The following is a 114,467-nucleotide window of genomic DNA, read 5'->3' on the forward strand; positions in this document are numbered from 1 at the left end:
CAAGGTCTTTTCCTCCTTTAGCGAACTGTGACAGTTTTGTTTTACTTCTAATAGCATCTTGATGTCATTTCCATTCTGAATTTAGTATTCCGCTGAGAGTAAATTGTGTTTATCAACAAAAACAACTATGCATTTTTAGTGGCTGAATTTTGCTTTATAAACAATAAACTTTGTCGCAATCAAATTGCCTGTTGTTTGTCTGATAAAGGTAAAATTAGTGACTAAAACGAATTTGATAGGTAGAAAGTGTAACAATAAACTCCATTGGTCAATGACGTGGATTGAGACATATTTCCCGCCTGCAGTACGATGGGTCGACATGATGAGGTGTAAAAAATCTTATCACTTATTTCATTTCAGGGGAAACGTTAAATGACATAATATGACGACGATTATATATCAATATACATATCAGAAACCAATACAAAAGTGGCAAAAACTGATGGATATTTTATTAATAACAATCATAAAGAATGTTCAATTACAGTTGTTATAATACAGATGAAGGAAAAATAATTATATAACAAATATAAAGTTTTGAAACATGGTATATATTAGTTAAGAATAGAAAAATATAATAATTAGGAAATAAGATTTACAGAGACCAGCCCTGTATAATGTTAAAATATGATTCTAGAGATAAACATTATATAGGTACAAATTCAATACAAAATATACCCTTGCCAGCAAAGGGTAGGGACATGATCTACATGTCATTTATTCTTCACACTATTTTGTAAATATCTTGTAAAAATATATTACATGTATATTGAACATCGAAGTGCTTTAATACAAAAAATAACTGCCTCTATGTCACAACAGTTAAACACAAGTCATGACGACAAATAAATAGTTTAGATAAAAGTCTTTTGTAATTGCATGCTAACAGAATATGTATACCGATTTTATAGTTTTTAAGTGTAAATTTTTACACGTATGCTAACTAGAAAATCGTTAGATGGCTTACAAAATTTTACACGTATGCTAACCAGAAAATCTATAGATGGCTTACTAATTTTTACACGCATGCAAACCAGTAAATCTCTAGATGGCTAACTAATTTTTACACGTATGCAAACCAGTAAATCTCTAGATGGCTAACTAATTTTTACACGCTTGCAAACCAGTAAATCTCTAGATGGCTTACTAATTTTTACACGTATGCTAGTATGCTAACCAGAAAATCGTTAGATGGCTTACTAATTTTTACACGTATGCTAACCAGAAAATCGTTAGATGGCTTACTAATTTTTACACGTATGCTAACCAGAAAATCGTTAGATGGTTTACCAATTTTTACACGTATGCTTACCAGAAAATCGTTAGATGGCTTAACAATTTTTTCACGTATGGCTACCAGTAAATCTCTAGATGGCTAACTAATTTTTACACGTATGCTAACCAGAAAATCCATAGATGGCTTACTAATTTTTACACGTATGCAAACCAGTAAATCTCTAGATGGCTTACTAATTTGTACACGTATGCTAACCAGAAAATCTCTAGATGGCTTACTAATTTTTACACGTATGCTAACCAGAAAATCTATAGATTGCTTACTAATTTTTACACGTATGCTAACCAGAAAATCAATAGATGGCTTACTAATTTTTACACGTATGGTTACCAGAAAATCTATAGATTGCTTACTAATTTTTACACATATGCTAACCAGAAAATCTATAAATTGCTAACCATGTAACCATATAGTCTTTATAATTTAGTAAATATGCCAACCTTACAGCCAATGATATACTTATTTTGTTTATATATACCATCTATTTCCATTTGTTTTTATGTGGAGAAATGCCAGAGAATCAAGAGAAACCAACACATTAAAACCATTTCCTGATTACTATCCAATATAAGCCTTGAGCTTACATTGCATCTACAGGCTTATGATATCATGTCTGACCCCTTGACCACCTAAGGACCCCCCTGTATGTTAACCAGATTATAGGATGTCTGACCCCTTGACCACCTAAGGACCTCCTGTATGTTAACCAGATTATAGGATGTCTGACCCCTTGACCACCTAAGGACCCCCTGTATGTTAACCAGATGATAGGATGTCTGACCCCTTGACTACCTAAGGACACACGTTATGTTAACCAGACTGACCTCTTGACCATCTAAGAGTTCCCTATATGTTACCCAGACTATAGGATGTCTGACCCCTTGACCACCTAAGGGACCCCTGTATGTCAACCAGACTGACCTCTTGACCACGTAAGGGCTTTGGTATGTTAACCAGACTGACCCCTTGACCACCTAAGAACCCCTATATGTTAATCAGACTGTGTATGAAACTAGCTAACCTGGAAGCATGGTGCAATTTGCTGAGCATAGGAAATCAGATTAAGCGTCATCATGGTAGTATTTGTATGTCCATGAACTCCATGGTTTTTTGTTGCTTTGACGGCTAATAATAGATCAACATTGAAGTGCACCAAGCATGTGTTAACCATTATAGCTATAAACACAGTGTCTGTCATCATCAGATCTCAGGCTTATGTACATGTTATCACACTGTGTAACTGTAGTAACCTTGTTTACAGAAATCCAGGGCATTAAAGTCATGTTGTCAGCACTTTGTTAACAAATATCTAATACTGGGCACATCTGAGTCCAATTAAAAACAGGCTCTAGATTATATTTTTCAGATACAAAGCTTCACAATATTTTGATGTTAGCTGTCAAATCTGTGAAGCAAGGATTAGCCTCATTTTTGTGTAGTTGTTTACAGAGTAATTATACATAATATCTGATTTTGGCCTTCCCCTTTCAACTCGGTCTTTTCTTGCTTAATACTATTTTTGGTTTTCTAACTTTAGCCTTACATCTAAAAAGTATTTAGGTGTCAGACTTCAATCCATAACTGTGTGATTATGTAAAATAATTTCTTTCTTATCTTCTTGTGTCAGTCTGTCAGAAGAAAACAAACTTGTGTTTATTGCACAAGTGCCTGGATTAAAAGGCCTTTTTTTGAAGTTACAAGAGTTATATGACCTCTCCTGAATTATGACGTCAGTAAAACATTGTACTCAAATGAAACATTTCTTTACCTTATTTAGTAGCACATTATACATACTCTCATATGAAAAAGTCTTAAATACAATACAAATATTTAAGAAAGATTGAATCACAGACTTGAGCCAAAAGTTTTTAGACTAGAAATGTATCTTATATCTCCATAATATCATAAAATGCAGCCAAGATTGGACGGATATGAATAAAGTCTACAATTTATAATATATGTTCCCTATTTCATTGCTCAGGTAAAAATATGACAAGGACCTGATCTGATAGGACTGTGGTAATATCCTTAGCCAAGATTACTAATAAGCATACTGACTATTTGTAAAGTTTGAATGGTTACTCCAAACCCTTGAAGGTTAAATTATCAGAGTAATACATAAACACATGATTTTAATTCTTCCCAGAGTTAATATTGATATGATGTAAAACAAAATGTAGCGATTCTTTTGTTTTCAGTGGTAATACATTTTTAGCCATCTTTATGAATGGGAAATCTTATCTGTGATTCATTCAAATTTGTTTGTTGGAAAAAACTCGTCTCTGACTACCCATCAACTTTCCCCAAATTTGCTTCAGCACTACACCTAAATCCTCCCAGACAAACAGATACCACCCCACTAAGATTAGTAACCTTTCTCTACATAGACACCCTACATGGCTCCACTTCTATGATCCAGTAGACACTATGGTATTGCCCTGATGAGGAGTTCTATGTAGAACCCTCAGCAGCAGCAGCAGCCTTCTGCTCCGCCAGATCCAAGGCTTCCTCTATCATTGTTGTAGACTGTAACAGAATAAAAAACAGTAAGGTGTGAAGGTCACTATTCCGTATTGAACATTACAGAGTTATCTGCCCTTGATAATAGGTATGGAGAATGATAGGTCAAAAGTGTGTGTGTGAAAAAGACTGTCAAGTTATTAATTTAAGCTACCCTAGGCCTATCCCAGTATTCACTATCAGTGTGGTATGAATGAGACCAAGAACAAAATAAGAAAGATAAGATAAGATGATTTACTCAACAAAAATATATAGATAATCTTATTATCTCAAACCAGAAATTTCTGTAAGATACCAATAGCCCCATGAAATATTATGGATTTCATGGGGAGGACATGCATGTATCCATTCCAGTTTCATCATGAGGACATAAGATATGCAGTTAATTTAGATTAGCTCTAATCCTCTCTATATACACATGTATATAGGGTCCAACACCATCCCAAAGCAGTCATATTATGATTAATTATATTATTAGTCAAGAAATTACTTCTGAAAGTGAATGCTTTTGTGTGTAGCACTGCTATCAGTACATAATTCTACCAGTGCCCTAAGGTCATTTTGTCACAACAAATTTAGTCATACAGAGGTTTCAATTATCTTAAAGACAATAAGGGATGTGAATCATGTAAACATAACAAGCTTACAATAAGTGTAGCAAGCAGCACATGTCCCCTGCCGTCATATAAATTTTCTAATCTAAGGCAGATTATTATTATTATTGCTATCATTGTATGAAGTTTGAACAAATTCTGTTGAAGTGTCGCCAATAAATAAACTATTTTTTGTAACAGTGAAGTTTGATCAAATCCATTAATTCGTTCTGAAGTTATCATCTAGAAACCAAATCCGCACAGACAGACTGACGGACAGATAGACAGACGGACTGATGGACAGATAGACAGACAGATAGACACACAGGTACAAACACTATAGTCCACTCTGGATTCATCAGCAGAGGACTAATTATAATACATTTTATGCAGAATGGTATAACTCAATTATTGATATGACAGACAACTTACAAAGACATAAAAGGTGGCTGCTCCGGCCGACACGTCACGGACTTCGTCCAGTTCAAACTTGTTGAGAAGTGTTTTCGCTCGCTTGGCTGCAGCTAAAGGAATGGCCTCTGGTTTACATTCAAGACAGCGACGCTTCAAGCTCTCCTTACCAGTTTTACCAACCATCGCCTGCACTGCCTTCCAGTCCTATAAACAGACAGACAATACACATGCAGCCAAAGCCTGTATTTTCATTTTTCAAAGTATTTATGATAAAGAGACATTTGTTTTCTTATTGGCCTATTTTCCAATCTTCTTGTGATAAGATAGTACTATAAAAAGGGCCCACCATTGCAAGAGGACACAACACAATCATACTGCAACCTCCTAAAACATACAGACATTCACAAACACAACACATACAGAGTAGGCTGTCCTTAAATGACCCAACCAACCAACCCATTAAAAAAATAAAATTTCTCATTCTTATTTTTTATTTCTGGTCTTACCTTTGTCTCTTTCTCCTTGAGGCCCAGTATGAGGAAGGTAGCAGTCATGATCTCTTACCTTGGTCTCTTTCTCCTTGTGGCCCAGTATGAGGAAGGTAGCAGTCATGATCTCTTACCTTGGTCTCTTTCTCCTTGTGGCCCAGTATGAGGAAGGTAGCAGTCATGATCACTTACCTTGGTCTCTTTCTCCTTGTGGCCCAGTATGAGGAAGGTAGCAGTCATGATCTCTTACCTTGGTCTCTTTCTCCTTGTGGCCCAGTATGAGGAAGGTAGCAGTCATGATCTCTTACCTTGGTCTCTTTCTCTTTGTGGTCAATTATGAGGAAGGTAGCAGTCATGATCACTTACCTTGGTCTCTTTCTCCTTGTGGCCCAGTATGAGGAAGGTAGCAGTCATGATCACTTACCTTGGTCTCTTTCTCCTTGTGGCCCAGTATGAGGAAGGTAGCAGTCATGATCACTTACCTTGGTCTCTTTCTCCTTGTGGTCCAGTATGAGGAAGGTAGCAGTCATGAGCTCTTACCTTGGTCTCTTTCTCCTTGTGGCCCAGTATGAGGAAGGTAGCAGTCATGAGCTCTTACCTTGGTCTCTTTCTCCTTGTGGTCCAGTATGAGGAAGGTAGCAGTCATGAGCTCTTACCTTGGTCTCTTTCTCCTTGCAGTCATGAGCTCTTACCTTGGTCTCTTTCTCCTTGTGGTCAATTATGAGGAAGGTAGCAGTCATGATCTCTTACCTTGGTCTCTTTCTCCTTGTGGTCAATTATGAGGAAGGTAGCAGTCATGATTTCTTACCTTGGTCTCTTTCTCCTTATGGCCCAGAATGAGGAAGGTGGCAGTCATGATGGTATGAACCAGCAATGGTGGTGTCTGATAACTGCGAATCTCTGCCACAGTTGACTGCTTCAGCTCCAGAATCTCGTGGCGGATACGCTCCAGGCGCCGCAGGCGTACCAACAGTTGATTGGCCTCTGCCAGCTCTTTAGCAAGTTGTACCTCAAATCCATGTTTCTTGACGGTTTGAATGGCTTTCTCTAGCTCCTCAATCTCACGCTTAGTCATGGCTCTCTTCAGTCCTGAAACACAACCATCAATATTAGGTGTGCTTGCAATTTGTTATTGTGGCAAGAAATTCACAGTCCAGAACCATCTACCAATGAGCATTGCTCAAAATGTCTCACTAATAAAGTCAGGTATTTATCAATATAAGGCAATAAAGGTTGGAATGTACATTAACCTCAACAGCTTAATGATAAAAGGTCAGTTTGTCCACTGTTCCTTAAAAACAATGAAAGCTTTCATTTGATATAGTGACTACATGTAAGGCTGTATCCTCTCCTCATTTGAAGTTATATCTAACATCATAAAATCTGAGTCTATACAGGGTACGCTGTCACTTACCATCTCGAGAAGTAATCTCCTTGAGGAGTTTTTCTGCCTTGATGAGGTCCATGTCAACATCCTCGACTTTTTCTTTTTTGAACTCGCTGATGTTGTACTCCAGCTGGTACTTGTCTCGAGATTTGATGGCCACCTTCAAGTTGTATCTGAGTTTCTTATCCCTTAAGTCTGTGGGAAATAGACATTATAAAGACTTTAAATGTTAAAATATTGACATCACAGAGAAATAAACTTTGATTATATTTTAAAGATAAACTTTAAACTTTATTCCCTTAATACCATCATTATTATAATGGTCTTTATCTAGATTTGTTGGTAACTGATATATTTCCCCTATTTCCGTTGGCTATTTTGAATATTTCAAGTAAAGACCAGATATTTTTGATTTACAAACAATATTGTTATTGTGACAATGAATCCATAGTGCGCAATGAACAATCAATGAAAGAAGAGTTCCTCATGTCCATTCTGTTTGTATAATAATTATGCAGTACATTTGTATTTCAAGCAATTACATACAACCAGCCTTTTTTAAAATAAATACTATATCTGCAATTATTATATGACAATTTAGGGCCTTTGATTCAGTTAATATTCAAGGTTGGTATAACACAATATTGACCTAATCGAAGGTCCATTATGACATCCACAATGTTTTCTCTAACCTTTGTGTTGTCGTTTCAGCCTCTCTTTCTCTTCGTCATCCTTTTTGTGTTTCCTGAGCTCCTCCGCAGCTCGCTTCTCCTCTTCCTCTGCACGCTGTAATGAGAAAACACCAATACTGTGAGAGCATTGAAAATATGACAAGTCACAATTGATTTTAAAACTACATATTTATTACATACATTTATTAAGTACATAATTATACTTTGAACAGCATTTTTTTTTATAATGAAAACTGCGGCCTCCAAAATAGTCTGGCCACATGACCTTGAACTTTGGCAAAATAGAGTTTTTTTTGTGTGTTTTTTTTTAAAGGATTTACACTAAAAAGGATAAAAAAGGATAAATCACACAGACAAGATAGAAGAGACCAATTATAAAGCTTAATTAATTGATAATTTAAATATTATAGAGAATGGTTATCAATTATTTTTACAGCCAATTGCTTATTCATTAAAATAATAAGGTACAAGTACAGTACTATACAATATACAACAACACCTAGAAATTTCAAACTGAATCATTTTGAAATATGTACCATTGTCAGTTGTACATTAATTGTGTATATGTGTATTACTTTTCATTTCAAGAAAAAAATCAGATTTTCGAATTTTGCATTTTTAATCATATCTTAAAGATGTGCTGATATCATATAGTTCATATTGAATTTTACTCATTTATACCTATTGTGAATAATTTGTGCAGCTTTATAATAAGTTCAAATATAAATATGATAAATCAAAGGAAACATATCAAAAAGAGAAGAAAATCAGATTAAAGTTAGAGTATATTAAATCACCAACAGACCTTGGCCAAGTTTTCAACATCTTTGTAGAGTTCTTCCTCTTCTCTCTTCCTTCTCTCCTCCTCCTCTCTCTGTTTTTCTTCTAATTCTTTCAATCTTCGTTGTTCCTAAAGAAAATACGACAAAAACGTTACCTGCTAGATATTCACTTTTTTAAAATCACTAAAAACATCACACTAAGGAACTATTTATTAAATAAATACCGAGAAATAATCAATTGATAATGCTTCATATATATTTGTAAAGGGAAACTAACTAGAGCTCATATATATGCTTTCCTTTTTTTCTCCAGTAAAACAAAGGTATTACATTAAACTGATCATTAGAACAATCAACCACGACATCCTCTGAGCTACAAGTTTTGATCTATATGACAGCTAAGTAGATATTTTTTCTGGTGATATTCTTAATTCTTCTGTACCAACATAAAAACAATGATCATATACCTAAAGACCAAGTATGACTGCTTGAAAACGGAACACAGAAATAAAAGAAAATAGAAGCTAGACCTAGAACAAGACCTACCTCTTCTTCCTCCAATCTTCGTTTTTCCTCTTCTTGTCTCTTTCTAAGCTCTGTACCAAATATATCAAGTCACATGCTTTAAAAGTGTACAAATAGACACATAATCAGATAAAAGGATAATTGATAAAAACTATCTACTGGAGTATGTTTTATCTATCTACAGGAGAAAGATATTCATTGTAACTATGAAAGAATAAATTAATATAAATATATAATGTATGTAAATCTTTATGATAATTGTAAATAATTCATATTTAAAAATATGATATAGCAAATTTCTAACTATGAAAGAATTAATGAATACAAATATGTAAATCTTTATGATAATTGTAAATAATTCATATTTTAAAATACAGTATGATATACTGTACTCTATGTGCATTTCTATCAATCTAATTAAATTTTGTGTTCCTCATCTACTCAGAAAGACATTCATACAGAAATTATGGAAAACCCTTCAAAAAATCCCTCTTGATAACAGTGATTGGATTTAACTACCCAGATCAGTGAAAACGTCCTTCGATTAACATTTCATCTAAAATAAACTGTATCTGATCAAGTTATTCATCATTTAAATAAAATGGCTCTTTATGAAGCTGTCAAAAGCTTCTACTGTACATATGAAATTTTAGCTCAGCATAAAGTTGCAACAAAACTAATTTTTAAAGAAATATCAGTCCATACATTTATGTGAATTTAGTAAAACAACATACCTTAACAAGATAAGCTTAACAAATTTGCTACAATGTTATTTTCCTTTATTTCCTGAATAATGATGAGTTATCAAAAAATAATCTGTTCACTAATCATGGATAGATTCTTATTTCTGTAGAAAAATACAAATGTATTTTACAATACATTTATACATAAAACTCTCTGAATCAAAAGAGTATAATAGATTTGGCATATTTCAAAACGAAAAGATAAAGAATTCAAACGCAAAAACACGTCTATTGAAGGAAAATAATTAATTTTAAAGTTCAATCACAGACAAAAACTTCACAAATCTGTAGAAAATACAGCAATACATAACTTAGTCTCCAGGAGAAAATATTCAACAAATGGCCGACAAAAACAACAAAGAACAAGGAAAATAAAGGACTGGCAACTCTGGACAAAGCTAGTGGGAACCTTTATCAGTTACTTACAATTGTGAGCAGACTTAAGGCTATAATACTACAAACATTTTTTTTTAATTTTAGAATTCCAATAGGTAAATCAACATTTCTGATTTTGGCCAATGAATGTCTAGGAACTGAATTTAAATTAATCTTTGTTTCAAAACATATACTTAACTGCTAAAAATAATAGATATTGTACATGTACATCTGATATGTAAAACAGTTACATACTGTTATGAATCGTCCATGGACCATTAAATAAGCTCAATATAAGGATATGTATACAAGTAATAAGCGAATCAAAATCATATTTTTAAGGAAAGCATACTGATAATTTTAAAAACTAAAATATTTTACTGTATGTGTAAAAAACTTTGAAATCACTTATTATTTTCCCCCTTTTTTTCTAAGGATAAAGTTCCTTGAGACAAGAGAGATATTTGACCAGAAGATAAACATCCTATTTTGGTCCATCACTTTGTGAACATAGGTACGTCCCCTTTTTCACGCAGCATGTACATAAACAGAAGGGGAATGAGGATCGTAATAACCTGTTTATGTTTATTTTTTGCCAGTTTTGTAACACAAAAAGTTTGTTTATACCCAACAGATACATTTTCCACTGTTACAATGCCAATCTGTTGTTTACATATTTTGTTCAGCACATGCACACATGTAGATAAGCACGTACATCCCCACTCACACACTCGTACATTATAATTTTTCCATTCATGCTGGTTATATTTGGTGACTTTTATTCCGAACAGCAGTGTTGTGTATTTAGTTTCATAGCAATATCTTGATATTTATGATTAAGCTATCTATCTAGCATGCAAATTGTGTTTATATAAACAGCCACATAACATTTTAATGGAATTGAATTTCTCACAGACATATATTATTTCATTCCATTTTCATGTAATATTATTTCTTTATATCGGTAACTACTACCCAACAAAGATAACAGGAGGATGTTAGAGAATAAAAATTTATTTTTAAACCTGACTACCTTATAGCAATTCATGATCATTGCACATTGATCAGCTAAGGTATTTGATGATCACATGCAGAGGCATCCAGATTTATACTTGAAATAATTACTTTTACAGATAGTTGGACCAGTTGTTCTGCATAAACAAAAATGCCTAGAGTGTACAAGCCTAGAGTGTACAGTAAATTGTATCCAAGGGGAGATAATTCACCACAATATCATATACAGTGTAGTAAGCATACCAGTATTCTATATTCAATCTACATTTTATATGTTTGCTCTCAATCAAAGTAAGAAATTAAAATGAAACAAAAAGGAATTTAATTCATCAAAAACACAAAAACATCATAAACAGAATATCTTTATTCACAGATAGAAATAAACAAAATTAAATATAAAGTGACTTTTCAGAATTTAATGTTGGTATGTTGATTGGTCAGTGATGCTATTTGAGCATGTTTTTAACCCTTTCTCCAAATATATATTTTTGTTGTTATTATTACAGCAGAATTTTTAGTGTTCCAATTCTAAAGGTGTTCTTATATGTTTTCCCAATGTGAAAATGTTAATGTGAAATTTCCTTTCAAATAAGTTTAATTAATAGCTACCCAATCTGTTTGAAAAAAGAAAATTCCTGGCAGCCAAATATAACATACATGTAGCTATATTTTTTTATTGAAAAATAACAGGCCTTAAAAAATTGGGAATATCATAATATATATTGACTGAAATGAAAGATTTTTGAGAGCTGAAATAGTGAAATCACATTAACTCAATTTAATATTAACTCAATGATTCTGTACAAATGCAGATATTTTGTCAATCCTAGCTAAAATTTTCACTAATTGCTTTGATATGTATTTTAATTAACTCTAATAACTCTAAGTACATTGTATCACCATAGTCCAGTCAACTTTGAGCTTGACTGTTTATAATTCCAGTCGCATATCATCAAATAAGAAACAAAGACAAAAATAATATGCAGACATAATATATAAATTTAAATTGTCTGGTGAAGTTTATTTTATTTCTTTTACAACTTTTGCTGTCCCCTGTAAACACTAAACGAGTGAAGAAGGCCATGCCTTGTTATGTGATAGCATCAAACTAGACAAATGTGTCACTGTACAAAAGACCATACAATGTAGTGCCTATAATATCACCGCTCCGGGTCACTGTTTATCACTCGGGTTAGCTAGCCTGGTGGGAAAACAGGTAGAGATATCAAACATATCCTGAAACAAAGTGTTAGTCATCCAGACTGGGAAAATTGTATTCCCACATAGAAATACCAAACTGAATATCGGATAGAAGAATAAACATGGCACAAACACATTCTGAATGCTTTCCTAGATATCCTGGCAGGCAAAAACAAATTTAAACAGTTTTATGGCATTTTCAAACATTAATACTATAGAGTTAGTTAGGTGTTTTCTGAGTAAGATTTAGTTTGATAGACTTAAAACAGGAACAATAAGATGTTCTGAAAAAAACCCCAACTTATAGCTGTTAATGAATTAGAAATAAGGTCAAAGGTTAAATAAATAAGATAACTGAAAGGGGATTTCTGTTATACATCATTATTTAGGAAGGTGTATCTGATCAACATAATGTATCTGACTTTTATCTTCTTTTAAAGGTCAGTTTCATTTCCCTTCAAATCAAGAAATTCAGTGTTCTCTCAAATCATTTTCAATAATTAACATAGAAGAAAGGAAAATTCTTCATTCGGCACTAACAGTTGATTCTTTGATTTGTTAACAGGTTATATTAAGTCATGGAGCGATACTTGGTAGATTTTTAAGGGGAGACAATCCATTTAACACTTAGTACATCTGTGTATGTAAACTAGCACACAAAGTCTGGCCTTTATAACTAATGTGGCCCATGTGATATACCTCTCTGATCCAATGATTGTTCTGTGTGTGGTTTCAGGGGTTGTCTTAGATAATCAATCCTTTCTGATAATTAGTATATCATAACTCAGTCGCAGAATCATATCATTAATTGATAAACAAATACAAAATGTCAATTATTTCCGATACAATGTAATAACCAGGTTTTATAAACTAGCAGTTCGTAATTTTTAAGTGAAGATTTGTCTAATCATTCTTTCTATATTGGTAGCTCAATTATTAATCTTATATACATTAATCTTCAAAGTCATTCCTATTCCTATTTTTTGTTATCATCAGTACATATATAGCAAATTAAAGGTGTAAAATTTCATGTGAAAATATAATATTTTTTTTTTTGGTGATATTGAAAAGATATAACAATATCAAAGAACTATGTTGTCAATCTTCTTTCTTGTTCATCCATTTTGATAGAAGTTACTTATTTTATTTGTATTGTCACAAAAAACATCCCTGCCTCCACCATCATATATTTCTATTCTACTATGAATTGTATGAGAAATATGTTACTAAAAAAATGGTAAGAAATATTGAATATGAAACTATAAAAAGACTTATGTAGAATATAAATAAAAACTGCTATATCATCTGCTTTCTACAGATATATAAATTACACATAATTACATTTAATTTGGTTATTGTTAAGACATCAAAAAATACATCTGTATAATATGTAAAACTGATTTTTATTAAATCTTACCTTCATCTTCTAACAGATTTTTCCTTTTTTCTTGTTCCCTCCTTCGTCTTTCCTGCACATAAATTATCATGGAATAAATTTGTGAACAGGTTTTGACAATTTATCATGGAATAAATTTGTGAACAGGTTTTGACAATTTTATTAGAAATGAACAGGTTTTGACAATTTTATTAGAAATATCTCTACATCATCAACTTGAACATAAACTGAAGACTGGTTATCATACCATATTGTATACAAGGTATGAATTATTCCCCTTCCTACTTTTTTTAGATAAGTTTGCCTACTAGATAATCTACAACTAGATTATCTCCCCTTCCTACTTTATTCAGTTGAGTTATACAAATAAATTATCTCCCCTTCCTACTTTACTCAGTTGAGATCTCTTACTAGATTATCTCCCCTTCCTACTTTACTCAGTTGAGATCTCTAACTAGATTATCTCCTCATTCTACTTTATTCAGTTGAGTTCTCTAACTAGATTATCTCCTCATCAAAGTTGAAGACTGATATATACACAGGAGGGTGTCAATTTGAGCCCTCTGATAGCCATCATCGATCAGTTTTATTTTTTGTTTATCTTCACATTGAGGTTTTGCAGTCATAATATGATATGAAATTAAAACATGTAAGATGTGAGACCATTTTGAGTTATGGGGTTGTATAGTGGAGGGTCAAATTTTTTTTTTCTAATTTACTTTCTATTAAACACATTCTAATGATATTTCTTAAATAAAGCTGCATAAGATAATTTTGATTTTTATAGTAACGAGGCTAGTCCACTTGAATTGTTATGATACAATTAAATCTATGAAGTACAATTTCAACAGTATTTGGCTGATTAAGGAATATAATTGAATTGAATGCGGGACACATTCAGAACAGACAGTATTCTTGATTCTATATGGCAGCAATTTTTCAGAGTACATTGTATTCAAATTTCATTTAAATAAATCCTTAATTTCCATTGTAATTTATTTAATCATACATACGTAACTTGTTTTGAATCAAAGTATACAACATGTATACATGTATTAAAAACATGTATTTACCTCTTCCAGCCTTCTCTTTTCATCCTCTCTTTGTTTCCTCAGTCTGTCTTTCTCTTCCTCCAATAGTTTCTGTCTGCGTAGTCGATCTAAATATGTCAGAAAATTCATGATATCAAATAAGACTTTATACTAGGTGACTTAGAAAATAAAACATGGCACAATTATATAGAGGATATCCCTTGTTTCTTGATAAATACCAGTTATATTTTCATCCAGTGAGGTGGAATCTTTGATATTTTTCATGAGCATGAATACATTTGTTTTTTTGCTTCCATTTACAGAAGACAATCACTACTAGCTCCGCCAAAGATTATCTGCCATCGTACAGAGTTATTTACCCTTGCGATTATTACATCACATTTTTTACAGCATTACATCATATTTCTACACAAAAACTATCACGTCACTTTTGTGCACAAACTAATGATGTAACAATCAAAATGATATTTTCACTGTCAATGCTGTATTTCGATTGGTCAAAAGTGAGTGAAAATATCAAAATTGATATTTACACTTGAGTGAAGTGTATCACTTTTATGTTCACCGTAAAACCTTACATTTCACTGTGAAAAATGTAATAAAATGTGATATACCTCTCTGAATAAATAAAATATCAAATATGAAACTATAAGTATATGGAGATTGATATGGCAGATCACTTGAATCCATTACATGTACATTGCCCGATAGATTTCTGTTTAGAGATTTCTCCCTCTCCTGCTTCAACTATACTAACCTTCTCTCTCCCTCTCCTGTTCCAGCTGTTCCTCTCTACTTTCATCACGGTTTGGAATATTGCACAGAAGAACTTCAATCTCTGCAAACGACACTCCACTTCCTGGAACAGCTCGTGATTTTATGAAAACCTCCCATTTCCTTTTAGAGAAGAACTTCCCATGGACTGTCTGTACCATCCACCTGAAATTTATATCATATATGGATTAAGGTAAGGGGTTTTGTGTGGTCATTTCAGAAAATATCATGTTTTGATGGTAGCCACCAGAGTACCATATACCAACAACATTTTGTCACTTAAATCAGATATATTTCTTGCATGTGCCATATTTTGGATAAGATGCAATTTTAAACATGACTGAATTGTTAAACGAATGAATCATGCTAATTTTTATTACTGAAGATGCTAATATAATGACAAAGTGCAACAATTTGAAAATTTGCTAATTTAAATTAGCCACTGAAACTCTCATCATCATTGAATTTTGTCCATGCTTAAATTATGTCTGAAGGCAATAAATCATTTACAGGGAACTACATAAGACAAAAATCTTCAACGAACAAACAGAATAAGGCTAAACCTGAAGAAGTAATTGCAAGAGTTCTGCTGTGGCAAACAGCCTATGAGGGTCACAAACTTGCAAACCAGAATATCCTCAATATCATAGGGGTTACAATCACTGTCGTTATATCCCTCCCTGGACTATATCAAATTAAAACAGAAATTTCTGTAATCTTCAAAGGAAGTCTCAATCTGTACAGGCCTGTGATTGGTACGTTTTCTCATTAAATGTCTTCAGTTTCACTATTACATAGTCCAGGTGTGCCATGGATATCAATACAGTGATTATAAGTAACTCCTGGAATACTGAGGATGGCAAACCAAAGGATAATCTTCAAGGGCTTGTTGTAAAACATCAGACATCTAAACACTTAGCTTCTGCTGCATCTTGTATTTCATCATCTGAATGTAAGACAAATGTGTATTTCCTGGTATAAGGTTCCTAAACTACACTATTTATCTATTTTAGAATGTTTTATATACCTAGCTTCTTCCTCTGTTATAGTGTCCTTCTGCTGCCGATCAATCATTGAGAACTCCCAGCGAAAGTCCTGTATTAGGTAATACCGTCGGTCCATTTCCTGTAGCAGGTTAACTAGCTCTGACGGCTGACAATGGTCACCAACACAAGCATACTTAATAGACTCTACAACCTAGAATGGAAGAAGAAGTTGAATCACTCATTGCTTACACATCTCTTTAATACATTTATTTGGTTTTATTAAAAAAAAAGACCAAAAAAAACACCCCAGAGTCATTAAAACAGACAATTTAACTAAAACAATTCTGATAAATAAATAGGTCTAAGTATCCATCACAAAATTTAAATCATTTCCTCTAACATAATTTTCCTGATCATTAATGTATATTAATGTTGAAAAAAGTACAAATATCTTAAAGATGCTCAACCACCGACAGAGCATAAATGATCTTCATCATTTGAACAATAATTAGTGTTTAATCGTGTATATATGTATAATTAACACAAAAGATAATATAAAATAATTTACTTTACTTCTGGTGCACGCGCAATCAGTACTTCATTTCATATAGGATATAGTGCCACGGAATTTTTTCGTGATGCAATTAATTATATTTTATATTTTTAACTTGAAGTAAAATTAGAAGCTCAAACTTTCCAATGGTGGTAATGGTGTAAAGTAAGTAGCTTTTGTAACTGAAGAAAAATACTAAATCGTCTGCTCCTTTTTTTGATAGTGAAAAATACCATTTGTCAGCGGTGGAGCATCTTTAACTCATTATTAATCATAATACTTATTTCTAAACAAAAACCAAAAATATACTTCAAGCAGATTTTCAATTTGGGTAAAACTAAAACTGTCATCAGGGTGGGGTAAAAACCACATTGACAACTGTAAAATGACTTGATATTCAAACATTACATAGATGTATTGGTGTTACCTGTGGTAGGCTGATACCGCCGACTCGCAGGTCTCCATGGAGGGCCTGTATCTGTATGGCATTTAACTCTCCTTTACAGGAAGCATCATACTGCTTAAACACATGTTGCAGAACCTGGTCTGGGTTCGTAGCTAGCTCTCCCATTCTCAATTTTTTACTTTACCTGTATCAAGGGAAAATGAGGTTTGAAATGATTTTCAATAAAATAAAATGTTATATCTTTTTTAAATAAAAATAAGAAATTATCAGCATGTAAGTTATATGTTGTTATGTATACATAATGTTATACACTGTTCATTTAAACATGCAGTGTTGAAACTACCATTAAACATATCTAAATTTCTTTAGTATTTTATATAATCAAAACCGTTTTTCATTATGTCAAAATATCTTTGAAATGACTTTCAATGATCTTTTTCGATTATATTTTGTATTTAGTCCAATGCATTGCATATGTGCATCAATTGTCTATTTGTGTTTAGGGAACTTTTGTATGGCCCATTTCTTTAGCTATACAGTAAGATTTATTTGCATCAGATAATATGATAACACTATGGAAAATTCACTGATCAAGTGTTAATAAAGTCGCCCAAAACAGTCATGTGAGGATATGGACATATAAGAAAACGGCCTGATTATAATCATATATGGTCAAGTGCCCTAAATTCGTCAGGACCCTGTTTTCGTCATGTTTACAATTTTGCTTATATCAGTACTGTGATGATGGATTGCATCCTATGGTATGCAATTTTAGTTAAATGTAAATATTCATTGTCGCTGCTCAGATATATCTATTGGGCCTATAAATTCTTACCTTTGCAAATTTGATACCGCACGTATAAAACTACATATGTGTATTTTCAGAGATCAAAATGCTTTATCAACTTTTCGTTCAACATCAACAATCACCTGTCGGCGGCCATTTATAAACAAATCAATGCCAACCCGATTTTGTGTGGACTAATTTGACTGGTCAAATTCGTGACGGTTTAGCCAATGCAATAGCGCGTTACATTTCTCACTTCCTCATCATCCAACATGGCAGACTTCAACGAAGGGGTGTTCTGCAAATTAAGCACCACATCATGATTGTTGTGTTGTTGAAGATTCTTGTGTTTAAAAGTGCAATTTTTAATTCATGATGAATCCCGACATCGAAGCAAACATTCGAAAAAACTTGCCATGGTTAAAACTCCCACCAAACGTCCGCCAGGTATATGCAGTTTCATCATGATCAGATGATCATGACATGAGGGCGAAATTGACCATGATTTATAATCATTCATAATATCAATTTTTGTGCGTTGGATGTCTATCTTTGTGCGTTAACGCCATAACATTTTACATGCAGGAATATTGTGTATTTTCATTCAAACGCCCAGCAGTAAGAATAGAATTGCGTTGGCACATCTTCATCTTGCAATGTTTGTAAACCATTTTTTCAAATAATACTTCTTCTTTCTTCTTCTTCTTCTTATGTGTACGGGACGCCGTCAAAGTATGACGATTATGTCACGGGGGACCTGTAGGGGTGCAAGGGTGTGAAAGGATTAGATTTGTGATTTTTTTTTTTTTTTTTTTTTTAGTATATAGATAAAAGGTGTGTGCAGAACTATTTTGTGAGGGCTTCAAGGGCTACGTTGGAAATATGTGCCTTGAAGTCCTCGAGTGTAGTGCATTGTACTGCTGCTACAGGGAGGAGATTCCATTGTGTTATTGTTTGTGGGAAAAATGAGTATTTGTATGTGTCCTTTGTAGCAGAGATTTGTCTGAAGCAGTGTGGATTGGAGTGTCTGGTTCTGTGGTCTACTGGTATGAGTATGGTCTGGTATTCGACGGCAACTATATTGTGTATTATTTTGTAGAAAAGTATCAATCTTGTGTGTAGCCGTCGTGTCTGTAGTGTTGGCCAGTTGAGTTGATGTATCATGTTTGTAACTGAACTGGTGTCGTGATATTTGTTGTGAACATATCTTGCTGCTCTGCGTTCTGTTTTTTCTATCTGTTGAATTTGGTGTGTGTGTGGTGTGGGGGTCCCATATGGAAGAGCAGTATTCCAGTTTGGGTCGAACTAGTGCTTTGTATGCGTGTGCTTTTATGTGTGGTGAATTAATTTTTAAGTTGCGCTTTAAAAACCCTAGTGATCTGTTTGCATTTGCGGTGATATTATTTATGTGCATGTCCCATTTTAGTTTTTTTTTAGTGTTAGTCCTAGATATTTGCTTGAGTTTACTTGCTCGAGTGTGTGATTGTGGAGTGTGTAGTTGTGGTGTATTTTGTTGCGTTTTGGTGTAACACTGATAATGTTGCATTTATCTGGGTGAAATTTCATTAGCCAGTCTGTTTCCCATTGTGCTGCTGCGTCCAGATCTTTCTGTAGTTTTATTGTGTCGTCTTTGTTGTTTATTGTTTTGTATATAATACTGTCGTCTGCGAATAGTCTTAGTGTGCTGTACTGCATGTATTGATGGAAATCGTTAATGTATATGAGAAACAGAATTGGACCCAAACATGTTCCTTGAGGGACTCCTGAAGTTACTTGTATTTTAATACATTTTATTATAAGAATACATGTCTTGCCAAATCATAGTTTAATAACTCTAGTAAGATCTAAAAAGAACCCCATACAGTACAACTCAATATGTTCATCAAGTTTTCAAAAAAGTATAAATGTATCTTCACCCTATAAACTATGTGCTAACATATTGACAATATTTTGGTGTCTTCGACGGCATGCAAAGTGAAAAATACACTTTCCTGTACCCCAGCCAGGAATTGAACCCATCATGTGTGAAAAATTGCCAAGATGCTATTGACCCAAATAAGAATATGTACAGGTATATATGCTTTATCAGCACTGAGCTGCTTGACAGATACCATATTTAAAGGATTTGTGCAGCCAGAATTTTTTTTTGATAATACGTCAGGATATTGCTTTGGATGAATGAAAAATTAAGTCCCACCCAACGAATCCCCTAGCTTTTAGCGCTATCGGTTGATTTTGGTCATGATTTACGGGTAGTGTCGTCTACGGTTCAGAGATAATGAGCTAGGCGGTCACGTGGTCTTGTGATGTCACAGTAGTCCGCGGCTACACAAGGTAAGCCTAGTACTATACATCTATACAGCACATACACGTATACGTTAGATCTACAATTTGAATTTTTCGAGTAAATGGTTATTCTAGCTTTATGATTAAGATATTTTCAGTTTCAAAACATCCCATTTACACCATTTCAAACATTCAAACAAGAATATATCTAACTTTAGATTAGATAATCAGTCCAATTCGATAGCGATATCAATATGATGTTCGGATCAGTCTGGACTGAGATTTAGATAGCATATTATGTAAATTTCTGTGTAATAAAAAACAGTATAATGTAACGCTATCTTTTTACGAGTAAAATCCCAAAATTTAGCATGAATATATCTAGAATCCATGTTTTTATTTCAAACTTCTAGCTGCCACAACGATGCAAACACGGCACAGTTTTTGAGTAAAAATAAAATTTGGACGGTTATCAGTTATGTGATATTGGAGTAACAGTACCGAACATATACCGAAAATAATATGTATATCTATATTGTTGCCTTTGAAACTTTAACGTTTTTACTAAAAAGCAGAAATACATCAATGATATTTCTGATATATGTTTCTTAATTACAGTATAAGTGTTGATTTGAATTCATTATTTCAAAATCATACTAAATCCTTAAAACAGTATATTCATTGTCGATCCTTTTGTATATCATACCGAAATTTAATAGCATGATATATGAACATTTATCGTATAATCCAAAATGTAACCACATATAGTGTTCAAATGAAAAAATGAAATTGCTTGTATACAGGCATTTATAAATTAGATATATGATATCTTGTACCTTTTCAAAAATATACTAAGTGATATTAAAACAAGTATATTTATATATAATTAGTGTGGTAATGTTGTAACCCTTCTTGTATGACTATACATGTAGATTCGAAACGGTGAAAATACATGCTTTTTTTTTTTTTTTTTTTTTTTATGATCTTTAAAATTTTATTCAATATATGCATGTAAAATAACAATGTTTTTCCTTTCACAGAAGGACTTCCATGCCAATTTCCATATTTTAATTAATTATTTTAATTATGCACTTCCACCATTTTCACATTAATTACATATACAATCATTGTTTACACATCCATTCAAAAAAAATTTTACTTTATCACTAGAAGTCAGGTCCGAACGGTCGATATATTTTTTAGAGTTTACATTTTTATAAGGAACTCAGGCTAATGTACTCGATAAGACGAACATTAGCTGTATAATTTTATAACAGTCACCGTACCAATTACACACGTGTCTTCATTCACTCCAGCGGCTTACGTTCATTTTGCTCACCGCTCTCATTCGCCACCATGCATGAAGTAAGTATTACAATTTACATATATACAATAGTAATAAGAGTCTACATAATGTGTTTCTGTGTGTATTAGTATTTTTTTCTTGATGTTTGTTTTGTTTTAAATAGTTTTACTTATATTCGAAATATCATCTGGTTTTGAGTCTAGAGCCACATGGTGCATGTGGTAGACTTCATGATATACAATATAACTATGCGATATACATGTATAAATAGATGTGATATTAACGAATTATGCATACTCTTTGAGATGTATGTGGTGGTTCTTATGTATTTAAATATTATTTAATATGTCTAATTTATTACTTTAGAAAATCCCTTTTGCGGCCTCGAGCTCGTTTCTCAAGTGTACAGTGTACATGTGTGTGCGGGGTCGCTGTGTTTACAGTTCGTGACCTTGTATATGTGTAGGCCTAGGCATCTAGCTTGTGTTTGTTGTTATTGATTTTTGTTTATATATTTTGAAATATTAGAAAAAGGATTTGTTGTTTATTTAATTTTATTGTTTGTTTCATTTTTGTTTTATTCCAGGTTCACAAAAAAGGATTTAAGAATAGTAAAGAAATGGCCTGAAGAGAATTGGAGTTTTGTGTTTATGTAATCATTAGAGAAGAGGAACAGCTTCTAGGAAGGTTTTTTACAGTTTATTTTTCTGTATTTGTTCTCATCAATTATTATTTGTATGTTTTGTTTTAAAATGTTTGTTATGTTAATTTGTTTTGTTTTTGCTTCACTGATGTAATATCCTTTGTATATACTGTACCCTATTACTGTTAAAAGTTTATTTATTTCTTTGTATTTTGGGTATGCAATTTTATATCCTAATACTAGATTTTTTAAAGTTATCATGTCTCTGTTGTAGCCTAGGGTTTCAAAGATTTGTTTTAATTTATTGTGGAATGGTTTTAGATATTTACATTTTATGAAATAATGTTCATAGTCTTCTTTAATGTTGCAGTGATTACAGTTTGGTGACTCGCTTATTTTCCATCTATGCAATGCTTCTTTTGATGCTAAGATTTTATTCAAAAGTTTCCATCTAAATTCTTTTAATTTGTTGTTTTGTAATTCATTAAAGATGAATTCATTTGATGATCTTACCATGATATTTATATCTTTTACTGTTAGTTTTTTTCCCCAGTAAATGGTAGCTATGGGTTTTTCGGATCTTTGATTTACAAAATACTGATATATAGTTTGATTTTTGCATTTTTCTAATTTAATTGGTTCTTGCTTTGGGAGTTTTATTACAAGGTCATCTTTAGTTTTTATTGTGAAATTTTGTATGTTGACATTACTATTTGATATTTCCTCAAGCCATGTTTTGGGTATGGCTTTTTTAATTTTGGATATTTCTGATAACCAATTACTTTTTTGATTGATTTTTCGAAATAAATCATTATCATCTATTTTGCGGTTGTTGTTTAGTAAATCTTTAACTGTAATTATTCCTGATTCTATCCAGTTTTTGAAATGTAAAGGTTTGCTGCTAAATTTTATATACTTGTTACCCATATTATTTGTGAAAGTATTGTATTGTAATGTTTTGGTTGCAGATATACTGATTTTTTCAATTTCATTGACGCAGATATCATTTCAAAGTAAAATGTTGAAATTGGAATGTAAGATTTTCATTTTTGGTTGGAATGTTTTTGTACTTTGATTTTATTTTGTCTATTTTTTCCTTCCAATTCATTTCTAGTATTTTGTTATGATTGAGACAGAATTGTATTCCTAGTGCTTTAATTATTTTCTGAGTCCATGTGATGTACTCAAAATTATCTTCAATATTAGTATTAGTTCCTAGTCTTATTCCTTTTGGGTTTTTTTTCTCTGTTGAGCACCAGTCCTGAATAAGTGCGAAAAGGTTCTATTATGTTTAGTGATTTTTGTATGTCTTGTTTTGATTTAAACACATTGTGGTATCGTCTGCCAGTTGGGATATTTTGAATGGTCGTGTTTGATTATTTTTAATTGTTATTCCTAATATGGTTTTGTCATTCCTTATCCTTGTTGCCATGATTTCAGCCACCATTACGAATAGTAGTGATGATACGGGGCAGCCTTGCCGAATACCTCTAGATATGTTTATTGGTTCTGAAATCCATTCATTGTTGCAGATTTTGCTGTTTATGTTATTATAGAGTATTTAAAGCCAAATTTAGTGAGTGTTTGATAAAGAAATTCCAAATCAACAGTATCAAATGCTTTTGCAAAGTCTAAAAATAGTATTGCTCCCTGAAGTTTTTTTTTTGTATGGTCAATAATATCTTTGATCTGCCTTATATTATACCACATGTAACTCCCTTTAATGAAACCATTTTGAGTTTGTTATTTGTGGAAGAACTGTTTTCATTCTTTGCGCTAAGCATCTTGCTAAAATTTTATAGTCAGTGTTTAATAGTGTTATTGGGCGCCAGTTTTTTTTAGGTTAAATGGGTCTCCTTTTTTGTACAGTAATGAAAGAATACCCTGTTTTTGTGATGTTTTTAATTCGTTTTCATTGAAGCTTTCGTTGAAGCTTTTTAGTAATATGATTTCTAGTTGTGACCAAAATACTTTGTAAAATTCAACCGTCAATCTCTTTATTTCTTGAGTTTTGATGAGTCCATCACAGGATTGGCTCTCTTCTTTTTTTATTTATTTTCAATTGGTGTATTCTCTATGTAGGATAATATTTGTTTCCGATCAGTATTATTAGTTGTGTATAGTTTTTGATAATATTGTGTTATTCCTTTGAGTACATCTTCTTGTTTGGTTAGCAGTATTTCATTTTCATTGTTGATTTTTGTCATAGCATTTTTTATTTGTCTTTTTTTTCTAGAGACAGAAAATATTTTGTGTTTTTTTCTCCTTTTTCTATCCAGTTAACTCTTGATCTTATTTGTGCTCCATATGCTTTTTTACTGTATAGGTTTTCTAGTTTAGTCTCTAGTTCATTTTTGATAATGGTATTATTTTCACTTTCTTGTTCTCCGTTTAATTTTTGTAGTGATTTTTCAATTTCTTCTACTTAATTTTTTGTTGTTTTTGCAATTTTTTACTGAATGCAATTGATGTTTCTTTTATTTCAATTTTGCATAGTTCCCATGCAGTGTTAGCATCTATGGTTTTGTTATTGACTTGTGTGTTGTAATTTTTTATAGTGTTTTTAAAGTTCTTTGTACTCTTTATTGCTTAAGAGACTTTGTTAAATTTCCAGTAGCCAGGGCCCCTATTTGGATTAGTATAATCTATTATTATTGACACTGCTTGGTGATCTGTATGTTTGATCATTGCCGGGCGAATATCTGTTTTAATTGTTTTGTTGTTATCTCCCTTGATGTTAAAAATAATCAATTCTACTAGATTCTGTATTTTGAGGTTTTTCTTCTCCATGTGAATTGTTGTTTATGAGGGTTTTTTAATCTCCACATGTCTATTAATTTCAATTCTTTTTTGAGAGTTTTTAGATTATGTACACATTTTTTGATTTTTTCTTACAGATTTTCTATCTATATGTTCTTGTATATCATTCCAGTCACCTCCAATGATAATTGGGCCTTGCTGAAATTCTGTAATTTGTTTGTTTATTTTTTTTTAAAAACCTATTTCTATTATGCTTGTTATTTGGTGCATATATGTTGATAATAGTAAATATGTTTTCATTTATTTTTAAATTGACCATGATACAACGCCCATTTTCATCAGACCATGTATTCATTATTTCATGGTTCAAATTCTTTCTTAGAAAGATTGAAACCCCTCTGCTTTGACTAGTGCCATAGTTGTGGATCATATCCTCTTTCCATTCTGTATTGATAAATTTAATTATTTGTTTGGTGAAGTGTGTTTCTTGTATGCATACAATGTTGGCTTTTTGTTCTTTAACCCATTGATAAAATCTGTTTCTTTTTTTGTTTTTCTCGTAACCCCTGTGTGTTTAATGTAATGCAATGTATTTTATTTGACATTATAGATCAGGTTGTTTTGATTACATGTTTGTTTATCATATTTTTTGTTTGTTTGTTTTTGCTTACGTTGCATTTGTTTTGTGAAAATGAAATAAATACATACATGCGGTAATATATTTCCATATGTATGCACATATGTGCATAGAATATATATATATAGATTAAATATACTTATATTAATAAAATATATATCTAATTTTTTTTATCTAAATTCGCTCTTAAATACTTTGCTTGGGTGATAAAAATGTTTAGTTAAATTATACGTGCTATATATGACATATTGATATTTTTCAATTTTCTCTCTATTTTTAGCAAGAATAAATTCCATTGAGTTATTCAAATATAATATAAATATACATAAACATTTATTCATTGTAACTGGTACATAAATGTGTGTTTTCAATATAATATTATCATATTTGTAGAATTTCATTACTTTGTCTTAATAAAATGTTCATTTAATTTTCTTATTTCTTTGTCAGTTATTGTTAATTGTCCTGGAGGGATCATCATTCACCAACTTCTTTTGCTTTCTTAGGTTGTCTATCATCGGTGAGGGGGCTTAATGGCGACCTTACCTCATTTGATATACTGGTTGATTTTCTTGAAGCTGGTGTTCTAGAGGTACATTTATCTAATTTCGTAACGAAACTGTCTAGTGTACTGGACACATTTTTTTGGTTTTTTTGTCATTTTTTTTTTGGATTTCACTTTCTTTTTGTGCTTTTTTTTTTGGGGGGGGGGGCTGGAAGTTTGAGTTGATGGGTGATGATCATCTTGAGGCACGTGTTCTTCTGGAATACTAGCGTTGCTGCAGGTTGATGATGTTTCCTGTGTTGTGGGTTGCGTGAGTTCGATATCTGTGACGACGTCACTTTCATTACCCTTCTGTTCATCACTTGATGATGAGGTGTCAGATGACGTACGCGTGTTATTGAAATTTGTTGGACACTCCGTCATTACATGACCAGTGCCTTTACATAAGCGGCATACTACTTCGTTCTGACAGTCTTTTGAAGTGTGGCCTGACTGTAGACATTTGTTGCTGTTTAGTTTGTCATTTGGTTGTCCTCTGTGAGTTATAACAGCCCTGTATCAGCCTATTTCCATAACTTTGGGAAGTGGGGTTTTCATATCCGTTATCAGGCCGATTCTGTCTCCAGTTTCGCAGTTGGATAATCTTCCATCTACAAGTTTTTCTCTGAAGAAGCTTTTATTATCACAACCCTTCAGAGTTAGAGTTCTTTTAATTTTGCCGTTGTCAGCGGAGAGTGGTATATTTTTTATTCTGACTCTTACGGTACCTTCCTGTTCATTAAATAGACTTCCCGGATTTGTCATATAGACATTTACGCTTTTCCCACGAAGGGAGACGTTTCCTTGTAATTTCCTTGGAATTTTGTCCTTGTTTCGTTATTGTCCATATAAATTCTCCAAAGCCCGCGAACTCTTTGTAAGCCAGCAATATTTTCTGCTGGAAATATGTTTGAAACTGCTTTGTCTAGTACTGTATGGTTTAACCATTGGTCTCTGGGCGGATTAGGCACTCCAAAAAAGTCAATTTCTTTGATGAAAACTTGTTTTGCTGTGTTCCTGACCTGATCAGTGTCGGCCATTGCTACCTCCGCGTAGGATCTGGCTACGGACATAGTTGATTTTCCAAATATAATGTGAATGTCACTGATAACTTCACAATCTTTAGGCTGATCTTCTACGGTGAGAAAAGTTGCTTAAATTCATGTAGAACTTCTTAAGAATGAAAAGTTTTCGTGGAGCTGAAAATCTGACCTCTTCCATATATCAAGGGCAGATCACTCCTTTCACAACAATGAAGATTCCATTTGGCAGACTGTCGACCTGTACCAGCCGACATCCTCTTCTTCATGGATTCCTCCTACAGTACCGAGAAACACTTCAGCGATTCAAAGGCTCCCGTCACAGCTATCGTCAACAAACTATCGATAGGAACTGACGATTATCATGTAGCGGTTATGGCATATTCGTTTGATCTTTGGATGTGACCGTTACCCTTTGAACGACATCCTCTTTAAAAACAACAAAACATCAACTAGGTTATACAGGTATGGCACTTTTGTAGTGGATAAAATGAACGATAGCTACTACTTGAAATATAAGGTGTTTTATATCAGTTAATAACAGTAAAGTTAATAAAATTACACTTGACATATTTCGGTGAACAAAATGTGACCAATAGCCACGCTGTGGAAAAAAAGACGGACGGATGACGAGCAATAGACGAAAAGCGATTTCAATAGCTCGTTAAACATTTACTGATAGGGGGTTAAAAAGTCGTCTTTCAAGATCAGATAAATTTAATAAAAGTATTTTGGCGTCTTATCCACAGTTTTCGTAACTTTGTATGTGACCGTTACCCCTAAAGTTCTAATTTTGACCGATATCACTTTCATAATTTCTAATTAATCACCGTATATGATTCTCCACTAGCAGATATAATGAATGAAATATTTTCTTCCAACATTCATATATTACATATTAGTAAACGGGACAGTTTTGTGTCAGCAAAATGTATTTATTTGCAATTTATAACGTTTTAGTGAATAAAATGTGACCGATATCCCTGCTATCGAAAAATATTGTGTCGAGGTGTTTGCATAATCTGAGCTAGTTTGACGATATCTAATAATTTCACAGAGTCGTACACTGTCTTTGACGCACGATAGGTTTAGAAGATGCATTGTTTTTATGTCATAATTTCAGCCGATTTTCATCTTGAAGCGGGCGTTTTTTCATTGTTTTTGTGTGCCTGCTATCACTTCCGGTGACGTAGGTTGTCCCCATTGTTGAAGCTTCTACAATTTTATTTCACATTTTACAGTGTTATTAGTAATTATAAAGTGATTGCTGCAGGTAGGTTTCCATCTAAACATACATAAGGCATAAACAACATATGGTGGCATATTCCTGCCACCACTTGATATGTTAGCGAGATATATGTAATTATCTCGCCAAAATTACCATGATAAATTGACTTATCCTGATAATTAAGTCGACTTATTGTGATAATTATGTCGACTTGTCATGATAATTAAGCCAACTTTTCTTGATGTTGTAAGTCAATATATCATGGTGACTTAGTTGACTTATTGCATTATTTATCTGGCTAAGGCGACATATTTCAATAAATATATTTGTTCCTGTTCCAGATTTAGTCGACTTAACAAGATAACTATCATGATAAGTCAACTTATCATGGTTGATCACTTACCATGGTAATTTTGACGAGATAATTATCTCGCTAAGATATTAAGTGGTGGTAGTAATATGCCACCATAACAACAAGATTCTCGAAGGGCATAAATTCAGTATTGTAACAAATGTTTATATGGCCTTATACATTGTCTGTCAATTACAATTATTTTCACAGCTTAAGTCATCAAACTTTATGGTTTTCAATAGATTACTGAAAAAACAATGATATGATACATGTAACTTAAAATCTTGGTACTTCATTCAACCTTGACAATTGTATAACTAACATGGAGCATAAGATCGTTTCTCGTTTTCAATACACTTAAAAAACGTTTTTATGGTAAGATAAATATGTATATATATAAAACATGTTTAGTATTTTCTTCCTGTTCTGTCTCACAAATGATTGGCTGTAATCAGATAATAGTAATATGTTTTATTCGGTTTTCGCTGAGATATTTAAATGTATTTATAACCGTTTGAATACCTTCCGGATACCTGTACTTACCGTACCGGGAAAACCCAGGTATTCCTATAGACTCTCTATACGATCACGAGTAAGTGCTATCGATTTTTAGTCGTCATACAGCACTTGAAGAGCGAGAACGTGTGATTTACACTTCTCTTGTTTGTTTTAACGATAGAAGGAACAAGGTAAGTTCTTGTTATATCTTCCAACACCATACTAAAAACATTTACCTCTAGACAGAATACATTGTATATATATTAGATTTGTAACATGGAATTTTCGTTGTGTAAAACTTTCATACTTTGCACGGTTGGTTTGGAATCAAGACTGTGAATCCATCTAATTTTGTTTCATATATCATTTTGGTTTCAATCTGTATTTATTCTATCAGCTAGTCACAAATACTCCTTATACTAATGGAATGATATGATAAACTTCCAGCTTCTAACAAAATAGAGTTGACACGAATATTTCATGTTGTACATCAGTCTATATAACATCCAATTGATTCAGATGTCTATTAAAATCAAAATGAAATGTTGTTATCAAAATCACGCGTATTGCTGATATGAAAACATTTATAAATGCAAAGCATTGTACCTGTGGTTCAATTCAATTATCTATCATATTAAAGTGAAATGTCTGTTATTATAATCCAAGCATGTATTGCTTCATACATTTATCCATGCAAGGATTTATTATAATATACATTGTACATATATGCATATATTTTCACTTATTATGAAATCATCTGTTTTTTCTAATGAATTAAAGAAATCGGCCATCAAAATAGCAATACCTTACTTTTTAATGATTTTATACATTTAGCAGAACCACAATCAGAACAAATCTACGATACCGGCCCTAAAAAGCGATTTGTTTCTATCCAGGTGTTTACATTCCAAAACATGTCATGACTCCTATTGTTATTATGGAATAAGACACAAAACAAATCAACGACTTCCTCTTCTACATAATACTATTGTTCGCTCAAAAAGGGTCAAGATAATGAATATGCAAAATAGTTTATTGTTTGTTATTTAACTAAGTTTACATCAATGGATAATAGGAGTTAGTCGGGCTTTAAAAGACGAGTAAATTATACACCTACACACATATATTAATCTTATATACATTTCAACATAAGTAGTCGTGTGTAAGCATTTTAGACCTATTCCTGTTCAATACCTAATGCAAGCGGGTTGCCAATTTTCTAAAACTTCCGGGTCTTACGTAGTGAAATGTTCATTGGTAAATATTTAAATAACGTATTGGAACATTTATTTACTTCAGTGCGACTTGAATATGCTGGCGGTGCGGATTGTGTTTCTACTAACGTGTCTGCTACCTGGTACGTATTACACTGCAGTCAAACATGTCTATAAAGGACACCAAAGGGACATTGCAAGATTGTTCTTTGTAGACAGGTGTCCTTTATACAAAAGTCAAGTAAATAGAAATTTGAACCAAATGTGGTCGATAATTTTGCCCTTAGACATTTCTCCTTTATATAGAGGCGCCCTTTATACAGAAGTCAAATATAAAGTAAGTTTAACCAGATGTGGTTGATAATTTTCCCTTCATAGACATTTGTCCTTTATATAGAGGTGTCCTTTATACAGAGGTGTTGTCTGTAGTAATTTGCACCAAATGTGCTTGATTAGTTTGTCCTTTATAGACAGGTGTGCTTTATATATAGAGGTGTCTTCATAGCAGGTTTAATAGTATATTGTTCTCCTTTTGAGATCAAAAAGTTTTCATATTTTACAAATATGAGATATCTAACTACAATTTTGCAATTTTAAAACCGTCAGTTTGTAAAACATTTTCAAGGCGATTATTTTTATAAAGGCTACTTGAGGCAACTTCTCAGATAATGAAGCTACTAAAGACACGTAGCTATATAAATATGTAATAAGAACCTCCTCGACCAAATGTCTCCGTGAATGGAATCCAAGAATGGAAAGAACATTCCTGAAACTTTTGTTCGCGTTGTTATATCCAATTACATTTTCACAGATATCTTACTTCGCGATTTGTATTTATACTTTTTGGCAGTTATTTATTTTCGCAAATCTAAAACGCCCTCGAAATACGCAAAATAAAATGAATACAAAAATAAGTTGAATTTCCCCTTTCGATTATGACTTTATTTGTTATAGACGTAAGCTGTCATGCTGGACATGAGCATCATAACTCACCTTTCCTCCCGAAAGAAAAAGCCGCGTCTTTCTTTCAAGAAAACCACTGGTTAAACCGCCGGGACGCTAACAGGTGTCGGGTGGACGAACCGTACTGCGAAGTAAACAAAATGATTTGCATGGTATGTATTACAAAATGGCTTAAACAGTGTATGTGTAGTATAGTAAAAATGTTTGTTTCTTAGAACGTAAACAATGTGAATATCAATTTTAAACGTTTGTCGTTTGACCTCTAGAATTACCATTAGCCCAGGCAAGATATGAAACTTTACTCTGAAATATCATCATGCAAAATATCTTGTTTATCACGATTGATTTGGTGTGAATTATCTTATTTACGTCCTATAAAAAACTAAGTTTAAGTACAACGTCCCGTGTATGTGGTGTCTTACGTGTGTGAAGTACAAATGTAATTTTTATAGAACTATGTTGAATCTAATCGCGAGCACTGTTTTTTTTTTCTTTTTAATTTTTACAGAACTATGTTGAATTTAATCGCGAGCACTGTTTTTTCTTTTTAATTTTTACAGAACTATGTTGAATTTAATCGCGAGCACTGTTTTTTCTTTTTAATTTTTACAGAGCAATGTTGAATCTAATCGCGCGCACTGTTTTTTCTTTTTAATTTTTACAGAACAATGTTAAATCTAATCGCAAGCACTGTTTTTTCTTTTTAATTTTTGCAGAAATATGTTGAATCTAATCGCGCGCACTGTTTTTTTTTTATTTTTTTTCAGAACAATGTTGAATCTAATCGCGAGCACTGTTTTTTCTTTTTAATTTTTACAGAACAATGTTGAATCTAATCGTGAGCACTGTTTTTTCTTTTTAATTTTTACAGAAATATGTTGAATCTAATCGCGCGCACTGTTTTTTTTTTAATTTTTACAGAACAATGTTGAATCTAATCGCGAGCACTGTTTTTTCTTTTTAATTTTTACAGAACCATATTGAATTTAATCGCTAGCACTGTTTTTTCTTTTTAATTTTTACAGAACTATATTGAATCTAATCGCGAGCACTGTTTTTTCTTTTTAATTTTTACAGAACTATGTTGAATCTAATCGCGAGCACTGTTTTTTTTTTTTAATTTTAACAGAACTATGTTGAATCTAATCGCGAGCACTGTTTTTCTTTTTAATTTTAACAGAACTGTGTTGAATCTAATCGCGAGCACTGTTTTTTCTTTTTAAGTTTTACAGAACTATGTTGAATTTAATCGCGAGCACTGTTTTTTTCTTTTTAAATTTTACAGAACTATGTTGAATCTAATCGCGAGTACTTCTGCAATACACTGAACCCGAATTACTGTCCACTCGGTTACACGTGCTACCTGTCTGTACCATGTCCAGCTCACTTCGAATTAGGATGTACAGGTATTGTATTTACATTATTAAAGAGACAATTTAGTCTAAGAGAACATTAAAATCTGTTCATATATCGGAAAAACCCCAGTTCTAATGGATGTTCGGTTTTACTGTGATATGCCTGAAAAGCCCATGGTGGTGACATGTGTGTAGATGTTCACACTCGCTCGCTGTCTGCCATTACACATTGTGATCGAACTTCTTGTACAATGTATGCCGAGCCCTGTCCCTTGCTCGTAGAGTAATGCAACTGTTGTCTAGAACTGCTCAAATCGCTCTGACAATAGTATGTTTACCTTATAAGATGAATTGTCTTGTCTAAAAATCATTTTATCACCTTCTCAGTGGTTATGTACATGTAGTTTATTTGTTTAACGTAAGTGACTTTGGCTCGGGTATGGGTACAGCGTCCATATTTTCCCTGCTAAATCGTATTGATCAACGATTTGATATTTCAACGATATTAATTAAAATACTTAACAATGCCGTGGAATTTGTCAATGTTTTACGTTATATGTTTTATAAGAAAGGTAGAACGATACATTTATGCTATATTTTGCTTCTTGGTTATGTAAAAGAATTAGCCTAAGTGAATTGTCCCTTTAAGATATACGGGTACTGTATTTACATGTATTAGGATGTACAAGTACTGTATTTACATGTATGAGGATGTAAAGGTACTGTATTTACATGTATTATGATGTACAAATACTGTATTTACATGTATTATGATGTACAAGTACTGTATTTACATGTATTAGGATGTGCAAGTGCTGTATTTACATGTATTAGGATGTACAAGTACTGCATTTACATGTATTAGGATGTACAAGTACTGTATTTACATGAATTAGGATGTACAGGTACTGTATTTACATGAATTAGGATGTACAAGTACTGTATTTACATGTATTAGGATGTACAAGTACTGTATTTACATGAATTAGGATGTACAGGTACTGTATTTACATGAATTAGGATGTACAGGAACTGTACTTACATGCACATATATTAGGATATACAGGTACGTACTGTATTTACATTATAAGATTACACAGGTACTGTATTTAATTTTCAAGAGACACAGCTATTTATAGAAATTAATGAGAATATTGGCTCTATTTCTTATATTTATCTACTCGATTTGAAAATCAATTCTGTTACTTTTTAGTATCAATTATATCTAAGCGATTTCATTACTATTAAAGAGAGAATGAAATTAATGTATATTACAATTCAATGTTTCTCACTCCCTTGTCGAATATCATATGTCATATACATATATAAACTTTTCCTAACAGAGAACGCCTGTCTTGGCCTGCCTTGTGAAAATGGAGCGACTTGTAATCGTGCTGTAGGGTCAGACTTCACGTGTTCTTGTACGACTGGATTTTACGGTCGTATTTGTGAATATGGTAAGTTATTTATCAAATGTATTTAATATTCAGAAAAGAATTATCCAAATTTTGAATTTAGGTAGATATTATTCAATTATCGACCTATTTTCAAGTGGATATGGTGAGTTATCAACCCGAGTAAGTGATATATCCCGAGGTCGGAGGCCGAGGGTTATATTATTTCGAGGGTTGATAACTCACCGTATCCACCTGAAAATAGGTCGATAACTATTTTATTATATGACATTTACAGGATATTAACCCGGTTCTTCAAAAATACTTAACTACAATAAACAAGATGATATTTGCAAATGTTCCTTTTACAAAAGTAGTTTATCTGTTACATGTAGTATATGATAAATTAGACTAGTACAACCGGAATATTTTATCGCTTCATCAACTTCCCATCTGGCATTTGTGAACGTTTTCCATGAATCGAAGTTTACAGTTGATCACCGTTGATCACAGTAAATAGCTGCCTTCCGCCGTATATGTTGCCGACTATGTATAATGACGTCACAATAGATTAATCCGACGCCTTTGAATAAGGAAACTCCCGTTACGCTATATTTGGGTACGACTCGACGTCAAAAGTGATTATGACGTCACATCTAAAGGGAGTTTCCCTCAATATATTTTTGACACAGGTTACTGGACTCGCGAGACAGTAACCTTGCGTGTTTTTCGCCGTCGATTTCGGGGTTGATATCGCAGTTGATGAATATTTCTGAGAAACGTATGACCAATCAAAATACAGCTAAAACATCAGTCATATAATAATTCTTTTAAACAACAGATAGCATATCATCTAGAGTTTTCAAAAACTCATCTTTGGTCTAGATCTTAGTGAAACCTGAGGCCAAGGCATCGCAAAAACAAAACTAGGAACAATTGATTGCTTTCTCTTAAGCTTTACATTAATGGGCAACTTGTACAGACTAAATATAATATGCAATATTTAATCATATACATAGTTATATATTCTACCTGAAGACGCAGAAAGGTTTTGTTATTTTTCATTCAAATATACCTTTGCAAGGAACCATTTTTACTATATAGTTATATGTGTTTTGCAGTGCTTTAAAGAACTTAAAGCAACAATATAGATATTAACGGTGCAGCCCTTCGTGCCCAAAGGGTACGAAGCACTTCTAAGGTAACACATACAAGAAAATATAAGAAAAACAAAATCTTTCAAATTCAATCCAACACACTGACAGCGTCAGTTTGCGGCCGCCATTGTTTTATCCACTGTAAAAAAATCCCATAAGCGTGAAGGCGATGCTTTGAAGTCAGCTCATTACATATTTATTACATCGTTCAAAGGCTTTCATGATCCGGAAAACATAATATTCATCTTCAGAAGCTCAGTGCTAATGCTCTTTAATTGCAAGCGTTCAAGTGATAGACCACTTTCAATATAATCAGCTGACTAAAAACGGAATATCTGTTACGGAAATAAACTGTGGATTTCCTTCTCAAATAGGCGTTTGGGGACAAGGACAGAGTGTGAATATACGAATAAAAAATCAACAGAAAATTCGGCTCCGTTATTTCCATAAATTAGACTCTTTAACATTGCATAATTAATGGTTTACTGAAACATCTGGCTGCGCCCTTTAAGGCCTTGCCTTCAGTCATATTAAATAGTTTTATCTATATAACAGTACTTTATTATATCTTCAAATATTATATTATTCAGTATATTTTTTTCTAGTGGACGCATGCATTGCACCACAATGCGAAAATGGCGGTACGTGTAACAGGAACGCTTCTAGTTTCGACTGTTCCTGCTCCGACAGATATACCGGAAGTATTTGTGAAACAGGTAAATTATGTCTTATACACCAACAGATGTAACGAAAGTACTTATGAATCAGGTAAAATAGCTGTAATTCAACAATCGGTATTTGGAATGGACTGAGAAGCGGTCCATGAAACAAATATCGATACCCTACTCAACTTTATCCTTCGATATATCGATAGGAAATAAATACAAAATTTACTACTAACGTTCGGTTATTATGAGAAATTTACAAAAAATGTTTTGCATGTTTTTATTTTTAAGTCTTGCGATTTCTAAGTTCCGGATCATATAACTTAAACTAAAACTTAAGTACATGAACGACTATATATATGTATAACAAATCTTAAAATAATATTTTAAAGGAAAGTCAAAATGACAAAAGACCAACAGCACATATAAGCTAGCATTGTTTCCGACAATTATTCGAGATATTGCAATATTTCCAATATTCAATGCCCAAATAACTTCCAAAAACCATATTGTCCCGGAAACTAACAATGCAGAATCTATTTGGCAGACTGTCGACCTGGACCAGCCGACATCCTCTTCATCATGGACTCCTCCTACAGTACCGAGAAACACTTCAGCGATTCAAAGGCTTCTGTCTCAGCTATTGTCAACAAACTATCGATAGGAATAGACGATTATCATGTAGCGGTTATGACATATTCGTTTGATCCCAGGGTGGAATTTTCCTTTGATACGTTCACCGATAAAGCATCGATGATAAGTGCAATTGATAACGTTACCGGTATACCTGGGCCTTCTTATCTCAACAAGGCACTGGACAAAGCTAAGGAAGTGAGTAATATTTACACATTTACCAGCTTTATGCCTGTCATATGATAATCTAACAATTCATATTACACAATAATCGACCTATCTGCAAGTGAATACGGCGATTTATCGATTTTACCCGAGGCTGAAAGATGACATCCTCGATATTCCAGGGGTTACTATCACTATCCTTATATCCACCTCTGGACTGTGTCATAGTAAAACTGGAGGCATTTTAGGGGGAAAACTGACCAATCACAGGCCTGTATAGACTTTCTTTGAAAATTAAAAAAGGGCGACTACCAACATCAAAGTAATACAGTTCACCGCTGTTCGATTCTTTTGATGTATATCAAGAGACCAGGCTAACTGATCCATTCATAGACTTGCTTAGATAAAGTTTGGGGATGGATATACAGAGAGTAATGCATGTCAACCCCTGGAATATCGAGGATGAAGCTCGAGGGTTATACGTATCACTTTCGAGTCATATAATGATAGTTGATTTTATACAACTATCGACGACCTATTTTCAAGTGGTTACGGTGAGTTATCAACCCGAGTAAATGATGTATTCCGATGCCAGAGGCCGAGAGTTATTTCATTTTCGAGGGTTGATAACTCACAGAATCCACCTGAAAATAGGTCGATAACTATTTTATTATATGACATTTACAGTATACTAACCCAGCTTTTCAAATAGACTACAATAAACAGGATGATATTTGCAAATGTTCTCTTCACAAAAGTAGTTTATCCATTACATGTAGTATAAGATAAATGTCCAAATGCTTCTTGCTAATGTTTTAGACTGGTAGAACCGGATTATTTTTTCGCTGCATCAACTTCCCGTCTGGCATTCTTGAACGATTTTCATAAATTGAAGTTCCCAGTTGATCACCGTTGATCGCAGTAAACTTGCTGCCTTCCGCCACATATGTTGCCGACTATATATAATGACGTCATAATAGATTATTCCGACGTCATTGAATTAGGAAACTCCGGTTACGCTATATTTACGACTGGACGTCAAAAGTGATTATGACGTCACATCTAATGGGAGTATCCCTCGATTTCTTTTTGACACAGGTTACTAGACTCGCGAGAGGTATTTGGACTGAGTCCAGTAACCTCGCGTGCTTTTCGACGCCGATTTCGGGGTTGATATCGCAGTTTATGAATACTTCTGAGAAACGTATCAAAATTTAGAAAAACACCAGTCATATAATAAACAGTATTCAAGCTGCAATTTTCTAAAATAGAAACCAGTTTCAGAATTCAATGCTCGATATCGATGTAAGTAGTTTAAAAAAATGTAAAATGTAAAAACTACACAATGATATAATATTTCAATAATAAAGTTTTTTTTTTTTAAATTTTAAGGTCAGAATTGTTTCAGTGATATTACTATACCATCCCATCACATAATATAATGTCATTTTCAAGCGAAAAACGTCTGCTTTTATTGTAGATGTTTTCTTCCACGTCAACATACGGACCAAGATCAACAGTCCCTAAGTATGTTATAATAGTCTCTGACGGGTTGTCTACCCGGAGGGCAGAAGCTATATATGACGCTAGTATATTACGCAGCCAAGGAATCCGAATTGTCGTTGTTGGAAATGGAGAGCAAGTCGATCAAACGGAACTACTACATCTAGCTACAGCCAAACAATATGTCTTTCCAGCGGGAAGGGAAAATGACGTCACAAACGCTGTCCTCATGGAAACCGTCAGCAGTAGCTGCACAGGTTAGTCTAAATGCGCATTAAATAAGTATTCTTTGATTTCGCAATGTCTTTGAAACGAAAGGTACGTCAATACGCTCCTATTTCATTTATTTGATTTCGTGGAATGCTTTACCATAGGCTGTTTGGTGTCACTGTTTCATTTCTGTCCATCATTTGAAACGAATAACGATGATTACTAGAACCTTCTTGTCAAATAGATCAATCTAATCCAAAATCGGTGGTGAAGATATACTTGTGAATAAGTATTTCCATACTTTTGGTAATTTTATGATGGATTTGCGGTCTTATTTTACTTGCCTATATTTTACTATAAAGTCTCAATTAAATGACTCTAATTATTTTATGTAAATGATCGATATTTCAGAAAGTTTTATCTAAACTTTTTTGTAATTTCAGATTGTTCACTCCACACGATGACGGACATTTTGTTTTTAGTGGATATATCTGTGCATCAGACTTCCTTACAATTAACACTGGATTCTCTGAGGGACTTGATATTTAAAACTTTAGAATACAACGCAGACACACAGGTCGGAATGGCAACTTTCGATTTAACAGCTCAATGGAAATTTTCTTTAAATCATTTTACGGATAAGGACGATATCATATTAAACAGTCAGATTGGTATTGCTACCACAAACCGGATGTCAAACATCAGGGCCGCCCTAGCGTTTGCGCGCCATACAGGTTTCACTGGTTCACGTTCAAATGCGCGGAAAATGTTGGTGGTGTTCTCTAACGAGGGATGGACTGACCTTGATGGCGTCAGACAACAGAGACAGGCCCTGAACATGGACAATGTGACGGTGGCGTTTGTAACAGTCGGTCGTTATGCGGACCTTGATAGTACCTACTCTGTGTCAGAGAAACCAAGTCATGTGTACTATATAGAAGGCCACGCTGACTTTGATCGATTTGAAGCACTGGTAGCTCAAACTACACACGCAGAATGCCCTGATGATATTTTTGATGTTCGGCAATAACAAAAAAATTTCATCGTTGATTCCAATTTACATTCATTTGTCATGTGTATGATATAACCACTAATGCGCACCATCTTTACAAATTGCAATTAATTTTTAATCAGATTTACTCTTTACAAAGGTATGTTTTACAATAACGTTTTTATAGATTTTTTTTATTTTTCTCCTTTTATATGTTGATTTAAAATCACTACTGCATTCCCCGAAATAGGCGTGCGGTGAAAAGGGTTATAATTTATTAATACACACGATGGATTTCATTTACAATTTATATCATCAAAATTGTGATTCGCAGGGGAAATTAAAGACAGTGCCCCCTGAAAATACTCGCGTTGCTATGCGTAGTAAACGAATTCCATTCATAAATAAAACTTTCCATTGATAAATTTGCGTACAAATCACGTGCATGACTACAAGGGGAATAACTCGCACAGGAATTTTGTCTGTTCCATGTATGGTAATTCAGTCGATCTGATAGTGCCTACTCTGTGACAGAGAAACCAAGTCATTTGTACTATATAGAAAGTCACGCTGACTTTGATCAATTTGAAGCACTGGTAGCTCAAACTACACACGCGGAATGCCCTGATGATATTTTTGATGTTCAGCAGTAACGAACAATTTTCATCGCCGATTCTAATTTTTATTTATTCGTCATGTGTATGATATGACAACTGATGCGAAACATCTTTAAAAACTGCAAACGTGTAGTTTAACACAGATTTACTCTGGTGTTCTTTTTATAGATAAAAACTAATTTTTCGCCGTTTTTATGTGCATTCATTGTACATGTGTTTCTAATTTTCACAAAACAGTTTCCATCACAATTTAATGACGTCACAATCGATACCTACCCTAGTGCGGATAGCTCTGTACATGCACTGTAAAACAGTGGACGGATGATGTTTTGGCTGCGTGCCGTATAAACATTTTTTATTTAACATATTCTATAATCCATTCATATTTTGTACATTTAGTAATAGACTACGATACTTCAGAGCCTTTGTCCGGACATACAAACAAAAGCCTAGGTAGTTTCACTTTCATTTTGACATTCGTTTCTTACATTTTTTACTGATTGGTATAATAAAACTAAAACAATTACTACACATCGTTTTCTTTATTTTTTTAATGTCCAACATCCAACACAAGGAGTTAGTGGTACGGGGATTGACCGTGATTCATGAGTGTATAGTTGTTGTAAGTGTCAGTTGTCTATGTGGATAGATAATCAATTTCAAAGAAACAAATGATCAAAGCATGGCAATTCATTGACTCGTTCCCTATCCCTGCCTCGAACTCACTATCTACGGCACCCAATCGCCTAGCCAAACATACCTGCGCCTTGTACCACTGCGCCACATCAACGTCCCCATTGTAATATTTTGTTAAATTGTGTTTCTTTGATATTTTGATATTTACTAAACACAATGTATCATATGCACTATATGTTGTTGTTCCAAAGATATATGACAATTTCCACTGTGATCATGTCAGCATAACCGACTATCACTTCGTCAAAGAAACGTCCTATTTGCTTTCTTAAATTGTGTTTCTTTGATATTTTTATTTCATTTTATTTTTTAGATAGATAATATATGTAGTAATAGTAACCATCGGATGTGCACAGTACAAATATTATTTACCATATATACTTTATGATAAATATAAATGTATCCATCGGAAATTCATTGGTTTATATAGGAATATGTAACAATATATCTCTTCCTTCCGTGCTACAAACCCAACTTCAAGAACTTTGGTTATAGAGAACAATCAACTGAATACTATTACATAGCCCACAGTGCTAAAGTTTGTTAACGTTTTGTGATATATTATTAAAACAGCTGAAAATTAATTAGCTATTGTGTTCTAGAATTGAGGTCTAGGTTCTCATATAACATCAGATAGAAAAAAAAAACAAGTTTGGGCCCTTCGGCTCAAACTCCAATCAGGTAAGCTATTTTGAAATCAGGTGCATTTTGCATTAAAAATCATGAAATTCATATATGTTTACCTATTCGTTATCAAAATTGATATTTTGAACCTAAATTTCAATCTGAATTTCCAAAATCTTATCAATGTTATTTAGAAATAACTGCCTGTCAGAAAACATTTTTCTTTTGAAATTCATTATTTACCAGCCAATCAGGGGCCAGGTCAAAATTCTATCCTGGGCTAATTATTGTATACATAGGGGCTATTTCGAAGGTTGTTTTTCATTTATGATTAGTTGGTTGTTCCCGGAGAAATCAAATACATATTTTATCAATTCACGAAATATGACAACGAATTGCATACAATCACAGTGAGGCAATACTGTGATTTCGAGATCCCAAAACAACTTGGGTAAAGTACGATTTACCGTCAATTAATGCCACCTTCCGGTGGTTGTGACGTCATTATCGCATAAAGACGGGGATAATCGACGGCAAATTGTATTTTGCCCACGTCCTTTTGGGGTCTTGAAACCCTCGTTTTGAAACATTACCTCAGAAGAAATATGTTTTAAAATTCGCATTTTTAAGATAAGAAATAAAACCCAGAAGTTACGTAAATATGTATCGATTGAATAAAGAGCAATCATTATGATGAAATAAAGTGATTTAACTATGTTTTTTTAAAATAAGATTTCTTCTAAAACGCTCCGAAAGAGATAAATACTAAAGCAATCACAACATAATTATGAAACAAAATTCTTTGCAAACATCTTTTAGTAGACATCAGTAATACATTCTTACTGTGTGACATCGTTATGCCGTTTGGTGTTATCGTTCCACTATCATCAGGTTTTATTTTATTTAGTATGTTCCCTTTTCATTCATACATTATGTAAATAACAATGAATAATTTTCCCTTCTAATCGAATTTCAATTTGAACATCAGTCTGTCTGATTTTTAATTCTCGTGGTAACTTATCTACATCGTCGAAGTTCTCATATAATGTAAAAATATGTGTGGGCAATATTTATTGTATGCTTAATAGCAAAATTAGCTTTCCCCACTAATATTATTGATTGTCGAATTGGCTAAAGTGAGAAATTCTTCGGTAAAAAAGTGGAGTCGTTTACACCTCTAATGTAAGTGTTTGTTAAACTTCCGGGTGTTTTAGTTTCTTATCAGCAATACGAATGTGCTTCTAAATCAAGGATCAACGTTTACATATTGTCGGGTATTATGTTAGAACCCTATCACAACAGAGGTCTCGGTGTGGTAGTAACTTGAGAGAAATAAGGTAAGATACTGTTTACTTTTCAAATATGGCTTTGTTTGTTATTTATCAAGTATGGACCTTTGTTGAGACCAATGTATAAAATGTAGTTTTGTAGTTTCTTTGACAAATGTAAAAAAAAAAATTAAAATAAAAAAAATCTTATGTGCTTGTTAATTATACAAAGACCAGTGACCATAGGACACCACCCTGAATTACTCAACTTTTTGGCAATAGAGTTCACAAGCGCAATGACAACGTTGGCCGTTTTATTAAAACCAACAGATGCATATCACTATGTTTAAACAATCAGTTTCATTTTACGTGTAAATTTATGTCATACAAAACTTATTGTACTGTACAAAGTTGTGTGTAAAACTATTAAACAAGTCAAAAATAGGAGTACAAAAACCGGATAACAACCCTTATGCAATCTAAACACAAGACATGCCGAGGGATATCTTTCCCGACATTTTGCATGCTCAATAACTCGGTTGTTGCATGTTTACAAACTTCCTCGTTTGAAATAATAAAAGTAAAGAGATCAATATTCAAATTTAGTTTTTATGTGTTTTAGTTACTACAGCGTCATTTGAAATGTTGACCATTTGGATTATGTCCCTACTAGTACCTCTGCTACTTGGTATGTATTATCACACGTGATACATATTTACTTATGCCTTTGCCGCTGACATGACAAATGCATAAAATCGATGTTTAAGACACGAGCTATCTTACCACTAATCTTAGAACACGATAAATAACTGAGAACATTATGTATAGTTGTTTGATTTCACATTTGAGAAAAACTCGACCTTTGAAATATAATTTGGCATACAGTAAAAAGAAATATTAAGGTTTTCTTTCCTGCCATTCTTTCCAATTTATTCACAAGAACGTAAGACCATTTTGACCCTGATTGCATCGAAATGTAAACCCCGAGAATAAAGGAATAAAGAGTCTATACAATATTAGAAGTCATTTTGTAATTACATTTTTGATACACAGATGTCGACTGTCATGGCGGACTCCAACATCACAAGTCGCCATTCCTACCGAAGACCAAGGCAATGTCTTTAGCTCGAGAGAATCACTATTGTACTCATTTTGATACCTCATTTGTACACTTCGTTGAAAAATGTTTATAGTATGGCTATTTTTCAATTTTTAGTTAAATTTCAGATGGCGGCTGTCTTGATGACGTCATCATCCCAACTTAAGCAATGTTAAGATTTTGATTTGTGATCAGTGGGTCATAAGGGTTAAGAAAAATTTTGTAAACTTATTTCTAACTTTGGTCATCGCAAACTGCACTGGCGTATATTTGTTTGATATCTCAGACAGAACAAAACGTGACCTTCTCTTTGAAAACTGATTCACATGTCAATATCCAAGAATAGAAAGCAATATCAAGGTTGTCTTTGTTTTAGTTTTTATTTCCTGTTCATTCTTGGGTATTTTTCTTAAAAGTAAATCGATATGCTATACCAATTATACATTATATAATACTGAAAGTTTTTTTTTATATAATTACTTTAGAATTACATTTTCATTTGAAACAGAAGTCGACTGTCATGGCGGAGACCAACATCACGGGTCGCCATTCCTACCGAAAAGCAAGGCCATGTCTTTTATTCCAGAGAATCACTGGTTAAATCGCCGTGATGCTAATTTGTGTCGTGACGATGAGGAATACTGCGAGAGAAGCCCGGTGATATGTAGGGTGAATACCAATATATTAATATTTTAGAAAATGTAGATCGCCACTGATGTTAATTGTTAATATTAAAATCAAAATCAAATGAATAAAAAAAAGAAAGATGAAAAAGTATTTTGGACATTTATGCCAAAATATGATCAACGAAATATTGAAAAACGCCAAAGTTTTGCGTAATAACGGGATCGATTCGTGTAATAACGCGATTTCTTTTTCTTCTACCAAAATGTGTCCAATCGGCGTTCGTCCTGACCCGCGTGGATAACCTGCTTTAGGGTAACTTATTTCATTTCTATACTTTTAGCAATACGTAGAACCGTCCCGGGAGGAAGCCTGCAGAGAAACCCCTTGTTCTTCTGGCTACACGTGCTATCTAGAAGTTCCATGTCGTGCTCACTTCCGAACTGGATGTAGAGGTACGATATTTAGGTAATATTCACTTCCGAACTGGGTGTAGAGGTACGATATTTACGTTATATTAGCATAATGGTCTGCTTACTTCGGAATTGGATGTACAGGTGCTATATTTAGGTAACATTAGCAAAATGTCCTGGTTACTTCCTAACTTGGTGGTGGAAAGGTACGATATTTAGGTAATATTAACATCATGTTCTGTTCACTTCCGACCTTGGTATAAAGGTACGATATTTAGATAATATTAACATTCTGTCATGTTCACTTCCGACCTTGGTATAAAGGTACGATATTTAGATAATATTAACATTCTGTCATGTTCACTTCCGACCTTGGTATAAAGGTACGATATTTAGGTAATATTAACATTTTGATCTGTTCCGAACTGGGTGTAATAGGTACGATATTTAGGTAGTAAACTTTCGCAAATTTCGCGATCTAAGTAAATGCGCGAAAGTTTATCTGGCGAACTTGTTTTAAAATTGAAATCGCGAAATTTGATGGCCGCGAATGACAGTTGGTTAAGAGTATTATCATCATTTCCTGTTCACTTCCGACCATTGGTATTAAGGTACGACATTTAGTATTAAAGGATTTGTGCAGTCAAAAATGATAATTTCAGTTTTTGCTGGAAATGGCTTTATTAGCACGTGTAGAAACCTCTCCGTGCCACGCGCGACCGGAATAACCCGTAAGAAGTCGATATCGAGGTCCAAAATTCTGGCCGCCCGATTATGCATATTTTCTAGCTCTAAACCGTGTGACGTCACAATAGTCCGTGGTTTATAGCTGTACTATAACTGGTGTGCTATCACTTACATCGACGGTCACAGGAAAAGCCGATCAACGATTTGTTATGATTACTTTTGAGTGAAGTTAATCGTATAATAACTTTGGTTCGAATGTAAATAACTAAAAAAAGTGAAATTCGATGTTTCAAATACTGTACTCTAATTTATGCTCTAATAGCAGGTATCTTCATGTAATTATGAAAGAAAATCCGCACAGAAATAAAGTTTCGGATTTTTTGTCGAGGAGTTCAGCAACGAATAAGCTTTAATTAGATAATAGTTTCCTATAGTCTGTATCTTTGATACATTGTGAATTACAAAGTTTGTGACTGTAAAATGAAATTTTACGTACATGTAGCAATTTAAGAAATCCTTGATTAAAGTATTGACGTGCGTACACACCGATGATTGATCATTACAAACATTGTGTTGTGTGTTGTTAACCGAAGAAATTGAGATACATTTATTACAATACCGTAAAACGTTTCAACATATGGTAGAAAGAATTTATTTTTGATATTATAAAAGATCTAAATATTGAGATATTAAACAAAACAAACTATTTTTTCAGACCGTGCGGTCGCTTTCAAATTTTAATCGATATACGAGTAGATACTCCGATATAGATATATAATTAGCCATGTCTTTAGTTTGATGGTTATGTAATACCTGGACAAGGATGTTGTTTACCTGTACACAACGCCATTCATCGAACTCACCTGTATTTACCTGGCCGCGGGCAATTTGCTATTCGGTGGACTATATCGGGTATTTGCTATTGTCTTACTGTCAATCAGGTTAGGACATCTGTTAATTGGATTGTGATTTGAATTATGGAAACCCCGTACATTTATGCTCTAGGTTTTTTTATTGTCACCTCCATTTTTAAAATGTAAAAGCAAATGGAAATAAAATATATATCGAACACAGGTAAAACAATAATGGAAGTTGACTTATTCAGAAACAAAAATGGTTCTAAGAACTAATCAACTAAAGATTAAACTTAAAACATTATTCCAGTCTAATACTGTAATTACGGAATCGTGGCATATCTATATAGCAATCTACCGTAATTTCTAAGGTATTAGTAAAACTTCTAAGCATGTATTTTCACCGTTTCGAATCTACATGTATAGTCATACAAGAAGGGTTACAGCATTACCACACTAATTATATATAAATATACTTATTTTAATATCACTTAGTATATTTTTGAAAAGGTACAAGATATTATATCTATTTATAATGCCTGCATACAAGTAATTTCATTTTTCATTTGAACACTATATGTGGTTACGTTTTGGATTATACGATAAATGTTCATATATCATACTATTAAATTTCGGTATGATATACAAAAGGATCGACAATGAATATACTATTTCAAGGATTTAGTATGATTTTGAAATAATGAATTTAAATCTACTCTTATACTGTAATTAAGAAACATATATCAGAAATACCATTGATGTATTTCTGCTTTTTAGTAAACGTTAAAGTTTCAAAGGCAACAATATAGATATACATATTATTTTCGGTATAAGTTCGGTACTGTTACTCCAATATCACATAACTGATAACCGTCCAAATTTATTTTTACTCAAAAACTGTGCCGTGTTTGCATCGTTGTGGCAGAAGTTTGAAATAAAAACATGGATTCTAGATATATTCATGCTAAATTTTGGGATTTTACTCGTAAAAAGATAGCGTTACAATATACTGTTTTTTATTACACAGAAATTTACATAATATGCTATCTAAATCTCAGTCCAGACTGATCCGAACATCATATTGATATCGCTATCGAATTGGTATTCTTGTTTGAATGTTTGAAATGGTGTAAATGGAATGTTTTGAAACTGAAAATATCTTAATCATGAAGCTAGAATAACCATTTACTCGAAAAACTCAAATTGTAGATCTAACGTATACGTGTATGTGCTGTATAGATGTATAGTACTAGGCTTACCTTGTGTAGCCGCGGACTACTGTGACATCACAAGACCACGTGAGCGCCTAGCTCATTATCTCTGAACCGTAGTCGACACTACCCGTAAATCACGACCAAAACCAACCGGTAGCGCTAAAAGCTAGGCGATTCGTTGGGTGGGACTTAATTTCTCATTCATCCAAAGCAATATCCTGACGTATTATCAAAAAAAATTTTGGCTGCACAAATCCTTTAACATCATGGACTGCATACTTCCGACTGCTCACTCCACATCACAGGTATATGTTTATGATAACACTATGTTCTACTCACTTAGTAACCGACTTTAAATAATTTCGTTGATTCACAGAGGTTCTTCATAACCATGCCTTACTGTAATTCAATATAATCCTGTGGAATTTTTGAAGGGACTCTTTTCTATCAAATCTTTGCGTCAGACAATCAGAAATGGCGTTACAAAGTCGACTGACTTTATTTACGTTACGCGATGATAGCAATTTGTTCAGCCAATGAAAATACTGGTTACAAACAAGACTTTACTGTACTTTTACTGTAATTCATGTAGTATTTATTCCTTACAGATGTAGCTTGTATAAACAAGGCTTGTAAGAATGGAGCGAGCTGTCACCACATCACTGGATCAAACGTCAAGTGTCATTGTACTCATGGTTACTATGGAGACGTTTGTGAATTTGGTAAGCTAATATAATCACATACGTACCTTGAATATCACAACCAAACAGCGATTCAATGATCGAACCATTGATTGACGTGCTGTTGACGATTGTACGCATTGGCGTTGCATTGTGTATTGTATATGCTCCGACATTTGGTCCGACATTGAATAAGTACACATGCGTGTGCAAGCATAGCTATTCGTCTATATAGCAGCTACATTTTCTTTGAGGATTATTTTAGTTGTATTTATATTTTAACTGGAATCTTCGAATTAAAAAATTCGTCGATGTATATAATAAAAATATTATCGTATAATGTACACATTTTAATTTCAGTGGATTCTTGTTTGGCTGCACCGTGTTTAAATGGTGGTTCGTGTAACAGAAATGCCTCCAGCTTCGACTGTTCCTGCTCCAATAGATATACCGGAAGTACTTGTGAAACAGGTAAATTGACGCCTATCTATATTGAATATCTGTATTGAAGCAGGTAAACTATAACACATTAATAACCGATTCATTTTCGCGTGTGATTTTGTGGTGTATTTCAAGGTTGAGAAGAATTCGCGAAAAATTAGCTGCCTCGAAAAGCAAAATTAACTACAAGTACAATGTCCCGTTTTACATGTGGAAATGTCGTTGGGCATAACAACGCGAAATTAACTCGTCGCGTTTTCCTGCATATTAGACTTCCCGATTGATATCCATTTACTTGATACTTTACGAATAAGATAAATTCAATATTTCATTGCATTTATGAAAATATAATGCAAAGCCATGTTAAGTAATTCGTTCATAGAAAGACTGTCGAAAAAAATGAGTGTAATCGGCTATACCACGATATTATGATTTTTGTGAAAATCAGAGAATACATATTGTATTATGGTGTTGCGGTGGGCAGAGGCATATTTCAGTGCTTTCGTCCGACAGAAAATCGTTAGTAGTAAGTTATTATATCTTCAAACTTGAAGATTGTGTTCGTGAAACTGCTCTAAACATGGTATTTATTAGACTGTCGACCTGGACCAGCCGACATCCTCTTCATCATGGACTCCTCCTACAGTACCGAAAAACACTTCAACGATTCCAAGGCTTCCGTCACAGCTATCGTCAACAAACTATCGATAGGAACAGACGACTTTCTCGTTGCGTGTATGACGTATTCGTTTGATGTCACAGTGGAGTTTTCCTTCGACAAATTCACTGATAAAGCATCAGTTATCACCGCCATTAATAGATTGACTAATAAAGGAGGGTCTTCTTATCTCGACAAAGCACTAACAAAGTCCAAACAAGTATGTTACATTTACATGCATCTACACAATATTTATGTATATATTTCTAATATAAGAATCAATATGTGTTTCACTCTTTTCGAAATTAAAAAGCAAGGAAGAAGTAAATTTAGGAATTCCATAACTTTTTTTTCTTGCAACCAATTAAATTTCACGCATTTTGAAGGCTATAAAAACGTGAAATTACGTTACCACGGAAATGTTTTCGAAACAAAAAAAAAAGATTATTATAATTTATACATACAATTCGAAAATAAATTATATGAAAAACTGGTTTGCAATATCCAATAATGGAATAACAAAAACAGATATTGTCTCTCCAATTACATAACACTATGGCATTACCAGTTAAAAGTCAATATGGATATTTTATGGCTACAGATGCTATCTTTTGCATCAACATATGGAGCAAGAAAATCAGTCCGTAAGTATATCATTATTATCTCGGACGGGTTATCTACCCTGAGGAAGAACGCCATAGATGATGCTTGGCAGTTAAAGAGTCAAGGAGTCAGAGTTGTTGCTATTGGAAACGGAGAGCAAGTTGAGCAAAAGGAACTACTGAACTTAGCTACAGTAAAACAATATGTCTTTCCAGCGGGAAGAGAGAATGACGTCACAAATGCTATCCTCATGGAAACCGTCAACAGTAGCTGCACAGGTTAGTCTAATTTTGCATTATTGGAAACTATTTGATCTTTTCTTATGTTGAGGCGAAAATTTTGTCAATCAATTGATGCAAAATGTTTTTATTTGAATAATAACTCGGTGTAGGATATACACATGTATAAATTAATCTATAACACGGAAATTGATTTTAACACGGAAACGGTTCTGTGCATAGAGTATATAGACGACCATTTTTGTCATGTTAGAATTTATACAATTTTTGTTTTTAAGCAAATTACGGAGATAACATTTCTTTTCTTTTTCAAATATTTACACAGATTGTTCAATCCACAAGATGACGGACATTTTATTTTTAGTCGATGTCTCGCTGCACCAGACGTCCCTTCAGTTAACACTGGATGCTCTGAGGGACTTAGAACAGAAAGTTTTGGATTTCAATTCAGACACTCAAGTTGGCATGGCAACATTTGATTTGACAGTCCAATCAAAATTCCCTTTTAACTTTTACACAAAAAGAGATGATATCCTTGACAACAGTCAGATCGGTATTGCTACCACTAATGTGACGTCTAACATCAGCGCCGCCCTAGCGTTTGCGCGCCATACCGGTTTCACTGGTGCACGTGCAGATGCGCGGAAAATGTTGGTGGTGTTCTCGAATGAGGGATGGACTGACCTTGATGACGTTAGACAACATCGACAGGCCCTGAACATGGACAATGTGACGGTGGGGTTTATAACAGTCGGTCGTTATGCGGACCTTGCTAGTACCTACTCTGTGTCAGAGAAACCAAGTCATGTGTACTATATAGAAAGCCACGCTGACTTTGATCGATTTGAAGCACTGGTAGCTCAAACTACACACGCTGAATGCCCTAATGACATTTTTGATGTACGACAATAGCTTTGTATTGCCGTTTTGAATAATAATCATAGTGATGGGCATCATCTTAAAAAACTGCAATATGTCTTTTTCAGATTTGTTGATTATGTTCTATCTATTTGTAAACGTTGTTTTTTATCTTCTTATTGATCCAAAAGGGTAGATAAATCTTGAAACATGTAATAGCAGATACAGTCTTACCGCTTTCAGTGCATATATTGCTAAAATATGAAATAACACAATTGTATTAGTAATGGGCGCAGGCTACGATATAATTACCCGCTTTCCTGGTCAAAACATATGAAGATCGAATTATTGGATAGTTTCACTTTCATGTTCAAATGTAATCGTATTTAATAATATTGAGTAATGAGTAATAAGACATTGATACATTGTATGAACATCTAATGTTTCCGTCGCATCAATGACAATATATACAATGTATACTTCCGCCTATACATAACGGTCAAATATTTCCAAAAGTAGTTTTAAAGTTGTGTGGTCTTTAACTTCCAATAGTATTATCGTGTTACCAAAATAACATGTGTTGAAAATATCATCGCATAGCTTTTGTCATTTGTTGGCTTGTGTTAAACCGTTTTGGGGAACTATATTAAGAAGCTGATGTTATGGCTGTTCCGTTTATCGAACGTAGTGACGTCAACTCTACTGCAAGCGAGAAATTCAAAAGATATACACGAATATATATTTTTTTTTTAATTTTAATTATAGTAATGGAAATATAAGTAATAAACTGTGACCTTATTGGACATAAAGTTGATATGAAGCCCATAAAAAAACCACAAAAAACGGGGTAATTTTATTTGTCTTTCTTCCGAATGGGCTTCATTTAAACTTTATTTCCAATCTGGTAACGGTTTATTGCTTGAATGTAACATTATAATATAATATTTGCTAATGACAATATAAAGTTGTTTTGTGCAATTCACAATATGTATGAAATTGTATCAATCCTATCTAAAGTTTTCTGAATAGACAAAAGTAACAATAAATATTAAGTATTTCAAAAATTCATTCACATGGGTATGTAGATAATGTATATGTGTAAATTCAGTTGATTTACTTCAGTTGTAATTTTGCTGTTAAAGTTTCTTAATAAAATATGCAGCCATTCCTTTGGTTCAGCTATATCTTTGAATCTTATTCACCACGCAGGCGGGCGTTTCAGATTTTGCACGGTGCATTTAAATGTAGTTCGGGAAATGTACGTAAATGAATACTGTATGGAAGTTTGATTACCGTTATCAAAATTTCATTCAGCACACACTAGTGTGTTTCCCTTTTCAATAAGCGGCCAGACTTGAACGTTTCCGTCAGAGTATGTGTAAGTTGTAGCCTTTAAAGGTCTTCACATACATACCGATGATACGTGTGCCCTTTTAATCGATTTTCAGTATGATGTTACGTTTTCGTGGGATCGTCAAAATCTGTTGACAGTTTTTAAGAGCAAGCGTGTGAAACATGACAAAATATGCGTTTGCAAAATGGAATTAGAACAGAAGTTGATTACCTACTTTCAATATCAAATGTTGATTTTGAAGTTCGAATTGGCAAAATGATAAATGATTTGGACAAATAAATCCTCTGATATAAAACTTCCGGGTACTATAATATCTTATCGGGGTCACAAATGTGCATTTACATGAAGTGTCAAATATTTTCAAATATCTGTGGAGTTTTCGAGCACTGCCGTCCATATCACGACGGAGACCTCGATGTGACTGTATTACAATTCAACGAACTAGAGGAAGGTAAGACACTGATACAACACCCGTTCAGATTTTCTCTAATATTTTTTTCTGTAAAATCAATACCTTGATAATTTTAAGATACATGACAATATTTTCTTTATTGACTTTCAAAATAGACCTATTCTGTTTGAAAATAGTAAAACTATACTGATTAGCATTAAAGTTAGTTTCGTTTTTATTACAGTGTCACCCAAAATGCTGGCGATGTGGATTATGGTTTTAATGAACATGGTGTGTCTGTTACATGGTAGGTTTCGTATTTCAATATGACTTTGCAACAATTTTTAGGACCTTTTTCAGTCAATGTAGTTCTTTACATTGGGGATACCCATATCGATTTTTCTAATATGTCTTATTAACCACGTTGATTTCAAATCGATAAAGGCACAATGGTGTTCTAGAAATACTTTTGAGATATTTGAGCTTGACAAGTTCCATCTGTGCAGATGTGTTCAATATTATAAAAAAAATATTGATAAGATTACATTTTCTGTAAATTAGGAAGAAAGTAATCAGATTCCTGCTGATTTGTTTTGTCTTGAACCTCACAAATCAAATGCTGACTTATTTCATTATTTCTCAGGACTGTTTCTATTCGTAAACAACATGCTTTGGCATGCGAATTGGTGCATTTGTTTTGAAAGTATGGACCTATCTTAAGTATAAATAAAAGTATTTTTGGTTATTTTTAAAACTTATTTGGGATATTTCACCTCTTATCGTCATAGTCAGTTTGCCTACCCGGAGACTGAGGAATGTGTTTTAACAATCTATCGTGTCGTTAGTTTAAGTAGATATACAGATATAGCACTTATGAATGAAATTTCGTGACCGTATAGCCGGATATCTGCGAGAGTCAAAACTTTCGCAATTTGAGCTAAAAACGAGAAAATTAAATTTTAGCGGTTATATAATTTTGCGTTCTGACTTCCAGGGTATATATATTATCGAGTTAATCATGTCTCAACATTTCACGGATGACATTTTCCCGCTCAAGTCCGAAAAATCGCAAAAATATCATCCTCTCGAAAATAATCACCCATACGGTTACTTATTCACTCGATATAATTTTCATTTAAAAATATTTGAAAATTATAGCTTAGACTTATTGATATTATCATTGTATTGTTGAATATTTGTATAGTTTTGAGAAATTTCGTGTTTTCTCTTTGATACTTATTCACATGGACGATAAAATGTTCGAGTTATGTAAATTGTTATTAGTAATAAGTAATAAAAGATTATTTGTCCTGCCATTATTTCCATTTCGTCCGTTAGACGAGTTAGACGAAAGTCTAAAGAAGACAAAGATGAAAAGCAAACAAAAAATACAAAATTATAGAGTTAATTATTTTCAGCTGGTATTTTCAAATTAGTATAGGTTATGTTTATTTTTTTCTCTCTTTCATTGTAATTGATCAAATTCCTATATTAAAAAGTTTCATAGGATATCTGATGTTATAGTCGAAGGCAGTCATCTTTCAGTTCTAAAAGGCATTACTAGTGTTTCTTGACCCAAAACCTACCAGTATGCGGATGCAAATCAGAAAAAAACTCAAGTATGACCGTTAATATGTACTGACTTGCTGCATTTTCATTTGATACAGTAGTCGACTGTCATGGCGGACACCAACATCACAAGTCACCATTCATACCAAAGACCAAGGCCATGTCTTTTATTCCAGAGAATCACTGGTTACATCGCCGTGATGCTTATTTGTGTCGTGACAATGAACACTACTGCGAAAACCACACAGAGATATGTAGGGTGAATAAAATTTATCACATACCTATGCTATGCTACAATAGTGATACAACTAATTTCGCTGAATCTACTCACCTGATAGGGGAAACAATAGCCAATTCCTTGCACCGGCTGTTATTCATGCGCCTAACTGAATAATAGTCTTGACTAGGAATATTGTTAACACGAAGAACAGAACACCACGTAGCATAAACCGGTAACGATGACGATGTCATCTAGCCACAGAAATGTATTAGTAGATACTACAAACGTTTCATAGTCCTGTTTGTACATCTTCCTTCTCATAATACACACTTTGTTACTTTGATAACTGAAGAAAAACACGCAGTTGTCTGCTCCTGTTTTTGATAGAGAAAACATACCATTCGTTGAGCATTATATAACATATTCGCTAATATATCAATTCGCGACCAAGGACTCTTACTGACAATTGTGTATTCGTATATACGATTTCAAAATAAATTTAAAAATCGCATCCTAGCTTTCGCCAAATAGGCGAACATTTTTATCTCACGAAAATCATGTGGTTTACAGTAACGTACTTGCGGTGTATGGGTAGCATATATCATCTTCATATTTTATTTTTGCAGCATCACGTAGAACCATCTCGTGAGGTAGCATGTGGTAAATACAGTTGTGGTCTTGGATATACATGCTACCTAGCTGAAACCTGTCCTCACCACTTCCGAACTGGTTGTACAGGTAGGATATTCATACGCTGGTGCTGTAGATATCACACCATACTCACTGTTAGTACTGTAAACTAACTTATTTTCGCGATGATTTAATTTCGCGTTTTTCTGTCGACCGACTTATTTACGACGGCGTAATTTCACAAAGAAGACCCATATACTTTAGACTCATATATTTCTTGTGTTTGAAAAAATTCCTTCCACCCAATAAGCGAAAAATAATAATACGCGTAAATAATTTCGTATAGTATATAGTAAGATAGTATCGTATACACATGTCGTAAAACATGTGCTGCTCATTTTTAAGTAAATATTGAATGTATTAGTGCCGTATTCACGTTATTCGTAATTACATATCACTGTCTTATTTTGTTTTACCTGGTCTAAAGTAAAGAACAAATCGAATGTTCATGATATGAAGGAAACGCATCTTAAATAGGAAATTCTATCTTAATGACAGAAACCGGTCTTAATTAGGGAAACCGATCTTAAAATAGACGACATAGTCGTTGATTTCGAGATACCAGAATGACGTTAATGAAGTCCTTTTTATATTCGATTAGGTCCATCTTCCGGTGATTGTAACGTCATAACTATCATGAGAAAAATCAACCGCCGTTTTTGTATCTCGCAAACCTCGTATTGTTTTAAATTATTTTTTTGTTCAAGAAAAATGTTTACCTGCATATTTGCGATATTGTACTCGATTTTATACCTTTGACGATCACTAAGAGATACAGTACACAAGAATTTTATTTATTTTATATTTCGTACAGAAAATGCCTGTCTTGGTTTACCTTGTAAAAATGGAGCGACTTGCCAACGCCGCCTCAGATCAGACTTTGTTTGTTCGTGTACGCCTGGATTCTATGGACAAGTTTGTGAATACGGTGAGTTAATTGATTATGGGATCCAAAGTAAAACCCCAATACGTCGATTTCGAGATACCAAAACGACGTTAGCGAAGTACAATTTACCGTGGATTAGTTACACCTTCCGGTGATTATGACGTTCTATTTTGACGCTAATGTAAATGCTGTGACGTCACAATCATCGTAGGTACAAGAATTCGACAGAAAATATAATTTTACCCACGTCGTTTTGGTCGGTCGTAAGTGTAAGTTATGTTAAGGCATTGACCAGTACGCTCTGTGATGGTTTTTGTTTCACAGGGTATAACGTCCTTTTATCTCAATCTATGTTGATTTCCTTATAAGTTTCCTATTTGTACATCTTTCATAAGTGATTGAACCAGAAGACACCAATAAGTGTCTCTATCTCTAGAGGCCCCTTGTGATAGAGTCCAATAAGTGTCTCTATCACAATTGACTTTTATCATTTACTAATAACGACTTCTCTTATACGGTGTGAACTTACGTTATGGGTCTATGTGTCATCTTGGTATAACAGTATTGATACTCTTTATTTGTCTTTTTTTCTTTTTTCTTAAGTTGATAACGCCCTCTTGTCTGTCGAATCATTTGAGAGCGAACCATGTCCTAAATGGTGGACACTAACACACAAACACTTGTTCGTTGTAACAGCAAACCATAACGCACATATATCGCATGCTCTCACTCTCTCTCTCTCTCTCTCTCTCTCACACACACATACACACACACACACACTCACATACATACATACAGACAGACGGACAGACATACTAAAGAAGAAAGATAAGAAGGAAGAAGAGGGAGGAGGTACCGTTACACATACACTATATTATAGTTTAAATATATTATATTAAATAAAACAATAAATAAATTGTTCTGAAGAATCGTGCTGATCGGCTATATAAACCGGTTAACCCTAACCAAAGATAAAAAGAAAATTAAAGTAAGTTAGCAGTAGTAAAATACTAAGTGAAAGACTAGGGTAAAGGTATATACTTAAAGGTCCAATAAAGGTTTCCATTTCCTCCAGCCTATTTCAAATTGCCTTTTAATATGGTCACTTTGACTAAAAAACATATATTTTTGAACTAAAAAATTATCCTTAATTACATTAATAAGAGCATTGATATTTAAAGAGTTGCTAAGACATCTGGTTTTATAAATGTAATGTTTCATAATTATCAAAATTTCATTGTCAACAGAGCTACAATTTTTGTAAAACTATTCCAAAAAGAAATGAATCTTTATTATATGAAAATGGAATAAACAATAAATCTAATAAAGTTTCAAAATTTTGAAGCAGAGTTTGCACCTCTTTGCATTCCCATAGGCAATGTATAATTGTCTCCCTTTCTGTATTACATAAAGTACACATTGGACTAGGATTTATTCCTATCTTATGAAGGAAGGTATTAGTAACTAATATATGATGAATAATTCTGACTTGAAACCATATCAATTTGGAATTTTTTGTTACCTTAAATGGAAGAGTATATATTTTTAACCACATTTCTGTATCAAAGTTAAAGCTCAAATTCCATTTTCTAGTACAAGGTTCAAAAATTTATCCTCGATGAGTTCCTCTGCACACAAGATTTTTAATTGAACCCAGTCCGCCTTATGTAGATTTCCAACGAGGAATAGGCTAAAGTTTTGGTGACCCTATGTTTATTAGTATAATTGGAAAGTGATCGCTCCCACAAACATCATCGTTGACCCTCCAATCGTAATCCAGAAGAATTGATGGATGGCACAACGATAGATCAATGTGGGTAAGCGAGCAAGAGAGGGTGTAAAATATGTTGGGGCAAGGATAGGGTCATCTGATCCCTTACCCCTTACTGAGTTTGTTGTTTAGTGCAGGGAGCGTCGCCAGCTGTACCTTGGTGGTTTTGGTCTGGCGTTGCTCCTGCGGTGGTGTATTTGCTGGTCGATTGGCTTTATCAGGAAGCTTTTTAACGTCAATAGACGGTTGAGATAAAGCACGTCTATGATGAGCGGCGGTAACTTTTTTCTTATGCTTGGTGTTGTTTGAAGTTTATGTTGTGTAAGTCCTGGAGACGCCGGTGGAATTGGCGTTTTAGCTCCAGGTTGCCTAGCAGGTGGTTTTGGAGACTGTGGACCCGACTTGAACCGTTTCGGGTCCCCCACAAATACTTTGTCAGTGCCTTGGGAGCCCTAGTGTCTATTTTGACCATTAAAGTCACCCATTATAATATATGGCACTGGTAGTTGCGATACGATGTTACTATGTTGATCACAACTAAATGGAGTATTAAGAGGTAAATATATAGAACAGACTGTTATTTTTCAGTGAAGGGTTTCACTTATGGCATCAGCTTGTAAGGTGGTACATGTACTTAGCTGGATGTGTCTGTGGGGGACGTTTTAATGTACCGCCACCGCCACGCCAGCTGATGCCCGACCGTCTGTTGGAGTGTTTGTGTATAATGTAAATTATCTGAGATTGATAGTGTCTTTCAACATTACTTCTTGAAGGCGGAATATAGATGGGTTCTTTGTTTGTATATCATGTTTAAGTTCTTCTATGTTCGCTTTAAATCCGCGTATGTTCTCTGATTGGTCCACTCGCTCATAGGAGTCAATCAGAGAGCTTGTATCAAATCGGAGACGACAGACAAAAATGGCCGAGATCGGTGATCATCTGTTCCACGGTGGGGAATCACGTGGTCTGTAGTTGGTGTGTTACACGAATCAAAATGGCGGCCGCCAGTAGTTTTGCCAGAAAAGGAGGTAAATAATTAAAATTACCCTTTATATGGACATTTTATAGTGACGAGCATAACGCTATACATAATTCTAGACAAACCGATACCTTAGTTGTGTTGCAACGCTCTGTACTTTTCTGTAACATTCTGACCAAAGTTTTGAATTGGAGCGATTTTTGCTCGTTGTAGAATTGGTAGTATACACGAACATACACTTTTAGTACGTTTTCTGTGTTTAGACGGGACCATTTGCTGTAAATGTGATATTGTCTAAATGTTATCCTTTTTGAAGGGGACAATACATTTCTTAAAATTTCAATCGATTTCAGCTATTATGCGCTCACCACAATTTCTCAAAATCTTCGCCGGTTTGTTATATAAAACTCACAAATTCGTGAGGATTCTGATTTTGGTAGATTCGCGAAACAGGTATGGCCCATATCGGCCCGTTTTAAATATCAAAATACATAATGTTTCTAAATACATATGCTTTACATGTAATATATAAATGATCTTATTCGCAAAAAAAGGTAGTCTGTTAATTGCGGTATATAATAATATGGCCGCAAATTTGCATCATAGTGCGATTTACGATTTTTGGTAGGATGTTTTCAATAACTAAAATTCAATTTTTACGTAGGTGTGCATCAGAAGACCAACTTTGGGCTCGGTAAAATACAACTTTAATCTTATTCCTAAAAACGTTCCTCCGATACGCTCGTACCGAAGAATGAGAACATTTTTAAATCTAGTATCAGGTAGACTGCGTATAGATTATAAAGAAGAACAGCTGAAAGAATTAGTCCTGTATAGCCTATGTAGTTGAGCATCCACACTGTTATCCGAAAGTTCAGAGTTCAACTCGACTTTCATTTCTACTTTGACAAGTAATATAATTTCCGTATTGTGATATAAACAGATATCTTCAAACTGTGAATTACATACATTATCAGATGATTTAACCAAAATGATAAGAAAAAACAATCTTATCAGAAAAAAGGTGATTCTAGGAAATAAAACCTCGAGAATAAGGTCCACACAGTCCATCGGGAAATTTAACAAATATATAGTATGCAATAAACACATTTTCTTTCATATCTATCGGTGCCTGAGGCTGTATTGCATGGCTTACCATGAAATAAAGCCTCATGATGTTACAGTGTCAACAAAATTACTATTTCTCTTTAAAATTCTAACCTTATTTTAGAAAGAAGACTAATTTTACCATAAAGGATGCAAACAAAGGGATTTGCATTAAAATACCACGTAGTTTTGCAATAATGGATAATTGACTTGCAGTTGCGGTTTTCTTCAAACTTATTTCAAAATAATTAATTTTATTTGTTTTCATACATTAATCCATAGAAAAATCAATGGAATCGTACGTTTAAACGTATTTTATATCATCAAGTAGTTTGCAAAATTAAGTGTAAGCATTGATGTCACTATTCGCGAATTCACACAGTATGCAAACAAAATTTCTTTTGTTGTTGTTTTCTAAATGACAAATATGGAACAAATGATTTATACATCGCTGGATCATTAAATGTGTTTACGAAATGTAATTGGTCAACAATAAAAATGCATCATGATTTTTTCTGAGTATCAAACGGAATAAGCCCACAAAAATAAAGTTTTCTTGAAAAGCTATATTCTATATATAAATGTGTATTGTCCTATAATCTACCTCTGCAATTCAGCTTTCACTACAGTAGATAATATTTTTATAAGATGCTAAAAACATGAATTACCAAATTGTCTTTCATAAAAATATTATGTTATTTAGTTTTCTATAGGCCGACGAATGGTATTTTTATTTACTAAAACAGGAGCAGAGGAATTATTAACTTTACACTATTAAACCATTAAAAATTCGAGTGTCTTATTTTACTTCAGAATAAAAGTATTTAAAGTTGTATTTCTGGTAATTTTCACTGTAACGATATATTGCTTAAACATTTGATATTTGAACATGCACATTTAACTTATTGATTAAGCTCCCCAAAAGAATATGTCTGCCTATAAGAGCGCCGAAATCTAGGGATCATATATTCCTGGTTTTGAATACAGCGCCTTCAATCACCGCCATGTTCAGTACCTTCGGCTTTTGTCGGCATTCCGAATCGTACCACGTGACTTACGTCCACACGTCCTGCACGTGGTGATTCAGGTAACTAGCGTAAGCGCACATGTGTTTGTTAACGTTTTCCTTCCGGCTAATATGAGCAAATCGTGCTGGTATATGTCCACAGAGCGAGTATTTGAAACATCTAATTCACACTTTGCCGTAATTCAATATTGTGTGTATCAAATATCGTAATGTGCAAGCATTATTTTCTTTGTAGATCCAGTCTGCTGAGGTCGACCGCATGTTTTGTTTATGAAAAAAATTGTTGACATTTGGTTTCACAACTCTCGTGTTACTTCGAGATTGTCGCGACGATGTTCGGAAGAGTTCGGAATGATTCGGTATCTTTCGAGCTTATTTTTGACGTGTACACGTTAAAAAGATTTTTTACTTCTATAATTAAAGATACTTCCAGTGCTGCAACTTTATAAAAAGTGGTAAAAGTAGAAAGTTTAAACCTCGGACAGACGGGGAAAAAACACTTAGTTTTCACTATGACAAAAAGAGCGAAAGTGATAGACCATACAACTTCAAAATAATTAATTGCATCCCGAAAATATACTAGGCACTATGCCCTTTATGACACGAGGTACTTCTAGCGCAGACAATGAAATGAAAACACACTATTTTTGTTTTGTTAAATTGGCATTTACGTTTACGATTAAACATTAATTATTGTCCAAATCATATCTATTTTTTATGCTCTGTCGGTGGTAGAGCATCTATAAAGGATTATTATCATATTTTTGACATGCATATGTATGTAACATACATTAGGTTAGCTCCATGTTTAATTATGTCCTATGTATATTACATTTGTACATACCAATGTCAAATTTATGACAACAAATACCAATGTACTTATACTGTATAACACTCAATAACTTTTTCATTGCTCATTATCGACTCTCCTACAAACCCAAATCTTTCTTACCCCAAACTTGAAAGAAAAGGAATAATTAAGATGATATTAAGTACTTACTGTACCTTTTCTACTATTCGGTTAGCTCTTTGCCAACAAACTGTTTTTACTGGTCAGTTTAGCTATTTCAGTATTGATGACAGAAAATTATACATTATTTACACCAGATTGGGCCATATTTAACGTTCTAATATAGGCGATTTTTCTCATTGTACAATTGTGGAAATCAGTGTGATAATGTATGTCAGTATTGTTTTCAATGTCCACATCATTAAGATGCTCAATAATTCTTGATTTTGATTACAATTTGTTTCAACTTTTATGCATGATGTAAACCCATAAAACTACATGTACTGTGATATCAAGTGAGGGTGAAGGGTAAGGCAGGGTGTATACTTCCTTTGACAAAGCACCCGTGTCTGTACGATGTTGATAAAGAGACTTGTATAGAACTTCATTAAGTGTCTTTATACCGGTATATAGAGAGCGAATGTCAAGGTCATAGCGATCTGCCAAGTCTGATTAATGACCGTGCATCATGAAGCCATATATGGGAGCATTTCCGCCCGTTAACTGCTTTTTGCTTAGTGTATCAAAATGTGCACAAGTGTATGAAACACTTGTTGTCACCATCTTGGTAGGTATGTACCTGGGTGACCCAGTGGTCTAGATATCCTGACGTATTATCACAAACCCTCAACCTCAGTTAATGGAGTTCGAATTTCATGTATGACAGTGACAATATATTGACCGCTGATTGGTGGTTTTCTCAAACCTCAGCTTTCCTCCACATATCAACCTGCCTGTTAAATAAGGACCAAATCAGTCGGTAAATAAAAGTCAAAAGCATAATGTTTTTATAATACTGTGAAATCATTTTTGACCTAAAGCAACGAAAATACATCACAACGAAATTTGATGTATTAAATTCTCCGTTATGTTCTTTTGCAATATTTAAGGCTTTTAGGATAAATTCATAAAAATATTAATGTTTAGTTTGTGGAACGTTTATTGATTCTGTCAAAAACATAATGTGACTAAAAAGGAACGTGGTTAGCGTATTAGCGGAGGACTGGAGCAAAGGTGTTTTTTCATTCTGTTGTCCGCATCTTGGGAAATTGTTTTTTATCAAATATTTTGGCAAATACGTGTCTTTCTTGTGTAACAATGAACATCAAAATCCATTTCTATATTAAATACGTCATGCGAGCATCAGAGGGTATTTTAGAAATTAATTGCATTATCGATATCGTACATTTAGTCTGACTTATATTTGGTAAATGCACCGACACTCAAATATGTGAATGATATTCGTAATTTTAATTGGTATTCATTCGATATATGATATCAATGAACGCTCAGCTGCTATTCTCAGTGATTTACTTTGATTACATCATTAATGATTGAATGGGTGTAATCGTGAGGTTTAATCAATACATGAACATATTAAAACAAATTGGCAATTGGTTTTATATCACATAATATTTATATATAAGTCATTTACAATTTATTGGTATTTTAAATCATATATTATTTCTTGTCATTTAGAACTTCTCATGTACAATTACTTGTTGTTTTTTTGTATCATAACTTGGAAAATTATATGCATATTCATGTTCGAGAAAAACAGCGTATATGTAATAACGAAAACACTAAATTACAGATATATGCCCTACTGCTCTTTCTCCATTGACGATCCCGGGCCTAAAAGGCTACACATAGTAAACCACAGTATTTCAATTTTAACTGGCTATAACCTAACTCTAAATGTATCAAAACGATATTTAACCACACAATACAAACAATGTGTGTCCGTTTCTTAACCTCCAAATGATTAACATCGTTACGTACTATAATATTTCAGATGTGTGATACCATGGATACCGTTTATGTGTCTGGTATACCAAAAGGCCTGTACAATGAAAAAACCTGTCGGCTGATCAAAAACAATATTGAGACTGGTAGGTATCGATTTCGGTATTTATTATATATTTGTTACAATCTATGCTCAGCTGAATGGTTTAAGACGAATATTGAAAATATGTATGATTGTTCAAACCAATCTAAGCAAGTTCAGTACACAAGTGTCAACTCCAATTTAGATGTTGTTTTTAATAGCCAACCGGAGTAACTTGTATCCTATATCACAATAAGTCAAAATAATCGAACGATAAAAATGTTGATGCTTCAGTCAGCAGCAATTTCATGAGAGTGACGACAACCGAATCTTTACAAAGATACACTGTATATGTCTAAGGATAGTAGTTATCTTGATTCTTAAAAGAAGCAATGGTGAGCTTACCTGGTGCACAGGAGTGTGTCTAACTTTTTTCTATACATGTAAATATTGATGACAATGTGTTCACCATTTAGTTATCTCTCCAGCTAGAAAAATTCAGTGTTTTGTTTATTGCAGTGGCGCAAGTTGTTAAAGTACGCGTAGATTCAGACAAGGTATATAAAAATATTTAGAAATGTTTGTAAAAGTGGTCATATTTGTATGTTTCTAATCATAATTGCCTAGAAACAAAATGACTAGCAGGCGACTGTCGTAAAGTTTGACTTTGTAGAACTGACACGATACCAAACGGTGTCGAAGAGTTTTATCTTTTCATGTAGTAGTGCGCTCTGGCTCTACACCAGACAGCTATCTGTCCAAGTCTGTTATCGGCGCCGTAGTATCTCCGGTTATATCATGGTTCGCCATGGTCATCTGACTAATGACATTCAATCAATAACCATTTTGACATCACTAATGTCGAGAGGAAAACATCAACCGGATATGAAAGGAAATGCTATAGTCTTAAAAATTAAAATATGTGAGTTATAATTTGCATGTCTTCACATCGTAATATTTATGCATTGATATTAATTTACAGGGTATTGGATTCGTCACCTTATTCGACAAGACGTCTGTGAATCTAGATCTGTCACTTGATAGAGAAAGTCTATCAATTATGGAATTCTTTGATAATAATATAATATTGATATTTATCCCATCATGTTTACCAGCACAAAAGTCCATAATTGTTTCATTATAGGACCAGAGAAGTGAAACAATACAAAGACTAATATTCGTGATTAATTCGTCTTTTAATAAACCAGTATAGATATTTCAAAAAAGAAATTTGACGATATATTTCAATGATGTCGTTTTGACTATGGACATACTGTTGTTTACAATGTCAGTCTATATTTTAAACTTACATGCACACGAGTCGTAGCCTATAATTATGTTATAGAAAATAAAACTTACTAGTTTCTTACCCTTTACATATAGGAATCATAAATGATGCATATTAATTTCACTTTCAGAAGGTCAATATTAACGGATGCTTTCTCAGACTTGGAAGAAAACGTCCAACAACTACTCGGATAAAATCCAACGGAAATCGGCAAATTGACTCATGTAAGCCTAATACCACCCGAAGCGTAAGCAGAAATGTAATACCATACGAGACCTACACATCCTACAAGGAAGATGTTCCACAGATGGATATACTGTTCCAATATGCAAAGCCTATACAGCCAAGAAGTCTTCAAAAGAAACGAAAGTCTTGGAAGAATACAGCCGGGATAGCATCTATTCAATCTGCTAAGTCAAGAAGAGTGTACAAACGGCGTGGGAGGAGGAAGAAGAAACATCATCAGGTAAAATGATAGAGAGGTGTGTTCAGTATGATGACCTTCAACTTGAATAATTCTATAGAAACAATAGTCTTCCTGTGTCAACACCAAAATCAGGAAGATTGCGCAATCGTCATTATAAAATGATGAACGCAAATATGTACATGTATATATACGTTCATTACATATACCCCGGGCAAATCGTATGGGATTAATAAGCTTTCATGTTACCATAGCCCGAGATGGTCTAGACCTGACACCAGTCTTAGACAGTATGAATAATTTATCCACCCAAATATATCCGTAATATATAATCCGTCGAGATAAGAAGCAATTTGCAAAATGATAACGACGAGGAAAAAATACAGTTTCGGAAAAGAAACTATTGTATTTACAAAATACAACGTGCAAGGGTGATAAAATAGTTTGCTATGGACAGATAAATTATTCATTTGCTGATAAGGCCAAGGTAAGTAGCGATTCTCGGAAGTCAGTCTGAATCGTAGATACCAAACGACGTCGCCGCATCCCAGCTTTAGATAGAGTAGTGCGCTCTGGCCTTACACCAGATATCTATTTGTCAGGGCCAGAGTATCTCGAACTAATGTTACCATCGTAAGAGCTAGACTTTTATAATATTGATGTTTAATAGTTAAATACAGTATTAACGTTATTCGATGGTTATAGTGACAATTCAAGCTAGGTCTGTTGCAAAACATGAAATCACTGGCGCGGGCAAGGGTTCAGCATACAGGAAGTTGAGCCATAATGTGTACATTTGATAAGATGGGACCGTGTAGGGTACATTACTGTATTGCCAACTTTCCATTTTTCATTAGAACTGGTTTGTTTCCAAGATATACGCTAATTCCAATGTACTTTTAGACAGATTTGTCACTTTTACTAAGTTAATTAGAAAAAAAGAATATTTTTAATATGTTTTTTTGTTTTTTTTTTTGCTTTCAAAATAAACAGCAAAGGTCACAGCGATTACATTGTAATACAAACAGAAGGAAGTATGAAGTTAAGGACGTATCTTCTGATGAAAACAATTCAGAAGACATTGATATGAGGAAGGTTGATAGAGATTCGACCAAAACACGTCTTGAGGTTATGGGAAAAAACGACATAAAAACAATGACACTTTTATACCTCCACTCTCCCGAGTTAATGTATACGACCACGGAAAGTACCAATACGTCATTGACGTTGAGAATGTGAATGTCTTTCAAAGCATCACTGATGAGGTCTCAAACAAAAGCAAAATTCCAGTAGAACAGTTTCTTCTAGACTATAAAGGGAAGACTATCAATAAAAACTGGCCTCCGCATATCGAGAATGATGCAAATGTTCATCTTACTGTGAAAGACAAGGGAGGAATGATGGAAGGAGATGCTTCATTTGAATCTAATCTTGAAAAACATGTCAGAGCCCTTGGAGGTATGTATGTGATGGTTTTGTCATTTAGACAGCAGGTCATTTAAGCTTTGAACGTCTTTCAGTTGGCATTCATAGCCAATTTGAATGCGAACTGAACAGATGTAAGTTCCATGAAGCGCTAGCTTCATGTAGAATTTTCCTCTGTTCAGTTGGCATTCATATTGGCTATGAATGCCAACAATTGAAAGACGTTTAATGCTTATATTTACATTTGGTTACATTTTTATGATGAAATCCCAAGGAATTTTGCATTTATAATGAAATAATCATTCGTTATCGTCATGGATGGAACAGCCATTTGAACAGCCGTTTTCAATGATCGCTGGCTCAACAATTGTGACGTCACAATGATAATGACGTCATAATAGCGCTTAAAGTTCATTGTCTATATGACTGCTAACTGCGCTTGGTAAGTTTACAATTTTTAATGATGCATCATGCATTGTATATGGTTTAAAAGGTACAGAAAATCCCTGATTACATAAATATGAATAATGATAATCTGTCATTATCAGAAAATGACTTCCTCGTACTTAATGAACTAAGAAGTCAAATGGCTTGTTCAAATGTAACAACGCACAGTAAAACAGTGAAAAAACACATCAAACAAAATTGTGCTTGGAATGGAATGAATTTGAAAATTTAGATCAATGAAATTGGTAAAAGATATAGAAATTTCCAATAAAAACAATTCATTTCAGATTCATTAGACAAAACAACACAAATGGGCTTTGAAGAAAACAACACTTCACAATCAGTTGAAAAACAGAAGGACATCGAGGTAAATGTAACTACCATGGCTATTTATAACAGTTCGTGTATGGCAGATAGTACAGCTAAGCCTACAACGTTGTCTGACAACACACCAGTGGGACATGAAACAAAGAAACATATCACTGATTCACAAAGAAAATCATCTGCTGTATCACTGAACGGTAATTTTGAGGATTTTAAAGCAGTTCTCCCTATCGATGTATCACGCCAACAAACTTTAAAAACTGTAAAAAGAAATGGAGATATATGTAACTCGAAAGTATTGAAATGTAAATTATATGCTCTTATTTAATTGGATGTATATTTTACATATTTTTCAATGTCAGAATACTGATTATATCAACGTATTTTTCTTCTATCGATAGAATTGTTGTCTAGTGAAGCTTTTGGAACTGATTCAGCACAAACAGATGCCCATCTAAAACAAGGATATTTGCCTGTCACCGGAGCTTTTCAACAAACAGGTTTTTTATCTTCTAAGATTGTCCATTGTTCAATATAACAAATGTAGATCATAATTAGGGTTTCGCTCAATTTCTATACAAACTCTATCCTTCCCCAATCCCACTCAGATTTCTACCATTTGATGTTTGGTATAATTAGGTGGAGGTGGAATGGAGATGCGGATGAAGCTGGTGTTACCAACAGGAAAACATGACTCATTGCTTTCAAATTTACAAAGCCGATTTGATTACTCAGGAAAATGAATTATGCACCAAAATTAAGACTTTAGTTTTTGATTCTACACCTAAATACTTTATTGGTCATGATAACCATAATTGATGTAATAAAAAAAAATTAGTAAGTAAGGGAGTATTTGGATGATTAAATTCATAATTCACAACATGATCATTCATTACAATCTTTTGTATAGCACTATAAAAGGGGCAACAGTTCCACTATACAGGAAGACACAACACGAACATACCGCAGTCTCCCAGTACACTCACCTCGCACAACATACACGCAACACACCGCATACATGGGAGGCCGTCCTTACATGACCATAGCTGTTAATAGGACGTAAATAAATCAAACAAACAAACAAAACATGAATTAATGAAAAAAAACTATATAAAAGGTAAAATATAAAAAATATCCATTATTGAAACATCAGTCTGTCTGTCTGTCTGTCATTTGTTCAACCTTCATACAATAATAGCATAACTAAGCAATAATGATTTGCCATAGATTAGCTTGATATAGTAGATATATAACTTACATATCTACGAAAGCCACAGTTACATAAGCATGGTCTATACGTCATCGTAAGTTGTTGGAATGAAAAAAATACTTATTAAAAAAACCATTTTCACAGAAATGTATCATCATACTACATGTTTATTCAAAATTGACAGATTTTGTAAACAATAAACCATCAGCCGACTACGAAACGGGAAATAACTTGCAGTCTATTGATTCGACTATTGCGAAAGTGCCTTGCAGTTCTTGGATGACAGACATGCAGAAAGAACCTACAAATGTGAATATGCCTCGCAAACCTGAACCAGCTGAATCACATTACGGTAGGGACAAAATTTATTAAAACAAAACTACTAATCATATCTTAATTATTTTTGAATAAGTGTAATGTTCTAGTCACCGAAAATGACAAATAATGACACTAGGCCTGTGTTACAAAACTAATTCGGCAGCTTGTTAATAGCTAACAAAATTCTAGGAATCATTTTTATTGATAGCATTGTTGGTGAATGACGAATCTAAACCATCTCCAATGAATGTGCTTCAAGCACAAGTGCCTTTACCTGAGGTCGTTCCTTTTAAACAATCAGGTGAGTTTAGCAATTGTGACAAAACAAGTTTTAATATGCTATATATGTGTACGGCAACAAATATGCGTATATCTAACACAAATGTCAAACATTGTTATATATAATACCTTAATGCATTTAATTCATGGTATATTGCAGTCTATAGCAGTCTAAAAACCTTTTATTTATCCAGATCAGAGAGTAATGACTAAAGCCTTAGGACTGGAAAATTATTTCCTGAGAAGCTTACATTCGATGACGTGATGGCAATTACCACGAAAGAAAAGGACGCGGCAACAACACTTTCAGATGTCCCAATCATTATTGTTCGTAAACTAATCATGTTAGACTATAAGGGAAGGGAAGATACTTTACATCACTTCTTTCGTGATAAGAAGGTAGATGCTAGTCATAAATTCAATCCAATTGATGTAATTCTATCAATTTGCATGTGTCTTGACCCATCGTTAAAAAGCATTCTGTGTTCTAAAATGTTTATGTGTCGTATAGCAATACCTTTGATTTATCCTTCCCCCATCCAAGAAACAAAATTAACCATCACGAAGTGGCCGCTTCATACAATAGTAGCTAATGATGGTGAAGTAGAGGGGAGAATCTTATCAAGTAATCAACATGTTGTCTCGTTTTTAAGATGAGGTCGTCCACCAATATCTAAATCTAGAATAGCAAACGAAATTATGCACGATTCGGATTTTCATACATTCTTTAATTTTGATTGTAAGTTGGGGTCGTGCAAAAAACGTTGTAGCCAAGGACTTATAGAAGCTGCCTGGTACCTACCGTCATCAAAGGATAGCGATACCTTTAGTAAGTTAACACAGATTCTAAATTTAAGGGGCGACCTATTGCAGCATACAAAGCAAATGGAGTTTTTGAAAGCTATTTCTAACGTCATGATAATTATAGCAGATAATAATACATTGGAAAGTAGAGATTTTGCTAATGAGCTCAGAGGTTCTTTAAATGTGGTATATCTTATAGATGGTGATGATTTGAATAATCTGAAACCTCATACAAATCAAAATGGTACACAGGAACATTTCATTAATCTGAAAGATGATGATCAGCGAAAAAGTATCTCAGAAATTAAAGAATCACTTTTAAATGCTTTTCAACTAATAATTACAGAGAAAACAAGCGTATCAACGTTTACGCAAATTTGTGAAAAGGCAGAAGAAATGGACATCATTATCGATACAAACGACTGCGCTGATGGTAAATAAAAACGAGATATACGCCACTTCAAATAGATATATGGAAACAATACTCGGATACAGAAAAAAGAACTTAGAAAGGGTGGTGATTTAACATTGCATGAAAAGAATGATCTTTCGGAAACAATGGCCAAACTAAGACATGAACAGGTGACGACATACATGGATAGATCTAGATCACATGTAATGGCAGAATTCATCAGAGCTATGGACACATTGAACGGTAAGGATTTCTGCTATCTTTTGGAAACTTTAAAATTCAATCTCGATGAAAAGAAAAGAAACGAAATACCTGCATACCAAGACAAGTTTGATTCAGCGTTTCATTCACAAAAAACCAAACCGACCAGAAAAAACAGTCGGAAGGGCAACAAATGGGAGAAGCAGAAAAAAATCTTCTTGAGGCGTCCATTGGATTGGAGCATTTGTTCCGAGAAATAGAACAAATTTTTGAAGCTCACACCAGCGTCGTTGATAAAGGTGATAATGACTTTGATTGGCAAAAATTAGCTAAAGTAGTCGCTAGATCTACCATGTTAGGGTATCCGTTCGAAGTGATGGATGGGGACGTAACCTAATATACCATTGGAGTGGATAAAGGCGGTTTTTTCTGAACTAAAGGATGTATTGGGCGATAAAAAGGTAGTTACACTATCAATTTTAGGACTTGTTTTTTAGTTCAGGCAAATCCACTTTATTGAATGCTATGTTTGGTTTATCCTTTAACGTGAGTGTTGGTCGGTGTACTCGGGGAATTAATATGCGTTTGTTACCCGTGACTAAGGGAATGTTTGATTTCGACTACGTGTTAATTGTCGATACGGAGGGACTTCGTACCACAGAACTTGGCAGGAAAACATATCAACATGACAATGCGTTGGCTACTGTAGTTATTGGGATGGCAGATATATCAATTATAAATATCAAAGGGGAAAATACAACCGAAATAAAAGATATACTTCAAATATGTGTACACGCCTTTCTACGATTGCAATTGGCCAATAAGGATTTGAAATTAAGACAGTCTTGTATTTTCATACATCAAAATGTGCCAGCAATCAATGCTAAGAAAAAAATGAGTCTTTCAATGAAAAAATAAGAGGAGACACTTGACAGAATTACTCTTGAAGCAGCAATAGAAGAAAATATTTCGGATATTACACGATTTAGTGAAGTCATTGAATTTGATATCAATAAACACGTGTGGTACTTTCCAGATTTATGGAAAGGTGATCCCCCTATGGCACCAGTTAATCCGGGATACAGCATGAGCATCAGAGATGTGAAGTTTGATATAATAGAAACCCTCGCACGAAATAAAACACTCCATTGTAACATATTTAATATATTTATTCACTTAAGAGATCTGTGGAACGGGATTTTAGCAAACGATTTTGTCTTTAGTTTTCGGAACAGCATAGAAATGAGAAACTGCAATACATTGGAAGCATATTTTACTAATTATGTATGGGACCTAGAATGTTTTATGAAGGAAGTTGTAAAAGATTACGGGCTTCAAATTAAGAAATATGAAACATACGACGATTTTACGAGTGGTATTTTCCGAATTAGAAAAACAAACTAATAAAAAATTTACTGAAAAGGGGGTTGAAATTAAGGAATGTTTGAAAAGCCTTTTTGAGGACAGCAAACACAAATCGGAATTTATACAATGGAAAAGCTCAAAGCTTCTTGCTTGGGAAAACGAATTCGAACGATTTAAATCTATTTTATGTCAGGAAATAGCTAGTTTGCAGCAACACCATTGCATGCATCTAGATATGAAAGACTCGTTAGATAAAAACCAAAGAGAACTAGTTGAAAAAGCCACAGAATTAGCAGAGAAATATAAAGGAAAAGAAATAGCAACCAATAAAGTGGCGGAAGAATTTAATAAAATGTGGACAACATCCACATCAAAATGGAACATTCAAGAAAAATATGAAGATGTACACGAAATATTGAGGGTGATTTTGTATGAAAGGTTTAAACGTGTCAGGGAGCAAATTGATCCGGAAATAGAAAGATTTGATAAATGGAAAGGGAAGAGAAAATTAGAGAGGTTAGAAAATAGTCTTAATCACGTCGATTTAGAATCTTACATTATCTTTAAGCCCACATGGGTCCTAAATCCATAAAAATTGCTCAACAAAAAGCAAAAGAAATAACAGCGGATTACTCAGGCTATTTCTTTAATCAATGTGATTTTAAGAGAAATCGACACTAAGCTAGAAAATATATCAAAATCTGTCTGGAAATTCAATGAAACGGAAGTAAAGGAAATAACAAAAGTTATTATAGACCGGATCGATGAATACAATCAGGACACAAACAACGACTTTACTGTTTCAGAAAGGTGCAAAATAATGTTAAATGTTCTTGTATTCCACCGATGCGTACCGCTGTTTGAACAAAAGAATAAAGAATACAGAGAAAAACACAGCATGAAAGCAAAGCTTGACGCACAAAGAAGAGTCGTATGGGGCCATTTTATTGATACGGTACAACAAAAGTCTTCAGATATCGTTGCCAGAAACAGATTTTGTGATGTTATCCGTGGACATGTCGAGGAAAATGTTAAGCAACAAATTCCTGATTTGATATACAAAACGATTATAGAAACATTTCAGATGTCAAAACATGAGCTATGCATCGAAATATTAGAAGATTTAGCTGTGAAGGAGCAGTTCAATTCATACGTCTTATACATATCTGATCCATATACATATGCATCCCGTTGGATAAGTGATTACATAGACCGAAAATGTTTTGCAGATGGTCTATACTATGAATTTGCAGACATGGAAACCAACCGAATAGTCACAATTATATCAGATACTGTTAGGAAAGTCGGAAACGAAAACCTAAACGAATGGCTGAAAATATTTGAAAAAGAAATTGAAAATAAATTACCAATTAGCTCTGATTCGTTTTCTCTAGTTCGTGAGCAAACTGTCTCTGACATGGAGGACTTTCGAAATAAATTGATTCAGGAGCTGAAAAATATTTCAGAGGAAATCAAAGATAAATTTTCAAAAGACTGTTTCTTCAGTAACATGGCAAAACCGCACTCCATCCGAAAAATTATAGAAAAATTATGGGGATGTAAATGTGTCTGTCCGTTCTGTAAGGAACCATGCCAATGGAACACCAATCATAGTCGTTCACACTCTTGTATACAACATCGCCCAGTAGGACTAATAGGTTCAAGTTGGAAAACAAATGGTGCTCTTAATATTGAAAGTTGTTCGTTTTTTGTCCAAACAAATACCGGCTTTAATTGTGGTAGAGGAATTGCGTTATGTGAACGTGAATCAGGCAAATGTAAAAAAAACTGGGAAAACCGAAGAGTTTCATCCATACAAGGAATACAAAACATACGCCCCAGATTGGAACATTCATCCTTGCCATGATATCTCCTCCTCAAAATACTGGGCATGGGTAATGTGTAAGTTCAATAAAGATTTAGCTAAAAAATACTTAGTAATAAAAGCTGACATCCCTTCCACATGGACATCATACAAGAAGAAGGAAGCAATTGAAAGTTTACGGAGAACTTGAAACAAAAAGGTCAAATTGCTAAGGGTCAATAGGACAAGGTTATGTAGATAAATTTGCACTTCCATCGAAACATTTAAAGTTACAAGAATTCAACAAATCGTATGCAAGATAAATAAATGCATAAACTGTAAACAACGATTTTGCACGAGGTAACTTACGCTAAGCAATCAAAATAAGCCTCTTCATAGATATATGTATATACCTAATCAATTTCAATGAAAAATATTCAGAAAGAAACTGAAAATACGCTACTTGTGTTTTGCTTTATAAAACTAATTATGAATTATAATTATTCTTATCGGTATATTAACATTTGACCCTTATCCCATTCTGAGTATGCTGATTGCTTATATTTTATGTTTATAGTTGTATGCTACTGGCGCGTATTAGGCTCACATAGAAAAATGTTTTTTCAGGATAGCGAAAATTTTTTATTTGGCGGCCGCCAATTAATTTAATTCATATGGCAGCCGCCACTTAATTTATATGGCGGTCGCCAGACACTTAAGTGGCGGCCGCCAGATAATTATATACTTATTATTATATGTCTTTCCAATTTGCTTAGACTGAAGCATTATGATTACTAAAATATTTCGAGAGGTGTTATATATGTATATGTTTACTATATGTATATGTTTACTGTTTGTTTAAACGTTTACTGTTTTCCGTTTTGCTTCAGTAATATAGAACTGGTTGGCAGTGTTATGAAAAATGAAAGTTACTTAAAATTAGCCACAAAACTTAATAGACAAGACCCTTGCGGAAAACCAAAGCTCAACATCACTGATTAATTTCAAATCAAAGCACTAGATTTATCACTTTGTGATAATGTCAGCAAGAGTATCAGGCTTTTTTACTTTCATTGATATAAATGATTATAGTAATATAACACAAATATACGAATGGTTATTCGAAAAATGGAAAATAGTATTAATAGTTCTGGGATCAATTCCTAGTGCGGTGTAAACAAATTCACAGAACATAGCCACTACATACACGTACGCAACCAATGCAAAAATGATAAGAACATTGTAACAAGAAGAGAATATCCTTAAGATGCATCCAAAACAAAGGCGTGTACCTGCTTCGCTCTTACCTATGTAGTGTAGATTGTAGGATTTCGTTTAGAAATGTTTTATTACAGAGACATATACGAGTATGTTTTTACATGTTACGAAATTTTAAGCTTTTTTTTATATAGACTCTCTTAAAATTAAAAAACCTAATGAAAATAATATGACTACTTTTGTTGTATGCTTTTATGTTTGCCTGTCAACATCTTTTAATTGACAAATATATGAGGTTAAAGTTTATATATATATGTCCCGTGTAGATTTACCAATGTGTGGAGGGTAACATCAACAAAAGGATTCTCCTAGTATCCCCTCATTATTACAAACCTAATTAACTAGTATATTTTGGCTAATAGTGTCATTAGGTTACATAGGCGATATGTCTTCAGGTAAATTCAGGTAAATTTCAGGTAAAGGAGGGGGTATCACTTTGGGCCGTTTTACGGCCACTCAGTGATAAGCAAAATATTTTGCATGAAAATACCTTAGGGTCAGCTGCATGTTGTATGCTATTCATAATATCCGATTTTTTCTGCGCTCATGGTAATGTCAGAGGTCAAAGGTCAAATGGTGAAAATTCACATTTTCATTGTTTAAGTCCTAATTAATTAAATATTGGAATAGAGATAACATTTTTTGCAGATTTTGTCTGTAAATATTGGGTTTGTGAAGTTCAGTACAGAAAACTGATGAAAAGTTCAAAACGTAGGTCACAGTGACCTAGTTAAGCATTTATTTAATTTTTGCATTAAAAACTTTAATAGTGTTCTGAAAACTAAGATTTTTCACCGATTTGATAGCTTGAAATTGATGTTTAGTACTGCTTTAGGATCTTGACATGACCTGCTTAAGATGATTACATCATAGGGTCACGTGCATAAATAATGTCATAGTCAATAAATGGTATCATCTGTCCACTAAGCATATGCTGTTTTTCCCATATTTTAAGTAGGACTTTAACTTATTTAGGCTTGTTTTATGAGCTTAATTTCAAGCAACGCCTTCACTGAGGTAGGATGTTAGAATTATGCCTGCTGCCCCACTGCATGATCGTGAAAGGCGACTAAATTTGGAATCTTAATTTCACGGTTATTGAGATGAGAATATCTATTTTTGTCAACCATTTCAAAGCTTTAGAGTAATGTTTAGCACTCGATTTGTATTTTGTCAGATCTACTTTAGATTATTACATCCTAACGTCACATTTGCTGGGTCACGTTTATTAACAAGGTCACATTCAATGAATGTTGTTGTCCGTCAACTACATATCTTCTGGATTTCCCATGCTAAAGCAAGTGTTTAAGCTATTGAAGTTTGTTGTAATTGAAAATATTAAGCAACACATTGCAAGTATGATGTTAGAATTGTGCCTGCTGCCTCGTTGCATGATCGGAAAAGGCGACTAAATCGGGGATCTCAATTCTAGTGGCTACCTAGATAAAAAATATATTGGATTTCTGTCTCAAATATCATAGAGAAGGTTTCTTTCTCATGAAAACTTTCCTGTCATTACAAACCAGTTAATAATAATGAGATAATATTCTCTTATGGTGAACACTAGATGTTAGATACATGATATTGTTTGGTAAAGCCACTAAATAAAGGTTTCAAATCAAGTCGCCTTTTACGATCATGCAATGGATTAGCAGGCACAATTCTAACAAAATGCTTGCAATCCAGGTGTTGCTTGAGATTATCTCATAAAACAAACTTAAATGGCTTAAACACTTGCTTTATATATAGAAAATCCAGAAGATACATAATTGACAGAATAAACCCTTCATTTAATATGATCTAATTCATCCCCGTCACCCAGCTCATATGACCCTAAGCTGCCAGCATCTTAACCAGATCATTATAGAACATAATTAAAATTCCTGACGTCACTCTGAAGCTATGGAATGCATGAATATGTAAACTGTTTTCATCTAGGTAACAATGCAATCAAGATTCCAAATTTAGTCGCCTTTCACGATCATGCAGTGGGACAGCAGGCATAATTCTAACATCCTACCTCAGTGAAGGCGTTGCTTGAAATTAAGCTAATAAAACAAGTCTAAATAATTTAAAATCCTGCTTTAAACATTGGAAAACGGCATATGCTTAGTGGACAGATGATACCATTCATTGAATATGACCTTATTTATGCACGTGACCTAGTCAATGTGACCCTAGGATGTAACCGTCTTAAGCAGGTCATGTCAAGATCCTAATGCAGTACTAAACATCAATTTCAAGCTATTAATTAGGACTAAAACAATGAAAATGTTAATTTTCACCATTTGACCTTTGACCTCTGAAATTACCATGAGAGCAGAAAAAATCGGATATTCTGAATAGCATACAACATGCAGCTGACCCTAATGTATATTCATGCATAATATTTTGCTTATCACTGAGTGGCCGTAAAACGGCCCAAAGTGATACCCCTCCAAATTTCAGGTGAAATTTTTCAGATCAAATTTACCTGAAAAGAGCAAAAAAGTCTTTTCAGGTCAAGACCTGAAATTGACCTGAAATTCATATGAAATTGACTTGAATTCAGGTGAAGAATTTGACCTGAATTCATATGAAGCTTTTTTCAGGTAAATTTGACCTGAAAGTGACCTGAATTTCACATAAAAAATCAGGTGAAATTGACCTGAAATTGAAATTGAAATTCATATGAAGATTATGACCTGATTCACATAAGATTATTTCAGGTCAATTTCAGGTGAAATTGACATGATATTGACCTGAAAAAATCTTCATGTAACATTGACCTCAATTTCAGGTGAATTTCATGTCAATTTCATGTCAACCCTGACCTGAAGACATATTGCCTGTGTATCAACTCATTTGGCAAGATTTGGTATTTTTGTCCGATAATAAAAAAGTAGTCTGAAAACATGGTACGCAAGTGTGTAGTTAATAATTGCATGGGTTTATAATAGGCAAATTAATTTTAAGTATTGTTCCGGTTATTGAATAATTCAATTTTGATTGTAACTTGACTTAATCACATACTTTACTAGCACTTAAAGGAAAAATGGTGTCGCTTTATGTAACGTCGCCTCTGATTGGCTAAGATTGCGATGTAATGCTTTCATAGAAAAAAGAGACCTATAATGAATATGTAATTCGGATGAGGTTATCTTTAGTAAAATAAATTGTAAGGATTAGTTTGAATATATTTTTATGTTATGGAGATATGACACAAAAATGTAAACATAGTGATTTATTATGAGAGTACACTCAGACTTTTGTGTTATATCTCGATACTATAACACATCTTTTCAAGTTAATCCAAATGATAGAAAAGTTACTGTAAACCAACTTTCTTTCGCGGCTACTAAATTTCGCGATTTTTGTTTCAAAACATTATCGCGGATATTATGTTTCGCGGATTTAAAACTGAATTGAGATACACGTGTATATATTTACAATTTAATTGTTCAAGAATGGTCTCAGACATCATTTCACGGAGATCAACTTTCTCGAATTTACCTTGATCGCGAAAATTGAGGAAATAAATCTTACGCGAAAGAAAGTTGGTATGTATACAGTATAATGATGTATATATTCTTTCGAAGCGATATCTATATCTTTGTTGAGTTAATTTTATTATAGTGAAAATATACTAATGTGTAATAGGTATCATCGTTGTTTTTTAATTGATTTCCAAAATTAAATGGTTTTGGTAAATTGATTATGTAATGAGTGAAATTGGTATTATGGTAATTACTTTTAGTAAAAGATCACTTATTTAGCACATACAATTTTTTTCTGAAACCTTTATGATCCCATTTGGCAATTAAAAGCTAAAATGGAAATACTTTGTTTCCCATCCATCATAAGGACATACGTTCAAATATTAATTGCGAAGTTTGCTCTTAGATGTTTTTCTCTGTCAATTTGATACTTTGCTCCCTAATTAAGTGATTTTGAAAAATGTATTTGTGTAGGATAATTTTTTTTTCGATTTTTCATTGGCGACCAATTTAATTTGAGGATTTAGAAACATGTTTCTATTTATACACTTAATGGAGTTGTGAACTTTTCAATTCAAACAAAACTTGATATTATGAAAATGATATTTTTTTCAAAATATTTATACACCAGATGGACAAAAAATGACATCCCTCCATTTCCTGGTGTATTTTGAATATGGTTAAATATATCATTAGAATAACACATTGTGTTAAATTCCCAAGGTCAAATGATAATTTCTGGAGCAAAGCCTCAACAATCTACAGACGACTGAGTATTAAAGCCTTAGGGACATCAAAAACGTTATATGATGTGTCATGCATACGGTGTCATATAATCATTAATTCTGTATAGTTGCGTGTATTCGCGCGGGTTTTAATTTTGCTGAAATAGCGGATCCATTCAAATTCGCGAAATATAATACTTCGCAAAAAATTTCAAAATCATGGTTTTACGTATCATAGCCTGTCGTAAGAACGACATTCAAAGACAATTCGCGAAAATAAACACCCGTGAATAAGTTACAAACTATAATTGGATTTATGCACAGCATAAAGTAATTTATATCAACTATTTTTTCATCTATTATTATGTTTCTCCGGTTCATCAGTATAAAATTATGTTCCGTATCTGGGATTTATCTCCCTTACTAAGTAGTCACGTGACTCTCGATGAAAAAATTTCACACACTTTGAAACGACCTGGGAAAGAAATTGGAAATACTACAGATATTTTACTACCAAAAGGCAATCCAGAATAGCCGTAGCATCTGGTGAGATCCCAGGGGTGTGTGTAAAGGGAAATTTCCCTTATATTGCCGATGTAAGTAACATTATTTCCAAATTTTTGGATTGTCGCTTCGAGGAGCGAGCTATATTTAGCACAGCCCTTTGTTTGTAAACAAACTGTAGAGTGATCACGCTTGTACAGAGCTCTGCTTAATCATGGTAATGACGGCAATGTTGTTAGGACATTCTTTTATACGAAGGTTGGAGGGCACTTGATATTAAATACTCGTTATTTAATTTCAAGTTTATGGCATTTTTTATTTGTAAGCTACCCCCATCTTTTTTGGCATGTAAAACAAGTTTATCACTGGCATTTAATAAATGCTCAATTTCGACATATACACAGTCTTTGTTGTTTTGTGACCAAAAAACATAGCAGTGAATTTTGTGGGTTAAGTTATTCAGCTGGTAAAACAAAATACGATGATATAATTGGATTTATGCACAGCATAAAGTAATTTATATCAACTATTTTTTCATCTATTATTATGTTTCTCCGGTTCATCAGTATAAAATTATGTTCCGTATCTGGGATTTATCTCCCTTACTACTTTAGTAGTCACGTGACGTTGATTTATCACGTGACTCTCGATGAAAAAAATTCACACACTTTGAAACGACCTGGGAAAGAAATTGGAAATACCCACCTCCTCCCCTTCTGTAATTTCCTCCATACAAGTGCGATAGAAGATTTTATATAATTTGTTTGCATCAGAATTAAAATTTGATACTATTCTTTTGTTGATATGATGATGGGATGGCGTTTTTTATTTGTATGCTACCCCCATCTTTTTGGCATGTAAAACAAGTTTATCACTGGCATAAATGCTCAATTTCGACAGGCCGAACCTGAGAGTAGATAACTAAAATATGTTGAGCAAATTAGACAGTAGAAAACACTAGTCTAGAATAGAGATATATCACAAATGTTTATAATTTTCACATCGAGTGGAATATATCACCTTCATACATTCATTTAAAGAGTCTCTTACAAACTCACGACGGCGGCGGATCATTTTGATAATAGTTTAACTTATCAAACACTGTATGGTGCAGCTTAATTAAACATAAAAAATCAATTTGCCTCGTGTTATTTATTTGTGACAATGTATAATTAGATGCTGATTAAGATCAAGAGATTTTGTTTAGTAAACCGACACCTCGGTAAGTGATGCTCTTTCAATGAAAGGTTGAGTGTAATTTGGTTTTATAAATTACGTACAGAAATGACAATATATCATTATTTTGACGGTTTATATTATCTGCTGTGGAATTATTTATTTTTCAACCAGTTGATACTTGCAACTTACTTAAAACAATGAATATCAATGTAGGCGAGTGTAGTATTTGAGTTTGATACATTTTTAAAATATGTAATACGATAATTCACTCAAGGCATTCCATTGTTTTTCCTGTTGTGATTACAAGAAATAAAACAAAAGATGATAATGACAAGATAGATCCGAATATAACTCTATTTGTCAGCTATATCAAATGATGTATATATATACATGTATATAAATAATATCACATATAGTATGTACACAGAGTTAGGTATTATGTTTCCTACGAAGGATCATCCTCGATATTCCAGTGGTTATTATCACTAGCGTAGTTTTCGTCTTTTGGTAGATATCTATTGAAACTGAAGACATTTTAGGGAGGAAACCTGACCAATTCCAGGCCTGTACGGACTTCCGTTGAAGATAACAGAAAATGATGTCACACTTCAGAGCCATACAATCAAACACGGTGTACCGTTCTCAAAGGATCAAACTACCTGTCTGATCCGTTGTCGCCCATTGAGCCTTCGGTTTTGCCATGTCTAGGGGAGGATATAAAAACAGTGATAGTAATCCCTGGGATATTGAGGATGTTGTTAGATGTGTACCAGAGTAAATACATCTGCCCTCTCTTTGCTAAATTAGCTAAACAATCATTTCTGGAAATGATAAACATAGGATCAGTATACTGGAGAGAAGAAATAAGATCAATAATACATTAATTGGTTTATTCGTGTATTCATATATTTTACATAATTGTGAAACTATTGACAGGATTGATCAAAAGGACTAATGATAGAATGAAATATAAAAGGGTATTTTTAAGTTTTCATAATTCTCCCTTGATATCTTGGTCAAGCACTCAATGGAATAGATGAAATAAATAAAAAAAAAATACGTTGTAAATGTTCCAAGTAATGCATGCTCAAAGTTATTTGAAGGAAACAATTTTGTTACTATGAAATGCAGAATACTAAAATGTTCTTTAATATGTTATAACTAACGTTTAAAAGGCATCTGAAGCCATTTGAATGATTTCACCCCTTAATGCACCAAACCTTATGTTTTCAATAGCTTAATGAAGATAAAGATAAAGATGGAGATAAAAATAACATGTCAAAATCATCGCCAATTTACGGTACATATAACTTTAAAATAAAAAGAAAACATAAGATATGTCTCAAGATATCACATGTGAATTTGTCGCGAAAAAATAATTTAGGTCATCATATTTAACAATATTATCATGAAAGTTGGGCATTATTTCATAAAGTATGGTATTTTACATGTCCATTCGCTGACGCTATAACAGAAACAAGCACAAGCAGACGGTTGTGAGGTGTACGGCGGCCCACAGGTTGCCTTCGGTAGTTATCAGGTTGTTCATTACTGATTTGCCACATTGACTGCTAGTTTCCAAGTGTTTTAGATGCAAAGTATTGTGTTCTATACTTGTTAGGTACACTACATACCTCGGCCTCCATAGGAAAACAGCTTGGCATTATAGTGCATTTACAGTTGTAAGCAATACATTAAACACTTCGAATAGGGTAAAAACAAAACATGAACTTCAGGGAAAAACGGTAAATGCACATTCTGTGATATCTTGAAATATAACTAATACTAGATACAATTGATAATAATATAAGACTAATATTAGTCTTTATTTTTATAAAATTTTAATAACACTGTCAAGCGTGTAGGCGTTTTCCCGTTGACAGTGATGAAATGTTAGCCAATTAGTTAATAGCAATTCGTTTCCACTTCGTACCACAGGGGGCCAACTCAATGAAAATGGATGTTGTCATTCATTTTTTTTTATTTGGTGGATGGACTGATGAATATATGTAACAGTCATGTGCGTTTTTCTCAGAAAACACGTGATTTGAAAAGTTATTTCAAAATCCAGATATTTACTATAAAACTGAGAAAGGGACGGCAGTCGCCATATTGGATTTTTTACCCCCACCTCGATTAAAGTTATTTTTTCCCTCCGAAAATTCATAATCACAAACATACCATGCAAAAGCATATAAACATTGTCTATATAGTCGAACGCAATATTTTAGTTTATCGGTTTAAATAGACTTACATTTATCATACATGCAAATAGATTCTTAAAATCCAATTTAATTACAAGCGTTTCAATAGCATTGGTCAGGATTAGGGAGTAATCACTATTTTCTTCGTGTTACAAAATAAATCTTCGTACTGAGCAAACACGTATAAATACAGATATATTCAAATAGAGATATCTCTATTTTAAATAGAGATATCTGTAATATAAAGTAATTGCAGTTATTTCTAATTCAATTAAAGACATCTGTATTTGAAATAGAGATATATGTATTTAAAATGAAGACATATGTATATAAACAAAATCAAAGATATTTTTATTTAAAATAGGGATATCGGTAATCAAAATAGAGATATCTCTTTTTTAAATTAAGATATCTTTAATTTGGACAATAATTAAAGATATCTCTATCTAAAATAAAGATAACTCAATTCAAATAGAGATATCTGAATTTGAAATAGAGATATCTGTAATTGAAAAGAAGATATTTCTATTTTCAGTAGAAATAGAGATATCTGTATTTAAACTACAGATATCTTTAATTAAATAGAGATATCTTCATTTTAAATAGAGATATTTTTAATTAAATAGAGATATCGTCATTTCAATAGGTAAAAACCCAAACGGCTTGCCATAGTTTTTGCTGTCGCTAACCGCATTTTTACAGATATTCTATTCAGATATTCACTCTGACAATATAGTTATTGAGATATAGAGTTGAAAAGTCCGAGCAGGATGTAAATTGATACGTTTTTCGCAGTAACATAATTCTGCAATTCTATTGTAGTGTGTTATTTGTTATCCAGATAAGAGCCAGTGTGAAGATACAGCGTCATTTGGTTTGATTTATTGTATTTGGTGTCCAGGTATGATCATTTAATTGTATGATAAAGAAAATCCACATGGTTTTTGAATTCGACAACCATGGGTATTTTAACACGTGCACTAGAGGACACAAAGGTAATAATCAACATTAGACCACGAGCATTAGAGGTCACCAAGGTAATTATCAACATTTAACACGTGCACTAGATGTCACCAAGGTAATAATCATCATTTTAACACGAGCACTAGAGGTCACCAAGGTAATAATCATCATTTTAACACGTGCATTAGATGTCACCAAGCTAATAATCAACATTTTAACACGTGCACTAGAGGTCACCAAGGTAACAATAATCATTTTAACAGGAGAACTAGATGTCACCAAGGTAATATTCAACATTTTAACACGTGCACTAGAGGTCACCGAGGTAATAATCATCATATTAACACAAGCACAAGAGGTCACCAAGGTAATAATCATCATTTTAACACGAGAACTAGTGGATCAGCAAGGTAAGAATCAACATTTTAACACGAGCACTAGAGGTCACCAAGGAAATAATCTACATTTTAACACGAGCATTAGAGGTCACCAAGGTAATAATCAACATTTAACATGTGCACAAGAGGACTTCAAGGTGATAATCAACATTTTAACACGAGCACTATAGGTCACCAAGGTAATAATCCACATTTTAACACGAGCACTAGTGGATCAGCAAGGTAACAATCAACATTTTAACACGAGCACTAGAGGTCACCAAGGTAATAATCAACATTTTAACACGAGCACTAGAGGTCACCAAGGTAATAATCAACATTTTAACACGAGCACTAGAGGACACCAAGGTAATAATCAACATTTTAACACGAGCACTAGAGGTCACCAAGGTAATAATCATTATTTTAACACGAGCACTAGAGGTCATCAAGGTAATAGTCAACATTTTAACACGAGTATTAGAGGGTCATCAAGGTAATAATCAACATTTAAACACGCCACTAGAGGTCATCAAGGTAATAATCAACATTTTAACACGAGCACTTGAGGGTCATCAAGGTAATAATAATCAACATTTTAACACCATAAGTAGGGGATCAGCAAGGAAATAATCAACATTTTAACAGGAGAAATAGTTGATTAGAGAGGAAATAATCAACATTTTAACATGAGCTCTAGACGGTTATCAAGGAAATAATCAACATTGTAACACGAGCACTAGAGGATCATCAAGGTAATAATCAACATTTTAACACGAGAAATAGTGGATCAGCGAGGAAATAACCAATATTTTAACATGAGAAATAGTGGATCAGCGAGGAAATAGTCAACATTTTAACACGAACAATAGTGGATCAGCAAGGTAATAATAAACATTTCAACACGAGAACTAGTGGAAAACCGAGGTAATAATCAATATTTAAACACGAGAACTAGTGGATCAGTGAGGTAATAATCAATATTTTAACACGAGCACTGGAGGGTCATCAAGGTAATAATCAACATTTTAACACGAGTACTAGAGGGTCATCAAGGTAATAGTCAACATTTAACACGAGCACTAGTGGATCAGCAAGGTAATAATAAACATTTCAACACGAGAACTAGTGGAAAACCGAGGTAATAATCAATATTTTAACACGAGAACTAGTGGATCAGTGAGGTAATAATCAATATTTTAACACGAGCACTGGAGGGTCATCAAGGTAATAATCAACATTTTAACACGAGTACTAGAGGGTCATCAAGGTAATAGTCAACATTTAACACGAGCACTAGTGACCATGTATTAGCCAATGAAAATTTGTGGAAAATCATGACATATCTAATATATGTTTATATATATATAGATACATTATATTCATATAAGTAACAATTTGCTACTATGATCATGTGAGGATATCGGGTCGACAATCACGCCATCGAATCTTCCATGTACGTGGATGTGGCGTAGTAGTGTAAACCGCAGATGTGTTTGGCCATGAGATTTAGGGATATGAATCGTGAGTTCGAGGCCAGGATATTGGACGAGTCGTAAAAGTGTCTCCCTTCGTTACTTGTACACCAACATACATAATTATACAGCTCTGGATATCAAGTTACAATATATACATAAACAAGGTATTGGTATAAAACCTCTCATTTAGATACATTTTTGAAATGTTTCGCAATCATGTATCAAAGAAATCGAGAAATATTTGCTTGAAAATATAATCAGCTTAACATCACTGTTCTTGAACAAGACGTGTTTCTATCTAAAATTAAAAAAAATCGCCTATCAAGTTTTTTTCCATCATACTTCACAGATGGAGAAATGCACTCCAGTGCAATAGGTCCTTCTCAGGCCCTGGTTTCCGTAGCTTAAACAGTCGTGACCAGATGTAGCCGTAGTGTCCCATGTCACGAAGTCATTACGAAAGGCCTGGGGTGGTTCTCCGCCGTCCCACCACTGTGTCAACCCACCAAACTCATACCAGCCTCCATTCACCCTCAAATTAGCCAAGCGTGCTAAAAATACAACAAGAGACCCAATGGCCTTTACGGTCATCGGACAATCATGGCACTTCCGTATAAGAATTTCATTAGAATAGATATGATTTCATGGTGGCCATCTTTGATTTGGTAACGACCCAAAAATAATAACATTTGGTTGGGACCACGTCAGGATCATTTCAGGGAAGTTTCAGCAAAATGACACAGGTAGAACTTTAAAGAACTTCAAAATGTGTGTTCAATATGACGGCGGTATCGACCATCTTGGAATTTGGGTCGACAAAAAAAACAACAACATGTCAGGACCATCTCATGATCATTTTAGGTAAGTTTCGGCCAAATCGCACAGGTAGAGCTTGAGAAGAAGTTCAAAATGTGTTTTCAAGATGACGGCTGTGGCGGCCATCTTGGATTTCTGATTGACCCGAAAAAAATCAGCACTAGGTCGGAACCATGTCAGGATCATTTCAGTTTCAGCCAAATCAAACTGGTAGAACTTGAGAAGTTCAAAATGTATTTTCAAGACAGCGTATGCCATAACCATCTTGGATTATGGATCGACCCGAAAAAAAACCACTTGGTCGAGTCCCTATCGGAAACATTTCAGGCAAATTTCATCTTAATCGCACTGATAGAACTCGAGAAGAAGTTCAGAATGTGAATCCAAGATGGCGACTGTAGCGGCCATTTTGGATATCGGTTCGACCAGAAAAATAACAACACTTGGTCAGTCCATAAAAGGATCATTTCAGGCAAGTTTCAGTCAAATTGCACATGTAGAACTTGAAAGAAGTTCAAAATGTGTCTTTAAGATGGCGGCTGTGGCGGCCATCTTAGATTTCGGATCGACACAAAAAAATGTGGTTGTAATCCTCTCAAGGATTAAGGAGGAGTCGGATTTTAAAGCAAAATTTCATCAAAGTTCCCCCTTCTGAGCCCCGCCCCTTTGTTTCTAGGGATTGAACCTAGCTCATTCATATAAAATATGATTGTCGTTCCCAAATGATATTTCACACAAAATATGGATGTAATCCACTCAATGGTTAAGGAGGAGAAGGATTTTAAAGCAAAATTTTATCAAAATTCCCCCCTCTGAGCCCAGCCCCTCTGTCCCAAGGATTCGAACCTAACTTGTTTATATTAAATAGGATTGTCCTTCCCCTAATGATGTTTCACAACAAATATGGATTTAATCCACTCAAGGGTTAAGGGGAATAGGATTTTAAAGCAAAATTTCATCAAAGTTTTCCCTTCTGAGCCCCGCTTCTTTCTCACCAGGGGTCGGATCTAACTCGTTTATATCAAATACGATTGTCTTCCCCAATGATGTTTCACACATAATATGGATGTTATCCACTCAAGGGTTAAGGAAGTGTAGGATTTTAAAGCAAAATTTCATCAAAGGTCCCCCTTCAGAGCCCCGCCCCTCTGCCCCTAGCGGTCAGACCGGACTCATTCATATAAAATATGATTGTCCTTTCCCAACCACATTTTTGTCAAACCACATTTGGTTGCCATCCATTCAAGGATACAAGAGGAGAAGGATTTTAAAGATAAAATTTCATCAAAATTCCCCCTTCTGAGCCCCGCCCCTCTGTCCCCAGGATTCGGACCTAACTTGTTCAATTATGTTTCACACCAAATATGGATGTAATCCTCTCAAGGATTAAGGAGGAGTAGGATTTTAAAAGTTCATCAAAGTTCCCCCTTCTGAGCCCCGCCCCTTTGTTTCTAGGGATTGAACCTAGCTCATTCATATAAAATATGATTGTCGTTCCCAAATGATATTTCACATCAAATATGGATGTAATCCACTCAATGGTTAAGGAGGAGAAGGATTTTAAAGCAAAATTTTATCAAAATTCCCCCCTCTGAGCCCAGCCCCTCTGTCCCAAGGATTCGAACCTAACTTGTTTATATTAAATAGGATTGTCCTTCCCCTATTATTGTCCTTTCCCAACCACATTTTTGTCAAACCACATTTGGTTGCCATCCATTCAAGGATACAAGAGGAGTAGGATTTTAAAGATAAAATTTCATCAAAATTCCCCCTTCTGAGCCCCGCCCCTCTGTCCCCAGGATTCGGACCTAACTTGTTCAATTATGTTTCACACCAAATATGGATGTAATCCTCTCAAGGATTAAGGAGGAGTAGGATTTTAAAAGTTCATCAAAGTTCCCCCTTCTGAGCCCCGCCCCTTTGCCCCTAGGGGTCAGACCGGACTCATTTATATAAAATATGATTGTCCTTTCCCAACAATATCTCAAACAACATTTGGTTGCCATCCATTCAAGGGTACAGGAGGAGTAGGATTTTAAAGCTAAAATTAAGAAAATTCTCCCTTTTGGTGCTCCATCCCTCTGATCGTAGGGGCCAGACTAGGCTCATTTATATAAAATATGATTGTCATTTATCAGTGATGATTCAAACCACTTTTCGGTTAAGGAGGAGTATCGTTTTAAATGCAAAAGATTACGCACAACGGACGGCGGACGGCACACGACGACGGACGAAGCACAATGACTATAGGGTCAGATGACCTAAAAAATTGAACCTTGCTTATGCTTAAGCATTAGTATAACACAATACATTCAGATATATTTCAAAATCTAAATCAATTTCTAACGTCTCGATATCTATTTATACCATATTTGCAATCACCATATGTACTAATCTAAAATAATAATGAATGGAAACTTGAATCTTTTTTTGCACTTTCTCATTCATGGATCTGATCTATTATAGTCCTTGGTTGACATATATGAGTCAATTATTTGCTTGCATTGTCCTCAACAATGACATTCTTAAAAAATTGTTTTTGCTCACTTTAGATATATAATATTACGAATACTATATAGCGGGTTCATTTTAATTCTTTAGTTATATTCGAGCTTACACTGAAATCCGCCAATACTAAACACCAGCAAAACATTCACTAAATTCAGTGTAGTACCTAAGAACAAAATATCAAAGACAAGTAGGAATTAGTGAACCGCGAAATCTAATCTTCCCGAATATACTCCGTTTAAGAAACGCTATAAACGAACATTTTCAATGGCTACTGATTGTCGCAATTTCTATTTCAAAGATGCTCGCGAAGGTTAAAAAAATAGATAATCTACGACAGCACTGTGAAATTCCCATTATGTGATATGCATTATACTTATGATAATCCATAATATGATACAATTACTTAAAGAGATGTGGTCAAAATATGTAACGTGTAATTCGTGTTCGCAACATTTTTTTAACAAGATAGCTAAAATAGGAACGGTTATTATTATGAAGTAAAATATAAAATATTATATTCATCAAAAGTTATCTTATTACAAAGATGCCCAGTTCTGCTATGTTATATAATTTTATAATTAATTTTCTTAATAGTCTCATGGTAAGGGAGACAACTCATGATATTTTCATGTATACTTGATGAAAATGCCATAATCGAGCATGAAGTTGTCGTTCGTAACTTCTATTGGAGAATTATAATGTAATGTTACGTGAAACCTTTCACTCGTATCTGTTTTATATAAAATGACAGCATAGGCATGACACTAAGGCTTACCACATGTCACATTGGTGAACACATCGGGGGGAAAATCGCTCATATTCAGTTAAAAGTTGGTAAATGGATCGCTCGCTCTTCTGAATAGTCTTACTCTCTACTACTCAGAAATCTTTGTACAAACAATATGCAAATACATTTATAGGAATTTCAGTTATGTAGTTATTTTATAGAATTCCTCATAGGTTGAATTAATAGTATCTTACTTAGAATCAGATTTGATTTTATCCGCTGTAGGAACGCAAGCTTGTCTGGAGTGTTGACCACCAGGAGTCTCATTCCGAAACTGCCACAGGTTGAAACAGCATCATTCCGGTCGACTTTCTCAGTAATGACTTTGTAAATCAGTCCAGTTTCTGTGTCCAAAGTCATCATGTACAGATCTAATAGGGCTATCATAAACATGCAATAAAAGTCGTATCATTATTCAATACCAAAATTAGCAAAGTAAATTTATATAAATAGGTTAGTACAGGTAACCATGACAACAGCGATGTTACATGGGTATGATAATACGGAATCAGTTTCTCTTGTGTATAGACAACGCTCCTCGCGTAACACTATAGGCCACATTTAGAAGGGGACCTGGAAAACAATAACTGAAATAGCAATAAGTACGTGTATTGCAATAAGTACGTGTATTCTAATGCAGGTCATACATTGTATAGAGCCAGATTACTAAATGCAAGACACAGAGCTAAAGGAAATATCCCATGCTGAAAATCTAGCCGAAATATACTCTCTAATTGATTATGTAAAACGCTCTCAATTATTAATAGAATCGATTCGGAATCTTACGTCAAATTTGTTTGTCATGGCGCATCCTGTATTCAAGACTACTGAAACAAACCAACGAAATCAAATATGAGAATTTAGCATTAGGAGCTACGTATGATGTCTACACATGTTTCATATTTGGATTATTCGGAATGTTGTCCAAACAGCAAATCTTCCCAGTAGAGTTAGATGTTTTCATGAATATACTGAAATATTTTGTCTGAAATTACACTAACATTCGCTTAGTGTTTCTGTGATTGTTCAAGAATTAATTACATTTAATGAGTTTTATAGGTTTGTCCGCCACCAACATACATTGTGAAATTGTGGAATAAAGTACAATAGAAACTACGTAATTTAAATTTTTTTTACATCCCAATCAAATAGTGACTGTCAAACCGCCAAAGTCTCAGAGTCTCGTCAGATTCGAGAATGGTGGTAGCGACATACCGACGGTATCCGAGAAGCCAGTGAATAGCCTTGGAAAGTGGTTCGACAACAGCCTAAACGACAGAAACAGTGTGGTGGAGATGCGCAGCAAGCTGACGAGTGGATGATTGTCGACGGAACTGGGCTCCCATGGAAGTTTAAAGCTTGGATTTACCAGCACGGCGTACTTTCCACATTCCTATGGCCATTGTTGGTCTACGATGTACCACTCTCTTCAGTAGAAGCACTGGAGAGGATGATCTGCGGACAACTCCAGCTACCACTCAAGTCGGTGACAGAGGAGTTCAAGGTGACGAAGGTACGACAGATCATCATGTGAGAGACAGCGTAGACGCCAAGGTCAGGGATGCTAGGGTCGAGACACGCACAGGACGAAAGTGGAACGCAAAGAAGACTGTGAAAGAAGCAGAAGCACGATTGCAGTATGGAGACGCAGTATGGAGACATCGTGGGGACGGTTGCAGCGGGGAGACCAGGACTGGGTACGATATCCAGACCGTCATGGCGCAGTGCAAGTCCAAGGGAGCGACGGGACATGACTCAAGCAGAGGTCAGACAGATGGAGGAAGAGGTCAGACAGATGGGGGAAGAGGCCAGACAGGTGCAAGCTGTCAGCTTGGGACAACAGGGCAGTTGGCTGCATTGGGAAGGCGCGAGACAACGGAAGATATCGTGGGTGACATCTGGAAGATGGAAGGATACAGACTGGGATTCCTCTTGATGTCGACGTACGACGTGTTACCAAGCCCGACGAACCTGTTTACATGGGGCCTCAAGAAAAGCGCAGCATGTACACTCTGTGGACGACCAGCAAACCTGTTGTTATTATGTATAGTTGCCCTCGCAGCGTTGAGGGACGCGGGGTACTAGCAACGGCAGCAGACTGGGAGATGAGGGCTGACATCCACCAACGCATGGAATTTCCAGAGGAAGTCGTGTGAACACCCCTTCGCCCAGACATTGTGTTGTGGTCCCGAACTCCAAGCAGGTCTTTATGGTGGAACTCACAGTACCAATGAAGGACAGGATTGAAGAGGCACACGAGAGGTAGAGGCTGAAGTACCAGCAACACGTGGAGGATTGCCAGGAATAAGGTTGGAGGATATGGTGTCTTCAAGTGGAGGTTGGTTGTCGAGAGTTCCCCGGACAGTCACTGTGAAGAACTCTGAGACTGTTGGGAGCAGAAAGGAAGAAGTTGGTGGGAGCAGTGAGCAGACAGGCAGAGGCGGCATCAGGCTGGATTTGGAGAAAGAGGGACGAGAGATTGAACGGTCACCAGCAACAAAGCTAGACACACGGTGACGAGTCAGAGGGACGTGATGCAGTAGGCAGAACTAAGCTGTAACAACAACCAAACAGCAGGCTGCAGTGACATCGAGGCATCAGCAAGAGCCGGTCAGTTCCTAGCTGGGATTGATCCATCCCAGTCGGCGCACCTCTGGAGGACGTCGTGGATTAAGCGCCGAAACGTCTGAGGAAGGAGAACCATCCACCCGATGATGGAACTGGCGAGCATTGGAAGATTCCGATGTGTTCAAGGTAGGTATAATTCAAACTTTGATTTACCAGTGTGCACCATTAAATATGCAGAAAGCACAATCTATGTTTCACATCTATACATGCCAAGTGTATGATGGCGATTTCTTTAATACACAACAAATCATACAGCGTGCTATGCTTTAACACAATATTTTTCTACTTATAACATAACGGTCTTTACCTTCGTATCCTTTTATAATTGTATCACGAAGATTATTTCACAAATTCAACTTATCTATAGTGATGTCGGGGATTGCAAAAATCTACATTTTTTCGCATAAAAATCATTTAAAACCCATGTGTAGATACAATTTACGAAATACAATAATAGATTTCTAGCCAACGTTTTCAATAAACCGTATCCTTTCGTCGACCAGCGATATTCAAACCCAGCTCATTTTTATAGTAAATATAACAAATACCATTTATGATAGCGGTATGCATCTAGACTTCGGTTTATCGCTATTTTCACGATAATTTATTACCAACATTAAAAAAACAAAGACAGGTTACAGAGCTCAAATGGTGTCCAGATAGACAACTTAACGAGATAGAAGAGGTGCAGTCGTCGTTCTTTCAAAACTTTATGATGATAAATACCTATCAATCAAATGGAATATACTCGCAGAAGTAAGTATTAATACATATAATGGAATAGAAAAACGTAAGTGAAGTTTTAATCTATGTTTTAAAGGTTATACGTCACCAATATTATCAGTATTTAAAGCAATACACTCACTCATGTCAGAGTAGTAGAGATAGCTCTGGTCTGGGATCTTTTGTAGTCCTGGATCCTGTCTAACGAACTTGTTTACGTTGTATTTCTCACACTGTCTGTGGGTGTTGCTGTAGGAGAAAGAGCGACAAGTGACGTCACGAAAACATCGCATGCTACACTCCCGTAGATCTGGGGTATGCTCTCTCGCAATGACATCACTGCCACCCATGGAGCCGGCTGGCAAGGGAAGGTAAGCGAATCGCCGTCGTTCGGTATCTGAAAGATGAGCAGACGTTCTGTTATTTTTGTTTTTCATTTTTTCATGCTATTTTTATGGGTTTTTTTTATATATATATAGATTGGAGGCCGCAAAGCGGATAGCAACCAGGAAAGTTATGTGTGCCATTATTTTCATACTCACGAATCAAGAAGAGCTTCTAATATTTTCCTCACCACCAAAATTACAAACATTTTGAGAATTTAAAAACTTACAATGCATGGGTTTTCATTTTACAGGTACAAGTAAGAGCTGAAAATGATTTTGGCACTACTGCTAAAACATTATTATAAAAAATCTAAATTTAAGTCAAGACCAGAAAAGTTTTGTTATGTTGAAGTGAAAAATATGACTGGTAAACACAATTGGTCTACTACAGTGTGTACATCCTAGTATATCAAATCGGAGACACGGTGGCTTAGGTGGTCCATCAACCCAGGTCAGAGGTTTGATACGCACAAATTGTGCTATAACCGGTGGGCTAATTATACTGTATGTAGCAGCATCCTCTTCATCACCTGTCGGACCGTCAAACGTCTGAAAATAAGAGCCCATATTCATAAATATTCCTGATACAAATACTGCTTTAATCTGAATACCAGTAATCTTATCAACTCGTCCCAGTAAAATACGTAATCTTATTAACTCGTCCCAGTAAAAAATGTATTAAACTCGTCCCAGTAAATTATGTAATCTTATTAACTCGTTCCAGTAAAACATGTAATATTATTATCACGTTCCAGTAAAATACGTAATCATACTAACTCGTCCCAGTAAAATGCGTAATCTTATTAACTCGTCATCTCGGCTTTCCGAAGTCTCGCACAAAAATCAACCTTGCATTGTAAGATGTTAATTATATATTCTCATAGTGTTACTATTATGCATAATGAAAAGATATTCAGAAAAATCTGCAGAAAGAATGGGGCCAAAATTCGGGTCGCAAATTCGCTCATCAATTTTACCATGACAGGAGAATTTACTTTGAAAAATATAATGTGTTAAACGTGCACAATGACTTTATCAAATCAATACTGTAAAATGTTGACAATGAATTCACTATGTGTATTTACTATTACCTTATTGACACCGTTTGATGTTACGGAATCCCATTGCTGGCCATTGTGACTATACAAAACCTGGTAGGTACGAATATCATTGCCAATAGGATCTCCTGGATACTTGCGTTGTTGTAGATAAACACCAACAATGTTCTTTAGATTGTTAAACATCACCTACAACAACCAAATGTTTGTCTACAATTTTGCCAATGAATCTAGGTTTATCTTTTACGATATTGCATTACTACATAATAAGCTACACACTGTACACAGTTCTACACAAGTTTTAAGTAAATATATCATGACGTTACGATTTGGCAAAAATTCCATCACTACATGGAATTCTGCAGAGACAAAAAGTGCAAGACAAAGCACAATTTTAATTATGATATTGAATGATATAATTGAACAGTATGTAACCAAGATAACCCCTTTCCGATTAGTCACTTTAAAACATTAACCTAGTATTGAGCTGAGTTATGATGGAACATGTACACTTTCTAACTGTGTATAGGTACCTGAATGTGAGGTCCAGGATCCCCCCATAAGCCACACCAGCCGCCTACATTCGGGGCCTGACATCCACTGGACGACCTCGCACTATCCATGTACATTCGTCCACATGCTGGGTCATGACTGTAGTAATTGGATTCAAAAACTGATGACGCTGATATTGCAGAGTCGGGTACACCATGTGGCCCGGAAACCAGGTAATCATGACAATAGGGATCTCCAAGGCACAAAGTTAGGACTGAAACGAGAGATATCCTTTACGGCGTTTTAAATACTCGTGATAAAATATACAGACGAGCATTCTATATATAAATTGGCGGGGCGAATCATCCGATCATTTGAGTGAAGTAATGTTAATTATAGAGAAGACAACACTGTATATGTGATTCTGTAAAATTATTTATTACAATCCTGACGCAGAAACTAGTTAGTTCACATTTATTTCACATTGGAGGCATTGATGGAAATAATTTGAAATACAAATCTAAACAAAAAGCAAAATAGGATGTAAATTTTAACAAAAAACAAAACGATACTTGCTGGTCTAAGGAAATACACTGATGTCGCCTGAGACTTAGGCCATGGGCTAGGAGGGTCCCACATGCACCCCCCCCCCAAACCTCCGAACCAATATTTTTCTGAACCCTTATGACCCACTGATCACAAATCAAAATGTTAACATTGCATAAGTTGGGATGAACTTCCGGTTATGACGTCATCAAGATGGCCGCCAACTCGAATTTCACTAAAAATTGAAAAATAGTCATAACATTAACATTTTTCTACCGAAATAGACAAATTAGGTATCAAAATGACCGCAATAGAACAATAAATACATATCAGGACCAAAAAATCCAATATATGTAGTGTTTTCTACGCAGGAAATGAAAAGATATGATTTTAAGCTCAAAAATGATGATTTTTTAGCAAATTTTTCATATTTGGCTTGACGCAGCAAAATGTTTCCCAACAGCAAACTATTATTTCTTATAAGTTTTTTGACCACTGATCAATCAGTTTAAACAACAACAACAAAAAAACCAATGTTAAAATTGTATAAGTTCCGGTTATGACGTCATTAAGAAGGCCACCATCTCGAATTTCACTAAAAAATGAAGAATAGTCATAACACTGATATTTTTCAACTAAAGTAGACAAATGAGGTATCAAAATGACCACAATAGAACGACAAATACATATCAGGTCCAAATAATCCAATATATGTAGTGATTTGTACGCATTAAATGAAAAAATAAGATTTTAAGCTCAAAAAGGGTGATTTTTTCAGCAAATTTTTCATACTTGGCTTGACACAGCAAAAATGTTTCCCAACAACAAATTATTACTCGTAATCAGTTATTTAAACTCCTATCAATCAGTAAAAACAATAACAACAACAACAATATATTGAAATGCAAAAAAGAATTATTGTTATACCCTCAATTTTGTAGATTAGCATCCTCTCAAAAATAATTATTACAGCACAACACCTACTGATAGCGTAACAAATGTAACCTAAGCTAAGCCTGTGTTTCCGTTAATATCATTAACAGTTTCCAAAACGTTTGTTTCTTTGAAAATGAGCAGATTCATTGTTAATTTCCTATCCATAGCATAAGCAAAATGTCAGATGGTTACTACAATGTCACATATGTCTTTCACTGGTTCTCAATGATAACCATTATCAATGTGCGTGTTTTCTCGTCTCACTGCACTATCCACTGAAGAGACTCTGCATATCTGGTAGCTGGTACATGCAGTCCGAATCAGAGTAATCGAGATATCAGTATCCAATTCGTCGAAATTCAGAGCGTCGTCTTCGATGTAGATGGGCTGGTGTGACACTACATTACCAGTGTTGTTCTAGCCTGTCATCTTTTATGACCCAACAACAGGTTCAGGGATGTGGGATCTCTTTCAGATTCTAACATATCCTACGTATATGCTGTGTCAGACTTCTCCGGCATAATGGAAATTACACCAGATCCACATTCTTACAATGGTGGAATTGGTTCTCTATAGCACATAGCTCCATAATTCGTATGAAGTACTATTCATCAATCTTGTTAAGCCTCGTGCAACCATAAAACGGGTAACGTAATGTCACATCATGTCATCGAGGTCGAAGACGACACTCTGGCGACAAAGCACGTACAACGAAAGTGATTATCATTAAGAACTAGTGAAAGAAATATGTGACATCATGTCATCGAGGTCGAAGACGACACTCTGGCGACAAAGCACGCACAACGAAAGTGATTATCATTAAGAACTAGTGAAAGAAATATGTGACACTGTAGTAACCATTTTATATTTCCTTTCGTTATACACAGGAAATAAACAATGGATGTTCTCATTCTAAAAGACACAACACGTTTCGAAAAGTGTCATGGTATTTACGGAATTTAAAATTGATATCCTATAGCTATTAGTTGGCGTTTTGCTGTAATAATTCAGTTTGAGCGGCTATTAGTCTACAATATTTCGAACATGAAAATGGATTATTTTGAAGTCCCACTTAGGTATTCAGTCAACTTTAAATTCAAATTTGTTAAGATATAAATCGTCAATAGCCAATGTTATATTCAGGAAATTCCAAGACACCAGGACACTGTAGTGTCAGCGATTTGGAAAAAAATAACAATCATATGCCGCATCCGGTGATGTTTTGTAAACCAAATAATTGTATAACAACAATTTTCTTTTGCATTTCTATATTTATTTTTGTTATTGTTGTTGTTGTTTTAACCGATAACTGATTACGAATAATAATTTGTTGTTGGGAAACAATTTTGCTGTGTTAAGCCAAAAAAATGCTGAAAAATTATCATTTTTGAGCTTAAAATCGTATTTTTTCATTTCCTGCGTTCAAATCACTACATATATTGGATTATTTGGACCTGATATGTATTTGTCGTTCTATTGTGGTCATTTTGATACCTCATTTGTCTACTTCGGTTGAAAATGTTAATGTTATGACTATTCTTCATTTTTTATTGAAATTATAGATGGTAGCAATCTTAATGACGTCATAACCGGAACTTATGCAATGATAACATTGGTTTTTGTTGTTTTTGTTGCTTAAACTGATTGATAAGTGGTCAAAAACTTATAAGAAATAATAGTTTGCTGTTGGGAAACATTTTTGCTGTGCCAAGCCAAATATAAATAATTTGCTGAAAAATCACCATTTTTGAGATTTTTTCATTTCCTGCGTAGAAATCACTACACATATTGGATTTTTTGGTCCTGATATGTATTTATTGTTCTATTGCGGTCATTATGATACCTCATTTGTCTACTTCGGTTGAAAATGTTAATGTTATGACTATTTTTCAATTTTTAGTGAAATTTGAGTTGGCGGCCATCTTGATGACGTCATAACCGGAAGTTCATCCCAACTTATGCAATGTTAACATTTTGATTTGTGATCAGTGGGCCATAAGGGTTCAGAAAAATATTGGTTCGGAGGTTTGGGGGGTGCATGTGGGACCCTCCTAGCCCATGGCCTAACTGTATTGCATGGCTATCCATGCAATAGAGCCTCGTGACGTCACGGCGTTTACAAAATTACTATTTTTGGGTACATTTTTGACATTTTTTTCAGAAACTAGGCTCCTTTAAAACCTTAAAAGATACAAACAACGGGATTGCAAGCCTCGGGTTTTACAACATTTTGTGACCTTCGGGTAGAATATCCCTATCCTTCATATGAAAGAGTCTTATATTCTCTGATACGGGTGTCCACAAAATTACTGTTTTCTCGGTCAAATTTTAATATTTTTCAGTAACTAGGCTGGATTTACTAAGATGCTTACGTTGACAATATCACGTGTTGACAGTATGCATGTACATATATGGAGAGACTTTTTCGAGCTTATCTAAAAATGGCGGAATATCATAAACGTAAAATTGCAATAAAATGTCGAGGTATGAGAGAAAAAAAATATTTGTATTTGTTTTTATACTAAATCCGACGTTTTCTTCATACTACTCTGAAAACTAAATCCGACAATGGCGCGAATAAGATTATTGATTGAGAAAAAATATTCCATTGGAAAGTCAATGGAATAGTACGTTTAAACGTTTTATTGTGTTATCATGTAGTCTGAAAAACTAAATATAAGCATGAAATCACTATTTTTTTCAATTTTGTCGGGTAATGAAATAAATTTTGTTTGAAAAACTTCGCGGATGCACACAGTTCGTAAACAAAATTCTTTCATACGCGTTAAGTAGTACTTAAACATCAGAAAAATGTTGTAAAACTCTCGGCAAGCCTCGGGTTTTAAAATTAATAAGTGTGTGTGTGTGTGTGTGTGTGTGTGTGTGTGTGTGTGTGTGTGTGTGTGTGTGTGTGTGTGTGTGTGTGTGTGTGTGTGTGTGTGTGTGTGTGTGTGTGTGTGTGTGTGTGTGTGTGTGTGTGTGAGTGTGTGTGTGTGTGTGTGTTGCGTGTGTGTGCGTGCGTGTGTGTGTGTGTGCGCGCGCGCGTGCGTGTGTGAGAGAGAGAGATTTAAATTAGGTTAATAATTTACATATAAAATATCAAATTAGTACATTTCTTATTCCTGCATTTTCCCTAACAGTACAAAAAGCTTAATACTAGATAGAAGCGGTTACTTTTTTAATATCAGAAATCAAATAATAATTAGAAAAACAAGTATTTTAACTTCAATCGGACTTCGGAATCTTAAACTGGAAATGTATTGCTAGATATACTTACAAATAAGTGCTTCGTTACTACATGCACTCGCTATATTCAAGTCACCCAAAAACTGTTCTCCCAGATTTTAATTTAGAAATTAATTGACAGATATTAGATAATGGCCTGAGAGTATTTCTAATGCAGGGTAAAATTGTGGACACAACCTGTAACAGGGTGAAATGAGATGACAAAGAGCAATGTTTCGTTTTCGTTTTTTCTTATATAACAGTGTTAAATTTTCGAAAAAGACATTAAAGGCCTAGATATGGTAATGGCTCTCTTTTTGCCCCCCAAATCTACCAAATTTCAAATTTAGTATTTAGAAATTAAGTTACTTGCCTTTGAAATATTGAATACAGCCCCTGATAAAACCTTAATGATATTTTTGTTGACTGAAAGCATGTTTTTTGCTTTATAACGATGGTAACTTTGCATAAATTATGCAAATTTGAAAAATTGGTTAATTTTGACATATGTTTTGATTGTTTTTCTTTTAAAAACAATAGAGCACAACCTAGAAAAACCTTTATTTTTAAGGGAAGACATGAAGAATACATCAGTTTGAGAAATATAAAGTTTGTTCTAGAATGTGCTCTATGTTATAACTAGATGAAAAACTGCATAAAAAAGGTTAATTTTGCATAATTTATGTATAATAAAAAATAATAAATAACGAAAATTTAAGACATATCCTCTAAATCTTCCGTCCTTAAAACAAGTTATAAACGTTGTGAAAGGACCTCTTTCACGAACAATGGAAATTTGCACACGAACCAATTTTATTAAAATTAAATGTTATATGTAGCAACATAAATGCAAACCTTTGAAATACGTTTAAAAAATTCAAAACATCACAGGGGCCTGTGCTTTGGCCAAATTAAAGTTGCCCAGTAGAGGTGTATGACAGGGTTCCCTTTTTGACCCAAAAAGGTATCAAAATAATGTTTTATGTCATCAAACTGTATTATTTTCTAAAGAGTATAAATAATTACATATTATGATCACAAATATGTAGGCAAAATGTAATAAATAAAATTTTGACTACATATTTAAGACAGAAAATGTTGAAATTTTGGGTGTTATTTTCGGCCATGTCAATCATTAACAATGGTGATTCACATACTTCCAGTTTGAGTGCACCAAAAATATTTTCTAAAAAGTTGGCTCATTACCTGAAGTAAATATTGTGAAAATTTCAGAAAAATTGTGGACCGGTAAGTTTGTCGTATAAAGGTCTCAGTGAGGCAAGGTCTATTTTTAGCAATATTACACCATGGTCGCACCACGGCCCTTCAATCATAAAATTGAGAAAACAAAGAAAGCAATTTCCTAATCCTATTTAATACTCATTAGTTACCTCAAATGTAAAGTAATATATGATTTTATAACCTATATGTTGTAGAATAATCAAAATATTGAATCACAATAACAAAGTATTTCGGAATTTTAGGGCTTTATCATTTACTTTTCAAGCTAGATGATGCTTTCAACTGCATTCTCAGAAATGTTTTCTTTTTTATTTACAGCTGAAAGGCATATGAAGTAAAATAGAAACAAAAATTTGAAAAAAATGGATGGAAGTAGATTATCATGTAAGAGAATCAAGTTTTTACCAATTTTCACAGTATATCAGTACATTCATTTATGTATAATGTTGTTGTTTTTCAAAATATTGTGCTTTCAAAGTGTTGGCAATGGCATCAAATCACACCATTACAGAGTTTTTTTGTTAATGAAAAAAGAAAAAAATGTATTAATTTAACAACATTTAATATTTCCTAGCAATTTAAGATTTTGATTGTTCAGAACAATCAACTGGGTTTTTTTTTTTTTTTTATTATTTTCTTCAGAATTTTCATGAATTCCATCAAGGTTAACTAAGATTATTTTTTTCAGTTTAAAAACAACAGCATCTTTTATGATTAATGAAACAGTCAAAAGTTTTTGTGGTCCACAATTTTATTTTTCATAATTAGCTTTGTGTATCGTAAACACATCATTCTATCAATCAAAATGGCTTAAGGTTTATCATTTCAGTTATTAAATTTTGATTTTATTAGATATTTGGCTATCACAACATGAATTATACATGTCAGGGGGAGCCAAATAAATTAATTATATGTGAGACAAAGCTATGTACCATAAAGTATATGCAATACACTGCATCGAAATGATTTCCAGTTTGATCAGACACTCTCATTTTTTGTTTGACTGTTTCTCAGATATCTCTGTACAATTAATACCATATCCACCAATTAAGAATTTTAGGGATGTTTTTGTCCATAAGGATTACTTCAGAATTACTAATAAAATTCATATGATTTTAAGGCCAAATTCAGTTTATATAGAAACGAATAAAACGGTTTCATTGCCACACACTCTTTACCACGGGGATATACTCCATGTACATGTACTCTGATCGAAGCCTTTCTTTCGTGTCTAATATTCAGTAAAGCTATTTAATTTTCTAACCATCAAATAAATCTAACTTGGAATTCAAATATGATTATTGACAATAAAGATATAATCAAGTTTTTATGATCTACTTATAGATAACCTGCATTTTCATTATTTAAACTGCTACATTCAGTTCGTTAGTTTGCATGATTAAAGAAGTATTTGGCATTAATATTAATGTATCTAAATCTAAAATGATACCTTAATGAGTTTCCCGACCAAATTAAACTTAAAATCTAAAACATTATAATATGTAAAAGTGATGAGATTTACATTTCTTAGCATCAATCAACATAAATGTTTATCTATCAGAAGTGTTAGCCCTGCAAATAATTGAACTACTGTAGGTTTGTAGCATGGCCCATGTAACCTGGTAACTCTTCCCTCTCAATCCACACAGTTACAGAATATCATTTTCTCCACTGTAAATATGCTCTATTATTACACAATAAATCATTAAAACATGACATATAAGTGAAGCTACTTCAAATGCAAAACAGCTTATTATGGTCTTAAAACACCCAAATGTTTTGTAATTTTGATTGAGTAAATCTTAATTTTTCTACAAAGTATCACTAAATAAATCAATTTGAAAGCATATCAATCGTTTCAGATGAGTATTGGATTACCTATTAATGTTGACACCGTTAGTTTCGTGATTAATGATCCAAAATAAGCATATTTATATCATGATGTAACATTTCTAAAAATAGACCTTGCCATATTATAACTGTTAAACGACAAATTTACCGGTCCACAATTTTTCGGAAATTTTCACAATGTTTACTCATATATATATATAAATATGTTTTCTCAATTTTATGATTGAAGGGCCGTGGTGCGACCATGGTTTAATATTGCTAAAAATAGACCTTGCCTAACTAAGACTTTTATACGACAAACTTATCGGTCCACAATTTTTCTGAAATTTTCACAATATTTACTTCAGGTAATGAGCCAACTTTTAAAAAAATATTTTTGGTGCACTCAAACTGGAAGTATGTGAATCACCATTGTTAATGATTGACATGGCCGAAAATAACACCCAAAATTTCAACATTTTCTGTCTTAAAAATGTAGTCAAAATTTTATTTGTTACATTTCGCCTACATATTTGTGATCATAATATGTAATTATTTATACTCTTTAACAAATAATACAGTTTGATGACATAAAATATTATTTTGATACCTTTTTGGGTTAAAAAGGGAACCCTGTCATACACCTCGTGGGCAAATTTCCATTGTTCGTGAAAGAGGTCCTTTAATAAACTTTACATTGGTTACATCGTTTGACTCGATAAGACAAGTATTTGTTGAAAAAAAAAAGGTTTTTATTCCCGGTTCATAGGCGTCTCGCGTGGTGTTTAGTAATGTAAAGAGACAGACACGAATCCTTCTCACTTATAAATTCCTGGGTCACCTTAATACTCCCAATAAGTGTTTTTGTTTCAAAGAATTTCAAAGATCCTATTTCCTATCATTATACTTATGGAGGATACCAAAAAATAATGATATGACCGAAGGTTAGTATGTTTTATTGGGATAACATGATTATATGTCGACGGTATATCGGCCAGTATCATCATTTTGTTTGTTTGTTTTACCTATTCAAAAAACGTTTCATACCGCAATCCTCAGGAACTACTTGAATGAAACTTGATGCTACAAGCAATTAAAGATGCTCCACCGCCGACAAAGCAGATACCAATCATTTGAACGATATCTGATGTATAACTGTGTTTATATATAACACAAAAATGCATAATTTATTCTGCTTTTGGTACAATTTGTACTTCAAGAGTCAAGAAGTTTTATTTAGAGTCGCATACATGAGGAGCTTAATAACATTAGGACTGTAGTGCTATTCTTGCGACAAATATATGTAAAAATATCACAGTACAAACAGGTAATATATATATAGACAGACAACAATTTAACTATAACAAGCATGCAATAGATACATGATATTTAGTTGGAAACAGCTATCACAGTTTAGCAGAAATAAGAAAAAAATTAAAGGTAATAACTTAATCATTACACTTGTATGTCACATAAATGTTACACAAAATAGGTTAAGACAGTGAAGTGTAATGTACATAAATGCTAATATAGCAAAGTGGAAATTTACAGGATATACACTAACATTGTGTGAATTAAAAAATAGATATTGAAGTCATAGGTAGAAAACAATAAGCTAAAATAAGGTTTATAAAAGTAATGATCTTTGAAAAGGTTTGAAATATCATAGGTTGTATGGTATAATTTCAAACAGGTAGATTCCAAAGGGGAACAACTCATCCTTTATGGCGTGTACAGATGGTACAGGAGCAGATCTGTGTATCCCAGGTGTGAATCAGTCTGCGAAACGAATTGTAGTTTTCAGCTAGCCGACATTCATTTGGCAGACAGTTCCACACCTGAGAAGCAGCGAAACGAAAAGATCTTATACCATAAGTGGAGGTGTTCACCCTTGGAATCTTTACCAGGTTGTCCTGTCTACGATTATAAAAAACTTCTTTCTTCTCAACAAGATTTTGTAAAATATGAGGAGAAATATCATTTGAAATTTTAAAAACCTCAGAGGCAATATTTTTCATACGCTTTACAAGTAAAAAATCAAGTTTGTGCCTCCTTAAAATATCGAAGACTGGGGAAACATAGTCATTGTCAATAAAACGAAGTGCTCTCTCCTGGACTTTTTCCATTTTCCTGGTATTTGTCAATGTACATAAGTGCCAGGCAAGTGGACAATAGTTAAAATTTGAAAGTATAAAAGACTTAAAAATGGTAATATTCCCCTTCTTTGTAAGATTATTTCCCAGTCTGTTGTTTGGAAGCATTTCTACAGAGTCGAGATATGTGTGCATCAAATTTAAGAACAAAGTCAATATCTACACCTAAAAGTTTTACAGTATCTTCATACATAATCTCATGGCGATCGATGTTAAAAGATTTAATAGAATTTTCTGTCTTCTTTCCAAAACATATAGCCTGTAACTTCTCTGGGTTAGCCTTCATACCATTAAAATTAAACCAGTCTATTAGAACTTTACTCTCTTTTTCTAAGCAATCTTTCAGATGTGAAAAACTATCACCTATCTTAGAGAGAGTATTATCTTCTGCATAACTATATAAAACACATTTGTCAACAAAGGTAAAAATATCATTCATAAAAATATTGAAAATCAGAGGTCCGACAATAGAACCCTGGTGGACCCCCTTCTTAACATCTGTCCATTTGCTGGTCTCTGGCCCCAGTCTGACCTGCTGCATTCTGTCACTCAGGTAGCTGCCGATGAAGTCAATAGCTGACTTACCCAGACCATAAGCTTGCACCTTAGCAGGTTGTAAGGAATGCAGTCAAAAGCCTTGGACAGATCCATCAGAATAGCTCCTGCATGCCGATGGCTGTCCAAGGCCTGCCTCCAGAAAACTTAATTTCATATAGGGCATAGTGCCATGGATTTTTTAAGGACACAATTAGTTATTTTGATATTTTTGAATTAAAGAAAGCTCATTTTTTTCCAATTTGGAAAACTGAAGAAAAAACCCTGCTCCTGTTTTTAATAGATAAAACGATTCGTAAACGGTGGAGCATCTATAATGTTAACGTTGACAAGTTTTTACTACTTATCGGATAACAATAATGATCATCTTGTCATGTAAGAAATAACAATGCAGCACCATAAACGTAATAAAAACATAGATCATCAAAATTGATAATATACTTACGTTTTGATATTAAAGTTGTCAGTGGTAGGAGCCAACTCACCATCATAGACGTCGTTTACAATCTAAATGTTATTGGACATTTCGGAGCGGGCTTATATTGTCGTCTTGGCAATCACTGAAGTAGTCTGATGACAATCACTGAAGTAGTCTGATGACAATCACTGAAGTAGTCTGATGACAATCACTGAAGTAGTCTGATGACAATCACTGAAGTAGTCTGATGACAATCACTGAAGTAGTCAGATGACAATCACTGAAGTAGTCTGATGACAATCACTGAAGTAGCTGATGTAGTGACTGAGTGATGACAATCACTGAAGTAGTCAGATGACAATCACTGAAGTAGACTGATGACAATCACTGAAGTAGTCGATGACAATCACTGAAGTTGATGACAATCACTGATAGGACAATCACTGAATAGAGTCGATGACAATCACTGAAGTAGATGACAATCACTGAGTAGCGATGACAATCATGAAGTAGTCAGATATGACAATCACTGAAGTAGTCTGATGACAATCACTGAAGTAGTCTGATGACAATCACTGAAGTAGTCTGATGACAATCACTGAAGTAGTCTGATGACAATCACTGAAGTAGTCTGATGAATGATAACGAAGCCACCCTTACATGACCAATTATCTGGTATATATTATTAATGTCAACCTTACCACTGTATGGAATCCGCGCCGGTATCCGTGTGTTTGGATCGTCTTCCGGTTTTATATTAAGACAACAGGGTAACTGTATTTCATAGATTTCCATAAATTACAGATGATAATATTTTGAACAAGGTGCATACATGCATCTAAAGATATCATTATGATATATATGCAACGTTCTTTATGTTTATTTTGGCATTATGGTGGCGAAATCAGGTAACGAATATCCATTCCACGCCGACGATAAACATGGGGTGTCGTTAGATTTGTTGAAATTATATTTGAAGACGACAGTTTTCAAGTATAAACATTCCGCTATTAGTGTGCCATGTACACATCCATATAGACGACATTAAGTGTTAATTCTTGTCCAAAATTATGATGCATTGTCGTAGAAATGTTACGTGTTAAGATCGATACTTTGAAATGTAGAGCTACGGTTTGGATGGATATTCTTGAATTATTAGACTTATTCTATCGATATTTTAAATGTTTTGAGAGCCGTCTGACCTTTAGCAGATTTCTATTTGATTGCCGAGATAATACCGTTGGGTAGCAGCAGCAGTACCACCAAATGTCTTCAAATTTCATGATATTGTACCAGTTTGTCCCTTAGTATACTTTTTATTGGGTTATTGAGCGTGACTTTCACAGACAGCTATTGTTCTTTCAGTAGTATTATTTGTGTATCTGTTGCAGGACTGGACTATCTGAATCAACAGTAACTTGTAGAACATCCAGTAATTATTGAGGTGTCCCAGGATCGAACTTCAGAATAGCAACTACATGTATCGTTTGTACTTATTTCAGGTATCATAGTACTCCCTGGACGTTTGTGGTACCTGCATGCTGAGTAAACAAAAAGGTCTGGTTATTTGGTGATAGAAATATATTTAGAAACTAGTTGATTATTTCCTTAAATATACATTTGTTTGGCCTATTTTGACAGAGTAAATGTCACGATACAACATTTATACACTGTCATACACTTTCTCAATATTTTCCTGGTTGTCTCGTATTCCTTTATTACATTTGATTTTAACAAACTGGCAATGACACTGGTTAACAAAAACATTCTTTCATTTAGCGTTTCGTTAACAGAACGCAGTAAGTCTGTCCCAGCATTGCAATTCACCGAAAGAGATTGAACTCTCTGAAGACCAGATCCCAAACAAAATCCGCTAAACTTTAATTTATTCAGGTTCAGTTTAACTCGCGAAAATTTGTGACAACGACATATCACTTTCGTGCACCTGAAGTAAAAGAATGGTCTGTTTTGAATCTATGATAAAAGATAAACGTATCCAAACCCGTTCATACGTTGAGCAACTTTTTATCCAAACCGGAACATCATGTCAAAAACAACAGCAATATAAAGGTAATATTTTCCTACTTATCTAGCACATCATTTTCACAACATAATGGTCGGAAAAGGATGTTGATCTGTAAGTCTATAATTTCACAACTATCATTCGAAGAGCCACGATACCATCAGGATACATATAAAACATAAAAAGTACCCCTCATTCGATTATATGGCACATGGATATGTGTTTGTGCTTCAATATTTGGCAAATGAACATGTTTATAGGACAACGGGTCATTTTACTTTGCTCTACAATCATTATTGCGCCAACTAGTCGTTTTAATAATCTTAAAAATTATTAAATTCCATTAAAAATCACACTTAATTGTTCATACCCCATTCTCCAAACATACGGATACCGGCGGGGAATCCATACAGTGCTTACACTATGACAATATAAGACGTGATGTCCATTCAACTGGAACGTTGTATCGGCCAAATAGATAGGTTTGTATCTGAATCATAACTGAGTTATTCGGGAATAGTATTGATTACATAGAGAATACATGGTTAGTATCTCACAATACAAGATTTATTTTGGTGCGAGACTTAGGAAATCAGTTCATTTCATGATAGCTTTTAATTATCTAGTTCCTCAGTGTAACAAATAGGGTAGTCAAGCTAATAAATTGTTCGAAGCCCGTTAAGGACTGAGAATTATTTATCTTGAATATTCCACAATTAGAGATGTTTATCATACTATCGACTAAATGGCATCGAATTCCACTGGTACTCTCCACTTTACACTAGGTATAGATTAACTGTTCCACAGATCCAGGTAAACCCTCAATAAGACCTTGAGATCTATTCATGATGCATTTCATTGGCTCACTAAGAGAGCATGCATCATGATTTGAATGAACTTTTGAAAGATCCATGTACAGGTTCTACTAATGTATGGTAATCATGCCAAAACACTTACTCAATTCACTTTTTTAACATGGAAGACCATACATATGTAGCACTGCATGCAGTTTTAAACCCAGTGGTGATGATTTTTTGGATATAAAGTGATTTCGACCAAAAACGTTTGAAACATACTTGGGAAAACTAAATATTCATCAAGATTTTGGATTAGAATACTACGTGAAAAGTAAAATCGCGTGAAAAACATTTTTATAGTTTATGCATATTTGGGATGTTATCATGGCAACTACAGCTGCAAAATTAAAAATTATAGTTGAATCAGGGATGTACTAAATTATAGTTGAATCAGGGATGAACTAAATTATAGTTGAATCAGGGATGAACTAAATTATAGTTGAATCAGGGATGAACTAAATTATAGTTGAATCAGGGATGTACTAAATTATAGTTGAATCAGGGATGTACTAAATTATAGTTGAATCATGGATGAACTAAATTATAGTTGAATCATGGATGAACTAAATTATAGTTGAATCAAGGATGTACTAAATTATAGTTGAATCAGGGATGTACTAAATTATAGTTGAATCAGGGATGTACTAAATATCTAAAATACAGCAACTTAGCAACTTAATCACTAAATAACAGCTTGGAAAATTTGATAGTTTTTGAGGGCCAAAAAGGGTCCAAACCATACATAGTCCTTTATTTTGGAATGAAGGGATGAAAAATGCATATACTTACAAAAATAAGTGTACAAATACATCACGACAAGTAACTGCGATTAAAAATGTTGTTGTACCTGGAATTCTGGTTTTGTTCGTTGCTTTCATATTAATATTTTTCATCTCTCCCTGGATTTAATGAATGTGAATTCCTTAAAACAATATGGATATAATGCTGACAAAGTGCTTAGTTGTGTTCATCAGTCATTCTACTCACTTTAACTGTGGGATGGTTACCATTGAAATTGAACTAAATTGGAACCAACCATACAATGTAGACAAAAACGAGAAACATAAAACATGACAGTTACTATTTTTACCAAAAATTTCTGAGCTGTCCTTGGTGTGTCCGTTTGAGACAAGGATCAGACATGTTTTTGTAAATTATTTCTTGTCCTAGATACCTGTAACTGATCTAGTCGACACAGACTTTCTTAATATACTTTTACTAAGTACATCGGTACATTAAAGGTCATGATAATTTGTCGCCTCATTAAATATTCAGCGTTGAAAACTTCATTTAGCAAGAAAGCATTTAAAAGCATATGAAATATATCTTTATAGATTTGTTCTCTTAAATAGTGCATGGATGCTATGGACCATTGGATACAAAGCTGTGCGAACATATAACAACAATGTAAAGAGTCGATACATTCTAGCGTTTGATGTCGGTGTACATGTATGTGTTGTAATTAGGGAGATAATCAATCATATTAGAACAAAACAAAATTTAGCATTATTTATCATAGAGATTGAGCCCAATGCCAGGATATCAACATAAAGATATTTCTGTAGTTTCTTAAATTAAAAAAAAAACATTATTTGTCATAGAGATTGAGCCCAATGCCAGGATATCAACATAAAGATATTTCTGTAGTTTGTTAATTTAATAGTTTGTTATAAATAACCTCTGTCACATGAAAATGGATCACGTTCAGCTAAGGCAAACCGAGAAAAGCGACCAACAGTTACAACAGCTTGTTTGGTTTCCTCAGATACTTGAAAATATACCTTGAGGCATTAAACTACGATTGACAATCAAATGATAACAAAACAGTGAGATAGAAAAGATGCATGCAATTATAACAGTTTAAAAAGGATGCATATTACATTTAGTAATCTGATAATAAACCTTTCATCTTGACTATCGATGGATTTTTTTTATAATACGATGAGACCTATTTCTCTCTTTTTAACCATTCTTTCATACATACATTTAAACAAATAATGAAATTCGTTCCTTACAAAATTATAACTAAATATACACATTATAACTTGCCTTTGGACATATGCCATATTGCCATATTCAGTTTCTTTTTGTTTGATTGTTTGTTTGTTTGACTTTTACGGCCCATCGGCAACTAAGGTCATTTAGGGCCAAACTACAGGTCAAGCATTAATATCAGGATATAAACAATGATTGCAGCTAAAAGATAGGGATAAGAAAGCCAAGTGAGAACTAAAACACAAATTGTAAATGTTAATTTTATATGAAAAAAAAAGATTTGGCTAAAACACGTGAGAAAACTCATACTCAATGCTGATGAAACGATAAAATATTGAATTGATATGTTGATAAGATGAGAAAACGTCCATATTTTGTTTAAAATGCCTAGATAATTGAAATTACGATTATGTCTCATGATATGGTATAAAGTGTACATGTCGGAGAGATGGTAATACTTGTCTCGTATGTGTGTCAAATCAATACAGTGCACTAAAATATGCTCCACTATGAGAGGAGAATCGCGTGCAAAGCATGTAGGAGGATATTCCCCTCTCAACAGATAGGATTGTGTAAAATATGTGTGTCCAGTTCGGAGCCGAGAGGGAACAACATCCTCTCTGCGGTCTCTCCGACTGGACAGATTAGGATTAAGTGTAGGTTGTATTTTAAACAGTTTATTGTTTGTTTCGGTAGACCACATTTGTAGTCAATGGTGTTTGATGGCTGACTGAATTGAAAGTTTGATGTCGGTGTAAGGTAGTGTAAAAGCTGTTTGTGCTAGGCGAAGAGCGGTCTTAGCTGCTTAATTCAGTTTTTATAGGGAATTTGATATTTGAGCATCTTAATTGACAAAGTACTAAATTACTTTTCTGTTATCCTCTGAAAGGCGAGGAAGATAAGGCTGGAGTTTTAACTCGTTTTTAAAAGTACCGTTGAATTATCCCCTTGAAGAATTTTCGATTTCCAAATTCCAGCGTTGCGAAAATTGGTCGACAAGTTTTCTTTATGGTGTTTTTTTTATATAAAATTTGTTATTTGTGACCTTATTCATGAAAACCGCACTTGTCCACTTGTCCTATTTCATCAAAACATTTCATAACTAGAAATTGTCATTGGACCATTTTACAGTTTTTTTCACCAACAAGGAATTATGTCATTCAAGATCATTCACTTGGTAGCCCTTTATCTACGCATGCTACGCAACCAAATTGACGCTATTTTGCCCATGTGAACTTGAATGAAAGTCAAGGTTATTCATATGATTAAACTTGATATCCCTTTATCTAAGCATGCCGCAGACAAAATTTTAGTTCATTAGACTTTCCTCAATTTGACGAGAATTCGTTTAAAGGTTTCAGGTATTCTTGCGCCTGCGATCTCGAATGCAAGTCAATGTTTTTCATATATAAAAGTTGGTAGCCTTTTGTATCAACCTGCTACATACCTATTATCATAGTAACTAACTCGGTAGTAAATTATCTCTTTATGCACATGCCCAATTGTATGTATCTAGGCCTTTAACTTCACAATAAGTCGTTTAAAGACTTAAGGATTTTTGTCCCCTGTGACCTTAAATGAAGGTTAAGGTCATTCATATGAACGGATTTGGTCATTTATCTCGTTATGCTACATGCGCAATAACACGTAAGTATCCCGGAACTTCAAAATCGTTTGAAGATGTAATTATTTTGCTTTGGTCCCTTTGATCTTGAATGAAGACCTCTAGGCCTTTTAGAACTTCACAAGAAATCGATCAAGATTCTAGGTGATTTGACCCCTGTGACCTTTTATATAGAACAATGTCATTAATAGCAATGGTAGCCATTGATTTCAGCATGCTACATGCTCAATAACAGGTCTCTAGGCCTTTCAGAACTAAAGAAGAAAAGGAGGAGACCCTGGACCTCACAGGGTCTCAATATGTATCAATAAGTGGGTGATCAGTAGCAATCAACCCTGACACAGTCTCCCCTAGACCTCCCAGGGTCTCAATATGTATCAATAAGTGGGTGATCAGTAGCAATCAACCCTGACACAGTCTCCCCTAGACCTCCCAGGGTCTCAATATGTATCAATAAGTGGGTGATCAGTAGCAATCAACCCTGACACAGTCTCCCCTGGACCTCCCAGGGTCTCAATATGTATCAATAAGTGGGTGATCAGTAGCAATCAACCCTGACACAGTCTCCCCTAGACCTCCCAGGGTCTCAATATGTATCAATAAGTGGGTGATCAGTAGCAATCAACCCTGACACAGTCTCCCCCGGACCTCCCAGGGTCTCAATATGTATCAATAAGTGGGTGATCAGTAGCAATCAACCCTGACAGTCTCCCCTAGACCTCCCAGGGTCTCAATATGTATCAATAAGTGGGTGATCAGTAGCAATCAACCCTGACACATTCTCCCCCGGACATCCCATGGTCTCAATATGTATCAATAAGTGGGTGATCAGTAGCAATCAACCCTGACACAGTCTCCCCTAGACCTCACAGGGTCTCAATATGTGTCAATAAGTGGGTGATCAGTAGCAATAAACCCTGACACAGTCTCCCCTAGACCTCAGAGGGTCTCAATATGTATCAATAAGTGGGTGATCAGTAGCGATCAACCCTGACACAGTCTCCCCTGGACCTCCCAGGGTCTCAATATGTATCAATACGTGGGTGATCAGTAGCAATCAACCCTGATACAGTCTCCCCTGGACCTCACAGGGTCTCAATATGTATCAATAAGTGGGTGATCAGTAGCAATAAACCCTGACACAGTCTCCCCTGGACCTCACAGGGTCTCAATATGTATTAATAAGTGGGTGATCAGTAGCAATCAACCCTGACACAGTCTCCCCTGGACCTCACAGGGTCTC

General features: G+C 34.1%; 4 protein-coding genes and 1 pseudogene across 6 annotated transcripts; 3 read left to right on the plus strand and 2 right to left on the minus strand.

The window, feature by feature from the left end:
* Positions 1 to 232: 232 nt before the first annotated feature.
* LOC138325839 (uncharacterized) lies at positions 233 to 18,152 on the minus strand. The gene is made up of 13 exons (XM_069271778.1): positions 18,033 to 18,152; positions 17,219 to 17,381; positions 16,280 to 16,449; positions 15,236 to 15,417; positions 14,500 to 14,585; positions 13,448 to 13,499; positions 8,720 to 8,769; positions 8,197 to 8,301; positions 7,392 to 7,485; positions 6,727 to 6,894; positions 6,121 to 6,401; positions 4,843 to 5,028; positions 233 to 3,823 (listed from the first exon to the last, which is right to left on the minus strand). Exons 2-13 carry the CDS (start codon positions 17,360 to 17,362, stop codon positions 3,749 to 3,751), a joined length of 1,593 nt encoding a protein of 530 aa, XP_069127879.1. The 5' UTR covers positions 17,363 to 17,381; positions 18,033 to 18,152; the 3' UTR covers positions 233 to 3,748.
* Positions 18,153 to 22,270: 4,118 nt separating this feature from the next.
* Positions 22,271 to 23,327, minus strand: LOC138326511 (uncharacterized; annotated as a pseudogene).
* Positions 23,328 to 29,317: 5,990 nt separating this feature from the next.
* LOC138325840 (cochlin-like) lies at positions 29,318 to 40,674 on the plus strand. The gene is made up of 9 exons (XM_069271779.1): positions 29,318 to 29,469; positions 30,578 to 30,635; positions 31,447 to 31,607; positions 32,741 to 32,861; positions 34,154 to 34,267; positions 35,967 to 36,077; positions 36,574 to 36,857; positions 38,305 to 38,584; positions 38,981 to 40,674. The coding sequence occupies exons 2-9, from the start codon at positions 30,590 to 30,592 to the stop codon at positions 39,565 to 39,567; spliced, it is 1,704 nt and encodes a 567-aa protein (XP_069127880.1). The 5' UTR covers positions 29,318 to 29,469; positions 30,578 to 30,589; the 3' UTR covers positions 39,568 to 40,674.
* Positions 40,675 to 42,587: 1,913 nt separating this feature from the next.
* Positions 42,588 to 51,912, plus strand: LOC138325841 (collagen alpha-5(VI) chain-like). Its single transcript, XM_069271780.1, has 9 exons — positions 42,588 to 42,802; positions 43,356 to 43,421; positions 44,341 to 44,501; positions 44,800 to 44,911; positions 48,233 to 48,346; positions 48,665 to 48,775; positions 49,340 to 49,623; positions 50,005 to 50,284; positions 50,571 to 51,912. Exons 2-9 carry the CDS (start codon positions 43,376 to 43,378, stop codon positions 51,155 to 51,157), a joined length of 1,695 nt encoding a protein of 564 aa, XP_069127881.1. The 5' UTR covers positions 42,588 to 42,802; positions 43,356 to 43,375; the 3' UTR covers positions 51,158 to 51,912.
* Positions 51,913 to 67,457: 15,545 nt separating this feature from the next.
* Positions 67,458 to 74,897, plus strand: LOC138325842 (interferon-induced very large GTPase 1-like). 3 transcript variants are annotated; one of them, XM_069271782.1, is made up of 6 exons: positions 67,458 to 67,513; positions 67,806 to 67,885; positions 68,244 to 68,342; positions 69,237 to 69,404; positions 69,579 to 69,671; positions 69,844 to 74,897. In XM_069271782.1, exon 6 carries the CDS (start codon positions 73,252 to 73,254, stop codon positions 74,296 to 74,298), a length of 1,047 nt encoding a protein of 348 aa, XP_069127883.1. In that variant the 5' UTR covers positions 67,458 to 67,513; positions 67,806 to 67,885; positions 68,244 to 68,342; positions 69,237 to 69,404; positions 69,579 to 69,671; positions 69,844 to 73,251; the 3' UTR covers positions 74,299 to 74,897. The 3 variants fall into 3 exon arrangements, with proteins under 3 accessions (XP_069127883.1, XP_069127884.1, XP_069127885.1); XM_069271783.1 differs by lacking the exon at positions 69,579 to 69,671; XM_069271784.1 differs by lacking the exons at positions 67,458 to 67,513; positions 67,806 to 67,885 and adding an exon at positions 67,937 to 68,039.
* Positions 74,898 to 114,467: the final 39,570 nt, after the last annotated feature.

Source organism: Argopecten irradians, chromosome 6 (assembly GCF_041381155.1).
Source record: "Argopecten irradians isolate NY chromosome 6, Ai_NY, whole genome shotgun sequence".
NCBI lineage: Eukaryota > Metazoa > Mollusca > Bivalvia > Pectinida > Pectinidae > Argopecten > Argopecten irradians.

Coding starts and splice junctions, on each gene's coding strand:
- LOC138325840 (XM_069271779.1), top strand. CDS start 30,590: ATGCTGGCGGTGCGGATTGTGTTTCTACTAACGTGTCTGCTACCTG. Junction 36,858..38,304: donor CACTGGACAAAGCTAAGGAA/GTGAGTAATATT, acceptor CTTTTATTGTAG/ATGTTTTCTTCCACGTCAAC. Junction 38,585..38,980: donor CGTCAGCAGTAGCTGCACAG/GTTAGTCTAAAT, acceptor TTGTAATTTCAG/ATTGTTCACTCCACACGATG.
- LOC138325839 (XM_069271778.1), bottom strand. CDS start 17,362: ATGGGAGAGCTAGCTACGAACCCAGACCAGGTTCTGCAACATGTGTTT. Junction 8,770..13,447: donor AAATCTGTTAGAAGATGAAG/GTAAGATTTAAT, acceptor TATTTGGTACAG/AGCTTAGAAAGAGACAAGAA. Junction 7,486..8,196: donor ATGTTGAAAACTTGGCCAAG/GTCTGTTGGTGA, acceptor TTCTCATTACAG/CGTGCAGAGGAAGAGGAGAA.
- LOC138325842 (XM_069271782.1), top strand. CDS start 73,252: ATGTTAAATGTTCTTGTATTCCACCGATGCGTACCGCTGTTTGAACAA.
- LOC138325841 (XM_069271780.1), top strand. CDS start 43,376: ATGTTGACCATTTGGATTATGTCCCTACTAGTACCTCTGCTACTTG. Junction 43,422..44,340: donor ACTAGTACCTCTGCTACTTG/GTATGTATTATC, acceptor CATTTGAAACAG/AAGTCGACTGTCATGGCGGA. Junction 49,624..50,004: donor CACTAACAAAGTCCAAACAA/GTATGTTACATT, acceptor TTATGGCTACAG/ATGCTATCTTTTGCATCAAC.